The 144,179-nt window shown below is 39.6% G+C and overlaps 1 protein-coding gene across 1 annotated transcript; it reads right to left on the minus strand.

The window, feature by feature from the left end:
- Positions 1 to 42,769: 42,769 nt before the first annotated feature.
- On the minus strand, positions 42,770 to 102,609 carry LOC149319086 (uncharacterized). The gene is made up of 5 exons (XM_089507960.1): positions 102,532 to 102,609; positions 90,851 to 90,945; positions 88,363 to 88,441; positions 87,833 to 87,922; positions 42,770 to 42,829 (listed from the first exon to the last, which is right to left on the minus strand). The coding sequence occupies exons 2-5, from the start codon at positions 90,941 to 90,943 to the stop codon at positions 42,780 to 42,782; spliced, it is 312 nt and encodes a 103-aa protein (XP_089364086.1). The 5' UTR covers positions 90,944 to 90,945; positions 102,532 to 102,609; the 3' UTR covers positions 42,770 to 42,779.
- Between the last annotated feature and the right edge of the window lie 41,570 nt (positions 102,610 to 144,179).

Genomic DNA, 144,179 nt, shown 5'->3' on the forward strand with positions numbered 1-144,179 from the left:
CACCTCAATAGGAATATTGTGATTACTGTGAAAACATAGGTTTTGAAAAAAGCATGTGTTTTGAAAAATGAAGTCATGAGAGTTTAACCTTATATCTTTTTTTTCCCCTGACAGAGTTACATTCTTGGTAGATCAGGCAAATGCTGTGAACATAGAGGATGTATTGATTTCAGTAAGACTTTCAGTGTGGTACCTTGTAATATTCTTGCAGACAAAGTGGCAAAATGTGGGATACACAATGGTACTTGTTCAGTGGATTTTAAACTGATTGTTGGGCCAATCCCCAAAAGTGCTCATTAGTGATTTTTTTTTCTCATCGAAGAGAAAAGTAACACTTGGAATGCCTTAATGTTCTGTTCTGGGCCCACTGTGGTTGAACAAAATGGATGGTGAGTGCATGTGTATCAAATTTGTGGATTACATCAAATTAGGAGGGTTTGGGAATATTCCAGAGGAGACAGTAAGGTTTCTAAAATATTGAACTAATAGAAGATCTGGTCCAAAACAAACAAAGTGAATTTTAATAGTTATAAATTTAAGATACTACATCCACAAAAAGGATAGGTAACAACTGGCTTGGCAGCAGTACATGTAAAAAGGATACAGAAGACTTATTCAAACACAAGCTAAACATGTGATGTGGCATCTCAAGAGATAATGCAGTTTTAAGCTGCATCAGAAAGCATATATTTTCCAGACTGAGGGAAGTAATAGTACTACTCTATTTAGTTTTAATCAGACTTTGACTTGGAATATTGTGTACTACACATACAGTTGAAGAACTTTAAGAGGTTCAAAATTCTGCAAAACCAAATGGCTAAGGGAGCTAGGTATATTTAGCCCGGATAAGAGAATACTGAGAGGTGACGTGATAGCCATGTTTAAATATCTGAAGGAATACCATGCAGAAAATGAGCTGGTTTTCTGTTCTTCTAGAAACTAGTATGTGAACCAATGATTTCAAGTTACAGAAGATTTCACCTAAACAATAATTTCCAGACAGTAAGAGTTATTGTGTAGTGGCTGTCTTGGAATATGGGGGACTTTCCTTCTTTGGCGGACTTTAAGCAAAGTTTGAATGTATTTTATATATATAAGGGGTGGTCTATTGTTATATCTTCTGTCTTTATGGTTCTATGCTTCTTTCTTATTCTTCTGCTCTGTGCATCAGTATTTCCACTGAATATGAACCTATGAAATAGGTGAACCACTAAGGGCCACATTTCAATCCTAGGAAGGCCTGATTTAGCTTTCAGATTTCCCACCCCTGATTTAGACAGAAACATGGGCCTGAAACACATGGGCAAAATCATGCAGATTCAGGCCACCTTGAGGGCATGGCATTGAGATGTCAGACATATTGAGTGCAGCCTGAAGGTGTGCTGAGGCCAAGCTAATGAAAAAGGATTTGGTCAAGAAGAAGCGGATAGAGTTTGTGCTTTCCAGTTACTCGATTCAAAACCATAGAGGTGGCCTAGATTGGGACCCAGCACATGCAGTTGCTGTGGTCCTAGCAAAAATGGTGGTGGTGTGACCTCACACCACTCCTTTGGGCCCATCTGTTTCAGGCCCAGGAGCCTTGTCATATTACAGAATAAAGGCAAGATGCAGTGAGATAGATGCTCCTTTCTGCTTACCTCCCTGCATGACATCATAGCACTTTCATTCTCCCTCCAGGGAGAGGTACTCATAAAAGTGTGCCTTTTGCCAAACAGATTTTTCCAGCATGACAAAAAGTATGCTTTTTCTTGCTCAGGAATTAAAGAGAAGTGCTTTGAGGACATGTGGAAAAGTAAACAAAAATCTGTTGTATCTTGACTTACTTTTGTAACACAATAAGGCTCTAAAAATGCCTTTCCATGCCTGCTTTCTGGTTTGATGTGACAGTGTGTACTCTCTCTCCCTCAGTTCTCCTGCCAAAGCATTTCCAACAGGATATTTCCATCCCAAAGATGACTTCCTCCTCCTCCTCCTTTTTCATTCTGTCCCTTCAGGTTATTTCTAACTTAGGGAGACCCTAAGGCAAAATGATTGTTACTACATAGGCCAGCCCTCTATCAACATTAAAACGGGATGTGTACACATGTAGACACAGGATGCCCCAATGCTAGGAGGTAGTCTGCCCAAATATGGGGGCCCAGTGGACTCAGCTTGGCAGCACTAGGATAGACCCTTTGAGATTGGAATCTGCATAATTCCTTCATGTAGGAGTGTGAAGATAAGAAGACACAAAGTATGTGCCAGGAAAGTTGGAAATCAAAGGGCACTGCCACCTGGAGATGTCACATCCTTTGTTTAAGATGCTTGCATTTATTGTCCTGCCATTTCCACATCTTCAGCCATTCTTCCCCTGTGAAAAATCCTCTCAAATTTCCAGAGAAACTGTTCCAAAGACCCTGTTTATCTTATTTAAATGGTTGTTTAGGCCATTTTAATTGAATCTCTGCTGAAACCAGGCAGAAATACTGTTGGATTTAATCTAAACTCCTCAGTATCACTAGCAAACTCACTTCTAGGTACTGCTCTGGGCATGATCCACTCTATAACCTTCCCCTGGTTGGAGAGTCATCTCCGGAACTGGTAATGTATTGCCCTACCCTCTGAAATGCTATCAAGCCCCCACCTTTTGCACTGTTAGCTCTTGTATGCCTGTGTGAGTGAATGTATCTGAGTAAAAGTTGATTTTCCCTTGTTGTTATAAATAAAACTAAGGTCCAAAACACACTGTAGAAATAATCCAGTTTGAGACCACTTTAACTGCCCTGGCTAAGTGCTAGGGAATCCTGGGAATTGTAATTTATGGTGACACCAGAGCTCTCTGACAGAGAAGGCTAAATGTCTCACAAAACTACAGTTCCCATAATTCCTTTGCACTGAACCAGAACAGTTAAAGTGGTCTCAAAATGGATTATTTGCCATTGCTTTCCCCAGAGCTGAGAACATGTGACTTGTCTAAAGTCACCCAGAGCGTTTCATGGCCAACCAGGGAATCATGGTCTACAGAGTCATAAGAGATTATCATACACAGAAGAGATAGGGATAGGATAACTCCTTTGTACTTATCCCACCATTAACCCATCCATGATCATGATAGTTTGAAAGGCTTTCAAATCATAGCGCCGATCCCACCATTAGCCCATCATTAAAGTGGCATTGCAATAACATGAACTTCGATTATTGCAAAATGCCAGCCAATGTAACTATAATGACAGGTTAATCACCTTGCTTAAATATTAGAAGGGGTGTAATACTGTGGATGGAGCAAGCTTGTTTTCTGCTGCTCCAGAGAATAGGACTGCGAGCAATGAATGCAAGCTATAGCAAAAGGAATTCCACCTCAACATTAGGAGGAACTTCCTGAAAGTAAGAGCTGTTTGACAGTCGAACACGCTCCCTTGAAGTGTGGTGGGGTCCCTTTCTTTGGAAAGTTTTAAACAGAGGCTGAATGGGCATCTGTCAGGGATGTTTGATTGTGAGTTCCTGCATGGCATGGGGTTGAACTGGATGACCCTTGTAGTCTCCTCCAACTCTATAATTCTATGATTCTATGAGGAGGTCTGAGGGTGACACAGAACATACAGAGAGTGTGGTTATGTATGCTGGCTGGGCTCTGTGTGCAGAGGTTGGGTTTTGAAACGATAGTTGTACTTTTAAACTAGCCTTAGGCGATGAGCTATCTGGCCAGGTAACAATGACTGAAAGAATTGTCCCAGGAATTGACAGTGGTATTATGATCTGCTTGGTGGCTTTAATTTTAGTGTCAAAGCTTAACAAAACAGTGATTGAATCAAATATCCCTGAGATGGATGGATGGAAAAATTCTGCTGGGGACATAAGAAGGGGGAGAGAGAAGATTGGCTTACTACTTTAGGTGTGAAGAGACCTTTTGTCTCAAGTTACAAAAGGAAATGCAAATTACTTTGGGGAAGGAAGGAGTCCTTTAATTACTATTTTTTAAAATCCTGGATGTACACATGTCTCCAGGGAAACAATCTTTTTTGTTGAGAACTTGACCTAGCATTCCTGAAAAGTCATTGATCTCTCCGAAACATGCTATCTTTAGATATCAGATATAAAAATATGAGGACCCCAGAATACAGTGTGAGTTATGCTCAACAATACCTTCTGGTTGTTTTAAGCAAACAAGCTTAAACAAGTTTTTGCCAGAAATCTAGAGAGGAAGAGCAAATCTTAAATTGGAGGAGAACTGTCCTTCTTAGAGCCATGATTTTCCCATTATTTGCAATATTCCTAAACAGTGTGTGGAGTTCTGGGGGCCACAAAAATGGCTATGGAGGTTACATGTGAATTACAAACTGCATGATTTCCACTCCACTGTATAAGATTTCATGGCCTCTTAACTAATCACAAATTTTTACATCCAGTGGAGGTAAAAATTTGAGTATAGGAAAAAATACTTTTTCTTAACTTAGGGTTTTTTGTTTTTTCAGTGGGAACAAATGCTTACTTTCCCTTTCCTTCTTTGGTATTTTAGATGGCTACTTTAAAGTTCCTTAATTGTGTTATATTTATCTGCTACTGACAGATTCTAACAGGCTAATTATCCAAAGGCTCCAGGTTTCTTTGTTTGCTATTTGCGTCAATCACTTGATGTCCTTAGCATAAGATTGTCACGAGGAAACAAAAAACTATAGTAGGTTTGGGGATAATGTATTCAAAGCAAATGCTTACTCTTTGGGAGTTTGGCCTAATATTCTTCAGCTATTTCAAATCTAATTAATCATCACGTTTTTGAAGCAGCAGAGTCAATTACTCCAAGATGTTTAGAAAGTTCTTTGGGAAAGTTTATGAAGAATTTGAAGCTCATGTGAAGTATTATATGTCTTTCACAGATCCTTGTTTAATCTTCTTTACATGTATTTTATACATTTTAACTTTCTGGGAAGAGACAAGCAAAAAAAAAAAAAGGCAAAACAACAAGATGAATGATAAGCCCTAAACATTTTACAATCTTTTAAAATTTCTGTTGGTGTTTTCAATGCACAAATGTTTCATACTGTTCCAAGTTGCAAATAGCAGCTCACTAAATTCTCAGTTGCATGATTGGAGTAAGCAGGTTTCTGACAACCATCTGCTTCTTCATTATTACTTTCTGCTAATCAGACCACTGGAAATTAAAATACTGAGACAAGCAGAAGAGTTAAGGTGATCACTGTAGAACCATTAAGAATGTAGCACTATTTTCTCAAATACCTTTGTATTATTAAAGAGAATTGTTGCTGAGTTAGTTCCAAGGAATGAGCAATGCAGAACGGGAAGCTGTCTAACCCATTATATACATCTGCAAGTCTCTGTTGCCATTGGAGTTACTATATTTTCTGATATTGCAGGAGGAATTATAAGAATATTGCAGGGAAAGAGTTGTAATTAGTTTGGAGTACATTCCTATAATATTTAACAGATGCTAACATGTTTCCTTATTCTTCATCTGGGGTCTTAAACTGGTTCTTGGTGGTCTTACAGTATCAGGAAAGCAATGTACAGAAATTTCATAAGGTAGAAAATTTGAACAGGTGGCCTTTGCAGATGTAATGCTAATTTTTTTAAAGCAATGGTTACAATGTTGGAAGTGGCTGCATACATCTTTCTCCTTTGTGGCACAAATTCCTCTATGTCTCCTCTTTTAGGCTTTAGCCATGCACTCATTGTTACATATACTAATGATTTCTGAATGGCTATTAACTTTCATCTTCTTGAGTGAGTTCTCATTTTAAGTGCAATCTGATATTAGCTTGCAAGCATCAATGTAAATTGAAATATGCATTAATGTAGGTTAACATTAATATAGAATAGAGAAGGGAAAATTCATGAATGAGGAGGAAGCCCACGAGTAAGCCCACGGTTCTTAATGCCTTAACTTAATCAGCAGTGGTAATGGAGTATTTTAATTAAAGCAGGCAGTTAATTTTTTCAAGGAAAACAGACTGGACTGCTATTTCCCATTTTTTTGTGCTTCTGTTAGTTCTAACAGTTAAACTGATATGACTATGGTGCAGTCCGGACTGATGCTTTGCGCTGGCTTGGCCACATACTAGGGTTGTGCGGGGGAGGAGTGTCCGCACGTCCCGCAACCCTAGTATGTGGCGGTGGCATAATAAATGGTGGCGCCCTGTATACATGGGCACCGTCATTGTTATGTAAGCACCGTGTGGCATCCGCACATTGCCGATCGGTGCTTACATAACAAGTGCACCCATGGTGCACTCATTACGTCATCCTTGCGGCTTTAAAAGAACACGTTTTTCACAGGGTTTTTTTCCATCAGTGGGAAATTGCATGGTTTGGCGGCTAGGACTTCCCTCCAGAGGAAAAAAGGCCACCGCCACTCCAGACATTCTCTAAGGTATGTACTGGGCCTAACTTTCTTTTCCTGACTTGGCTTTTCAGTTTTTAAAAGGTGTGTGTCATAAAAATATTTTGCAAATGACCATTTCTTCACCTTTCCCATGCAAAGCTTCACATTCTAAATTTCTGTATTGTGGCAATTTCAAGGCATAAAACACCAATGAGAAAAAAGTTGCCCAAATAAATTTCAAACTAAGGGCCGAAACAGACCAGCAGTAAGTGTCGGCTTGGAGGCAGCATTGGGGTGTTGTATTTAAATGACACACACTCTGACACCACCTCCAAGCTGGCATCACACCGCCCACCCAGACATTGGGCAGCATTGCGGTGCTCCAGTGACACAGTGTTCAGACACTACACACTGCAGGAGTGCAGAAGAGCAGGCGCCAGGGTGGACAAAGGAGCTTTTTTTCCTCCCCTAAAAGGAGCAAAACAAACAAACAGCTTCATTTATATGCCGCTTCATACTGAACTAATAGTGTCTAAGTGGTTTACAACTGTAAGCTAATTGCTCCCAACAATCCTGGTACTCCCTTTAGTGACCTCGGAAAGATGTAAGTCTGAGTCAAGCTTGAGCCCTTTTGCTGGTATTGAACTCGCAACCTTATGGTTTTGAGTGAGTGGCTGCAGTACAGGCTTTTAACCACTGCGCCACTAGGGCTCTTTTTGCTGCTGCTTTTTAGGGCTGGAAAAATACCAGATTGGCACTGCTTCCCATCAAGCCGCCCCTTTAGGGACATCTGTACTGGCCCTAACTGACATTTGAGATTTTTAAATGAACATAAAGCTAAAGCCAATATCCTGCTGACACTTTTTTAAAAAAATATATGAGACATCTTCTCCTCTCTCTCCTTTTCCCTCTGAAGCTTTCTGTGCTATCTTAGGGGCTGTACAGATTAGAAGAAAGGGGCAGCCAGAGACCACCCCTTTCTCCTACGGATTGTTGCTGTGGCAAGTGCACAGCTGCAACAATGATCCACTCCAAAACGAAACTGTGAAATGCAGGTCCTTTTGGCAACGCTGCCAAGGCGCCATTAGTACCCTGGCACACGTCGATGACGTGAGCGTAGAGCCATGATATGAGAATGTGGCACTGCGCTTACGGCATCATGGCAGCCCTCGTGTGGATGGGAGGCCACCATGATGACTGCGTCCATATGGAGTAGGGTTCGGAAGTGTGCAGTTGCTGTGCACTCCCGAACCCTAGAATCACCACCAGGACACCTCTTCCTTTCCATATGTACTGGGCCTCAGAACTCAGTGTGTTGGATTGCCTAGCTCTTTAGGACGGTTTTACAGAGTGCAAGGGGACTGCAGTGGGGAGGGATGTTCCCGACTTTCCCATTCTTCCCGATTCTGCTAATGTTGTTTTTCTTTTCATTTCTTTTTCAAAATATCTTTATTAATATTTTCATTAAAAAAAACAACAGATTTATCACTCCCTTTTGACAGGTATTAGTGTCTAGATTTTCACATTTGTTATTTGATTCCTTTTGACAGTTATTACACCAACTCTCATCTTTAATTTCTATGACTTAAATCTAGATAACTAACAATAATAACTTTTATCTCTTTATCATTATTTATATATATTCTCGGTGCATATTTTCTTTGATCCCATTCACTTTCTGTATACAGTGGTACCCCGGGATACGAATGCGCCGCCTTACGAAATTTCCGGGTTACGAAAAAAATCCATTGAAAATCATTTTTCCGGGTTACGAAGGTTATTTCGGGTTACGAAAAAAAATTTGGTGCTTTTCGGCGCGATTTCACACGGAATCGCGGCTTTCGCTATTAGCGCCTAAGGGCATTTCGGCTAGCGAAAGTTTCCGGGTTACGAAAGCGGCGGCGGAACGAATTAATTTCGTAACCCGGGGTACCACTGTATTTCTTCTGTAATTCATTTTTGATTTCCTTTTAATTGGTAATCTACTTTAAATTTTAAAAAAGAATAAAACAACTGCTAAACATAATATTTTCAATTCTAATGCTACCAATTTATTAATTAAATTCATCCTTAAATATCTCCTTTTTAATCTCCTATATTTATTTCCAGTAGTCTACTATTGGGGGCCATCCCTTTCCAAATTTTGACATATCTTTATTTTTTTGATTTCGTAGGATAATTTATCCATCTCTCTCATATCATGTATTTTTTGTAACCAATTTTCTATATCCGGCATCTCTTCTTTTTTCCAATTTTTAGCAATAATCAATCTAGAAGCTGTTGTTAAGTGTAGTAAGACTCTCCATTCTTTTTCCTCTTCTTGACAGCTCATCATAAAAGTCATATTTAAAAGATAAATTTTAGGCCACAGATGAAATTGAATCATGTACATATTTTGTGTTTTATTATGGACTCTTCTCCAAAATTCTTGTATTTTCTCACAAAATCACCACATATAGTACATTGTCCCTTTGGGTGTCTTGCATCTTCAACAATTTTCTTCTTTCAGTGTGTACATTTTCTTTAATTTAACCAGTGTGTGGTACCATCTGTTGAAGATTTCCAGAAAGTTTTCTTTAAGGTCTTGCAAGTCTGTGAATTTGTGTGCTCTTTTCCAAGTTTTCTCCCAACTTTCTAGATTGATTGAATGTCCCAAATTTCTAGATTGATTGAGTGTCTGATTTCTGATCATGCAATCCATAATTATTTCTTTTTCAGTTTCTCTTTTTTAGCAGGATTTTATACAGATTTGCTATTTTCTTCCTTTCTGATTTCCATATTATTTCATCTATTTCATTTTTCTGTTCTTCAATTCCTTCTTTTTTCATATCTTCTAGAAACTTGTTTTGATTTGCATATAATTTAACCAGTGTAGATTTATCTCTTCCTTCTTGAGTTTTTTCCTGTCTTTCAATATTAGAAATCTCTGTTGATTCTTTTTAATTAGATCTTTATATGTTAACCACTTTTGATTGTCTTTCCAACCTTCTTGTGTTGATACCCACAATGGTATCTTGTTATAGAATTCTGCCTTTATTTGCAACCATGTTTTCAAAAATGCATTTCTAATAGAATGATTATTAAAAGCTTTATTCACCACAGACTTTTGATACCATAGATAACCATGCCAACCGTATCTTAGATCAGCTCCTTCCAAATTCAAGATGTTCCTATTCTCTAGTTTCATCCATTCTTGAATCTAAACAATACAGCAGGCATGCCCAACCACCTTGTTCTTTTGTGTTCTTTAATGATTTCCATCTTATTCTAGCCCTGTTCCCTTACCATAAAAACTTTTTTATTTCTTTATTCCAATTAGTTATATTTTTTTCATTGTTTTTTATGGGAACATTGATGAAAAAAAAAGATAATTTGGGGGAGTATCATCATTTTAATAACTGAGATTCTTCTCAGTAATCAAAGTTCCATTTTATTCCATTTCAGTAAATCTTTTTTTACTTTCTTTCCATACTTTTTTTTATTATTTTCAAAAAGATTGATGTTATTCAATGTTGTTTTTCATCTTCTTGTTGTTGTTGTTGTTGTTGTGTGCCTTCAAGTCATTTCTGACTTACGGTGACCATAAGGTGAACCCATGATGGGATTTTCTGGACATGTTTCATCACAGGGGGTTTGTCATTGCCATCCTCTGAGGCTGAGAGAGTGTGACATGCCCAGGGTCAACCAGGGGGGTTACATGGCTTAGACAGGATTCAAACCCTGGTCTCCAGAGTCATAGTCCAGTGCTCAAAGCACTACACCACGGTGGATCTGCCAGCATGATTCTGTCAGTGGAATCGTGTAACTGGATATTGCCCATAGTATATCATCTTCTTCTTTGATTAGTTGTTGTCACTTTGGATGATGATATTTTATATATATTTTTTAAAGCAGATTCTTTTTTCCTGGAAAGGTAGTGAAACTACATGGTATTTCAATAGATAGATAGATAGATAGATAGATAGATAGATAGATAGATAGATGATAGATAGTTTTAATGAGGACAAGTATATATTGACCTGGTTTATTCACAGTACTAAACCATGATTATACAAATACACACTGGTTTATCATTAGACCATTATCTACTTGTTCTACCAAATGAAGTTGAAATTTGCTTGTTTCTCATCGAGCTGTCTCGAATGTAGAAAAGATTGCATACTGCCTGTGACAGTCTTATTCAAATGTTCTAGTTGGAAAGCGTGCTTACTCTGTGCCCATCCTTGTTATTTGTCTATACAGATGACTGCTATCCATTGGTTAGCATAAAGGATTGACATCCCAGTATGAGGTAAAGGGTCTTTTGAGACTCGTCATCCATATATATTTATTTATTTATTTATTTATTTATTTATTTGGGATTACTACTGTCAGCATCCCTGAACCAGCATGGACTATGGAGATTCTGGTAGTTGTAATTTACAAATCATTCCTCCAATCTCTGTATACCTACTGTATATGCGCCAATCCTTAAACATTGTGCTTGATACTGCCTCTCAAAAATGCCACCCCCCTTAATTTAAGATCACTACATGGGATATCATGTCCATCTTAAAAGAGGCAAGCTATAACATTTAGCCAGTTCTTCAAAATAATTCATATGCTTTTTAATGAACATCTATCAATGAATAAAAGCAGAAATGCAAGACACCCACACACTCTCTTATAGGAAGCATCAGCAAAATGGCAGCATCAGCAGAACGGCTTGAATCTAGCAGTTTGTTTTTGTCTTTCTTTCTTTTTTTAATTTCATCAAAGTTTTAAATGCCAAGTCAGCAAATGTCGAGTATCACAGAAGTTATGCCAAAAACTGCTACAGCATGAAAAATTAATGGACTGTTTGTAAAACTGGCCAGTAAAATGAAGAGGAAAAAACCACATACACTCACCTTACCATATGCCAAAAGAGATAGTGCACAAGTTACTCCCTATGGCACAGTAGCATACCAGTTTGGAAGATCCACAGCAGATTTGAAAGTGAACAGAAAAAGCATTTCCAGTCCATAATTAACTGAAGTCAAAAGACCATAAGTGCTGATTCGCACAACTTCAAAATATATTTTCATGTTGGTTATTATATCCTCAAAATGTGGGCATGGTTGCTACCTCCTGAGAAACTCTAATGCCTCCTCCAAGACCCATGTAACAAACTCATGCAGGAGGCAAAAGTAGCTAAATATGCATATTTTTGAGTCTGCTTGTAACATGCTGTGCATCATGCTGTTATATACTGCAAGTTAGCAAGAAGAGTTATCACACTGGTGAAAGGAAGAGGGGGGAAATCAGAGAAAAGTATGGCACTTCTCTCAGCAAAAAGAAAATAATTTTAATGATCAATATGCATACATTGTGTATAAAACAGATGGAGAGAGGGAATTACAAAGATCCATAACACTCTTGGATATTTCAAGGACTGTCTCTTCCATAAGTCCACCCCTCCTATGGATTGTAACTATTAGAAGAGCTCTTGAAATGAGACAGGCAGTGAACCTCCATTACGGCATCTCCCCTATAGAACTTTTTCTGTGGGAATCCCCTTACAAGGAAACAACAGATTCAAGGTTTCAGAAGGCAGAGCTGAGAAATGCATTTTGAGAAAGATACTTTAATCAGTGTTCTAATTTACCTTGCTGTTTTTGGTTTTGATCAACATTTTATTGTTATTTGGATTGTAAAGTGGTATAAATGTCATTGGCATGTAAAGTACTATTGATGTAAACTCTTTTGGAAAGCAACAGAGGCTGCATCTGCACTGAAGAAATAATCCAGTTTGACACTATTTTAACTGCCTTGTCAATTATAGGAATTGTAGTTTTCTGAGATGTGTTGCCTTCTCTATCCAAGAGCTCAGGTGCTCCAAATACTACAAGTCCCTGGATTCCATACCACTGTGCCATAGCAGTTGAAGTGGTATTAGACTGGATTATTTCTACAGTGCAAATGCAGCCTGTGTTGAATAATGTGAAATAACTACATAAAAGGATGAAGGGTTTGTGAAGGAGAAAATCCCTAATTCAAATTTTACTTAATCCATTAATTTGCTACACTGTCCCATCACTGTAGTTAATATTAAATATGATTAGTAGAAACAGACTGACCTTAGAAACCATGGTTTGAAGCTGGTGTATTTTAAACTAACCATTGTTAATATCAGGCAAGTTTATCAGTACAGACACCACAATGCACCACAGTTAGCTAACACTGGAAACAAATATTGCCAAATGTGTTTTCTCAGCTGTTATGAACAATAAGGGATGAAGAGCCATGGAATTGTGAGCTCATTAACATCACATTAAAGCAAGTTGGGAAACATACAGTTGGACTATAGATACATCTGGCCCTCAACCTGATTTCAAAAACATTCTGCAAGCAATCTATTCAAATCTTTGGAAAAAGCTAGTTGTCTCTTCTTTGGCACACCAGGAAGCCAAAGGCAGAAAAGGGGCAAGGAGAGAAAGGGGGCTGGCAGAGAGAAGAAAAAGAGAGGAGAAAGAGTACCCTACATAGTTTTTTGTGGGTTTTTCGAGCTATGTGGCCATGTTCTAGAAGAGTTTCTTCCTGACGTTTTGCCATCATCTGTGGCTGGCATCTTCAGAGAATGCTTGCCTGGAAAAATTTGGGTGTATATATACTGTGTGAGCCTGGGAATGCAGGAGTGATTTGCATGTGTATTGTTCTGTGCTGATGGCAGGGCTCAGGCTGGGAGGCTAATGCAAAATAGGATTAGTGTCTGCCAATTAATGATCATTATCTGCTGGGAAAGCCCCTGACTGAGTGGTTTCCCATTTGCATTTGCTGAGTCCTTATTTTGCTATTCCTCAGGACTGTGTTTTCCCCCCACACACACACACAAAAAAAAGGTACTTCATATGTTTACAATTTCATACAGATCTATGCATGTGTGGATATGTTTGCGAGCATGCGGCCATACACATTGAGTTCCAACAAATGATACAGATTTAGCTAGATAACTAATGCAGTCAGGTCAGCACTGATTCTCTATTCCCTGTTTGGTGGTCATTCATATATATATATATACACACACACACACACACACACAAACACACACACACTTTATTTTTTTAAGATTTTGTTTAAAAACATTTTAAAGAAAAAAGTAGAAGAATGATATGTCTGTGTTGGTGACACAGTTTTCTCTGAGTAACCCGTGTGTATTGTTTCAATTCAAATTGCTTCTGACTTGTGGTAGCCCTGTCAAAGGGTTTCCTTTCTTCAGAGGGGGTTTGCCATTGCCAGACTCTGAGACTGAAAACACGTGACTTGCCCAAGGCCATCTCTTGAGTTTTCATGGCCAAGCAGGAATCTGAACCCTGGTTTCCCAGTGCCCTAATCCAGTGCTCAAACCACTACACTATACAACCCTAAAATTCACCACGCCAGTCTGTTTGCATGAGGAATATGATACTTTATGTATCACACATGAAAACTCTGACACTCTGTCAGATGTGGCCCAAGAGCTTCTGAAGAAACATTCCTCACTGAAGGTCTATGGTTTTAAATGTCAAATCTTGTCACAGAGTACTTTTGGCAAGATTTATTGGCGGGGGGAGTTGTCTTTGCCTTCCTTTGAGACTGAGAAGTCACACTCTCTCTGCCTCAAAGGAAAGCAAAGGGAAACCCCTATGAACAAATCTTGTGAAGAAAAATCCATGATAGAATCACCTTAGCATCACCATAAGTAGAAAATGACTTGAAGGCACACAACAACAACATTCCTAGGAACACAATGGGTTGTTATGGTATGCAATGAATTAGTACTAGGTGTTGGGGCATTAAGTAGCACTGAGCTTCTTGTCATGCTAGACATCTTCTCATATAGAAATATCAATGCCAGTAGATCATGTAGTTGAAACACTGTTTTCTGGGACATGTAGTCTAACATGACAGTAAAGATGAAATAAGCGAACCTCTGGCCTGAGAATGAGTTATTGAGTGATGATTCACCAGTTTGTGTACTTGGCCAATTCCCCCCCCCCACAGTTATCCTCTCCAAACAGGGATAGTAGAAATGATTCTGGGGCATTTGGTACCAGCAGACTCATTGAATGGGTGAGAACAGAAGACATCAGAGTGTGCTTTACATATATAATGCAGAAAGTGCTTGAAAGGCTGTAATGAGATGATCTTGTGTATTAGCTTCTGTGACTTACAAAATAAACTGCATTTGTAAAAATAAAAAACTTCTTTGGCTATGGTATGCTGCCATATATCTCATTCCCCTGCGGAATTTTCTCCTTGAGTATTTTCCCCCCCTTTAATTTAGTGAGAAGGACAACATCATAAAGGGGAAATATAAACATACCCTAATTAAGATGTGTGAAACATCCTTGGCTATTTAGCAGTCTGTGTTCTCATGGCACTCTTCATCTGACTAGTTCATAAGTGGTATTAAGCAAAATTACAACAGAAATATTGAATTTAGCCTAGATATTATATTACAAGTTATGCTCTGAATTCCCTACAAGAAGGAAAAGGAAGGTGGTGGAGGAGACTTATGGGATGACTTGTAAGGATTATCATAATTCAGCAGTACAATTTATCCCTCTATTGTCCTCATTCTGGCTAAATTTCCATTGGGCCAAGAAAATCCTCACTTCTGCCAGCCATCAGCTTTTTCTCGATTTCTCCCATCAGTTCAAAGTAAAGTGCGAGTTTTGTCTCAGAGATGTCTAAGGAGTCTATTAAACCTCAAATAAACCCGACTCACTTTGCCCGGGTTAGATTCGATTATGGGATGCAGTCAGGTATTATCATATGCAAAATGCCACCAATGCCACCTCCCAGCTGCATCCCACCTAAAACCCAGCTACAAGCTGCACTCAGATGGCTGATTTGCAAAGTCGGGAGCTTGCCAACTTTGCAAATAAGCCATCTGAGTGCAGCCTGTAGCTGAATTTTTGGTGGGATGGAGTCGGATGGTGGCATTGGTATCATTTTGCATGTGATAATACCCAACTGCATCCCTTAATCGAATCTAACCCGGGAGAAGTGAGTTGGGTTTATTTGGGGTGCAATAAACTCCTAAGAGGTTTTTAAAAAAGATAAATAAGAATTTTACAGGGCTGCTGTTCTGATAGCAAATGATGTTAAGACTATTACTTTCACTGTTGTTTACTTGAATTAATGGCATGTAGTTGATAGGTAACTTGAAGGCACATACACATATACGATATGAGGCTGCTTTTCTTTTTAAGTTCCATTTTAACGTACATCCATAAACAATGGGAAAAGAATAAAGTTATGAAACAATCCATTATGCAGCAAGACAGTGCTTGGAAACGTATGGTCCTCCAGTGGTGCTTTGCACTGCATTTTCTATCATCCTTAGGCAGCTTTGCCAGTGGTGAGGTGTGGTGAGATCATTCAGCAAAGTTCAAGTCCACAATAACCTATTTCTTGATCCTCTCCACAACAGTTAAGTCATGAGCTATGGCTGTTAGCTTCAAGTCAGAAAAGGATTTGAATTTGCACATTTTTTGCTCTGCCTTTCAGCTATAAACAATATCTATAGATTTCAATGCTAATTTATTCTTTTGATCTTCAAAACAATGCTTTGTAGACTACCTCTAGAGGGAAATTGGTCATATATGAAATTCCCTGAAGAATAGTTCTTCATTTGATTTGCATTCTTTCATTTGTTAATTACTTAACGTTTTTGTCCTGTAACATTGTTTTGATCTATATTAGACATTACAGATGTATGATATCTGGATTTTAATTAACTGATATTCTTTATATTTCTTCTCAAACAGTCTTCCATCATTTACTGGCAGTAATGATGCATTTTGGATTAATGTATTGTCACATATTACATCTCTCTCATACTTTTTGTAGTACTCAGAGTATAACACCAACTTATCAGTAAGTACAGTTTATTTTGTGCCAAGTGAATTCATGAAATAGATTTCTACAACTTGTGATCCAAACTGTGTTCATTCCATCAGTCATGTAATGTTGCCTATGAAGTTCTTGATTCTGCTCCTTCCCATACCATTCATGTAGTTGTAGAGAGGCAACATACAGCATGGATAAGAGCTTTTATAATGTTGGCACTTTTTCTGCTCCTGTCAACCCCATAACCATTTTAATTTCCTTCCAGTTAGGAACTAGGAAGCAGGGTTCTGTCAGATGACCTTAAACTAGAAGAAGCAAATATATAGATGGACGTGTGTATAAGACGTGACTCAGTGAGTGATCATGACTGTCTCATTATCAGGAGGAGGAGTTAACCAACACCATGATATCTGTCTGCATTTATTTCAACGTGTGTGTGTGTGTGTGTCAAAGGGGGAATCCCTTTAGTATTTAGCAAGCTAACAAGTTGCATATATTATGACTTAACAACTTCAGCTGGCCTGGAATCCAATTTTCCTTTTCCAGAATCCACTGTGAGCGGAACAAAAAATTTTTTCATGAATTCACTTGGTACAAAATTCAAAACGGCCTGAAGTCAACTTCTGAATTTAACTTCTAGAGTTTTGGGTGAGAAGGGCTTGGGGAGTCAAAATGATATGTTATGAAAGTGTCACTCCCTCTTTTTCCCCACATGTGTGCATGTGTGGATGGATGGATGGATGGATGGATGGATGGATGGATGGATGGATGGATGGATAGATAGATAGATAGACAGACAGATTGTAGAGGTATGAAAACCTTGAGGAGGATGCCAGTGGTGAAAATATCCTCCAAATATATGATAAGGAGTGAAAAAAGAAGAAATACAGAAACTGGAGAGCAGGAGAGATTGACTGTAAAATACATGGTTGGCTGGTTGGAAACCTAAACAGGAGCATGCTGTGCTGCAATAATTTGCTGCAAATTCCAGTTGTATTAGTTTCCATTAAAAAAATAGTGGATTTTCAGTCATTTTTTGAAAGATCTCAAGTGTGCCTTAAGAATACAAGAAGTATGTGTGTGCGGGTATCAATCCACAAGGCAAAGTCTTTCTTGCATAATGGCATCAGTTGATTTGGAACCACACTACCTTTCTGTTTTGATATGTTCTTCCATATGTTATCCAAAAACTGTATGTTTAGCACCATGTAAGAGAAGCAGATATTTTGTAATCTTTTCAGTAGCAATCAGGTGTAAATCTCCTACTAGCCAATATTTCAGAAAGCTTTGAATAGTGGTGCTCAAGGTATAATCAGTGCGATTCACATTATTTTCAGTCTCTGTTTTTTGTCATCTATAATAATACTTCTCCACAAGCAAATTCAAAATGTTTGGTTTGATCTTCCCCTCCAAGCATTGTGAACAGAATATCTCTACTATGTTTTTGAAGCCAGACAAAAGCACGGTTCAAAGCTTTGTGGGTTTAAGGATCTAGAAACTGTGAAGGCAGAAACAGTTATGAAGCCAAAGAAAATTGTACAGCTGATATCCTTGAGGAAAGGATCAAGACTTTCATGAAACAAATGGTTGAAATTGCCCAATTTGGTAGGGCAATCATAATGTAGGGTCATACAGCTGTCTCTTCCCACTGAGCCATTCTGACAGTGGAGAGAAGAGATAGACCTTCAAAGTGGGAAATGAATTTAATGAGCCTTGTTTAGAGAACCTGCCAACATTTAACTTTTTATTTGTGGCCTCTAGCCTTTCAGCCAATGAAGAGAAATAGGAGAAACCACAAGCCGGGCTGTCTCAAGGTTAAAGGCTTTAGTGCCTTTGTGTATTCAGTATCACGTAGACCAAGCCCTCTTTTCTACCCACTCCTCCAAACTTCTGTCAGAGTTCGTTCTCAGCTCTGCTTTGCCGCATTTGTGTTGTGAAACTTGACATAGCGTCAGAGTTCCAGAGTAACTTATCAAGCTTCTGTCAAAATAATTTTAATGGAAAATGACAAAGTTGAGCATCAGATAGTCCAAGCGCTAATTATTTTTGATGAACATTGTTTTTCACATCTTAGATCTATTTCATGTAAAAACCTAGATGTTTAAAACTGCTGTTCTTTTTTCACCACTGAGGTTTTTGTTTCCTCTAAAGAATATCATGAATATTGAGTTTGATTAAAGATACACACAAAGAAATATAGTAATGGGCGAAGAGAGGAATAGATCAAAGAAACAAATAAACCAAAAACAAAACAGAAAACAAAAATCAGGTTTACATTCCAGCCTGAAGGTTTGTAGATGCAAGAAAATAAAGTAAGGTCCTGTACAGACCAGCACTTTGGGCCAGCTGGGGAGTGGAGTTTGGGCATAGTGATTCCAGAACGCAAGCCCTGGCTCTGCCCACAGGTCACCATGATGCAGTACTCTGCTCCACATGGTGCGCGGCATCATGGCTCTCCGTATAACTGTGGTGCTGTGGCTATTGTGCCCTTTCCAGGGCACAAAAAGGAGCTGCTTTTTGTGGCTCCTTTTCACACTATGGAAAATCTGGATTGGGGCCGCGGCATGTGGTTGTTGTGGCTCCAATCTGGCTGGAAAAGGGGCAGCTGGCAGCCACCCCTTTGGGGCTGTTTATACAACACCTTAGATAACAGGGGCTTAGATATCCATTCAGCAAGATACAGTTTTAACAGATCAATACAACTTTCTCAGCTGGCATCCATTCCCAGCACATGGAAAGTGTATTGCAAGATACTCTTCCTTTTTGCCAATTTATTGGTGGTGGTGGTGTTTATTTCCAGGGTGTGTTAACATAAGGAAGAGGATTTTTAAAATTTACTTTATCCACCTGTATTGTTTTGTACTGTCCATTTGATCTCTTCAGGATTTTACTGTTTTCAGTTTGCAGCATGAGTAAAGTCAACCTAAATTGTACATGACAATACAGTTCTGCTGACTGACTCCAAAGTTATTTTACAGTCACTTGTTCAAATGCGATGAACCAATAAGCAAATATGTTATGGAGAACTGTATTGCTTTCCTGTTGCCATACATATATGGAAACCATCTAAATTTTAGCTTGAAATGTATTTTCCATTGAATGCAATGAATCATTTTAATTATGTTGCATCAGTCATGATTTAATCAGACTGTTTCATATGTCTGTTGCTTGGTTAAACAGCAGGCTTTTGAATTTAAAAAAAGTTCTTGTGAGAAAGATTTAATTTAAGAGAGGAATATTCACATAGCATCAATGCCCTTCTGATAACACCACTCTCACATTTAATTAATTTATAATACCTGTATAGCACATTTGATTTTTTTTAAAGCATTGTGGGTTAAAAGAGCTGGGTTAATTGCAGATGGTAGGTAAGAGAAAACAAAATATAACAATTTTCATATTAAGTAACAGTAAGATTAATTCATTTTAGGAGTATATCTGTGAGCCATAGGACATAAGGTGGCTGAACAAGCACTCCAAAGATAAGAGGTTTTCTCTTATTTCCACTCTGCAATCCTCTGTGGAAACATAACAGTTCATATTTGCTATGGTAGAAAAACATTTTATCTCTATCCTCCCATCACATTGACAAAATATCAAGAAGAACTGGGGGAAAAAAGGAGAGAATAAGTAGAAAATAATAGGGAGAAAATTGGGTCAATGATTATGAATGCTCTTAAATTGTGGGAAAAGTCTAGGAAACATTTACACTACACTTCTGAAGTGTGTGTGTCTGTCTGTGTGTGTGTGTGTGTGTGTGTGTGTGTGTTAAAGAGTGGGATCAATGGCCAGGTACATTTGCCCTCTTTGAGTGAACCATATGTATTTCATCTACTTTAAAAAGAAGTAAGAGAGTATGAAATAGTTCAACATATTATTGCTAAAACATATTTTTCTATTATCTTAAAATATCACACACACACACTGCAGTTTATCAGCAAATTTAACAGGACATGTCTCCAGGCCCCAGGACAGCATTCTAGAGGTCATAGGATAAATTATAGGATAAATTACAATTCCCATTCCAAACAGACAGAAAGAGCTCCATGTCTCTCATCTTTGAGTATGACAGAGCACTCTGTCCCTAATAAGGGAGAAATATATTCATTGTTCATTTTCTGGACAATGAACGAAAGAAAGAAAGAAAGAAGGGAAAGAAAAGAAAACCTGACATTTGGAATAGAGGAAAAAAATAACACAAGGAAAAAATGCACAATTTTCACCCAATATTTGCACATCACCAAGGGTTTGTTTTTGTTTTGTTTTTCTAAATTATTCTGAGCCAAAGGCTATTTGTGTGAAAGTTGTAGGTTTTATGCTAAAAGCACTTTTATTGTGAAAATCCCCATTTTTAGGCATACGTGGACTTTTTATATGAGATTGTGTGTGTGTGTTGTGTAGATATACAAAATATTTTGCACATAAAAAAAATCCATGTGGCATTTTCCTGTTTGTGTATGTTGAAGATTGCTCTTTTTGTGCTGTAAAGTCCTGCATAAAAAAGTTCATGTGGAAATCTGCATAAAGTGTTTTTAGCATGAAAAGCTATTATTCTTATATGAAAGAAAACTCCAGGATATTTTCCAAAAATATTCCAAGATATGTTCAAGTTCATCTTTCTTATAGTTATAGAGCAGTACAGATAAAAAGGATATATAGACTAAGAGAAGGTAATGGTAAAAACAAAGTTAAAACATAGGTTGCAAACAGTATTTAAAATATCCTTTTAAAATCCAGTGTGGCAGGGCAAGATTAATAAAGTGTAGTGCGAACAGCATTGCTGGATGGATTTTAACCACAGCTGCACAGAATCTGGCAACATTATATGTTATATCCAGATTGGTGTCTGAAAGCAGTAAAGAAGTGTAAAATTGACTGGTGTGTCCTTGATGTTTATATAATAGCGGTGGGATAAGTCTGAGGTGGATGTCCCTGTAGTATGAGTACTGCAGTAGTATGTGCTCTGTTTTCTCTATTCAGACAAAGTCACAGAGGCATAGTCTGTCTGAGAAGGGGATCTTCTTATATTGGCATTCAAGAACAACTGAAAGGAGGGCATGGCATCGTGCCAAAGTAAAGACTCTCCAGTGTTTAGGTACTTTGAGGTTTGCTAAATATGCCATAGGTGATTCCAAATATCTGTTGGAGTCACTAATAATAAAAGTTTGGGCACTAGATAGGTCTAACTGTCGCTTTGTATCTAGCACCCATTTTTGATGGCCTTTTCATATCCCATGCTGAGCAAAAGATTTGGAGAGAAGCCCAGTGAAGAAATTTTAGTCATCCCATCTTTTTCCACGTAGACTGGTATTCATCAGTCAAGCTAAATGGAGCAAGGCCGGTGGGAAAGAAGGATAGTCTGAACCAAAGGCTGAGTAAAGTAACTCACACTTCTACCTCCATTTTCATAATGCCTGACACCAGTTTCAGAACTGCATTAGAGGCACACTTTGGAGCTTGAATTGCTGATCTTAGAAATTTGGATTGTACAAGTTCTAATGATGCAGAGTTGGGATGGGGGATCCACAAAGCAGTTGTGCAACCAATTGGGCTTTGAAGAGTGTAAGTGCTGCTGGAATATAATGGCCTACTCTTGCTATTAAAAAATCGAGGGTAGCTGTTGACCTCCTGTGCACGTTACTGACAGCATAGTCCCCGTGCGCTTTCCTACTACCAGTAGCGTGAAAGATTACCCCCAGATATTTGAAGCAGAAGACTTGTTCCATCTTGTGACCATCTATAATGCAGTTTCAGTTCTTTGGTCTTTTAGCAAATTCCATGACTTTAGTTTTTTGGTAATTAAGTTCTAGCTGATCTTCTTGGAATACTGTATTAGTGTTCATACTGCTCTTTTTAGTCCAATAGCTGTTCTTGAAAATACTGCTGCACCATCTGCATAAAGCAGAACAGAGATATGCTTTTCCTCTAGTTTCAGAGGATGGAAATTTGTGTTGTCAAGATGACCCACCACATCACTGATGTAAAAGTTGAACAGGAGTGGAGCTAGAATGCATCCTTGCTTGATGCTCTTCTGAGAGCAATGGCATCGGTGTGATGACCCTGGGAGCTGCAGCTTACTTTGAGTGAAATCCCTTCATGCAGCATACAAACAAGGTAGAGTAGATGCCAGTCAATCAAGGAAGCCATAGTTTGGTTTAAGATCATCAAGTTTCTACTGCTAATTGTTTTGAGGAGATTAATTGGTCTATAGTTGCCAGGATCATTCTTCATTACTTTTTAAAATATGGGGGCAATGATAGCAAGCCCCAGTCCTTAAGTGCTTATTTCATGTGCACATGTTCGCATACCATTTGTTTTCCCAGCAAGCACATTTGCTGAATTCACAAAGCACATATATGATTCTTATACTGCACCTTTAAATCATATTTATCTGAAGCAACTTATCTGAAATTCAGATGGATTAGTCCTCTGCTAGGTTCTTTTATGCCTATAAAAGTTATACTAACGTATAAAAAACAGAAACAAACAAGCAACAGTTATCCTTGTTTTCCTACTCTGTTTTGATTGTGGTGGAGGATGACCAATCTGGATGTGTGAATCTCAGTTTGAATTTGGGATCAGAATAAAATCTGAGTTGGCCCAGATTGATCAAATCAGATTTGAGGGGAGGGCTATGCATGTAGGAAACTTCCGTTTCATAATTACAACTTGATGATAATTGACATGACTGTATTGGACTACTAGCTGCAAAGAGTTGATCCTAAATTTAGGCAATTTAGGTATGTTAGGAAATCATATTTTTAATGCCTAAACATCCACAATTAGGCTTATTTTTAGTAGTGGCTGAAGTAACATGAAACATTTTAAAACTGTAAAATTGTATGCCAGGGGGATACACATGTACTTGCAAATCGATGAATAACCATTATACAGAGATGTCAACATTTTTGTAGCCTGGATAATTTTTGCAAAAACATGATGTATATAAAGATATATAGTTACACTTATATGTATTCAAGGGCATATTAAAGGAATATGTATTCAAATCTCAGTTGAAACATATTTTATTATTGTTAATAGGCAATTCTACATGCAGATTTAGTATAGCTACATATTTTAAAGTGTCTTCTTGAGCTCCACCAGTTCATATGTGTAAATCAGTATGCAAAAATAACCAATGTTATTCACAGTTCCTTCCCAGGATAATATAAGTGCCATGCTTAGAGTGAACCCAATTACCACTAGTAGTTTATCACAGTTTCCATATGACACACTAGCACCTGGGTACCATTTAGTATTTTGGAAAGAGACCTAAAACTACACTCTATATTATTCGACCTCATATAAATGTGTAAAGAAGTGCATCTTGGTGTTTCAAAAGAAAATTGCAATGCCAAGTTTAAAACAACCATACGTCCCCAGTACTAAAACACTGAAACTACACTTTCTGCTGTGAGATTTGTGGCAAGAGCCTAACCATGTTTATTCAGACGTATACCTCCCATTGATTTAGAGCCTGGTTACATATTCCATTTCTCCAGCAGAAAGCAGAAGAACTCTTCTTGTACTGAACACACAAGTAATCCCTTGCCAATGGAAGGAATTATCTTGACTCTTCTGGCTGGCAGGGCTGACCTCATGATTAGGCAGAATGGAGCAGCTGCCTCAGGCAACTGATTTTCATTATTATGGAAGTGCAAGGAATGGTTTATTTTTATATTTTGCCACTTATTGTATACTTACTTCCAGACAGAGCAGGTGCACCTTTGGGATTTTCTGTTGCTGTTGCTGCTGTGTGCCATAAGGTAAGTGGGACAATGGATTCTATGAGCAGAGAGATGGGATGGCCATGGGAAGCACTCTGAACCCCATGACAGCAAAATTTACATGGAACAGTTTGAAAAGCAAGCCCTGGAAACACCACCAAAAAAGCCCACAACATGGTTTCGACATGTGGGTGGCACTTTCAGCATCTGGAGGCATGGAGAAGAAGATCTGACCATGACTGTCATGTCACCTCTTAACCTTCTCATCTCCAGAATAAACATACCCAGCAATCTAAACTGCATCTCATAAAACATGGTTTACAGACCTTCCACCCTTTTGGCCAGGTTATATAATTATTTATTTCCTGATATATTTATTTATGTATTTATTTTATACCCTTTCTTTTTTTCCCAAAAAAGCATTGAAAAGGGTTGACAACCATAAAGCACAGATTAAATGCAAAACATTAAATATAATGAACAGTCATTGGATGCAACCATGACTTTGGCTCTCAACTGAATAACACACTGTGTTATATGTTATATATTCTGCACATGATAAATTCAGAGCATTTTGATACACCTTGGCTTAATTTCCTTGTTGTGTTTTGTTTCTGATTTGTTGTATGGTGCTTTGACATCATCATGGTCACTACATGATTCCTCAGTTAGCCAAGGTCACCTAATATCAGTAGCTCAGTTGTGTATCTCTCTGTGTGGCAAGTAATAGCATAGAGCTATCATGAAATCAAGAGAGGCCATATATCTCATCAACAATGTCTCTACTTGCTGTAAATCAGAATCAACCAAAGAACAATGCATACAGAAACTTAATGTCACACAGCCAAACAGCGACCTTGTTCTTGTTCCATCTATGCACACAGTGGCCCTACCATTTCCTTCTTTCTTTTGCTGTCGACATACTCCCCAAAGCCCTTTGTATTGTTCTTAACCACTCTAACAAGCCTGAGTTCATTCTGCACTTAATATGGGGAGGGGCCTCATTCACTCATAGTTTTGGATGTTTCTGTTGTTGTTGGCTAGTAGGTTGGCCGAAAAGAGGAAAAATAATACAGTCTCTACCTTTCAATTCACCAATCAATTTTGGACAAAAATAGAGGGCCAGGGCCAGAAAGATGGCAGAAGAAAAGGATAAACAGAAGCCTGCATTTGATTCTTAAAGCCCCATTTAGATTTTATTTGCCTTGGGATGGACCCATGTTTAAACCACCCTTCCAAAAGGAAAAGAAATGACCCTGAAATACCAGTCCTGCAAACTGGGGGAGACTTCTGTTTGAGGAGGATGAGGAGGTTGGAGGGAAGAAGAACAAAATGGCCCCATCTCCATACAACTCCAACAAAGGGGCACTGAGCTCAAAACGAAGCACAGACTAACCTGGCCTACGTGCAAAGTATCTCCTAAGACACATATATAGGAAACAGGGATTAGAGAAAAAAAGAATAATTTTGATTAATGGGATTGAGGGATTAGCAGCCAAGGCTGTCGTAGACTGTGGAACACAAGTGCAGTAGAGAGATGTGGAGTAATTATAGATGCAGGTTATGTCTCCAGTATGGTCAATCCTAAGGGACAGAACAGAAAATGGTACTTATTGCAGAATGGGAAAAAAAGTGCCATTGTTTTCCCGGAGAACTCTCAAGGACAGCAACATAAGATGCTTTTCTGGGAGTTCAAGTTTCAGGGTGCATGCACATACTGACTATTCAGATTCAAGCGTGAATGTTGCATATGTAGTGGGCATCACTCCTTTTGTAACTGTCCCGGGAGAAAGTGTCAACCCAGAGCATCCAGGGACCAGCAGAAGGGTAAGAGAATATCAGGTAACGCTCCTCCCCAAACAGTTGGATTAATATTATGCTTTTTAAAATCCCCTTCATATATTTCATCTTTTAAAAAATTGTTAATAGTGTCCAGTATCAACATTAAATCAACATTGTATCACTAAATCTCTGGCAGGAGATTATCTATAGTAAAAATGTTATATAGGTTGAACTTTTCCCTAGCTTTAGGGTAAAACTGTCATGTTGACATGGCTTTGAAGACTAGAGGCATTCTTAGTGATGAAGATCATCTTTCATGTCTGCTCTAAAATGGTTCCTCATAAACACCCCCACTCCCACCTCACAGACACCAGGATATTGATGACCAGAAGACAAATACATAGACTATTGATGGGATGTTTATTTATAACTCTAAACCTAGCAAAGTAATTGAAGGACACTTGAAATGAGGAGAGCTGCATTCAGAAATGCACACTTGAGAATTACATCATTTGCACTGCTTACTTGTAGTGCCTGTCTCATGCTGTATCAACCTAACACACCAAATCAAAGCCATGCTGTTTCTCTGAAGTGCATGTAGTGCTGAAAACATCACAGCAGTTTTTCAGTGTCCAGACCCATACACTAAGCACTGAGCTTCTCCTTCTGCATCTCCTTTTTATTATTTGAGACCCTGAATTTCAATCAGATTTTCAACTACCTGCTAAGCCGGGAAACATATCTAATTTCATGTTGAGCAACCTGACTGCCTATTCTGTAAAAAACATTTCCCCTCTGTTATTTGCCACCGACCTAGCAAAGGTTAGCCATAAATCTCTTTCTCAGCAAGGGTGCTGATAGCTGAAGAGCCTGGCTGATAAGCAGTGCTCTTCTTCTGAGCTTATAACCAAAAAGCCTGAATTGTCATTTCTTTCTCAACAGTATTTATGTCGGATTGTGGGGACTCAACAAGTAATTGTATACATGTTCCAGAATTTCAGTGCTGCATTTGAAATATTTGTCTTCTCAAGCTATGTACAACCATGTGCTCTCAGCTTTAGCAACTATTTGCATTACCTGTTCATTATCCACTTAACATGCAAGATACTAGACTTGATACAGTTTAGGCTACATGTGAAAAGTACTTAGAGATTCACACAGCAGCCATAATGTTATAAGATTTCTTATCTGAACCCAAACAGAATTCCTACGTGTATATCATCCATACTCCACTGATGTGTGTGTTGGAGGAAAATCATGAATTGTGCAAAAATATGGAACATTAGTTAAGGATTTCTTTAAAACATTTTTTTAAAGAAAGATGAGATATATGGAACTTCTCCCAATTAGCCACTTTATATGCGCACAGTACATTTTGATTAAAATCTACTACTCAATATAGCAAGCTAGTGAGTTAGATTGTGATAAAACAAAAATTTCTCTTGTTTATCCTTGGCATTTAAACATTTCTTTAACTCAACATAGGAAGGATTCAGAATATAATTTTTCTCTTTTGCTCTGTTATTTTTGCAAGCATTGAGTAGTAGCTGAATATGTATATATTAGGAGTCTGATCAGCAATGGATTCAAATTTCCCACTGTACATTTAGAGGAAACTTGTGGAGAGGGGAGAGAGTTTAGCCCAATACTGCTAAAATGTAATTTTCCCACAGATTGGTATTTGTGGCAGAATCCAAGGTACAACTAACTGGAACTTGGTATCACTGTTCATAGAAAAAATTCTAAAAAGAGTAAGATGGGGAGTCAACATCTTATCAATCATAAACAAACATGAATGTTGATTGTGCTGCAAACAGTTATTTCTTTTTTAAAAAATGGATATGTATGCTGGTTTTTATAGATTGGACTCTTTTTATAGTTATTTTAAGACATCATGCAATGGTCAAAATAATCTGCAGCTAGAAATGTATCTGTGTAGTTAAAACTGTAGAATCTTTTTATTAGGGAAACAGAGTCAATTAGATGCTTCTGTATGAGTCAAAGAAAATAAAATACCATCCAGTTCTTTATTTGTTGATAGTGTTGCTAGGTCAACAGTATTTAATTCCCTGAAATTTCAAGACCAAAACCCGAAAGCTAGAAACAGGTCCATGTGATGTCTCCAGGTACAGGCCCTTCCATTATCATAGAGGGTTTTCAGTTTAGAATTTATTTGGGGTCAGCTGATCATGAAAATGAGCCTGTGAGAGATGTGATGGCCTCCCATTCTTGTCAAGTGAGGTGGCAACCCTAACCCAGGAACATACAGAGAGAGAGAGAGAGAGACTTTTTAAATGGTTCAGAAATATATATGTATGCTCAGTAGCAAAAGCATCATTTTGCTGTTTCCCATAGCGTTTGTATTCCACATGTTGTTTCCTATAACACAGAACACCTAGGGGCTTCCCCCCAAGCGCTATGTTGCTGTGGCAGCTCATGAAAGGCTCCCGCTGAGAGTTCTTCTTCCAGGCCTGTGCTACTGTTGCCAGGGTTTATACAGCAAAATGGCATATGAGTTGCACTCCATTCCTTGCTATGTTCCAAATGGCACAATAAGCCTAAGTACATTCATCTACAATCTCTCTTCCCAACCCCACAGTCTGCACAGATACAGCATATATAAAAACACCTTCATATGGAACCAGCTGAGAGTGGCAGCTGGAAATGATGTAGTTAGAAACTTTAATGTGACCCCATATACCAAAATCAGAATTTCTCCTCCTCTAAGTACCTTTTGTTCTGAGATTTGTCTCCTGACTTTGAGGCCTAGAGAAACACAGCAATTCCCTGTTGTGTGTCAGAAAAAAGTGGTAAACTGTGAAGGCTAAGTCTGCTGTTACCACATCTGGAATTATCTTCATGACAGTTTGTAGCCCATCCTTGTGTGCAGTGTTGTTATATAGGGATCCCACATCCATGGTGGCTAAGATATTGTTCCCTGGAAGGTTGTAGATTGACTGTAATTTCTGCTAGAAGTGTGTAGTGGGAATGCTGATGGCATATGGTCTAAGGATATTGTCCATATACCTAGAGGGAACAACTTTGAATCAGCCTCCTCCATGTCTTCCGAGTCTGAGTCCTCTGACTGTGCCTCTGAGTCAGGCCCAGGGCAATCCATGACAGCTTCAGATGATGGGCCATCCAGGGTTGCTCTGTTTATGTATTTTGTGTAATAAATAGAAGGTACCTAGCCAATAGTCTTGTGGTTTATCAGTTTGGATTTGGTACTGCATCCCCATGGGAAATTTCCAGAGTAGTCTGTGAAATTGTTAAACATAATTTTATAAAATGTAGTGTGGGAGAGCTGCCTTCTATATGTAGTCATATTTGTCCATGATGACCAAAACTCCTTCTTTGTCAACCTCTATGGTCCAAAACAGATGGAACAAATAGAGTGGTGAGAGACTGCACCAGTGCCATTTGTAGGGATTTTCTTTCTGTACATGCTGAGAAATCCTTTCTACATGCTGAGAGACATAGATTGAACACCCATGCAAACATGAGGCGCCATTTGTCTAACAGATTAGAGGGAAGAATTTCCTAGCTATTTAGACATAAAGTTAGATCTGGCTCTTCCTCTGAGGAAGAAAAGAAGTTTACTATTACTAGGTACACAGATCCAAAGGTCGAGGCACAGATGGTTAACCAGCCATGCTATGATTAATTAACCATCCTGCATTTGCTACTTGTTTGTCTCTGTCTTTAAAAAGGAATGGGCTTGCCTAGTTCGTTGTCAATTGATTTGACCACACTGTCAGTTGTATTGGCAACATGGTCAATTAAATCGGCCAGTTGATCAGGAGTCAAACTATTCATACCAGACGGCTGGTCTTGTCTGATTTCTCTACAGCCACTCATGACAGGATTGCTGCAACCACACATGCCTTAGTCTACTTCCTAGGACCTTAGTCTACTTCCTCAGATGCATGGAAAGCTTTAGTTTTAAGGCATAATGTAGATGTAATACAGCAATTGTGACAGGATGATATGAAGGGGTTTCAGTTTTTGGAAATCAAAGTAGAATCAAGCAGAAAATCTCTTAGCATGGGATGTATGTCATGGGATGCACAGAAACAACATTAGAAATTTACACAAGACTCTTATAGTCTACATTATCTATGCAAAATTAGTATGACTTTTACTTTTGGCTAAGGTTGACAAAGGTTAAGTAGGAATCCCTTACTGATTTTTTCTTCAGATAGCATTCTTTGTCAAACCATGTAGGACCCTCAGAGGTAGTACAGAGAATGTTATCTGGCCTAGACTTAACTGCATGGGTTAAATCATCCTGAAAAAGATGGATTAAATCCTCATAAACCCTTTATAATATATGCAGCTTGATTCTCAGATAAAATCATAGTTCTTAGGCAATTTACTGGATTGGAATTTAATCTGAGCACCAATGAACTATTTAAAGTATCCGGCCATTTAGTCCTTGTTTTGTGAAGACTCTTCATAGAAGTATTAGTTGGAGGGACACAAGATAATCATATTTTAGGGGATGGAACACATAAAGTTAGAATTAAGGGCTGATGATCACTGCATGTTCTAGTAGCTATGTGGAAATGATGTATTAACTGAAAAGCATTCCTAGACACCAAGTGGCTTGTTTTGAGAGCAAAGTCTGACAGATAGCTCCAGCAATTTGACAGGTTGGTTGGTCAATTTCTTAATTCATTTTGTGTCTTTTGGGAAACAGGCTTTGTCTTATATCAAAAGGAATGTTTACTATGTGTTTTGTCCTAACAACAGTGTAATACTTTTTAAATTAAAATGTAGTCTTTTGTACTATGTTATCCTACGGCTAGTGTTACAGACAGCTTCTATATTTAGAAGCTAGGAGAAGGAATTAAAGATGGCTTTGCCTTGCAATTTCATGATTTTGTCATAAATTCTACAATAAGATATGAATTTCCCCCTTTTTTTCAACACTTGCTGCATCTGCATGGCCCCAAACGTTCAGTTGTCATGTTAAAAAAATGACAAAGAAGAACTGTACAGAATTTTTCTCCTTTGTACAGGTTGACTGGATTGTACAACCTGCCATTATTTTGGATAATAAATGTTGAATCAGAAGTATTTGAAATGGCAGCCATCCACTGGTTGTGTATGTTAGTCCTATGGGATTCCACCAAACTCAGGCCATTTATTTCTTTTGTCTGTTTTAAAATTTGGTTCTTACATATATCCAATAAGCTCAGTGTGGCATACATACATCTCCTCCTCCTGTTCCTTCACTACCACCACCGTGTCATTTCAACCTGCTATGTAGCCCAGGCTGAGAAACAATGACTAGACCAAGGAGGCAATTTGTTTAGACCCTGCCAAAGCTGTTTTTTGGACATCTTTTTAAAAGAAATCCCTAAAATAGATTTTCATTCCTCGCTTTTTCAAGATTGCGTTCAACTTCAATTTATTTGCCACCTTTTCCCTATAGTGATGGAATATCTGACACAATAAAATGTCTACTTTTTGAAACATGGCAGTCTTCATAAGAGAAACTATTCCAAGAAAAATATGAACTATGCCCAGGGCTACTGTTGGATGTGAGAATATGGAGTCACAAAAGGGACTGGTATAGCTTGGAAGAAGCCATGCTTGTTAATGCTTTAGTTGGCTTGGGCTAAAAATCTGGAGTTTTGATAGTGGCTACAAAGTTTGGACCTTATAACCTTTCGCCTAAATACAGCGTAAAGCTTTTTGCTGAGCTCAAGCTGGCAAGAAAATGACTGAACACATAGAGTGTGACTCTGACAACAAACAGGATAAACTTGTCTTGGTGGTTTTGATACAGGGAGAAAGACCAACAGATGGGAAAGAAAGTTAGTCTTAGTAACAAAACAGACAAATAAAAACAGACTAGGATTGAGTTTGGCAATGGCAAACTGCCCCTCTCTAGCATAGATTTTACTCTGAGCAAGAGGAATGCTTCTATATATGTAATAAACCTTTGCCATTGCCTGGATCCCTGTCTTGCTTGTTGATGCTATTTTCTGATGTTGGATATTTTATTGTTTTTAGCTGCTTTCAATTGAATTTTTTATGTAAGCACTGTGTGCTGTTATTTAGTCTGTAACCCCGCTTCGATCCACCGGGAGAGGCGGGGAAACATAAATAAATGTTGTTGTTGTTGTTGTTGTTGTTGTTATTATTATTATTATTATTATTATTATTATTATAAACTGTGATAACTGCTACTACAAAATTTTCTAAGTTTAATTGCATTTAAATAACAGCAATGTCATATCTACTTCCCTACGACTGGCTGAGGATAAAATCCGAGGATTCGGTTGCCCCCAGAGTCTGGTGTTTTCGCCCTATGGGGAGGCTGAAGAGGTAGTCTAGGTAAAGACACCTGGCTTCAACTGAACCCACATCAGGATTTTACCCTCAGTTGATGTGTCAAAAGTTTGAAGTTATAAGTTGGGGTTTAAATAGGTTTAAGGTCTAATAAAGGCCCATTTTTACATCCAGTTTATGTGTGTGGTGTCTTTATTTCATGGTGGGGGGCTCAAAATAATATCAACAATTGATCTGGCTATTTTAGCAATATCCCAATAGAACCTAGGATTAGAAGCCCATCCTTTGTGCCTCCATTAGTCTAGCACAGTAGCTTCCCACAACAGCCAGGCAAAATAGGATGACAGCAGAAGAAACGACCAAGAAAAACTATACATGGTAAAAGGAAAAATGGACAGAGGATCTTGAGAAGGGCAAAAGGGGAAGAGCAGTATCAAGTACATTTCTATACTGCTTATCAGTGAACTAGCACGGTATACAATGTGTAAATCAATTGCCCCCAACAACCTGGGTACTCATTTCACTGGTCTATGAAAAGATGGAGAACTGAGTGGACCTTAGAGTCCACTGGGACTCGAACACATAGAGTTCGAGTTGCTGCTGTACTGGCATTTAACCACTGCACCACTAGGACTACTTGGTAAACATTAGGGTTTTTTGAAGGAGAAGGAAGAAGCCTGCAACCTCTCCATACCATTCAGTAGCTAGGAATTATGGGAAAGAATTCCTAGCATTCCAAATATCTATTCCCTAGCTGTGTGTTGCTGCTTTTTATTTCCTGGGATCACTCCAGTCTTCAGCCTCTCCTGTAGGGGCCTAGTTTCAGTCTAATCCCAGACAAACTGAAAAGTATTCTTTCGTTTATAGATCTGGACAGCAAATATTCCTACAGCTTTGCTTGTTTTCAGTGCAGTTGGAATGTTTGTGCTGAGCAGTTGTAAGAGCAGCTGTCCATGCTGTTAAATGTAAACCAGCAGCGAGACTGCTGACAAGTTTTTCTCTCTCTCTCTGATTCTCTCTCCTGCCTTCTCTCCCTCCTTCCCACCCCCAGTGATATCCAGTAGTCATGCTGCCTGGAGGATTCTGGAGCCTATAGTCCCCCAAATAAACTTTTTTCAGTTTTTAGTGATATCTAGTTATGTACAAGCTATCTCTTCTCTCTCGCTCTCTTTTTCTTATTCCCTTTGTTTCTTCAGTATAGCAATGGTATGTTTGAAACGTAATTATGTGATGAACAGGGCTACCTCTGTTATAGCAGAGTGATAAAATGAGCTGCTGCAGGTAGCTGGTTTTTGGTGCTATCAAGTAGCTGCAAATTAATAAGCATTTAATGTATGATTACTTATTACTTAGTATTACTAATTTTTTAAAAATTATTATTATTATTATTATTATTATTATTAATATTTTCTCCGGTCACAGAGGAGAAGAGAATATTGTGGAATTTTCCACTTGGGTCGTCCAAAACAACATCCATCACTCTTGGTTATATTTACATTGAATTGTTGAAAGAGAGGTGCAGTGTATTTTCTCCTCCTCCTCAAGCAGAAAAATGTTTTTAGTCAGGTCTTATGATGCACATATGAATGTCAATATCTTTTATTTGGTAGCCTTTCTAGATCTTTCACTTATCAGGATGTTTAACAAAGCAAGGCAAAAAAGAGACAAAGTGGTGTTTTTATGTGAGTGTGTTTAAACTAATATATATCTTATTTTATTTTATGTCTTAATATCCACCACAACTCATGCACTATTATATTAGATGTGCTTTCCAGAAGTATGGGGCCAAGAAAAATAAGTTAAACAAACCCAAATGACATTCAAATTTCTCATACTTTAGAAATGAAAAAAAAAAATCTTAGCAGCATAAGCTGCTTTAGCCTTTAAAAGCAGGAAGCTTAAAACTTGAAATCAGTTTGAATTCTCTGAGCCAGTCTTTGTCTCATAGAGAAAAAAAATGAACAGAGGCACAAACTAGATAACAGCCTTTTATAGGGTACAGAAATTAAAGTAACAGAATTACCTTTCAAAGAGATCCCTGGGGCTTTAATGTAAAAATAGCTATTATTTTATTAGACAAGACTCTAATCCACAAGCTGCTCAGTAGTACTCTAGACTTCCAAAAGATAATCAATGCTTTCACTGCATGACAAGATAGGATGGGAAAACAATGCATTTGAAAGCTGCTGGGGAGCCATCTTGTGGTGTGGTGAGTTTATTGAATCCTTCAGAAAGGTTAGAGGAGAAAAGAACATTGGTGCTCAAAATATACAACAAGGGAAAAGTAACACAGATATAGTGCAGTGACCTCTTGAAGAATTAAAAACAGATCACAGCTCCATTCAATAAGTAGCTTCCAAGAGAATGAGATTTAAAAAGAGAGTAGTAATAGTGATAGAATAGCACTCATCTTGCCTTCTGGGCAACCCTGACAGCAATTCTACCTATTGGCCAAATTAACAGACCAGCAGTGGGATTCTATCTAATTTATGCTTTCCATAAGAACTTTCTTTTTATCAGTAACATATCAAGATAAAAGAAAAAGTATCTACACCTACCATATTTTCCTCTTCCTGGTCATCTTCTGAAATGTCCCAGAACACTGTCTCACTACTTTTCCTACGTCAGGCATAAGAATCTGTTTGGGATGATCTTCTATCAGTCTTATTTTGCTGTGTTTCTTAACATCTAAGTGGCACATTTGCTCTGCCTCAGTTCAAATGTTGGGTTGTGAGACTTTCCCTGCACTGTAACTTGCATAGTGCATATTGTATATGTATATGACTGTACTTTAAAACAATGTTTATATCACCATTCATAGTATCAGAAATAAATACTCATCAGTTGTCATAGCCAATAATAATCCAACACTCATTCATTATGAAGGTGGAAAAAGAATGTAATTCTTTACTAATTTCATTGTGAAAGGATTCACTAAATAATTTTGGCAAATTTGAAAGCTGAGGGTTTTTGTCTGTTTGTTTGCAGACTATTTGGAATTCAGGCATATTCTGTGCAAAATTTCTTCATAAATGTTGTATGTGTGCAGAAAACAGCATATTCTGTGCAAGAAACAGTACATTCTGAATAGAAAATGCAATTTTCTGCATGCACGTGGACACACAGAGACAAATGTGTGTAACTTGTACACAATTATCCAAAATTGTGGAAGGTCTTTTCAATCCAGGATTCTTATCATCAGGGTTAAGTCATACTGAAGAAATAAATTTTTAACCATTTTTGAACTTTTTTTTCAGTATTTGTTTCAACCTTATTGCTGCGTAGAGCAAGATGCAAGATACCCCTGGAATAAAGAGACCAGACACAAGATGTATGGGATAAAAACAGGGCCATTTATTGACCTATTTATTAAGTTCTTAATGGAAATAAACTTGTATCATAATCAAAACACATGTGGGAGACAGGGAAAGCTGTATACCAGTGTCTTACCATAGACTACCCCTGCAGCTTATCGAGGATGATAACACCTGGACCCTCAATGATAGTCCATAAATTGGGTTGTCATTGGACAGCCCGCATAAAGAAGCCCAGCAAGAAGTCCCCCTTCCCAATCTGTGAAGATTAAAGAGGGTATACCTTCAAGCCAAATCCAGAGTCAACTCCTTTCATCCCCCTGCCCCCAGGTCACAAGGCCCGTAGAGGTGCTTCCAGAATTTTTCCTAACACCCAGTAGAGTGTCCTAGTTGCTCACCAAGATCAAATCCAAAGATTTATGCAAAATATAAATATTAAATATGTCCAATTAAAATCAACAATTTCAAGCCAAATCATGTATTATTGTGACACCACCTCAGCCAATCTCCCTTATGCCACTGGAAACAGTGTGGGGTAGGCGAAAAAACCCCATGGAAAAGGGGGGAAATTCCTACCCGGCCCCTTGGCGACCAAGTGAGACTTCACACTATACCAGCAGCGAGTGGGTGGGTCGACGGTTAATCCAGGAATGAGACACCTAGGGGATGACAGGCAAAGCATGTCCTTAACCACACACCCCAGAGCCTCATGCCATGGCAACCAGCCATGGTGTGATTTAACTGCCCTGGTCTCCACCAGTAGGAGGGCAGCAAAAAGCCCATGCCAGCTCCACAGCCTCCAGCTTGGAGGGGTGGTGGGATGGCCGTTATGATGATATTGTAAAATAAAATCAGAGGACTGAGTACTAACGCATTAAGTGTACTGTCTTAAAGCTGCAGCCCCCTAAAAATATCAATAAAGATGATCTATGTTCAGTATTACAGGCTGCTGACATCAGCAGTCACCAACCAATTATCTCTTTGTCCTTTCCTCATTTGCATATTTGCATATTTGTAAATTCTGATATTTAAAGCACATGGTGTAGTTTTTCAAGCCAATTCTATACTCAAGTTTGCATGCCATATAATTATAACATCATGAACATTCTGGAAATATTAATGTATTGTAAAGAAACAATTGTTGAGGGGTGAATAGGTCTAGTTTTCATTTTATTTCTGCCCCCCCCCCCAATGTAGGCTGTGCAACATGCTAAATAAGAACTCACAGACATAAATATGAAATGTCAAAAATCAGACCTTTTTTAAAATATAAATGTTCTTTATTGTTTAAAAACAACACAAAATACACAAATTACATAATCAACATAATTACATACTCAAACAACCATAAAACATTCAAAATTAAAAAGACTTCCTAAATATCGAATCTCCATGATACCCCTCATGAAAATCATCTTCCATCTAACAAAGCAACCTGTTTAGCTTTGTATTACTACATTAATTCAACCCCTATTATGTAAATCTCAACCATGTTTCCTATCTTTATTATTCATTTTTCCAAGATCATCATCATAATTCCTTTAATATGTACCTTTTAATCATTATGCCCTGAATGTCATAAAATTTTTAATCTATTCAATAAGTAACAATTTATCCTGAACTGTCTTCATAATCGACTACAGATATCAGACCTTTTTAAAAGAAAGGATTTCCATGCTGATATAGAAATCTTCCTGCATAGTCATTATTTTAGTCAATCATAAGAAGAAACAGTTGTTGATGGATTGCCCTTGAAGAACATGATCTTCTAAACCTGTGTACATCTAGGTAGTTCTTAAGTCTTCTATAACTGAGAGCAGAGCAGCTGCATCCCTGTTGGTATGGCAACGATGGGTAGCATCTCTCTGAAAAGGGGCCAGTTATTCATACCATTCTTCAGTGATGTACTATTGCTGCAGAAAAATAGACAAGGACCTTGTGGTATTTGCAAAGTACTTTGCCTATACCCTATAAGACATTAAAACTTTAATAAAATGGATTATTTAATATGTCACTTTGCTTTCACTTTTAGCTTAAGTATTTCTAATTGTCAAACCACTGAGCATCTAACTAATATTCATTTTTCATTCAACTATCTGTATCTATCTATCTATTATTTATTATTTTATTTATTGGATTTATATCCCTCCTTTCTCCCAAAATGGGATTCAGTTCCCCCTTCCTTTACTCTAAAACCACAGATGGGCAGGAAGGTGTGGCCAGAAGCTGTCCCAGCCCAATCAGCCACAGCCATAGCAAACATATACCACAGCCCCAAGGGTGCCTTCTGCCATGGTCCCAAATGTACCACAGAAAGAAACAGAAAAATCCACTCCTTTTGAGCCAGTTTTAGGCTGCCTTAAGTGGTCCCAGGGTGGCTTCAGGGCAGCTTCTGGGTGCTCAAGGGGGCATGTGTCATCTAAACGCCACACCCCCAGAGTAGCCAGAAGCCCCCCCCCCCACCACCACAATCTTCCCATCTTTTCCAGGCCTTGGCTTCTAAGGAGCGTTCGGGCTTAATTTGAATTAATTTGCCTTTTTAGCTATCTAGAAAACTTTCTTCACTATCCAACTTTCACAAGCACACACAGAAATTGAAAATACAATGGCATGGAGTATCTTGACTCTTGTATTCAGTAAAGGAACTATGAAGGAGTGCCTTTATAGCTACCCTTCCAGGTCTTAGTCTTTTGATTTCTTGACTGCAGTCTCCTTTCTGAATAATGAGTGAACCAAATTATGAAAAATCTTGAACTATTTCAATGTCTTCATCATCTGTTATGAAGTTACTTAGTTAAATCATCTGTGATACTTCTTAATATTCAACTGTAAACTTACTTTCACACTTTTTTCTTTGATGTTTCTCAATAATTCTTCTAAGTCTTTGCTATTTTCTGCTAGTAATATGGTGCCATTTGCATATCTTAAATTGCTTGCGTTCCTTTGTTCAATTTCCACGCCTCCTTTCTCTGAGTCTAATTCTTTTTTATATATGACATGTTAAGTGTACAAAGAGATAGGGTGATAAATTGCAGCCTTGCCTAACCACGTACCCAATTGGAAACTACTCTGTTTGTCTGTATTTTTTCCTAACAGTAGTCTCTTGTTCTGAGTACAGGTTATGCTTTGGGACAATCAAATGTGGCACACACATTGACACTCTTGTACTTGTGAAAGTTCTTGTGATTTGGAACTGTATATTATCATGATTTAGGAATCTCCTATTGAATATGTTCTGATAAATACAATGGGAATAATGGAGAGAATGTAGGTTGGGCATCAAGCTAATTGCATTTGCTGTCCTACTGCCTCTTTAATGACCACAATTGTGGTGTCATTTGAATCTATGGTCAACTACAGTCAGATGACTGTACTTGCTACTTTCTGATCCCAATTTCTGAATTGTGAAAAACTAATTTCATATTTCAAATACAGTGCATGTGGCTCTTAGCTTGCAAGTGGCATTGTTGTGAGAGGCAGGGTCTGAGTATGTGTGCGCACATTCGTGCATGCACACAGAGGGTACTCATAGAGAGGGTAGAATGGTCTAGAACTGCAACACCATTCTCATGTAAAATGAGCACATAATAGTGTCATTCTTAACAATATTTATTAAAACATATTTGATCTGTCTATGTACCTTTTATCCAGATCTCTGGAGAATGTTAGAATGAAGAGCTATTTCATAGCACATTAAGGAATATTTTGAACACTTCTTGCTGAGCCAGGCCTATCTCTGGATCAGAGTACACTTTCTGTGTTCTAAGCCTTAAATATCTGTAACTGTGGTTTATTGTATTAATTAGTAGGGGTGGGAAATAAGGCTTCTACAATATAATTTTAAAACTTCCCAAGGCTTATTGAATGATGAAACAGACTTTGCCACAGAGATGTGTGCATTTGTGAGATTTATACTGCCTTTTATAGGAATAAAATACTTACAGACCCATTCATAATTTTCAACATGTGCATGAGTAAACATATGTACAATAAAAAGAAAATTACATGCAAACAACCTTTAGTCATTGAGAGAGGCTTATACTAAACATCTGTATTTGGGGAAATCCTTACAAAAAGATATACATTAGGGAAAGAAGTGTGTGAAAAATATGCACGAATTGCCATGTGGAAAGAAAAAAACCCAAAGTCTTGCATCCTGATGCAAACAAAAAACAGAATAAAGAAACCTAGAGGGGTTGAGAGGAAAAATGAAATGGAGATTGTTCACATTCCCATTTCAGATTAGGTTAAATAAACTGGGTTGATCACACTATTTCTGTTACAAAGACACACCCTGAACCTGTCTCCCCCAAGTAGCTACTTCATCTTGTGTCATATCTAAATCCTAGACAAATAGGATCCTGGTGGCAACCATGAAGCAGATAATCTCTGTTTTATTCAACTCATGGTAAACAGTAACCAGAATCTGACTATGAAGGGAGATGAGAGATAACTTCCAAAGATCAACTTTATTGTTAGGCAGGACATTTATTATTGTTTACCATATATGAAATTATGAATCTCAACAGTGGTGTGAAAAGCAAAGAAATAACAGCATGCCAGCAAAGGCTCTTCTCAAATAAAATAAGATGAAAGCAAATGAAGCTGCACTAATTATCATGTGTAAGAAAATACTGTAAAGGATGAAATATTCAAAGTAGCAGAAAGCAGTACATAAAAAGAAAACAGACACAATCAATAGACACAAAATGACACAAAAGAAAGAATCCAAATGAAACAGTGCACACAGACAAGTGGAAATAACAGTGATATTTTAAATGTGCACCATTAATTACAAGTCATCATTTCACAGCTTGTGCCCATAAAGCCAAACTTACCTCAGGGGTTTTACTGGCTGGAGATGCTGAATATTTCAGCTGCTCTAAAGTCTTATTGTTTAGGGAGAGGTTCTGGGTGCAAGCCAAGCAGGTATTGGTACATAGATATGGCAACATGGAATGTGTAGAAATGAAACTGTGGTGCATTCCTGACGGGCCCTATTGGGTGCCGTTGTTATGCGCGAGGGGCGGTGCTTCCTGACGCACCTTGCCCCTCGCATGTAACAAGGGCGTCAAAATGGCGGCACCCTATACAGTTGGGCGCCACCATTTTGACTTGATGGATGCCTAGCATCCGCATGTCTCGGCGCCCTTGTGACGCCACAAGGGCACCATTGGCGCCTTGTGGTGTCACAACGGCGCCACAAGAAGAATCTGCTTTTTGCAGGTTCTTCTTGCTGCGCCGGGAAACCGCACAGTTTGTCTGCTGCAGTTCCCTGGTACAGCAAACACCGGCGCCGGCAGACCGCCCTTTTGGGTGATCTGTAAAGTGCCTGTGTTACAGTGGCAGAAGCTGGATCTTAAGGAGGGATAGGAAAGAATGTGCAAAACTCCTGTCTCAATAATCATAAACCTAAGCTGGGAACCACCAAACAAGCATCAGAACCCTGGTGGGCTTCCAGAGAACATTAAGCTAGGTAACACCATAAATCTGCTCTAATTTTCTTAGTAAGAATCTTAAAGGAGCCATTTGAGGTGCTATACCCTGTCCCCAAAAGAATTTCAGCAACTCTGATAGCTCCTTTAAATAAATATTTGGAAATATTTGAAAATTAACTGAAAAACATGTTTTTTTTGAGTGTTGAGAAACTCTGATAGAATTATCTTGTACTAACAAGACTCTTCACAGTTCATGATTTCTTGTGTGCAAAATTTGCACATGGTTGTTGTACACACACACACAAAGCATTTTCTGTACAGGAAATTTATTTTATTTTATTTTATTCTTTTTCACAGGAACCAGATCATTCTACATGGAAAATAATTTTTCTCCACAGAACCCATTTCCTATGTAGAAACAATCACATGCAAATGTTATGCAGAATGAGTCCAGAATTATGAATGAAAACTATATGGTTTTTGAAGACTTTTCTGATGCTGGAAAAAATTACTAAAACCACTCCTTGTTTTCTTTAAGAAGAAAATGAGCAAGTATTGCATGCCTGCTCAGTTTATAAAACACAGTATGATAAAGATACCAAGCCACAGTAGTTGTGAGCAGAAGTGACTTGTTTGTTCTTATCATCAGTGAGATCCACCCCAGACAGTTCTGCCAAACAGAATCTTTTCTACAGCTTGTGCATTTATATTTTTTGACTATCACTCTCAAAATCAAATGGCTGGGTGAGTGTGGGAACTCCAGTCCAAAAGGTAGGCTCTGGGTTTTCAGTATAAAATTGTTCATATGATCAGAGCAATGTTGGATTCTATTAACTACTAGAAACGAGGTCGTTCTTTTTCCTCAAAAATAATCATATTGGTTCTCCAGAAGAAACAGGAAAGGGAAAACACATCATTGAGAGTAATGGGACAAAAGCCAGGCTTCCTTCTTTATCAACTTGAATGGCAACAACAACAATAAGAAATCCTCTTCTAGTTTGAACGGCACATTTCTTGTGGTATTCTGCCAAAAGCATTTATTCCCCAGAGTAATTAATAGCTAGATTTAGTTAGCAAGGCCTACATTCTTCCCCTAGGGCTTGGTTTCTGATTAATTTCCCTTATTGGCTATGCTATGCTGATTATTCTATAGTCCCATGGGTGAAGAGTGTCCCTACTTTAAATCTACAGCATAGATGATTCTGTTTTGTAAAATGTCACTTACAGAAAGTACAAAAGAGAAGGAGAAAAAAAAGCAAAAAGTGTTCAGCAGGTAAAGTATAATGTGAAGCAAATGAATATTTACAATTCATCTACATTGAAGTATATGAACTGGGGCCACCTTGGATGTTCTATGTGTATGTAAATGTGCTCTGAGATCCATATCATTACGTCAGCACATTCAGTTTCAGAATTGGCAGCATCAGTCACAGAGAAAGTGAAAGCAAAAAGAAGGGTGAACAGCATGTAATCTAGAGATGATGCTGGCATGATAGGAGATATTTAATATCTCCCCCCCTCCCAACATCCTGCCCTGATAGTTTGGTCCTTTCTTTGGTTATTGCAGTCCTGTGCAGCATTGTCTCCACTTTCTTTGCATTGTTTTAAAATGTTTACATTGCTTATTTAAACTAGGGATATGAATTGTTGCTGTTCATATAGTATTCTTGGTTTTCTTGATTTAGCTCAAATATTTATGAGCTTTGAAATCTGGCACCTATTTGACTGAGGTGTGAGAATTTGTAAATACTTTATTTGCAAAAGAAGTAATGAGGAGGGCATTTGGATGAGAAAATGGATGTTGAGAATTTTTTCTCTTTTTTGTATGTTTTGTGTTTTGCTTTTCGAGTTTTTTTTTTTGCTTATGTAATAAAAGTAACAATGTCTCAACCATTTATTTTAATTGTGTGAGTCTCAATCAAGGAAATTTGAATCACTTCACTTGGCTGCAGGAGGAGAGAGTAACAGCGAGGAATTCAATTCTAAAGATAAACATAGCCCACCATTCCTTGTTAGACAATGTGGAAAGGAAAGACAGTTGAATGTTTTATGGAACTCTCCAGTCACCTCCAAAAGATCCATTGTCACTCCATTGGGCTGCAGGAAAGAAAGGGGAGAGAAAATTCCACTGTAAAGATAAACATTGGCCATCCTGTCTTGTTAGACAATGTTAATGGAGTTTTTTGTTTTACATTGCTAATTGCAGGAAGAGTTAGGGAGGATAAGCCAACTGAATGCTTTATAACCTTCATTCTTTGAGAAGTTGTCAGGAATTGTACACTTATAGCTGAACTGAAATATTTCGTACTCCACAGAGGAGCAAGAATAACAACATTTCTTTCCTCTCTTGAGACAAGGGAAGAATAAAGAGATAAATTTACATCACTAATTTACACGATTTTTCAGATTTATTACTGGCCACTCTGCTAGAGACTCTCCCAGATTGGAAAGGGAAGCTAAGGACCACAAACCTTTGGAAATACAATACTTTACTGTTTTAAATTTGCTTTTCCCACTGTGACAATCAGTGACAAATTTTAAAAGACAAATAAAAGTTGTTCTAGAGAACATTCAGGGATAACTAGGCACAAGGTCTCCAAACAGCTCAAGACTGAGAAATTGATTGCACATGAGGAAACTGTGAGCATTCCAAACTTAAACTCAATGTTTGGAATTTCTACTGCTAACAGTTTTGCATCTTTGCTATAGAAAATAAACCTCTATCTGAGCCCTTGGAAATCTCTGGCAATTATTTGGCTGTTTTTCAGGAAGAAGCATCCTTACAGTCAAATGGTCTTGTTCTTGAGAAATTACTTATTTATTGAGAAGAAGCAACACAGTGAATGACAATCATGCCCCCCAGACTATGTGACAAAATAATGCCTTTTAACACTTATTTGATTATTTCACACAGAACAAACAGTTTTAACAATGAGTTTGGCTCAGTCTAATAATACAGGCTTCAAAAAGGAGGGAAATTGGTGAGCAAAATCAGCATAAATGACTCTGAGTGTAGTTTGCTAGTAACTCTAAAGGAGCTGGAAAAAGGAAACTGCAATAGCATCTTACAAGTAATCCAAACCATGCTGCAAATTTTTATAACAGAATAAGCCATGACAGATGGCTGCCTTATGGAGGGATTGTATTTTCTCTCAGCCAGCTTTTACATGTACATCCTCATGGTATTGATATGCTTGCTGTATAGTGGCTCCCAAGTGTATTTTCGCATAAGAGAATTTTGGTAACATCTGAACAGTTTACAATCCCTCTTACACTGTGTGCAAATTTTGAATAATACCAATCTGGGAGTTTTGAGACTTAGCTATTACAGCTTTAATTTGTATTGGGTTACCTGCAAGGCCATGCTGTCATCTAGTCCACCCAAGACTTCTAGCATTTAACAGAAACACAATTTGCTGACCTAAGTGAATCAGTTAAGAACATGTTTCAATGACTTGGCTGAACCACTACTGAATGTAGTATCCATTGATGAAATCTTCATGCTGAGAAGGATCTAGATGTGGGAGGGTTCTATTGATGCACTAGGTGCAATAAATGAGAATGACTTGATAACTAACACAACCCTTGGGGCCAAAGAGAGTTAGCAATACCCCCCTCCCCCCCGCCCAGTGTGAATTCCAAATAAAAGGAATCCATGGATACTTGTGATGACACAGACTTGACTACACCAGTCTGACAATTACACTATTTAGGAATGTTATGGGTTTAGGAAATAAGTTCCCTGATGCAGATTGTGGCCTTTCTACATTTATCTCAGTCACAAGTCAACATTCAAACACTGGCTGGTTCTTTCCATATATATATATATATATATATATATATATATATATATATATATATATATAGGCCCTCTTCATGAAGAACATACATTTTCATTCTTTCATTGTATAAATATCTATTTTCCACTTAGCTGATCAAAAAATGAAGATCCCAATGGCATTTAGAATAGTTTATCTGAAACACTTATCCTTCTGGAGTGTCAGTATCCCTACACAGGGCTCCAGCTGCAGGAAAACTTTAATGATAAATTAGGGCTGGATTGAAACAAATGGAGGATACTCTCAAATCACACCTGTTGCTAGGGTTTCCTAGATATAAGAATAAAAAAGCCAGGTCTGTGGTTTCTAGAAATCTTCTCCTTGCACCTTTTGTAATGCCTTATGGAACTCATCATGACATGAATGTGTTGGATACCCATAAGATCATATGGCAGTTTCTGCCAGTCTCTTCCCTGGTGTTCAGAGGTTTAAATGCTTGAAACAACAGGCTTAAAAGTGATTGTTTCCTTTGTTACTGCCTTTCAATTTTGAAACGTTTCATTCCCCATGCCCTTCTTAAAATCTAAACAGAATTCATGTGGGTGAACAGAGAACATGATGGTCAATCAATCCTTCACACATTTGAGAGTACTAGTTTTAAATCCATTTATCATGACATTTAGACTCTAATTTAGATATTTTACATGATTATCCAACCATTATTCAAAAATCTTAGACCCAAACTGGTTTGTAACAAACAATTTAATCCCAATAGAGTAGTAACCAATAGATGGTTTGATCATGAATGTAAAGGTGCCCAAAATGCATTAATAGATCACTCTTGACAGGCACTTAGCAACAATAATTCTACTTCATCTGACAGTTTAACTTCTATGAGAGTATTTTATAAGGCACTTTTAAAACAGAAAAACACACATATGCTAGGACACAATAGAAGCAATTAGTTCTAGCTGTTGTGGGAAAGAATGAGAAGCAGTTTTGGGATATAATTTCTACTGGTAAGGTCAGACCTATAATCATTGAGCAGATTTCATCATGTCAATTGTATATTAATTTTAGCAGACTTTATGGAGCTAAACCTTCAGGTAACCATCCATCTATAATTTCTGAAAATACTTGTTTGCCTTATTGGTCTCCCATGTCAGTGTCTGAGATTTAAAAATGCTGATTGAAGATTTCCCTCTGGGCAAAGCCCCAGGAGAAGATATGATGCTTCTGTAAATACTCAAATACGTTCCTGAGTGGTGAAGCCCCAATATTTGCCAAAGTGTTTACTGAGATTAACAATACAGGTATAATTCCAAATGGACTGGAAACAGTGTAGTTGCTCCTATTCACAAGAAGGATGACAAGCAAGATTCCAATGATTAGTCTTCTCGACCTTGGAAATTATTACATTGTATTTAAAGTGGTGTGTGTTTGCCATGGCTCCAATGTGTCTTTGGCAAGGGCAGCTTCAAGCTTCCCCTTCCTGGCTGTTTGTTCTGGCAATTAGTCTGTAGAAATTATGCAGTTTGGCACTGATTTAACTGCTGTGGCTCAATGCTATGTAGTCTTGAGATTTGTAGTTTGCTGTGTCAAACTATATGCTATCTCACACAGAAGGCTAACCACTTCAAAAAGCTATAAATCCTGCCATTCTATAACATTGAGCTATGACAATTAAAGTGATATGAAGCTGCATTATTTCTGCAATGCAGATGTTCCTTAGAGTCAATGGAGATCATAGCATTGAATTTAAAATGAATTATCCCCGACAAGATAGTCACATTTAATTTTAAAAGCAGGTGTTATTGCATGCAGCTGTTGCTGGGCAAGTGCAACCCATATGCAACCTGGATTCCAGCCGTACTTATCCAGTGGCTTTTGAAAAGCAGGAGACTGCCATTTTTGAAAAGCCTCTGGATCTAAAACTAGATTATTTCTGCAGTGTGGTTTGGACCTAAGCTATACAGTACATCCCAATTGAATAAGCTGGAGGATTGGGAATCTGCTCACCAGTTGAAAAGGCTGGTTTTTGGAAAGCAGAATATATCATTTAACTCACTATTTTTTAACTCAACTATCTTTTTAACTTGACAAGGAATTGTCTGTCCTACCAAATATTTATTTTTTGTTAACTTAGTAGCAGCTTTTGACTCAAGTGGTAGACACCTGTTGTGGCATAAACTGGATAACTCTAATAAAGATAGTTGCCAATTGTTTTTAACAAGGAATTCTATTTCAATAGGACTGCTAGAATAAGACTTGGCATTTCTATCTCATTAACTTATCCTACCTCAAGTAATAAAGAAACAAACAAGGATGTCTGTTGGCTCCATCACTTTTTAATTCATACCTGAATGCCATAATTCTAGCACTGTCTGGCCCAGAACTTTTCACCTTCAGTTGAGTCGAAAACAGTTTTTGTTCTTTTATGCACTGATGATATGGTTTCAATTTCACTTACTTCTATAGGTCTGAGAATACTGCTGTCTAAACTCAGTGTATTTTGTTCTAAAGAAATGCTGAACATTAACTATACTAACTAGATTACCGTACTACACTCTTATAGTCTTGTGACCATTGGTAGACCATCAAAAATGAGAATCACCATCCCCTTTGTTTTGCCACATTAACGCACTACACTGTTATAGTGCTGCTATTCCACATTAACTGTTCTGACTGCCTCCTGTTGCATTCTGGGATTTGCAGTTGAGGAAAGGCCATTTATAATTCTCAGCCAGAGAGCTCTTAGGCCTCACTGAACTACAAGCCTCAGAATCCAACAGGAGGCAGCCAGAGCAGTAAAAGTGGAATAGCAGCACTATAACTATAAGAACTATAAGAGTGTAGTGCGATAATGTGGCAAAACAAAGGGAATAATGTTTGGGAAAAGACATTCCCATTGCTGATGGTTTACCTATGATCACAAGACTGAACAATGCCAGGAATTGAATTACCTTGGCATTCATTTTACAGAAAACCTCTCCTTGAAGCCCCATACAGAAGCTACTAGAGTAGTGGCTTCAAGATCTATTGTCACTATCCTTAGATTTTACAGCACTGCATGGAGTTGCCTGGTTGTTCCAGCCCTGATAATATTTCAGAGTAAAGTCATTGCCTAGATCTATTATGGCACCCCTGTTTGGGGATGGGATGGCTCTCAGATGGCTCAGCTGGAGGCCCTTCAGAATACATTTCTCAATAAGCTGTTAATATTTGCACCTGGCACTTCTGCAGCTCTGGTTCTCACATTCATTTTTTTAATTACTGGAGAATTTTAAATGATTCCTCAGTCAGGGTTTTCCCCAAGTCATGTTCTGAACAGTTATCAAACTGCAAAGTTTGGAGTGCAAGATATCACAAGGTGCTTCAATCATATCCTTTTCTGCTTGACAATTTTTATATCTTGAATTCAAAAGAAAAATTTCATTGAATATATTTTTGTATTAAAGTGCCCAATTGGACAGACAAGCTATTAATAACTCCAATTTTTCAAAATGCTATAAACTCTATAGATTTGATCATCAAAGGGCTGCTTACTTGGCAAAGCTTACATTCCCAAAACTTAGGCAAGCTTTTGCAGCCCTTCACTTTCAAACCATGCCTACAGCTATGATCAATGACAAATATCCCCATATACCTTTGGCCCTCCATTTGTGTATTTGTGAGGCTCCAGTGACCAAATAATAATAAAAAAATATAATAATAATAAATCTTTATTTTTATATCTCTTTTCCTAGGAGATCAAAGCGGTTGAGTATGTGCCTCATCATTTGGTTTTTCCTTCATTATGTTCTAAACCAAGAACCATGTTTGTGGGATCTATGCTGTCTTACCTACATTCTAATATCATCCCAGAAAAGATTTTATGTCTCCTGGCTGATACTGACTCTATGGTAACTCTCTAGTTTGCTCAGTTTGCTCTGGCAGCAATGAAAATTCAGGCAGGATTTATCTGATACTGCAGTTTGTTTGCCTTGGGAGTACTCTTATCTAATCATAACACTGCTATTTTTATGTTCAGTGTGTTTTAATTGTATTGACTTTTTTTAAAAAAAAATGTTCAAGATCCAAATGCTATTTATTGTCTGTTACACTTTTATCTTGTTGCACAATTATATTGTACTTATTTTGTATGCAAATAGCTTGAGCATAAGTAAACTACTACTATATGCACTCCATAGGTCATGGCTGCTTTGTGGCCCTGGTTTTGTTTGCCTTCTCCCATCTATGAGCCCAGTCTAGACTAAAGCCCTTCCTGGGGCTATCCTGGATTATTTTTAATTGCATTTAGTCCTCTTGGAGCAGACATGTTTGTTTCATTCTACATCATTACCAAGATGTTTGGCCATATTTAATTAATCCCCCTTCCTATCTGCATGTATTTATGTCAATGTTCATGCATGCAAAATCTCACACCTAGTCAGACAATTGCTCTCTGATTTGTTATCATCTGTTGGCATGCCCCTCCTTGATAGTTTGGCTTCTGAGGATGAAGCATATCTACTCAGAGGTCCCCCATTGGGGTCCAGACTCTGCTGATGAAGCTGAGCCCTTCTCCAGCTCAGTCTGACAACCACTTCAGTGATCCACAGAAGGGGGAGGTAGATGAGATAGCACCTCAAGAAAAAAGAAGGCATTGGCATCTAGAGCAGACCCAGCCATTTCCCACAGGTGAAGCGAGAGGCTTTGTGGATGCAGCAGGGAAATGCCCTCCTCAAAGAAAGGTGAGGCTGAATCAGTGTGGTTTATAAGGCAAGGGCTTTCCCCCTTTCAATGGCTGGAAACAATTGAATTGCTTTCTGAAGCCCATATTTACAGGGAGAGCTGACCCTACAGTTTATGACCCTGGACTGTTCCTTAACCTTCTTTTCTGTGAATGGTGCATAGGATTTCTGGATCCTGACCTTTTGATTGGTTGGCATTCGATTCTGCTTGCTCCTTTGGCTTCTGATCTCCTGGCACTCTGCCTGCTGGTGCAGGATGAGGACTAGACATCTTTGGACCACTGATCCACATATCTGGACCATTAATTTGTGTGTGCCCCATACCTCTTGCCATTTTCCTGCTGCTGTACCCATCACCATTGGCATTCCAAACGCATGCAATCCCGCCTGCAGACACATAAATAAAGCAGAACTTGCCCCCATAACCCTTTGCTGCAGAATGTATGATTCTTCACAGACACTTGCAACGTGGAAACACTGTTACAAAGGAACTATTCTCACCACATATGCAGAAAATGGTGTTCTTTCTCATAGATTTTACTTTAGCGAAGTATTTCTTCATAGTTTATTTGTACTCATTTGTAATACTTTCCCTAGCTTTGGTAGTTCAGCCTCAGGTGCTGTGGGATGTTCCACTTGTGTCCAAACATGCAGGATGCTCTTGATTTCATTTTTCTTACAGGTTGATCCATTCCTCCTGCAGCAACAGTTTTCTTGTCCCCAAAGCAAAGTTTATTTAGATGCAGCAGCTTCATGGGCTATAAAGCACAGCTCATTGTTATGAAGTAGCTTCCTGGGGTGTCACCTGGTCCTAACATCCTTATTCTTTCCTGCTGTAAGGACAATATATGGGACACTGGCAGGCATACACATGAGCATGCTTAAAAGCTCAACCACAAAATATGGTGATGATGATGATGATGATGATGATGATGATGATGATGATGATTTTGGCAGTGTAGTGTCCTATTATTTAATCCTCATTGTTCTCCTTGTAGAGGCTGAGGCACTAACTGGATCATGAAAACTTAGAAGTACCAGAAGGGGTGGTGAATCATTGGGGAGAGGCAGAGAGTAAGCGAAACAGTGAGAAAGAGAGGGGGCACAGTGGATGGGTGAACTATAATGTGTGTGAGAGAGAGGGAGGAAGAGAGAGAGAGGAAGAAAGAGAGAGTGTGTATGTTTGGCTGTGTGAATGAGATGTGTGAAAGGCAGAGATCAAGACCATCACCATACCTTCTGTACTAAGATTCTCAAGAAAGAGAGAGAGAGAGAGAGTGAAACAACATGTGATATTTATGTTCAGAACAGGAGGAGGAGGAGGAGCAGTAGCAGTTTTTGTCTACTGCAAACATGCAGCACCAGGGAGCTACCTCTAAGGAACTATGTTAATCAGCACCAACCACAAAGTTGGTTCATTCATGTCCTACAAATGGCGACATAGATGTCCTGTGGTATTAGTGAGAAGGTACAAGAGTCCCTTGTGTTATTATTACTATTTTAACTGGTTCTTTCTTCTTTGGTATACTGACAATGCAAGTTAAAAGGAGTACATGAGGAAGGTAACATTAGCCTATTTCTCTTCAGACTGTAAGATAAGCTCTGATGTTTCAAAGAATTCCTGATGCTTCTCTGTAGAAAAGCTGGGGAGGGAGGGGGAGGATTAAGCCTTTGGTAATACCAGTTTTTAATGTGAAGGAGGAAAAAAAACTGGAAAGGACTGAGAATAAGGGATTAAGGAGACAGATCACTGCAAAAAATCTCACTTCCTATATTTCCCTTGAGAAGTCAGTTCCAACATCACAAATGAACATGACAAAGGGATATAGTGGTGTGTGTGTGTGTGTGTGTGTGTGTGTATGCGCATGCACTCACACACTTTAAAAATGGAATTCAATATTACTTTACAAAGGTACTTTGTTCAAAACCTTTGTTCATTATAACTGTTTTCTTTCCATTTGTGTGCCATGATCAACAAAATAAAAGATGAGAATTTGACTTAATGTAACATGATCACCAAAACTGACACCAGGTGTGTGTGTGTGCGTGCGTGCGTGCGCGCGCGCACATATGTCCACCCATATGTGTGTGCTGGCTGGCTGGAGGTTTGTGTCCAATGTCTACAGGCAGATTGTGGTGTAATGGATCTGCTTCAGTTATTAATCTGAATTTTCAAATGAGACACTTAAGATGATGAACATAATTTGGCGGTAGGTGTTAGCACCTTGGATAGCTGTTTTCAGCATTGGAATAAAATGTGGAGTTGTATGCCACCAGTCATTACTGCCTATGACACTCTAACATGCAAACATCCCCACCATCATGAAGGGAATGTTTAGAAGTATTTTATCGAGGGATTAAATTCTTCACACATTTTTTTCCCCTCAAAGGAAGCAATAAGTTATTTTAGGAACTCTCCCGACCCCTATAAGAAAGCCTTTGAAAACTGCAGTTTGCAAAAACTATTTGCAGTTCAGGTTTTTTGTTTGTTTGGTTGGTTTTTGTTTGTTTGCTTTTGTTTTTGGAAGGGATCTGTGAAAATAGCACAGGATATTGTGAGGATTGTGAGGATTCTTATTTGTCCACAATTCTCCTCATCGTGGTTTCCTTGACACTTGAGAAACATTTTTTTCTACTATGTTTGAATGGGGCTTTTTTGCATTCTTTCCATCCCTACATTCATCATGTCCCTGATGTTTTAAACAGATCAAACATGTAATAAGAAGAGAGGGCAGTGAAATTTGGTATGAGAAAGAAAGTGGGCTTGGAGCAGCTAACAATTAAAGAGTACACTTAACATAGAAATCAAATCATAAAAAGATATAATTTTACAAATGTCATTGTGTACCAAGATTGTCCAAATCCACTGCAGTATTCTTTATGCAGTGTAAGAGTGTTCTCAGAAGGGGCTTTGGTAGAATGAAAGTATTTTCTTTCTTGTTCCTTCAGGCGTTGCTTGCCTACTACTTAACCAATTAAAGACAGTAGAGTCCAGGTGGTAATCAACTCAGTATGAAATTGCTTTCATGCTATAATTTTGATAAGTGTTACATGGTAATTACCACAGTAACAGTAGCATTAACAGCAAAGATAACTGACAGTGCTGACTGACCCCAGGCCTAGATAACTCTGTGTATTACCTTGCACAGAAGGAAGAGCAGCATATCCCAATTTATACATCTAAGTATATGTAGAATCTAATCCCAGCAGAACGTGGCAGTTAGTTGTTTGTCTGTATTGATTTTTTTTTACTAAAAGCATGGCCATTGGGGGCTTTGGTGAGTTGTCACCCAAAAATGTAAATCTTTGACACTTTGAATCCTATTCATGATTGTCAGAAGCACTGGTTTTAAAGGATTTAATCCTGGAGTGTACACAACTTGACATCACTAAACAACAGTTTTCAGTGATGCATTTCTATTTCTGTTCCAAACTTTTCATCTTTGATAAATAGTGGATAAAATTTTCCATATGAAAACAGTGTCCACACATCACTTGCAGGTGATATGTAGACACAAGGAGGTTCCAAAGTCCAATAGTTCTGGGGCTGCTGTTCTTTTTGCTATGAAGAACAGATTCCCATACACACAAAAGGCCTACTTACCATGTGAATTTGTGCGGATTTTTAGGTGTACCTTTGCATCAAATTTAACACATGAAAATCCAGGATTTTTTTGTTTCACTCTTCCTACTTTATTAACATTATTATTTATTTTGTAAATAAGCATAATGACTGTCATAATTCCAAACATGTAAAAATGTGATGGTAAGCATGGAAGGTGGTGAAAATAATCCTGAAAGCTTGATTACATAAAAATTACTAACTTTGGTCCAACTCCAACAAAACAGGAGTATGTCATTCATTGGCTCCTTGGAGCTAATACAATCAACCTTCTCCTCTTAATTTTTGTGGGGGCTGAATGAAATCCATCCAAACTAAAAAAAGATTCAATTTGTTCTATCGTGGTAAGTTAAAACTCAATAGGAGTCAATTGGTTTAAGCTACCAGGGTTATGAAGGTTAGAGGATAGAGGATAGAGAGGAAAGAGGGCATTATGTGAAGGGTTCATTCCCATTTTTGCAGTTGCATCTACAGGCCACAGTGATAGAATGTTATTCTTTGGTTACATTCTTGGGGAGAAAGTGATTAAAAAAAACAAGAATGGAAATAGATGGCTTTACAAGTAAAGATAATATCTCCTGCCTGCCCGCATTTCAAAAAGAACAATAACAACAACAACTAAAGCAGAAATGATCCCAGTCACCTCTTAAATGGTTAGGGTCGTCTATAGTTAGCAGCTGTTTTTGTTCACAGTATAGCATAATTCCAAATGTGTGTCAAAATAATGATGGCATCCATTGGCCATACTGTTTGCAGCTGCTCTTGTCTAAATGCAGCTGGGAATAGAGTTTATTTTTAATTTTCTAAAATGAATGAATGAATGAATGAATGAATGAATGAATGAATGAAGCCCACACAGCTTTTCTGGAAGAGACCTTGACTGTAAAATTACAACCCCCACACAGTCACATTCCCTGCCTCCCTGTTCATCCAGTCCAAAATCACTGACAAACCTGAAAGTTGTGGAACACCATTGGTTAAGGCACACATTTCTAATCCACACTTTATCTAAATTCTTTATGAAGGACTGAACTGCTAAGTAATATGTCCCTCCTCCTTTTAAGCTTATCATAGAATCAGAGAGACATAGGCCTGTTACAGACAGCCAAAATAAAGCTGCTTTGAGTCACAGTGGAGGTTTGGTGTTTCAATGATGCATGCATCCTAAGAGTCCAGAAATCGCACCAAAGCCACGCTCCAACCCTAAGGACTGGAGTGTGGCTTTGGTGTGGCTTCTGGACTCTTAGGACACATGCATCATTGAAACACCATACCTCCACTGTGACTCGAAGCAGCTTTATTTTGGCTGTCTGTAACAGGCCATAGAATCATGGAGTTGGGGGAGCCTCATGGACCATTATCCCTGTGTAATGCAGGATCTCCATCTAAGCATCTCCTGCAGGTAGCTGTCCAGCTTCTTTTTGAAGACAACTAGAGGAGACTCCACCATTTTTCTTGGCAATCGATTCTATTGCAATTGATTCTGTTGCCAAACCACTGTCACTGTCAAGGAGTGAGAAAGAAAAATTGATGTGAAGCATATATAGCTTGGAAATGGGGGAAAAGGAAAATTCAATTTGGATTCTTTATTTAAAAATAGTGTTGCAGTTGTCACAATGTTCAGGTTGTCAAGAGAAGGAGGGCTCTTTAAGAAAGACAAAGTTTGCTGGTCTAATATTTACATACTAATGAAAAAAAAAATCTAAAAGTAAATTTTGCAGTGCCCCCAGAAATATTACTGTTGAGTACAGTGCTCCTGCGTCATACGTGGGAAGCCGCACTGGAAAAAAGCCTCACACACCCTGGAAGAAGTAATGGTGCATGTGACTGTTGTGCATGTACTGTGGTGCACAGCAGCGCACGGTGCGCATGAGCCCCATTACTTACAATGGGGCTCGAGCTTCCGTTTTTTCTTTTACACGGGGGGAGGGGTCCGGAACGGATCCCCCATGTAAAGAAAGGGCACACTGTATTATGGATAAAGAACCGGATAGTAAATGTGGATTACTTCTCCTATAGATGACAGCAGCTACAAGAATATTGTCTGCTCAGATCTGGAAAGAGACAGAATCACTGATGATGGGTGAACGGACTAACAAGGTTGCAGACTTAGCCCACATTGTCGAGTTAACATGGGATTTCAAGGACATAGAAGATTTGAAAAATATTCAAAAATACTTTGAAAGTTTTGAAACCACTTATGGACTTTTCGAGTAACAATGCAAAAATTTGTGGTTATGAGTATTAACAACACTAGGAGGGTTGTATACTTGGATCTGTAAGGAGAAAATATTTTTTTCTGCATTAGATTGTTTTTCAATTATTATAGTTTTGATCAAAGAGTCAGAGCTTTAGCATTGTTTATTAGCTATAGTGTCATTCGGTGTTAGGTTCGTTTTAGTTTTAATTACATGTACATGTGTATCACTATATATGTATTGTATATGTATCTATTTTTTATTTTTATTTCTTTTTTAGGTTTATTTTTCTAACCTTTGATATTTTTTTAAAATAGTACATTTTTTGTGTATTGTTTTTGTTAAAAATTCAATAAAAGCTATTAGAAAAAAATAAATCAATTTTTGCATATGGATGTAGTCACATTAAAACAACTGAAGCTGCATAATCAGAACAAGGTCACGCATTTGTCCTGTGTCTTGGTTATGTTACCTTGTAACCAATAATAGAAATGTTTGATGGTAAGCAGCTTAATGTTACTCATCTCTTGATCTGTCTACAAACTATTCAATTCCTTATTTATAGCTCTGTGGGATTGTGTTATCATAGGATGTTTTCACTCACCCTGTGTATCTATGGAGTCTCCTTGCCAGTCATTGGGTACAGTGCTCCTTGAGGAAGTTTTTTTCCCCCTTTCCTTTTCTAAGTTTTTCTTTTGCCTCCATTTCTTGGTGGCTCAAGTTGCAGCCTCTAATGTGAATTAGCAAGAGGCCTGCAGCTAACAAAGGGGCAAGGGTTTAAGGTTTCCTTTAAATGGATCTCCAAGGAGGAATATATCCACTTCTTCCTTGTCCAATCAGCTGGTCCTGAGAGAGAAATCTCAGTTAGCTGATACTAGTGTGTCATTCCAACTTTTAATTCTCCCTCAAAGCCAGTTCTGTTGTGTATTTAAAGGTCAAATCGTGTCTGCCCTTTGGAAGGCTTTCAGGGAATAGAGCAGCATCACCTTACCACTTTGTCAAAATCTATGCTTTGGAACAGGGAGTCCTTCCAAATCAAGCAGAAATTGGTTTGGGCCTCCCCCAAGTGTGTGTGTGTGTGTGTGTGTGTGTGTGTGTGTGTGTATATATATATATATATATATATATATAACAATTTGACTGTCATCGCTGACTCTCATCAGAAACTAGCAAGCTGACCAAAGGAAAAGATGGGGAAAAGCACTATTTACATTGTGAGTTGCGATTCTAAAAACAGAAACATAAGGCAAGTGAAAATTGTAAAGGAAAATGTACAAAAATTAAAATTGCATTGATTAGTAGGTGACATCCAATTTTAACTGATTAAATCAACCAAACAACCAGCTTACCCCCCCTTTTAAAAATCCAAGTCTTTCTCTCCATAATTTTTCTTTGACATTTCAAAATTCATTTATACTAGTGGCTTTTCAAAACAGTATTGTCTAATATATGGCTTAAACATATTATTTTGTAATCTGTATACTGTGTTTTCAATGACATAAGGCACCTCAAATGCACTTTGAGCAGAAAAAAATAAACAAAAAAACAGATTGTATATTACAATAGTATAATCTGGTGCTTATATACCAACAAGTAAGTCTCACTGAAGCCAATATGACTTACATCTGAGATTCCATTCATCATCCCCACTACTATCACCACCATCAGAAAGAACATGAGAATTCCTCTGCTGGATAAGACTAGGAGGCAAAAAAGATGGGTGGAAGGGGCAGCTTGAAGCTGCCCCTTTTGAAGACAGATTGGGATCGCAGCAAACACACGCCATGGTCCCAAACTGCGTTGAAGCTACCCAACAAAGGAGTGTCAAAGATCTGCTCATTTTTGGGCTGCAAAATGCTGCCTTTTCCTATCCCACTCTGGCCCCATGGTGGCTTCAGAACCCTCCGATGGCTTGCAAGATGGCTTCAAGACATCTTGGGTTTGGTAGTGTCTAAATGCCATGCCCCCAAGCTGCTGGGAAGCCGGCTTTTAGAACCGGTCTGTTTTGGCTCTAATTCAGTTTTCTTTTTCAAAGAGCAGCTATGCATATATACATAGAAACAGGGCATAAAATGTGGGTAGTTCCATTTACTCTGTTGCTGTAGACTTTAGGACCTTGTCTAAACAACATAATTATAAATATTTAAGGCCACTTTAAAGTACATAACTCCACCAACTGAAAAGTGGTAATTGCAGTTTAGTGAGGCACTGTTAGAGAAGTCTAGTCACTTGAACTACAACACTGGGCCTCTCTAACAGATATTTTTTTTTAAATTAAAATTATAAAATAAATAAATAAATAAAAAAGATGGCAAACCCACCACAAAATATTACAGTTATAAAAATGGACAGTCAATAGTGCTACATATGTATAATCCTATATAAACTGAATGGTCTGAGAAACATCAAACCATAATGACAAGTGGCAGGATGGTGGGTAGACAGTTGTATTATGTGTGATACTAAATTAATGAAAGGAAGCCATTTTTCATATAAAAAGATTCTTGGTTTTGTTGTACTAAGATACATTTCATTTTATCTGATAGCTTCTCCATTAGCCATTGATCATAACAGGTAATTCTACGTTTCTCACTAAAACGCAATTTCCAGGATTCCTTCATCAACTCAAGATATTCATAAAAAATGTTATGGTTTATGGGCACCTAAACCATAACATCTGCTTACAACAAAGAAGACATTTTTTTATATATTTTGAGAACCCTGATTCTGAATGGACTTGGAAATGTTCTGTTTTAAAGCTTGTATCAATTAGCATACGCTTGTCAGCTACATTTTACTTGTCCTCCAATTTGGCTGTTATTTCACAAAATGAAAAGTACAGCTGTGAAGCAAAAGAAACCCATGCAAAATAAAAGAAAGAAGAGGATGCATATTTATCCATCTTAGTTTCTTCTTCTCACACGTGTTCCCCAAATTCCTTTTGACTTCATGAGAGAAAATCTATTTGTGCCTTTAAGTTTTCCATAATTGCTCAAAAAAGTGAACAGAAAAAAATATTTCATGGTAAATTGTTTTCCCTCCCCTCTCCAATCTGATCCCTTCAACTTAGGTTGCAGCTTCTCTGCAGTTGCATTTTACAAAACAAACAAACAAACAAATTAGCATGCACAATTGAGTGGCACTTAACTCTCATACTCTAGCATCATGGTGTGAGTGTTGCACACCAATGCCATAATCTTGCTTAAGTCAGCAAATACTGCACAGTCCTTGTTTGGAGGTCACATTCTGCTATTTCAGTTCAAAGAATGGCTGAAAAAATGTGTTCACGTTTATAGCGCAAGTAGAAAGCAGGCTCATACATAGATACATGCCACTGGGAAGACTGGCTGGGTGAATAAGCTATTACAAATATAACATATGGGGGTGGGGGACACTTTGAATTTACTTAACCTCAAATCATTAATGTCTGTGTCTTTATCTGCCAGTCATTAAAGTCCACAGTCATGGAATGCACATGTGTAATGAGTTTAAAACAGACTGCAGTATATGTAGGACATAACTCAGACTCATATAGGACATTGCTTGGATCTGCTACATGAATATATGACACTTCTGCTCTTGAAGTGGGTTATCATCTATTTCTCTACTTTCCCTACCTCACCTCCAAATAGTGGATATGTTGCTTCAAATCAGATACAGGTATGAAGAATGTAGCAGGGGAGAATTGGCATCAATGCATTTCCAAAAATATTCTTTAAAAACATAAACACAGACTGAATACAATTGCTACCCACCCCCATGACAGAGTTGGAGTGGGGACAGGCTGTTTCCAGCCCTCCCTGGAGAGGAGACAGGCTGATTAAAACAAAGTCACTACAGTTATGCCATGATGCATTTCAGTGAGCACCTTGGACACCGTTTGGGTGGAAGGGCTGTTTCTGGAACCAGCTCTTTAGGCCTTGCAACCTGGCAGGTGGTAGAAAAAATTGCCCTTAGGTCTGGCTTGGAAGATAAACCCCCTCTTTGATCTTTGCAGATTGGGAGAGGGACCTTTAGTTTAGACTTCTTGATGTGGGATGGTCAATGAATAACCCAGATTTTGGGTTATTGTTGAGACCTCAGGTCTCATCGTCCAACTAAACTGCAGAGGTGGTCTGACAGAAAGACACTGGCTGCAGCTTCTCCTACACTTGATTATTCTTTGAAATGGTTGCATTTCCATTTAAATATGTATAAATATGTCAATAAATGGCACTGCTTTATTCCCAATCTTGTGTCTATCTCATTATTTCTGGGGTTGGGCTGCAAGGCGCTTATGGCTACATAGCAGAGCTGAGGCATCTTGTCATATAGGACAAAAAAAAAATTATTGGAAAATTTCTCATCTAGAATAAGATGTTTTACTTTGCTAAAGTATGTCATGCTGTTTTGTGTCTCTCCAGTGAAGAGAAAAAATATTTGCAATCAGAAGGAAACAGTTTTGAAATACATCTTTTGTTTGTCATTCTTATTCCTCATGCTCTCCTGAATAATGTAGTGGGGGATAGGACATGCAATCAGGAGAGAGCTCTAAATACAAAGGCAGTAGATATCAAAGAACATATTAAGAGAGATAATAGGTATAGTTTAAAGGAAGGGAAGTGTGAGGAACAAAAGTTATTGAAAGAAAAACACTGTAAAGATCAGAAAGAAAAGCTGAAAAAGAGGTAAACAAGAGAATTCATATGACTGGTTATCAATAAGAAAATAATTAAAAATTCACAAGAAGAGTATTGCAATGTTGCATCAATTGTCAGAAAATGGCCCATGTTTGGCTAAAAGCCACCTTGGTGGTGTGTGATATATAAACACCATGGAGCTGGTGTGCCCAGAAACTGGCCCACATCTGAACACCGGCACAAATTCTGCAAGTCTTGTGGGCATGTGGTGTCTTGAGTCATGACCCTCAAGCCAGCTGAAAGCTGGCTTTTCATGCTGCTCTGTTTCACCCCTTAGTGTGCTAAACAAAGCCAGCTGTGTACTGGGGACGAGCTGAAAGAGGAGTGGAGGATTCAGGATAGATAAGCAAGATGGGAATACAGTTCTGGTCAAGCTAACTAAGGCGCGTTACAGACTGCCCAAAATGGGTGGTCTGCCGGCGCCGTCATTTGCTGCGCCGAGGAGCCCCAGCGGCCAAACCATGTGACTCCTCGGCACAGCAAAAAAGAAGCTGCAAAAAGCAGCTTCTTTTTGCGACCTGGAAGTGGCGCCGCAAGTGGCCAATGACGTCAAGATGGCGGCGCCCATGTAGAACGGGCACCGACATTTTGTATACGCTCCGCGTGTACTAGGGTTAGGAGCGTTTGGACAGGATGCCCCTTTATTACCCTAGTACGCGCAGAGCGCGTACTTTCCCCCCATGTGGAACAGGCCAAAGTCTAGCATTATGTCCTCTGTAGGCATTTGTGCTTTGCTTACACTCAATGTAGTGACACTTCTATGATCTGGATGTCTCATTACACTAGAGGCTAACCTAGTCTCTCCTATGAGGGCTAGCATGATGTGGTGGTTTGAATGTTGGACTAAGACTCTGGAGCCCACAAATCAAATCCTGCTCAGCCCTGGAAGCCCTGTGAGTGACCATGGGCAAGTCACACTCTCCCAAATTCAGAGAAAGTCAAAGGGAACAGCACTCTGAATAATTCTTGCTAAGAAAACCCCATGATCATGTCAATTTGTTGTTGTTTTTGTTGTTGTTAGCTCCCTCCAAGTCAACTTCAAATTATGGTGAACCTATGAATGAGAAACCTCCAAGACACACTGTCACCCTACTCAGATTTTGCTGATTTACAGCAATGATTTCCTTGATTGACTCTATCCATGTGGAAAACGGTCTTTCTCTTTTAGTACTGCCTTCTACCTTAGGAATCATTCTTGTCTTTTCTAGTAAATCATGCCATTTCTAATCTGTGGGCTATTGTTTTGTTTTCCATATTTTTGACAGATTTTAGTTAGAACTACAGTATATTCTGTTTCTGTAGCTTGAAGCAGCACTATTGGTATGACATCTGTTCATATCACTTTCTCCAAAGTGCTCTGAGTGGAACTTCCACTTCACTTTCTTAAACTGGAGGATCATCTTCATATAGTTATTCTTCAAATGAATCTGTTACCCTTTCAGGTCTTTTATATTGTTCTTGTTTCCATCAACTTTTTAGTTTGTTTTGGTCATGTAATGTGTTTTCCTGCTAGTTGTAGAGCTTCTCCACTCTTGATTTAAAATTTCCATTGATTTCATGAAACATGTGGAATAGGTTTCTTGTTCTTCCTTTATTTGGTGTTATCTTCTGATTCACTGCATTGATTATTATATTAGTTCTCCTTAACTCTGTGCACAAGTCATTGCACAGTTGCATTCAGGGTTCTTGGTCTATTTCTGTCACCTTTTCTTTTTTGACTTCTGTCCTTGACTCCTTGAAAAGTTTCATCTGTCAGCCGCTGAAGCTTATTTTTCTTTTTGGCTACATATCGTGTCTTTCTGCATTCTTCCCTAACAATGTCTCTGGCTTCAGTCCAGAGTTCATCTGATTCCTGGTCAATTAGGTTTAATAATGCAAATCTATTTTTCACATTGTCTATAAATTTTTGGGGGTCACCTCAGGGTCACCAAAAGTTGGAAATGATGTGAAGGCACACAACATGTCTCCTCTGAGTTTACTAGAGAAAACCCTAGGTTATATGTAATAACATTAAATAATGAGGCTAAGTCTCTCTTATTCCTGTGCGTCTTTTAAAGTTATCATGAAACCTTCCATTTGATAGCAAAGAAATAATAGGAACAAAGGTATCCCCCTCCCATTTACTGAACTTTAAATAGTGAGTTGCTATTTCTTGGTACATGTGCAAAGTTTTGCTGCAGGTTGAGGTAATGCATCTAGTCTTAGACATAGTTCCTAAATCTATGCAATTTAGCTGTCATTCACTTTCTTTTTTCATTTTTCTGTGTTTGTGTGTCTCTGTGTGTGACTGGATGCTTCTAACCAGTGCTCACTTTCCTTGATTTTGTGTTTTGTATGTCTCTGCCTTGGCTGCAGAATAGCAGTGGTGAGTTTGAAGTGACCTATTCTTTAAATCAAATGTCCCCTTTTTAAAGACATCCCTGTACATGAGCAGTTGGAAATGAAATAAATTAAGAGAAAGCAGTGATTATACAAAACTGAACACATACCAGTTCTAGAACACACAGACAAAAGGCAGAAAAGAGCACTGGAAACAGATAAACTATAGATTTATGAAAAGGAAAAAAAGCCAGTTTGCTGTAAAGGGATGAACTTTGAATAAGGAGACCTAGGGGTGAAATGGATGGTCAAAATAAGTTGGTTTTTGGCTGGCTTTGAGGCATTTAGATGACACACTCATTGAAGCTGGCTGGAAACTGCTGTCAAGCTGTCCTAGAAGAAGAAAAGCCAGACTAAACAGGAGCTGGATTTTCCTGCTTCTTCTGGGTAAGTGTGCACCTTTGTGTGCACATATAAATGCACTGATGCCAGGGCGGCTCTAAAGGGGCACTCTTTCCAAAACCTAATCCTAACTGTGTATGTAAAATGCCCCGTTGCAGGAGCACATTTAAAAGGGATGGAGCTACTGTATCCAAGTGGTGAGGTAGGCAATGCCTAAAAGAGAAACCATGACACCTCTCATGGAAATGAGTACAACATACACACAACAGACAGTCAAAGAGGGGGCATGGGGTGAAGGGGGACATGATTGTATCTTGCCCGCATCTGCACGAGCACACCTCATGCAGTTGGTGGGGTTTCAGAAAAGGCAGCTTCAAGCTGCTTTTCCTCCTGTCTCTGTCCCCCCCCCCCCCCCGCCCAGTCTGCATCAGCATGGCAGAAATAATCTGGTTTGACACAATTTTAACTGTCATGGCTTAATGCTATGGAATTCTGGGAATGGTAGTTTGTTGTGGCACCAAAGATTTGCTCTTGGCCACATTTTCACCTAACCATCCTTAGAAGGGTGTTGTAGGGACAAAAGAGTGGTAGGAAGACCATGTACATCACTTTGAAGGCAAGGCATAATTTAAGTGTACAGGTTCAGGATCCCTTATCCAGAATTCCAAAATTTGAAATATTCCAGTCTAATATTGTCCACTCGGATGGCTGAGATAATGACACCTTTCCTTTCTGTTGGTTCTGTGTACACAAACTTTGGTTCTCGTACAAAATTATTTAAAATACTGTGTATAAAATTGCCTTCTGTCTAGGCGTGTAAGGTGTATATGAAACATAAATAAATAGCATATTTAGACTTGGGTACCATCTCCAAGATATCACATTATGCATATGCAAATATTCCAAAATCCAATAAAAATAAAAATAAAAAATCTAAAATCCAAAATATTTCTGGTCCCAAACATTTTGGATAAGTAATACAGTACATTTTGTACTGACTAAATAAATGAATAAATAAGGGATGATTTGACCATATTTTGGAACTGACACTGTGAGCAACATGCGTAAAGGATTTTTTTGTGAGAAAACATGCATGTACTTGTATCCCAATTCACTACAGTGTGATGCATATTTTTACAAGGGGCTCTTTCACACTACACAATTATAGTGCTTTTATCTCACTACAATTCCCAAGGCAACAATATTTAGAATCCTGGAATTTGTAGATTAGGGAGAATATTCCAAATTATTGATTAGCAAGATCTAGTACCCCACCAAACTACAAAACCCCAGGCTCCTTAGGCTGTTGCTATGACAGTTAGAGTGGAATCATAGTGCTGTAAGTGCATAGTGTGAAAGGGCCCTAGGCCGTTCTTGGTCTGTGAAGTCAATATAGAAAATGGCTGTAGGAAATAAGCAAACATGCTTACAATAAAATGTTTATTTATAAATGAAGTTTGTCCTATATGGCTGTCTTGTACGAATACCAGATTTTCTGCATAATACTTAGCTTTTAATGGGCATTTAGGGAAATGCTGAACATTCAATGCATTTTTATAGCTATTACTATATACTCAAAGAGACTACAAAGTAACAATAGAATTATGTACTGACTCTATTCCAATCAAGTGCATTAGCCCACATCTTAGGAATACAAAGCCTAAGCCAAAGTAATCATTGACTTTGCCTGAATGCTGAAATAAAACATTGACTAAAGTCAACACACTTGTTGATTTCTTTTCCCTACAGATGGAGGGAAATGCAGAAAAGGTTAATAGTTCCTGACACATGCTTAACCTTTTCACCATGAATGCTGTAAAAGTATATTATATGTTGTTGCATGTAAAAGTTATATGTTACTGCCCTCTAGATTTCTGGTTTGGATCAAGTACAGTAAAAATAACAATGCTCATGATTTCTATTGCTGTCTAAGAACCTATGTGACAATTATTATTGCTGTTATTAGTTAAATTAATTTATTAGCATTCCTGTGGCCAAATACATATACACTGGTACGTCGGGATACGAAATACCCAGGTTACGAAATTTTCGGGATACGAAAAACGTGGATTGGAAATAACTGTTTCGGGTTACGAATTATTTTTCGGGTTACGAAATTCGTTTTGGCGCGAAATTCAAATGATGCAAAGTGCAACGTACAGATTTTCCAGGGATTTCCAGGGCTAACGGAAACCTAAGGGGGCTGGGTTAGGGGTTAGCTTTGGCGCGAATTTTGAATTTCGTTAGCAGCAGTGATTGGCTTGAGAAATCAAGCTGATCAACTGTATTGGCTAACGAAATTGGGGGGGTGGCCTGGCTTGAGGTACAAAAGCCGGCTTCCATTGATCTGCTCCTTTGTCTGGCCCTGTGGACTGTGTGAGGAAGAGTTGATATTTTGAGCTCTGACTCTTGGGTTCACTTGCGGTTCGGACTTTGCCTGGCTTTGGACTTTTGCTGCCTTTGCCAGGTGTATCTTCGGATCAAGACCGGCCATCAGGAATTTCTCTACAGGTAGGTTGATGGATTTTTACCTTCTTCTTGTGGGGTGGGGTGGGGTGAGACAGTGTGACCATGCTTTTGCTGTGGGGTGCTGGGTTTTTTTTTTTTTTTTGTGTTTTCAAAGTGTGGATTGTGGGTTTTGCTACCGGCATGTTCAGATTTGTGGATTATGGGCTTGAGGTGCTGGGTTGCTTTTTTTGGGTTTTTTTTGCTGTTTGGGTGGCATGCTCTGATTTGTGGATTATGGGCTTCACATGCTGGCTTGCCTTTTTTTTGGCTTTTTTCCTTTTAGGGTGGCATGTTCAGATGTGTGGATTATGGGCTTCACATGCTGGCTTGCCTTTTTTTTGGCTTTTTTCCTTTTAGGGTGGCATGTTCAGATGTGTGGATTATGGGCTTCACATGCTGGCTTGCCTTTTTTTTGGCTTTTTTCCTTTTAGGGTGGCATGTTCAGATGTGTGGATTATGGGCTTCACATGCTGGCTTGCCTTTTTTTTGGCTTTTTTCCTTTTAGGGTGGCATGCTCTGATTTGTGGATTATGGGCTTCACATGCTGGCTTGCCTTTTTTTTGGCTTTTTTCCTTTTAGGGTGGCATGTTCAGATGTGTGGATTATGGGCTTCACATGCTGGCTTGCCTTTTTTTTGGCTTTTTTCCTTTTAGGGTGGCATGTTCAGATGTGTGGATTATGGGCTTCACATGCTGGCTTGCCTTTTTTTTGGCTTTTTTCCTTTTAGGGTGGCATGCTCTGATTTGTGGATTATGGGCTTCACATGCTGGCTTGCCTTTTTTTTGGCTTTTTTCCTTTTACGGTGGCATGTTCAGATGTGTGGATTATGGGCTTCACATGCTGGTTTGCCTTTTTTTTGGCTTTTTTCCTTTTAGGGTGGCATGTTCAGATGTGTGGATTATGGGCTTCACATGCTGGCTTGCCTTTTTTTTGGCTTTTTTCCTTTTAGGGTGGCATGTTCAGATGTGTGGATTATGGGCTTCACATGCTGGCTTGCCTTTTTTTTGGCTTTTTTCCTTTTAGGGTGGCATGCTCTGATTTGTGGATTATGGGCTTCACATGCTGGCTTGCCTTTTTTTTGGCTTATTTCCTTTTAGGGTGGCATGTTCAGATGTGTGGATTATGGGCTTCACATGCTGGCTTGCCTTTTTTTTGGCTTTTTTCCTTTTAGGGTGGCATGTTCAGATGTGTGGATTATGGGCTTCACATGCTGGCTTGCCTTTTTTTTGGCTTTTTTCCTTTTAGGGTGGCATGTTCAGATGTGTGGATTATGGGCTTCACATGCTGGCTTGCCTTTTTTTTGGCTTTTTTCCTTTTAGGGTGGCATGCTCTGATTTGTGGATTATGGGCTTCACATGCTGGCTTGCCTTTTTTTTGGCTTTTTTCCTTTTAGGGTGGCATGCTCTGATTTGTGGATTATGGGCTTCACATGCTGGCTTGCCTTTTTTTTGGCTTTTTTCCTTTTAGGGTGGCATGTTCAGATGTGTGGATTATGGGCTTCACATGCTGGCTTGCCTTTTTTTTGGCTTTTTTCCTTTTAGGGTGGCATGTTCAGATGTGTGGATTATGGGCTTCACATGCTGGCTTGCCTTTTTTTTGGCTTTTTTCCTTTTAGGGTGGCATGTTCAGATGTGTGGATTATGGGCTTCACATGCTGGCTTGCCTTTTTTTTGGCTTTTTTCCTTTTAGGGTGGCATGCTCTGATTTGTGGATTATGGGCTTCACATGCTGGCTTGCCTTTTTTTTGGCTTTTTTCCTTTTAGGGTGGCATGTTCAGATGTGTGGATTATGGGCTTCACATGCTGGCTTGCCTTTTTTTTGGCTTTTTTCCTTTTAGGGTGGCATGTTCAGATGTGTGGATTATGGGCTTCACATGCTGGCTTGCCTTTTTTTTGGCTTTTTTCCTTTTAGGGTGGCATGCTCTGATTTGTGGATTATGGGCTTCACATGCTGGCTTGCCTTTTTTTTGGCTTTTTTCCTTTTACGGTGGCATGTTCAGATGTGTGGATTATGGGCTTCACATGCTGGCTTGCCTTTTTTTTGGCTTTTTTCCTTTTAGGGTGGCATGTTCAGATGTGTGGATTATGGGCTTCACATGCTGGCTTGCCTTTTTTTTGGCTTTTTTCCTTTTAGGGTGGCATGTTCAGATGTGTGGATTATGGGCTTCACATGCTGGCTTGCCTTTTTTTTGGCTTTTTTCCTTTTAGGGTGGCATGCTCTGATTTGTGGATTATGGGCTTCACATGCTGGCTTGCCTTTTTTTTGGCTTTTTTCCTTTTAGGGTGGCATGTTCAGATGTGTGGATTATGGGCTTCACATGCTGGCTTGCCTTTTTTTTGGCTTTTTTCCTTTTAGGGTGGCATGTTCAGATGTGTGGATTATGGGCTTCACATGCTGGCTTGCCTTTTTTTTGGCTTTTTTCCTTTTAGGGTGGCATGTTCAGATGTGTGGATTATGGGCTTCACATGCTGGCTTGCCTTTTTTTTGGCTTTTTTCCTTTTAGGGTGGCATGCTCTGATTTGTGGATTATGGGCTTCACATGCTGGCTTGCCTTTTTTTTGGCTTTTTTCCTTTTAGGGTGGCATGCTCTGATTTGTGGATTATGGGCTTCACATGCTGGCTTGCCTTTTTTTTGGCTTTTTTCCTTTTAGGGTGGCATGCTCTGATTTGTGGATTATGGGCTTCACATGCTGGCTTGCCTTTTTTTTGGCTTTTTTCCTTTTAGGGTGGCATGTTCAGATGTGTGGATTATGGGCTTCACATGCTGGCTTGCCTTTTTTTTGGCTTTTTTCCTTTTAGGGTGGCATGTTCAGATGTGTGGATTATGGGCTTCACATGCTGGCTTGCCTTTTTTTTGGCTTTTTTCCTTTTAGGGTGGCATGCTCTGATTTGTGGATTATGGGCTTCACATGCTGGCTTGCCTTTTTTTTGGCTTTTTTCCTTTTAGGGTGGCATGTTCAGATGTGTGGATTATGGGCTTCACATGCTGGCTTGCCTTTTTTTTGGCTTTTTTCCTTTTAGGGTGGCATGTTCAGATGTGTGGATTATGGGCTTCACATGCTGGCTTGCCTTTTTTTTGGCTTTTTTCCTTTTAGGGTGGCATGCTCTGATTTGTGGATTATGGGCTTCACATGCTGGCTTGCCTTTTTTTTGGCTTTTTTCCTTTTACGGTGGCATGTTCAGATGTGTGGATTATGGGCTTCACATGCTGGCTTGCCTTTTTTTTGGCTTTTTTCCTTTTAGGGTGGCATGTTCAGATGTGTGGATTATGGGCTTCACATGCTGGCTTGCCTTTTTTTTGGCTTTTTTCCTTTTAGGGTGGCATGTTCAGATGTGTGGATTATGGGCTTCACATGCTGGCTTGCCTTTTTTTTGGCTTTTTTCCTTTTAGGGTGGCATGCTCTGATTTGTGGATTATGGGCTTCACATGCTGGCTTGCCTTTTTTTTGGCTTTTTTCCTTTTAGGGTGGCATGTTCAGATGTGTGGATTATGGGCTTCACATGCTGGCTTGCCTTTTTTTTGGCTTTTTTCCTTTTAGGGTGGCATGTTCAGATGTGTGGATTATGGGCTTCACATGCTGGCTTGCCTTTTTTTTGGCTTTTTTCCTTTTAGGGTGGCATGTTCAGATGTGTGGATTATGGGCTTCACATGCTGGCTTGCCTTTTTTTTGGCTTTTTTCCTTTTAGGGTGGCATGCTCTGATTTGTGGATTATGGGCTTCACATGCTGGCTTGCCTTTTTTTTGGCTTTTTTCCTTTTAGGGTGGCATGCTCTGATTTGTGGATTATGGGCTTCACATGCTGGCTTGCCTTTTTTTTGGCTTTTTTCCTTTTAGGGTGGCATGTTCAGATGTGTGGATTATGGGCTTCACATGCTGGCTTGCCTTTTTTTTGGCTTTTTTCCTTTTAGGGTGGCATGTTCAGATGTGTGGATTATGGGCTTCACATGCTGGCTTGCCTTTTTTTTGGCTTTTTTCCTTTTAGGGTGGCATGTTCAGATGTGTGGATTATGGGCTTCACATGCTGGCTTGCCTTTTTTTTGGCTTTTTTCCTTTTAGGGTGGCATGCTCTGATTTGTGGATTATGGGCTTCACATGCTGGCTTGCCTTTTTTTTGGCTTTTTTCCTTTTAGGGTGGCATGTTCAGATGTGTGGATTATGGGCTTCACATGCTGGCTTGCCTTTTTTTTGGCTTTTTTCCTTTTAGGGTGGCATGTTCAGATGTGTGGATTATGGGCTTCACATGCTGGCTTGCCTTTTTTTTGGCTTTTTTCCTTTTAGGGTGGCATGTTCAGATGTGTGGATTATGGGCTTCACATGCTGGCTTGCCTTTTTTTTGGCTTTTTTCCTTTTAGGGTGGCATGTTCAGATGTGTGGATTATGGGCTTCACATGCTGGCTTGCCTTTTTTTTGGCTTTTTTCCTTTTAGGGTGGCATGCTCTGATTTGTGGATTATGGGCTTCACATGCTGGCTTGCCTTTTTTTTGGCTTTTTTCCTTTTAGGGTGGCATGTTCAGATGTGTGGATTATGGGCTTCACATGCTGGCTTGCCTTTTTTTGGCTTTTTTCCTTTTAGGGTGGCATGCTCTGATTTGTGGATTATGGGCTTCACATGCTGGCTTGCCTTTTTTTTGGCTTTTTTCCTTTTAGGGTGGCATGCTCTGATTTGTGGATTATGGGCTTCACATGCTGGCTTGCCTTTTTTTTGGCTTTTTTCCTTTTAGGGTGGCATGTTCAGATGTGTGGATTATGGGCTTCACATGCTGGCTTGCCTTTTTTTTGGCTTTTTTCCTTTTAGGGTGGCATGTTCAGATGTGTGGATTATGGGCTTCACATGCTGGCTTGCCTTTTTTTTGGCTTTTTTCCTTTTAGGGTGGCATGCTCTGATTTGTGGATTATGGGCTTCACATGCTGGCTTGCCTTTTTTTTGGCTTTTTTCCTTTTACGGTGGCATGTTCAGATGTGTGGATTATGGGCTTCACATGCTGGCTTGCCTTTTTTTTGGCTTTTTTCCTTTTAGGGTGGCATGTTCAGATGTGTGAATTATGGGCTTCACATGCTGGCTTGCCTTTTTTTTGGCTTTTTTCCTTTTAGGGTGGCATGTTCAGATGTGTGGATTATGGGCTTCACATGCTGGCTTGCCTTTTTTTTGGCTTTTTTCCTTTTAGGGTGGCATGCTCTGATTTGTGGATTATGGGCTTCACATGCTGGCTTGCCTTTTTTTTGGCTTTTTTCCTTTTAGGGTGGCATGTTCAGATGTGTGGATTATGGGCTTCACATGCTGGCTTGCCTTTTTTTTGGCTTTTTTCCTTTTAGGGTGGCATGTTCAGATGTGTGGATTATGGGCTTCACATGCTGGCTTGCCTTTTTTTTGGCTTTTTTCCTTTTAGGGTGGCATGTTCAGATGTGTGGATTATGGGCTTCACATGCTGGCTTGCCTTTTTTTTGGCTTTTTTCCTTTTAGGGTGGCATGCTCTGATTTGTGGATTATGGGCTTCACATGCTGGCTTGCCTTTTTTTTGGCTTTTTTCCTTTTAGGGTGGCATGCTCTGATTTGTGGATTATGGGCTTCACATGCTGGCTTGCCTTTTTTTTGGCTTTTTTCCTTTTAGGGTGGCATGTTCAGATGTGTGGATTATGGGCTTCACATGCTGGCTTGCCTTTTTTTTGGCTTTTTTCCTTTTAGGGTGGCATGTTCAGATGTGTGGATTATGGGCTTCACATGCTGGCTTGCCTTTTTTTTGGCTTTTTTCCTTTTAGGGTGGCATGTTCAGATGTGTGGATTATGGGCTTCACATGCTGGCTTGCCTTTTTTTTGGCTTTTTTCCTTTTAGGGTGGCATGCTCTGATTTGTGGATTATGGGCTTCACATGCTGGCTTGCCTTTTTTTTGGCTTTTTTCCTTTTAGGGTGGCATGCTCTGATTTGTGGATTATGGGCTTCACATGCTGGCTTGCCTTTTTTTTGGCTTTTTTCCTTTTAGGGTGGCATGTTCAGATGTGTGGATTATGGGCTTCACATGCTGGCTTGCCTTTTTTTTGGCTTTTTTCCTTTTAGGGTGGCATGTTCAGATGTGTGGATTATGGGCTTCACATGCTGGCTTGCCTTTTTTTTGGCTTTTTTCCTTTTAGGGTGGCATGTTCAGATGTGTGGATTATGGGCTTCACATGCTGGCTTGCCTTTTTTTTGGCTTTTTTCCTTTTAGGGTGGCATGCTCTGATTTGTGGATTATGGGCTTCACATGCTGGCTTGCCTTTTTTTTGGCTTTTTTCCTTTTAGGGTGGCATGTTCAGATGTGTGGATTATGGGCTTCACATGCTGGCTTGCCTTTTTTTTGGCTTTTTTCCTTTTAGGGTGGCATGCTCTGATTTGTGGATTATGGGCTTCACATGCTGGCTTGCCTTTTTTTTGGCTTTTTTCCTTTTAGGGTGGCATGCTCTGATGTGTGGATTATGGGCTTCACATGCTGGCTTGCCTTTTTTTTGGCTTTTTTCCTTTTAGGGTGGCATGCTCTGATGTGTGGATTATGGGCTTCACATGCTGGCTTGCCTTTTTTTTGGCTTTTTTCCTTTTAGGGTGGCATGCTCTGATGTGTGGATTATGGGCTTCACATGCTGGCTTGCCTTTTTCTGTTTTCAAAGTGTGGAGTGTGGGTTTTGAAACTTTGGCCATGGTCCCATGTGGGCCAGAGAGTCCCACCATAGGGTGGCATTTTCAGATTTTGGGTTTCTGGCCTATGGGCTTGTGTTCTTGTGTGCTTTGGCCATGGCTGTGATGATTTGAGAGTGTGGGGTGGGACTTTTGCAAGTTTGGGCCAGAGAGTGTGACCATGGGGGTGGGGGTGGTTTCCAATTGTGGCTTTTGCTCAGTGCCTGTGCCTTTTGTCCTTTTTAGGCTTGAGCTATGGCTCCCAAGCCAAGCGGTGAGAAGAAGAAGAGGGCTCCCTTGTCCTTGGAGGACAAGAAGGACATCATCGCCAAGCACGAGAGGGGCGTGCGCTTGGTGGACATTGCCAAGGAGTATGGACGAAACCCTTCGACAATTGGCACTGTCCTCAAGCAGAAGGAGGCCATCAGAGCTGTTGTGGCTCCAGCGAAAGGCGTGACGACGATCGCCAAGCAGAGGACACCGAAGCACGAGGAGATGGAGCGCCTGCTTCTCCTCTGGATCAAGGAAAAGGAGCGAGTCGGGGACACTGTGACCACCTCGGTCATCTGCGAGAAGGCCATCACCATTTTCGAAGACCTGGCCAGCAGGGAGGCAGGCGAAGGAACTTCTTCGCAGGAGGAGCCAGCCACCCCGGACTTCAAAGCATCACGTGGCTGGTTCGAGAAGTTCAAGAAGAGGACCGGGATCCACTCTGTCGTCCGTCACGGCGAGGCGTCCAGCGCAGACCACCAGGCCGCCGAAGCATTCGTCGTCGCGTTCAAGGCCATGGTGGAGGAGGAAGGCTACGTCCCACAGCAAGTCTTCAACTGCGACGAGACGGGCCTCTTCTGGAAGAAGATGCCTCGCCGCACCTACATCACCCAGGAGGAGAGGAGACAGCCAGGCCACAAGCCTATGAAGGACCGCTTCACACTTGCGTTGTGTGCCAATGCCAGCGGGGACTGTAAGGTCAAGCCCCTGTTGGTGTACCACTCCGAAAATCCAAGGGCTTTCAAGGCACACAACATCCAGAAGGACAGGTTGCCAGTGATGTGGCGCTCCAATGGCCGCGCATGGGTCACACGCCTCCTTTTCGTCGAGTGGATCAACAGTGTCTTCGCCCCGACAGTGAAGCGGTACCTGGAGGAAGAAGATTTGCCCTTGAAGTGCCTCCTCCTCTTGGACAATGCTCCTGCGCACCCGCATGGCCTGGAGAAGGACATCCTCGCGGAGTTCTCCTTCATCAAGGTCCAGTTTCTGCCACCCAACACGACCTCCCTCTTGCAACCCATGGACCAGCAGGTGATCGCCAACTTCAAGAAGATCTACACCAAGCACATGTTCAAGCGTTGCTTCGATGTGACAGAGAGCACACAGCTGACCCTTCGAGAGTTCTGGAAGCAGCATTTTGATATCGTGGTGTGCTTGAAGATGGTGGACTTGGCCTGGCAGGAGATCACCAGGCGCAACCTGATTGCTGCGTGGAGGAAGCTGTGGCCTGATGCTTCTTCCTTGGAAGGGTCACAGTCCGAGGGTGCTGAGCCAGGTGAAGAGGAAGAGCTGCACGAGATCGTCTCCATCGCAAGGTCCCTGGGACTCGACGTGGACAACGAGGACGTGGAGGAACTCATCGAGGAGCACAACGAGGACCTGACAACAGAGGACCTGAAGGCCTTGGCGGCGATGCAACACTCGGCCGTGGATGAAGACGTGCTCCATTTCGACAGGGGCCAGGAGGAGGAGGCTGCGGGGGCATCTTTGCCAACGGCAGAAATTAAAGACATTTTGCGGCAATTCCACAATGTGTCTTCATATGTGGAGAAGCACCACCCTGAGAAGGTGCTCACCAGCCATGCCATTGCCCATTTTGATAATGTCTGCCTTAGCCATTTTAAGAACCTGCTTAAGGGCCGGCAAAAGCAGACATCCTTGGACCAGTTCTTCACTAGAGAGGGAGAACCGTCATCCAAGAAGGCAAAAGGTGACCCTTAAAAAAAAGGTGACCCTTAAAAAAAACACCAAATTCTTTTTTAAAAAATGGTTAACTTTGTTAAATTGGTGGCATTGGCTAAATTGGCTGAATTGGTTAAATTGCTTGAATTGGCTAAATTGGCTGAATTGGTTAAATTGCTTGAATTGGCTAAATTGGCAGAATTGGTTAAATTGCTTGAATTGGCTAAATTGGCTGAATTGGTTAAATTGCTTGAATTGGCTGAAGTGGTTAAATTGCTTGAATTGGTTTAAATTTGGCTTTTTGGGCTGCCCCTCTCCTCCTCCTCCTCCTCCTGCCTCACTCCGAGATGCCAGGACCAGATGCCAAGACCAGCAAAGATAAGAAAAACACTTTTGTACTGTATGGTCATGGGTGTGATGATTTGAGAGTGTGGGATGTGAGGTTTGCATGTTTGGCCTTGATTTGATGTGGGCCAGAGAGTGTGACCATGGGGTGGCATGTTCAGATTTGGGGTTTCTGGCCTTTGAGTTTGGGTTCTGGGGTGGTTTGGTCATGGCTGTGATGTTTTCAAAGTGTGGGCATTGATTTTTGCAAGTTTGGCCTTGATTTGATGTGGGCCAGAGAGTGTGACCTTGGGGTGGCATGTTCAGATTTGGGGTTTCTGGCCTTTGAGTTTGGGTTCTGGGGTGGTATGGTCATGGGTGTGATGATTTGAGAGTGTGGGATGTGAGGTTTGCATGTTTGGCCTTGATTTGATGTGGGCCAGAGAGTGTGACTTTGGGGTTGCATGTTCAGATTTGGGGTTTCTGGCCTTTGAGTTTGGGTTCTGGGGTGGTATGGTCATGGGTGTGATGATTTGAGAGTGTGGGATGTGAGGTTTGCATGTTTGGCCTTGATTTGATGTGGGCCAGAGAGTGTGACTTTGGGGTGGCATGTTCAGATTTGGGGTTTCTGGCCTTTGGGTTTTGGTTCTGGGGTGGTATGGTCATGGCTGTGATGATTTGAGAGTGTGGGATGTGAGGTTTGCATGTTTGGCCTTGATTTGATGTGGGCCAGAGAGTGTGACTTTGGGGTGGCATGTTCAGATTTGGGGTTGCTTTGGTCATGGCTATGATGATTTGAGAGCTCCTCCTCCTCCTTCTCCTGCCTCACTCTGATGCCAAGACCAGCAAAGATAAGAAAAACACTTTTTTTCTTTATCCTTTAGAATGGGCCTGACCATGGGGTGGCATGTTCAGATTTGGGGTTTCTGGCCTTTGAGTTTGGGTTCTGGGGTGGTTTGGTCATGGCTGTGATGTTTTCAAAGTGTGGGCATCGATTTTTGCAAGTTTGGCCTTGATTTGATGTGGGCCAGAGAGTGTGACCTTGGGGTGGCATGTTCAGATTTGGGGTTTCTGGCCTTTGAGTTTGGGTTCTGGGGTGGTATGGTCATGGGTGTGATGATTTGAGAGTGTGGGATGTGAGGTTTGCATGTTTGGCCTTGATTTGATGTGGGCCAGAGAGTGTGACTTTGGGGTGGCATTTTCAGATTTGGGGTTTCTGGCCTTTGGGTTTGGGTTCTGGGGTGGTTTGGTCATGGCTGTGATGTTTTCAAAGTGTGGGCATCGATTTTTGCAAGTTTGGCCTTGATTTGATGTGGGCCAGAGAGTGTGACCTTGGGGTGGCATGTTCAGATTTGGGGTTTCTGGCCTTTGGGTTTGGGTTCTGGGGTGGTATGGTCATGGGTGTGATGATTTGAGAGTGTGGGCATCGATTTTTGCATGTTTGGCCTTGATTTGATGTGGGCCAGAGAGTGTGACTTTGGGGTGGCATTTTCAGATTTGGGGTTTCTGGCCTTTGAGTTTGGGTTCTGGGGTGGTTTGGTCATGGCTGTGATGTTTTCAAAGTGTGGGCATCGATTTTAGCAAGTTTGGCCTTGATTTGATGTGGGCCAGAGAGTGTGACCTTGGGGTGGCATGTTCAGATTTGGGGTTTCTGGCCTTTGGGTTTGGGTTCTGGGGTGGTATGGTCATGGGTGTGATGATTTCAAAGTGTGGGCATCGATTTTTGCATGTTTGGCCTTGATTTGATGTGGGCCAGAGAGTGTGACCATGGGGTGGCATGTTCAGATTTGGGGTTTCTGGCCTTTGAGTTTGGGTTCTGGGGTGGTTTGGTCATGGCTGTGATGTTTTCAAAGTGTGGGCATCGATTTTTGCAAGTTTGGCCTTGATTTGATGTGGGCCAGAGAGTGTGACCTTGGGGTGGCATGTTCAGATTTGGGGTTTCTGGCCTTTGAGTTTGGGTTCTGGGGTGGTATGGTCATGGGTGTGATGATTTGAGAGTGTGGGATGTGAGGTTTGCATGTTTGGCCTTGATTTGATGTGGGCCAGAGAGTGTGACTTTGGGGTTGCATGTTCAGATTTGGGGTTTCTGGCCTTTGAGTTTGGGTTCTGGGGTGGTATGGTCATGGGTGTGATGATTTGAGAGTGTGGGATGTGAGGTTTGCATGTTTGGCCTTGATTTGATGTGGGCCAGAGAGTGTGACTTTGGGGTGGCATGTTCAGATTTGGGGTTTCTGGCCTTTGGGTTTGGGTTCTGGGGTGGTATGGTCATGGGTGTGATGATTTGAGAGTGTGGGATGTGAGGTTTGCATGTTTGGCCTTGATTTGATGTGGGCCAGAGAGTGTGACCATGGGGTTGCTTTTTTAGATTTGGGGTTGCTTTGGTCATGGCTATGATGATTTGAGAGCTCCTCCTCCTCCTTCTCCTGCCTCACTCTGATGCCAAGACCAGCAAAGATAAGAAAAACACTTTTTTTTCTTTATCCTTTAGAATGGGCCTGACCATGGGGTGGCATGTTCAGATTTGGGGTTTCTGGCCTTTGGGTTTGGGTTCTGGGGTGGTATGGTCATGGGTGTGATGATTTGAGAGTGTGGGATGTGAGGTTTGCATGTTTGGCCTTGATTTGATGTGGGCCAGAGAGTGTGACCTTGGGGTGGCATGTTCAGATTTGGGGTTTCTGGCCTTTGAGTTTGGGTTCTGGGGTGGTATGGTCATGGGTGTGATGATTTGAGAGTGTGGGATGTGAGGTTTGCATGTTTGGCCTTGATTTGATGTGGGCCAGAGAGTGTGACTTTGGGGTTGCATGTTCAGATTTGGGGTTTCTGGCCTTTGAGTTTGGGTTCTGGGGTGGTATGGTCATGGGTGTGATGATTTGAGAGTGTGGGATGTGAGGTTTGCATGTTTGGCCTTGATTTGATGTGGGCCATAGAGTGTGACCATGGGGTTGCTTTTTTAGATTTGGGGTTTCTGGCCTTTGAGTTTGGGTTCTGGGGTGGTTTGGTCATGGCTGTGATGATTTGAGAGTGTGGGATGTGAGGTTTGCATGTTTGGCCTTGATTTGATGTGGGCCAGAGAGTGTGACCATGGGGTTGCTTTGGTCATGGGTGTGATGATTTGAGAGCTCCTCCTCCTCCTCCTGCCTCACTCTGAGATGCCAGAACCATCAAAGATAAGAAAAAAACTTTTTTTCTTTATCCTTTAGAAAGTTTAGAATGGACCTGCCAGTCATTGTTAAGATCCTTAGAAAGTTTAGAATGGACCTGCCAGTCATTGTTAAGATCATTAGAAAGTTTAGAATGGACCTGCCAGTCATTGTTAAGCTCTTTAGTGCCTCAGGCAACTTGTATTGTAGGGTACTTAGCTGAATAGGCCTCTATTGTGCGTTTGTTTTGACTTGCAGGTTCAGCCTGAGGTCATAGAACGCATTAGTTATTTTCAATGGAAAACGTGTTTCGGGTTACGAAATTTTCGGCTTACGAAAGGAATAGCGGAACGAATTAATTTCGTAACCCGAGGTAGCAGTGTATACTAAAAGTTGCTCACAAAAATGTAATTATGAATACTATCAGATAAAACAGAGGGCTATAGGTAAAATGTGCCCATGCCATATGTGGACCAACCATACACGGACTTGAGGTCACATGGACAGCGAGCCCTAATATGGTCAATGGGGCGAGCGCCATGCCATGTGCTGCAGGGGCACACCATGTTCAAATGAATGGGGCTTGATAATACACTCAATTTGCCTTATGTGGAGGGAGGGTTCAGAACGGATCCCCCACATAAGGCGAGGGTGGACTGTAATTGCAATTTATAAAAAAGAAGAAGAAAAGGAAGGAAGGAAAAGAAAGAGCCATAGAACTATATATCTGAGACCATTGGTTTGTAAAGCATGAGTCTACCAGGGTGCTGAATTATGGCACTCTACAGGCCAACCCTAAGGGTCAGCAGGATGCCACCTCTTTCATGGCTGGCTCCTTTTGTGCCCTGAAAAGGGCACCACAGCCATGGCAGCATGGCTGCATGGCACCCCATTCGGTGCTGTGTTATCTTGACACACCGCCAGAGGTGTGCCATGATGCCACACACCATCTGGAGGGGCACACGGCATCATGGCACCCTGGGAAAGGAGTCAGGGTGTGCATTGTCAGGACACTGCACCCCAACTCTGTCCACAGGCTGGCCTTTTGGGCTGGTCTGTATAGGGCCCAAGTCCCTTTCTTAAGGAGTTCTCTTAAAAAAAAAAAAAAAAAAAAGGATTACAAAACTGCAGCTAGCGAAGGTGACTGGTTTGAACTATATTGGAAATTTAGCTATCTCTCTGAGTATGAATATATGGGTAGCCACTAACCAGCTTCCAGCTTAACAAGTTATGGGCTCCATTTATCCAACTACAATCATGTGCAATGAGGGACAATGTCATAGTTTTGTTGTTGTTGTTGTTGTTGTTGTTGTTACCCACCCTTGAGTCCATCTCAACCCATGGCGACCCTGTAGATGAGACATCTCCAAGACTCCCTATGCTGCACTGCTCTTCTCACGTCCTGCAAATTCATATCAGTGACCTTCTTAATAAAGTCCATCCATCTACCATGTGACCTTCCTCTCTTTCTGCTTCCCTCTACCTTTCCTAGCACTATTATTTTTTCCCCAATAATTAACCTTTTATTATTATTAACCTTTATTTATGAAGCGCTGCAAATTTACATAATGTGGCCAAAACATGACAGCCTCAGTCTTGTCATCCTGGCTTCTAGAGAGATTTCTGGTTTGATGTGCTCTAGGACCTATTTTTTTTTTACTTCTTGGCTGTCCATGGTAACCTCAGCAATCTTCTCCAGCACCACATCTCGAATGAATTAATTTCCCTCCTATCTGCTTTCTTAACTGTTTAGCTATCACATCCATACATGGTAATAGGGAATACAATGGCTTATATGATTTACATTTTAGGATATTTTCTCATTTTCTCATAGCTACCCTCTCCATTCTTAGTCTTCTTATGGTTTCTTGACTGTAGTCCCCACTCTGATCAATATTTGACCCAGGTATGAAAATTCTTTTACTATTTCTATTTCCACAATGTCTAGGTTGGATCTTTGTAAATTTTCTGTGGTCATTATTTTTGTTTTCTTTATGTTCAACAATAAGTCTGCCTTTACACTTTCCTCCTTGATCTTCCTTAATAGTTGTTTCAAGTCTGTGATGTTTTCGGCTAGTAGTATGGTGTCGTCTGCGTATCTTAGACTGTTGATATTTCTTCCTCCTATTTTCACTCATCCTTCTTCTGTGTCAAATCCTGCTTTTCTTATAATATGTTCTGCATACAAGTTGAACAGACAAGGTGAGAGGATGCAGCCTTGTCTGGCCCCTTTGCCAATTGAGAATCATTCTGTTTCTCCGTGTTCTGTTCTGACAGTGGCCTCCTGTCCTGAGTAAAGATTCTTCATTAGGATTATCAGATGTGTTGGCACTCCCATGACTTTAAGGGCGTTCCATAGTCTTTCATAATCTACGTAGTCAAAGGCCTTGCTATAGTCTATAAAGCATGTGCTGATCTTCCTTTGGAATTCTTTGGTGCACTCCATTAGCCATCATATGTTTGCAATGTGGTCCCTAATGCCTCTTCCTTTCTTGAATCTTGCTTGCACCTCTGGGAGTTCTCTCTCCATGTATAGTTGGAGTCTATGTTGCAGAATTTTGAGTATGATTTTGCTTCCATGAGAGAATAGAGCTATGGTCCTATAGTTGCTGCAGTCTTTTGTATCTCCTATTTTGTGGATGGGGATGTGGCTTAATGTCATAGCTTAGTGACCATATTATCTAAGAGCATGACCTGACAGAAAGGGAGATGCACAAGGACTAAGTAGAGTGCCATGTGTTAATGGAAATCAATAGAGCAATCAGTGCCTGCATTATAGATGAAAAACCTCAAATGGTCTGTACTCACTAGCAGATTAAATCAAACAGAACCACGCCTGAAGGCATTCCTGCAGACCGGCCTTAAAGACCGGGTTGGGGGCAGAGCCGAGGCGTAGTGTCCATATGACGCATGCCCCGGCTCTGCCCCTATAATAATAATAATAAAAATTTTATTTATATACCGCCCTTCTATGAACCAGGGCAGTGTACAACATAAAATCATATACAATGCATACAATAAAAACAGCAAATACATTAAAAGCATATACATTAAAAACATTCTAGCTAGCATGTCACTGCTGACATAGAGGGGGGGAAGAGACTGATTAAAGCCTGTGTCAGGGAATGCTTGTGTGAACAAGAGAGTCTTCAGCTCCTTCTTGAACTGGACCAGGGAGGTGGCCGAGCGGAGCTCAATGGGCAGAGAGTTCCAGAGGGTCGGGGCCGAGATGGTAAAAGTCCTCCTTGATGTGGAGGCTAATCTGGCCCCTGGAACCCTCAATAGCTGTTGCCCAGATGTTCTGAGAGTATGGGGCGGATTGTATGGGGAGAGGCGGTCCTCAAGGTATCCTGGGCCCAAGCCATTTAGGGCTTTATAGGTGATAACCAACACCTTGTATTGTGCCCGGAAGCGAATAGGCAGCCAGTGCAGATCTTTGAGCACTGGTGTTATATGACTGGCTCTGGATATACCAGTAACCAGTCTGGCTGCCACATTCTGCACTAGTTGTAGCTTCCGGGTGTGGTACAAGGGTTGCCCCATGTAGAGCGCATTGCAGAAATCCAAACGAGAGGTTACCAGAGCATGTACTACTGTTTCAAGGTCCCTCCGGCCCAGGTAGGGACGCAGCTGGCGAATCAGCCGAAGCTGATAACAGGCGCTCCTGACTGTCGCATCCACCTGAGATGTAAGGTGGAGCGACGAATCAAGGAGCACCCCCAGACTGCACACGGAGTCCTTCACAGGAAGCGTGATCCCATTCAGGACAGGTGGAACCACCACCATTCCCGGGCCGGGGGAACCTATCACGAGTACCTCCGTTTTCTCTGGATTCAGACTGAGTCGGTTTTCCCTCATCCAGCCCATTACTGACTCCAGACAGGCCACGAGAGGAGAGACACCATCCCCAGTCACTGCATCAGTCGGAGACATAGAGAAGACTATTTGGGTGTCATCAGCGTACTGATAACCCTGCGCCCCATGTCTCTGGATGATCTCTCCCAGCAGTTTCATGTAAATGTTGAAAAGCATGGGAGACAGAATGGCTCCTTGAGGGACCCCAGATGTAAGGGCCCTCTTATCGGAGCACACGTCTCCCAGCTGCACCATCTGGAACCTCCCTGAGAGGTAGGATCGGAACCACTGGAGCGCAGTGCCACCGATCCCCACCTCTACCAGGCGCTCCAGAAGGATACCATGGTCTATGGTATCGAAAGCCGCTGAGATGTCCAAGAGCACCAACAGGGACACGCTTCCCCTGTCGATGCCCAGATGGAGATCATAGACCAAGGCGACCATGGCCGTCTCAACCCCGTAGCCCGCCCGAAAGCCAGTTTGAAATGGGTCCAGATAATCAGTTTCATCCAAGATCGATTGAAGCTGGATTGCAACCGCCCTCTCGATCACCTTCCCCAGAAATGGCAATAGCGAAACTGGCCGATAATTATTATGCATCAGGGGGTCGAGGGAGGGCTTTTTAAGCAGCGGTTTTACAATGGCCAATTTTAAACTGGATGGAAATTGCCCGTCCCTCAAAGATGTATTTATGATCCGGTGTAACAGTGAAGTTACCACCGGTCCCCCCTGAGCCGCTAGCCATGAGGGACAGGGATCGAGAGAACAGGTTGTCTTCCGAACACTTCCAAGGATCTTGTCCACATCATCGGTACTAACCGACTCAAACTGATCCAGTTTAATGGAGTCCACGGAGGCTCTGGATGCCTCTACTCTAGATTCTGCCCTAATGCCGGCGTTAAGACCCTCGCTTATCCGAGAGGTTTTATCTGCGAAGAAGTTGTTAAATTGGTCACAGCAGGCCTTTGAAGGTTCAAGGATCTGGTTCAGGGCAGGAGGGAGCTGAGTTAGCTCCCTGACTACCCTGAACAACTCTGCTGGACGTGACTCCGCGGACGTGACGCGAGCACCATAGAACGAGTTCTTAGCTGCTCGTATCACCTCTCCATAGTCCTCCAAAAGGCGGTCTAGGAGAGCCTTGTCGGCTAAGCGTAGGTGTTTCCGCCAGCGGTGCTCTAGCCGTCGCAGGACCCGCTTCCTTGCCCGGAGGTCTTCCATATACCAGGGCTTTCGTTTGGAAGCAGGCCTGAGAGGGCGCTTGGGAGCGATCCTGTGTATAGCCCTAGAGAGACCGGTATCCCAGATACCAGTCAGGGCATCAACAGAGTCGCCGTCATTTCCAACCATGTGCCCCTCTAAGGCTTCCTGGAACCTTTTGGGTTCCATCAACCTTCGAGGGTGGACCATTCTAATAGGTCCACCACCCCCGGGGGAGATCTGGGTAGAAGCCTTGATTTTTGCCTCCACCAGGAAGTGATCCATCCATGACAGGGCGGAAATGTTAGTTATTACCACCCACGGATTTTCCACATCCGTACAAAAGACCAAATCAAGTGTATTACCCGCAAAATGCGTCGGACCCGAGACCAATTGGGACAGGCCCATGGCCGCCATGGTATCCATGAATTCCCGAGCTGCACCGGATGGAATATAGTTGGCCGCGAAGGGGATGTTGAAGTCGCCCAGGACAAGTAGCCTGGGTGTTTCCAGCATCAGCTCCGCGACCAGCTGTGTCAGCTCGTTAAGGGAGTCTGTTAGCGCACGGGGTGGCCGATACACCAACAAAATCCCTAGACTGTCCCTGGCCTTCAGGGTCAAGTAAATACACTCGATAAAGGAAGTTTGACAGATGTGGTTCCTGGTGAGAGACAAGGTGTTCTTATGTACCAAGGCAACACCCCCCCCGCCCACCTAACCTGGACTGGTCCTTCACTGAAAACCCAGCAGGGAGGGCCTGCGCCCACACAGCATCCCCCTCAGGCCCAAGCCAGGTTTCAGTAATGCAAGCCAGGTCACAATTGCTATCAGCTAGCAAATCGTGGATGATGTGGGACTTGTTATTAATAGACCTGGCATTGCACAGGAGCAGAGACAGGGTTTGTGGCACAGTTGGAATGACCCTCAGGTCCTCTTGGTTAGGAGGGTGACAGTAAGGAGAGATAGATATTAGGGTGGTGTGATGCAGCATGCCACACCATAAGGCATGTAGCCTCACAGAATTCCTCTGACACTGTGTCCACACAATGCAGCACCTAAGGAGCACCATAAAGCTGAGGTGCTGCAGCTATCATGCGCTTTCTAGGGAACAAGAAGGAGCTGTTTTTTTGCAGCTCATTTTCATGTCTGGAAAGGCCAGATTGGGGACACAGCATGTGGTTGCCATGACCCTGATCTGGCTGTAAAAGTGGTGGCCGGAGGCCATCCCTTCAGGGATGTCTGCACAACCCCTTTGTCAGCTTTTCAGAAAGCCATTAAGGAGCTTTCTTATCAATCCTATACAGAGAATTGTACAACTAAAAGTGGAGATTCAGCAACTAAAAAGGTCCTTATCCTTACAAGCATCCTTTTTGTACTTCAGGAGGAACAATTGTGTGCAGATTAAGGCTTTTCTGGATAAGTGTAAAAACAAAGGAAATAAGTGGAAGGGGGAATCTTGTAATACCTTTAATAATAACCAGTTTCTTTGCAGTGCTTTGACCTACAGCCTTTCCACAATTTATTATGTTATAACCTGGAAATGAAATAGATTTAATTGACCATGTTATCACTATACATCCACAGGATACTCAATTTTGTGATGGTACAAAATATTTTTTGATTGTATCACAAAAAGCAAGCAAAAGCTAAATCATGATTGATGGTTGTGTGAGTATGAGTTAAGTATGAACTTCTGGTATAAATGGAGTTGCATCACCCTGTGGGTAGCACTAGAGCAAAGTGTGATACATAAAGGGCAATTGTTCTGATGGCCAGAATCCCTTAAAACCTAGTCAGTCTAGCATGCACAAACTAATACAGAGATCTCTTAGCCTTTTAGGCTACTGATTGTCTCCAATGTGTGAAAGCAATATTCATTTTGCTTTCCAGAAAGTTGTTTTTCTTGACGACAGGGGCTTTATATAATATACACAGTTCTGCTGGAAACTCTTATAAATATATGTATCAAAAAAGGATTATGTGGTAGAAAATATGACATAGCCTTTTATAGCAGAAATAGTGATAAAATCTGTATTCTCTCTTTCACCAAACAAACAGACACAGAAATAATATAGAAGAATATATCATTCTTTGTGTGAGATAAAACCACCATAAATCCATTCAAACAGAATGGCAGGGCAAAAGTAGGTTGCAATGGTACAAATTTGGTTACCCCAGTTCTTTCGTTTTAAGGGACAGAGATAGAATGTGTAGAAAACATCAGCCATCCAGCTGCAGTAATATGTATTTCCACATTTAGAAATCTGAACAAACGCTGAACATTCATAACAAAGGATTACAAGAAGATTGGATATTCTTAGTTTCAGGAAAACCATGAGATATTTTGTGAACTGACATAGACATAGGTTCCATATGGAGATCATATTTCCAATCCTCCAAGTTTTGGTTTAAAAGACTTGGGACAAGCAATGACCTCAGGTATACTTTTTCCTCTCTCCTCTTTTCTCTTCCCTTCTCTCTTCTGTTTTATTATAATACTTGTTGGTATTCTATAATGTCCAAATCTGTGTTTGAAGCAACTCCTACAAACTAGGATAGCAAAGCATAGTTTAATTTCTTGTACTGATTTGGAAAACCAGCTTTTAATCCAACTGTTAGTCCCAACTATAGCAGACTCATTGAATCAAAAGGAGCATGGCAAATCAACCCTTATGTAACTTCAATTTATACAGTGGGTTTACTTTAGATAGGATGAGACAAAGAATTAGGCCTTGGAAGTCACATGCACACTGCAGAAGACTAATGAACCATGCATTGAATGACTCATCCAATATCTTTGTAGAATTAAACTGATCATCTGCAAAAATAATGTTGTTGTTTTTTCTGTCTCACAGCATGTAATAAAACATTATTTGAAATAATTAGAGCAAAGAATAAGGTTGTTTACAGCAGTGATAGAAAAGAAATAAAAACCCATCTTGCAGTTGTTTATTCACATGTAAATCCAAATGGAATGGAACAGAATAGAAATGGGCCTAGCTTACCTCCCAGGTAATCAGCAACATGTCTAAACCATACCTGTAGCAAAGATATAACTCTCACCACTAGTCAGCTTGCCATGCAGTTATCTGCAGGACTATAGGGCTCTACAGACCACCCCAATAGAGCGGCATCCCACTTCCCCTTTCAGCGCTGTACTGGGGCTACAGCAACCTCATACCATGGCCCCAATCCAGTGCTTTGCCAGCTCTAAACGAAACAACAAAATGCCACTCCTTTTAGAGCCAGCAAAAAGCTGTACTTGCCACCACCATGGCAGCTTTTCAATGATTCTTTGGCACAGCACATCTATATGCTGTGCCAAAGAAACAGTGTGATGCCACCCACTGTCCAGTTGGGCATGCAGTGTGATGCCGGCATCAAGGAGGAGAAGAGATGACCAGTGTGCGGTCACCATCCCCCCACTCCAGCCTGATGCCATCATTTTGTGCCAGTCTGTACAGCTCCTATGTTGCATCTCAGGTTTTCTCCTTTCTCTAGGAATCTGAACAACCCAGCATCTGAGGCTTGCTTAGGGAATTTCAGGCCCAGCCCACTTAGCCTAAGGTCAAAAAAGCAGAAGAGACATTTTTGCAAGAAATGACTTGCATCTATGTATAAAACAAACAGTGACCCATTCACATTAAAGCCAACAGCCACCGCATCTACAAAAGGCCCTTGATTCATTTCCTAACTCTTCTACTTTATCAGCAACACAGAGTAAGAATTCATCATTCTACTATTCAATTTATGAGAAATACCTCATTGGGGTCAGTGAGTAATTTCCTCTAAAAACAAACCACACCTTCCTTCCTCAGACTTATACCCCACCTCTCTCCCAAAAATAGTACTTGGTGTGCTGGTAATATTAAATGTGGTATGAATATCAAAATTAAAACAAAGACAATGTAAACTTAAAGAATTTAGTTAAAACAAAGAGAAGATTAAACCATTATTAAAAATGCATCATTAAAAAAGAAAACCCTGTATTCACCTAGTTAATGGGACCTTCCACATCAACCTTTTTTATTTGGGTAATTTTGCTTAAGACAATTTCAGGGCAGGAGAGAGTTAAAATATTTTCACTTCCTGTAACCCCAGTAATTGTTGATGCTATTTGTATTTTTTAAAAAAAGAACTTCAAAAAATACAGAACATTACATTCAAAGCCACATTTAACATTCCGTCCAGTTTCGATCTCAAAGTAAGGAACAGTGGAGTGGATAGACCAGGCAGTTGCAAATGTTCGTGTTTGTGAGTAATAATTAAAGCAATTTTTCAAGTTGCTTGCAAAAACAGCCTAATTCTCTAAACAATGTATTGAGCAATTAACACAATAAAGAAAACAGCAGAGCTTTTTGTGTACGTCTGAAAATAATAGGGCAAGCTTGACAGTAGTTCACATGAAATATACAGCTGAGCTAAAGTTCTGCATATAAAGAAATAAAACTATAAAAACCATAAACATGACCTCATTAAGTCCTATAGTTACAGTTTGCTTGGTAACAGCATAACAGAATGAATAGTACTTTATGCTTCTGATGCATTGGTTATTCTTGTTATTATTAATGATTTCACACTCATCAGTTCCAGAACAAGAAGTCCTAAAAACCTTCTATGCTAATGTTAAATGTCTTTTCTTGGAAATATCTTTGACATACATATATATAATATGCTTTCCAAAAAGGTGTGTGGGGTGGGAGTGTTATAGTAGTGAATTAACAAGTTCAGCCAACTGCTTCAGCCATAGGATACTTTTTTTCTCCCAAGGCTGAGAGTATGTAACTCACTCAGGTTTATCCAGTGAGTCTCCATGGCTGATAGGGGAACTGAACTCTAATCTCCAGAATCATAGTCCAATGCTCAAACCACTAAACTACACCTTCTGTATCTGATATTTATTGGCAGTCTCCCACCCAAGTACTAACTAAGGTTAATCTTGATTAACTTCCAAGAACAGGTGAGGTCTAGTGTCTTTAGGGTATTTAGGCTACAAAAATATCACAGAACTGGTAAGCTTTCAAATTTCCTGTAACCTTACTTTAGATTGCATGGTACGAAGTACAGAGGAGAGTGGAAGAAACAAAGGCGGGTTACAGACAGCCATTTGGGACGTCCTTAGGACGTCCCAGTTTAAAAAAGGGGTGTCTCTTCTAGACGCCCCTACTCCTGTTACGGACTCTGTCTGTAACAAATGGCGGCGGCCGTTCCACACGGCCGCCGCCATTTTGATGTCATGGACGCCTAGCGTCCAGACGTGTCACGGCGGAAGTGACGCCACGAAAGCACGCCTTGTGCTTTGTGGTGCCACTTCTGGGGCCCAGGAATGAGCGCAATTTCCGCTCTCCTTCCTCGGAGTGTCCGGGAGCCCCGCTGTTTAGAAGCTGCAGCTCCTGGATGCTGCAAGCGGTGGCGGAAGCAGACCGCCGCAATCCGGTGATCTGTAACATGCCAAAGATTGCAGAAATCTGACTATATGCAGTGTTCTGAAAGTGCGTCTAACTTCTAAGGTGGAGATTGTAGAGCTTCAGTCTTTGCATAACTCTCTTCCATGTAGACAATACAAGGCAAAACAAAATTAATACTAGCTATAATATGGGATTAGACCATTGCCTTGGATGAAGCACACTTATTCCTGAGCTGATTTATAACAGTGCCTCAGGGTAATATAGGTATTACAAAGATTCAGTGATGCATTATTTAAAAAAAGAAGAAGCAGGAATTGAAACCAAATTGTTAATTTTACCTTGTGGGTGGAATTCTGTATTCACTATGGGCGTATCATCCTCTTCTGGGGGCATATAAATCCCCAGTTGTTTTAATTCCAGTTGGCTAACTGGGATTCCCAACAAACAGAAAAAAGCATAGCATGAGATTCTATGCATATTTGAATAGGAATAATCCAGAAATCAGGAAAAGCACAAAACAGAATGCTTTCTAGGGCAGAAATGTATTCAGAAGCTGTCAGGACAAAACCATCTCTCTCTGACAGTTCTTAATGTTACCATCTTCAGGTTTACATCTCATTTTGGGGTTATCTGGAAATGAATTCTCTGGGTAACTCATCAATCTGAAGATAGCCTACCAGCATACCCAAGTTTTCATGACATTTTTTCTTACTCCACATCACAGCAAACACAATGCTTGTCAGTGGAAATACTAGTATGCCTTAAGCTGCAAGTGCATTGAGTGATAAGTCTCCAAGTGATAAGATAATCTGTGACAAGCATGTATAAGTGAATACAGCTTTACTCTTAGGCTATACATTTTGCTCACCATAGTAATTGCATGGAAACTTCTCTTTGCTATAGTGTATCAGAATAATCATCATATGATGCAGCCAATGATGTGACACCTGAGTAGGAAAATACATAGAGAACATATCGGCAACACAGAAGTCAATAAAACAAAAGTAGGCACTACATTAGCAAACTCTTGAGGAAATCCAATATTGAACAAAATCTTTCTTCTATGAAAGCAAATTGCTTGCATCTTAACTTTCCTATCATGAATGGAACATGTCATATTCACCGAGTAAGTTTTCCTGCTTTCACTTTCCATTTACAACTCTACCCACTTCTGCAAAATAAATAAATAAATTGTGAGTTGAGAAAAAGGTAGAAATATTCTGTAATATTATGCAAGAGGAGGTTCTGCAGAATTAATGGGAATTGAGAAAATCAAGAAACAATTGAGAATCAAAGCCAGAACACACACTCTAGTTTTTATAATACATATTAGATAAGGTCTAGACTAATATAACATTAAAATGGGGAAATAAAAGGTGCAAATATTTTGATACACCTGACTTTATGTGGATGTGTGAGGGGATGGCTGTGTGTGGATGTAAATAATCATGTGTCAGTACTGATTAACTGACATGGAAACTAGAGTTTGGTATCATCAGCAAAAAGACCAATTTTAGTGAACATTTATAATTTTATTACAGAGCTACATATATTGAAGAGACAAAGAATAGGGTCTGCTCCAAGGACTACATAACTAAGCAAAAAAAGAGGAAAATGTACTTGGGAGGAAGTGAATTCAAACACAATAATATAACTCTGTTCATGAGAAAACAGCAGTTTGGACAAGTCATAGGGGAGCAAACCAGGAAACCCCATATAGCTGACTTTGGCTTGATTGACCCTGTATGCACATAGGCCCGGTACACACCGCCAAAATGTGACATCCTGGCAGTGAGAGTAGGCCTTGTGACTGCAAACCAATTGCACAGTCCCGAGCCCTATTACGTGCGGGCGGTGGAGTAATGACGGCATCCTGTCCACACAGGTGCCACCATCTTTACGTAACAGGCATATAGCATCCGCATGTCGCCGAGCATCCATTACATCATGAATGCATCACTGGTGCACTGGTGACGTAACCAGGGCACCAGGAAAAGAACCCAGAAAAAACGGATTCTTTTAACTCCGGATTGATGTCGCATGGTCTAGCACACATGGATTGGTTTTTCTACACCATGGGTAGAACAATGTTCAGTCTTCTATTCTTCCTAAACTGTGACACCTACCATCTAACATCATTGGCTATGCTAGTTAGTGGAGATGAAGGTTTTAATCTGACAACATCCCTAACACACACACACACACACACACACACACATTGTATGTAATAGTCCCCTCTAGTGGACAAAGTTTTTTTGTTGTTATAAACAAGGGCAGGATTTTTTTAACAAGTGGAGCGGAAAACAATCCTTTTTTTAAAATGATTCTGGGTGGAATTCACTTTGGGACATATTTACATGTAAACCACACTAGGAATGTTTGGCTAAAAATGTCACCATTGTGTAATGAAGGTATTCTGATGATATTAACAGAAGTGGAGTTGTGCAGACAGCATGTTCATCTATCACTTGTCTTAGCAAGGTGCACATTGTGCCTTATTATGCATCTTGTATTGTGTATTGTGAAATGGCACCCAATAACTGCCATGTGTTGTACAATTTTACCATTCTGCTTGGGGTTTGCATAGATTTACTGTGGCAACAACAAAAAGGGAAGAATGACAGACCTGTTCCACAAGATCCGAAAAATCAAAGGAAAGTTCAAAGCCTTTGACTGCATAGATCATAGAAGGCTATGGAACTTCCTTAAAGACATGGGAATGCCAACACATCTGATAGTCCTTATGAGAAATCTGTACTCCTATCATAACAGAACATGGAGAAACAAAATCGTTCCCAATTGGCAAAGGAGTCAGACAAGGCTACATTCTATCACCCTATCTCTTCAATTTATATGCAGAACATATTGTAAAGAAAGCAGGCTTGGACATGGAAGAAGGAGGAGTGAAAATAGGAGGAAGAAATATCAATAATATGAGACATGCTGATGACACCACCATAATACTAGCAGAAAACCTCACAGACCTGGAACAACTATTAAGTAAGATCAAAGAAAAAAGTGCAAAGGCAGGTTTACTGTTAGACATAAAGAAAACAAAAATAATGATCAAAGAGAACTTAACACACATTCAAACTAGACCATGAGGAAATATAAATAGTAAAAGAATTCTCATATCTGTGATCAAACATTGATCAGAATGGTGACTGCAGCCAGGAAATCAGAAGAAGATTAAGAATGGAGAATGGCTATGAAAGAACTAGAAAAGATCCAAAAATGCAAAGACATATAACTCAGTGCAAAAGTCAGAATCATACAAGCCATTGTATTCCCTATTACCATGTATGGATGTGAGACCTAAACAGTTAAGAAAGAAGATAGGAGGAATATCAACGTACTTGAGATGTGGCTCTGGAGAAGAGTGCTGAGGATTCCATGGCCAGCCAGAAAGACAAACAAATGGGTACTAGTACAGACCAAGCCAGAAACATCCCTAGAAGCCAAGATGACAAAACATAGACCGTCATACTTTGGACACATCATGAGAAGGCATGAATCATTTGTAAAAAAACAAGAATGTTGGGAAAGGCAGAAGGAAGTAGAAAAACAGGAAGGCCACATGCTAAATGGATGGACTTTATTAAAGAGGCTATGAATATGACTCTATAAATATGAGTTTGCAGGAGTTTGCAGGGGGGCTGGAGATGTCTCATCAGCAGAGTTCCCAGGGATCAAAATCAATAGGAAGGCAGTTAACAACAATACACTGTGGCATATGTACACATGTGGGTCTTTATGCCACATCAGTGTTGGCTGAGCCCTCTGTCTTTCCCCTTTGTGACACCTTCCATGCTGTTCTTGAGGGACCTCTGGGTCAGATTATTTTATGGGTGAAGGAAATATAAGAAGAGATAAACAATGAAAAGTTGTTGTCTTCCTCCAGCAAAATAATCTGTTGTATCAAAAACTCATCCTTAACATAAAGGCAGTTTACATTAAATTGTGTATTTTAGGGGCTATACAGACCACCCCTTTGGGGTGGTCTGCAGCCTCCCCTTTTTGCCCTGGATCAGGGCCATGGCAACTGCATGGCATGGTCCCGATCCGACATTCAGAGGACCCAAAAAGGAGCAGAAAATGCAACTCCTTCCTGTGCTCTAAAGGGCGCCATATCCACCAGAGTGCTGTCATCATGGTATGCGTGTGTAAGCAGGCGTGTGCCAAAATGGTTCCATAGGGGCAGGGTCACAGCATCAAGCATGCAGACACTCCACAGGCCAGTCTGTAGAGGCTCATAGTGAATGTGTGTGAATGCAGGCATGCATCTGTGCATGATATTATGAATATGTACCTTTGTTATATTCATATTATATGTGCTAACAACACACTGCCCTCTGTCCTTGAAGACTACAACCAGCATGCCAAATAGCAACATCGCAGTAGCTTCATAACTGGTCTGAACAGTCTTTGCAAACTAAAAAAGATTTTGACAATAACATGATTGTCCTGGCATTCAGCAAAATCTGTTGCTAGGAAAACTCATCAAATGTGACCATAAAAAGCAAGAACAAACACCTTTTTCTTTTTCTTTATTCTTGTCTTTTTAGTATAGTCATCTTAAACAGCATTGTTTTTAACCATATGTCCCTCCACACACATACTTAGGCCTTCAAAAATTGTGAATTGACATATCTTTTCAATTAATAAGCAAAGAGATGCTCCAAATTATATGGGACAGTGTGTACAAATAATGTTTGTTGTCTCCTTAAGTATACTAACTTTTCTGTACAATGCCATTTACAAAAAGGAAGGATAGCTATCTTTAAAATACATGATGCAGTTATGCTATTTTCTGGGAACACTTCAGTACATTTGTTTGATACCGATTTGTAAGGAGACAGACAAATGTTAAGCTGCATTTCCAAATAGGTTATATTATACTGAAAAAGATATATGTATCAATTTTTTTCTTGGATCTTTTCATTCCAATAGTATGTAAATATATTTAGGCAGTCTTATGTATGTATGTACAACCCAGTATGGTATAATGGTTTGAGTACTGGACTATGACACTAGCGAAGAGAGTTTGAATCCCCACTTGGCCATGAAAACCCACCGGGTGACACTGGATAAGTCATGCTCTCTCAGCCCCAAAGGATAGCAATGGTAAACTCCTCTGAACAAATTTGCCTTGAAAACCCTGTGGTTGGGGACCAGCATATATAGGAAACAACTTGAAGACAAACAACACAAAACATGTATGTATGTATATATACATTAAACTATTATCCTTTCTCTTTTCATTTTCATTTTCATTGCTTATATTCTGAAAAGAGAGAGACAGATGACGATGATGATGATGAGGAGGAGGAGGAGGATGCATCCATTCTCTTTTTTAATGTCTAATGAAATAAACTCCTGTGACAGCTCCATTTCTTCTGAAAGGGTGTAAAATCATGTTTATTGTTATTGTTGTTTTTAAACAAACCCTGAGTGTGTTTCTGTGTCTGTTTTGTCACTCAATATGTGTTATAGGAGGGTAACAGAGAGGGGTGGGGAATTGGAGATAATGGATTTTGAAACGTTCCCGACATCTGTCATCAACATATAACAGAGAAGGTGCTCAAATTTTGCATCTTTTTATTCATTACCAGTATCAGTAAAATGTTCTGCAGCAATACATCAAGAAAAAGGAAAAAGAAGAAAATAAAATAAAAGAAACCAGCTTAAGTGGAAACCCCAAGTTGGATCAGGTTCATTTGGGTCATGTGCAAAATGTCTGGCTGAGACTGCAGGGCAAACCAAGCCTATCATACACTTAAATTAGGGGTGGGCAAAGAACATCCATTGTCCTCTTGGATCCTGTCCCAAGAGAATGGCAGGATATAAATAAAATAAAGTAACTGCTCTTTTTGAATAACTTCTTCTCACGCCATCACTGTCCCCTGCACTGACTTTTTTCCCTGAAACCCCAGAAGACACATGTAATGTTTAAACAGATAACAGGTTTCCCCTGCACTATTTAACATCCCAGAGATACTATTTCTTCAAGTTATTCTCTTCCACACACTCAGTTTGGAGGCTCACACTCCAGTGACTCAGAGAACACTGTGGGGCAGAAATAAAATTGGCTCCTGCACCTGTTGAAAATGCCCTTACCTGCTTTAAATCCATCTTCAAAACAAGACACAGATGGTGACTCTACCATCAATTTTCACAGCAGTCTCCACAGCTCCTCCAGGTGATATGAGAGGTGTTGAGGTAAAGGAACTAAAGGGTTCAGCATATGGATAGCTGCTGAAATACCTGAAAGCTGCCATCACCTGGAGGAGCTGGAGAAGAGACTGCTGTAAAAAAATGAAAGTGGGATTGGTGCCCCATGTTAACAGAGCCATCAGTCATACCAACTCTAAGCCCCGGGAACCTGCAAGGGGACAAGGGAAACAGTTTTCCTTCATGGAGGAGTCCTAAGGCACATACTCATCTTCCTTTCTGATTTTAAAAAATAACTAGGCCTTGTAGAACCCAGAACATAAAGACAAAATATGTACCTATAATGCTATAATTTTTTTAAGAACCAAGTCTGCTCCCATCTCTCTGTGTTTTCAATTAGTGAATGAAATAATAGCAATGATTGACATAGTGCTTCCAAAAGAAGGCAGGAGTAGTCCAGAGAATGGACTTCTTAGTTCTTTTTCAAGCCATTGTTTTATGCTGTTCCATAGAAACTTTTTTTAAAAATCCTGTATTTCAGTATATCCAAAGCTGGGTAGGAATATGTCTGCCTTAGAATATAAAGTAGCAAGAAAACACTAGTTGATGATATGCCTAATTCAGATGTTATTTCATTAAAGTAACTGAAAAAAATATTCCACCCAGCCTTTTTTTTTTTTTTTTTAAAGTTTATTGATTAAAAAGCTCAAATACACACATATACTTTCCCATACAATATATTACATGGAATACAATCCCATTCATACTTCTTTCTTCTTTCTTCTTTCTTCTTTTCGTTCTTCTTCTATCTTTCTTCCATTTCTCTTTCATCCTCCATGACTTCCTACCTACCATCCCAAATCTAAGTAGAATATTGACTATCCAATACAACTATCTAATCTTTGTACTATAATCTAAAGAATCATAATATATAATATATATCCGATTATCATCCTGTTAGATCCTCTTGTTAGAGGCCAGCATCCATCTAGCACCTATTCCATAGATTTACCACTGCTACTTTCCCCCACAACCCTTCAAAATATGTTATAACCCTTTTCCATTCTGTTAGTGCACTTTCATCGTACTCATTTCTAATCATCTTTGTTAAGATATCCATTGACATACCATCATATAGCCTCAGTAACCAATCTTCCCTTGTTGGAATTTGCTTTTCTTTCCATTTCTGTGCCAAACAAATTCTTGCTAACGATATCATGTAAAATAAGACTTTCTCGTCCTCCTTCTTTATGTCCTTATTCATCAGACCCAAAAGGTATAATTCAGGATTCAAGGTAAAATTCGTACATAAAATAGAGTTAACTGTGTTATTAATCATTCTCCAAAAATCTTTTACTAATCTACAGCCCCACCAGCAGTGGAAAAAAGTGCCTTTTTCTTTTTGGCATTTCCAACATAAATCTTTTTTTGTCTTATATATTTTGGCTATTTTATATGGGGAAAGGTACCAAAAATAAAACATTTTGTAAAAATTTTCTCTTATGTTTTGGGCGACCGTCAGTCTGTTTACATCTTTCCATAACTTTTCCCATTGTGACATTTGTATAGGGTGACCCAAGCATTTAGCCCATTTAATCATTTGATCTTTGACTTCTTCGTCTTTCAGTTCTATTTCTAAGAGTGCCGCATAGAATTTCTTAATCAATTTTTCATTCTCTTTTAGTAAGATCCTGGAGAGATCTGAAAATTTGTCTTCTTGATCCGTTTCAAAACCATACATTTTACCGTCCATTTTAAATCTCTCTACTAACTGTCTATACAAAAACCAATTGATATCCCATCCTTCTTTATTTAGTTGCTCTCTAGGTTTTAACTTGATAACCTCCTCCTCCTTCATCCACACATCTTCATATTTAAACCATTTTGTATCCCCTCTCATTTCTTTCCTATAAAATGCTTCTAAGGGAGAGATCCAACCACAAATCTTAGGGATGATGTATCTTTTATATTTATCCCAAACCCTGATCAGAGGTTTTCTCACGCAGTGATTTAAAAAAGATTTATTTTGTTTTGCTTTTCCATATGCCAAGTACGCATGCCACCCCCAGTTATTTCCTTCACTTTCCAATTCTAAAAGCTTTCTATTTTCCAATGTTGCCCAGTCTTTTAACCACATCAGACAGCTTGCCTCGAAGTACAGCTTAAGGTTCGGCAGATTTAAGCCTCCTCTCTCTTTGGTATCCTGCAAACTTTTTAATTTTATTCTCGGTTTCCTTCCTCTCCAAATGAAATTAGTTATATCTTTATTCCAGGTGGTAAATATTTTATCTGTGGTTATTATAGGAATTGTCTGGAATAAGAATAAAATCCTTGGTAATATATTCATTTTTATTGTAGAAATCCTTCCTGTGATTGAGAGACTTAATTTGTTCCAACCTATCAGATCTTCCTTAATTTTACTCCAAACTTTCTTATAGTTGTTTTCAAACAGATCTGTCGTCTTTTTTGTGATTTGAATACCCAAATATTTTACTTTTTTGGCAATGCTAATCCCTGAGATACTTTGTAGTAATAGTTCTTCCTCTTTCTTCAAGTTTTTTGTTAAGAAATTAGATTTACTTTTATTGATGTTACAACCTGATATATTACCAAACAGTTCTATTTCTTCCAGAATGCTATTAATGCTGTCTATTGGATCATCTGCAATTATCGCCACATCGTCCGCAAAAGCTCTTATTTTGAAGTTGGATTTTCTAATTTTGACTCCCTGAATTTTTTCATTCCTTTTTATTCTTTTAATAAATAATTCTATAATGAGTAAAAACAACAGTGGGGACAGAGGGCATCCCTGGCGTGTGCCTCTATTTATTGAAATAAAATCTGAATTGACACCATTAATTTTAATTTGGGCTTTCTTGGAATTATAGATCTTCTCCATCCAGGTTAAAAAATTTTTTCCGATATTAATTTCTTGCATCAATTTTAGTAATGTTTTCCAGTTAACTGAATCAAAGGCTTTTTCAAAGTCTATAAACAACAATCCTAATTTTTTATCGTTATGTATTTTGTAAAATTCCAATGTGTCCAAAATGATTCTAATGTTGTCTCTTATATGTCTATTTGGCATAAAGCCTCTTTGATCTTCTCCAATTAGGTCTGATAAACATTTTTTCAATCTTTTAGCCAAAATTGATGCAAAAATTTTATAATCATTATTTAATAATGATATCGGTCTATAATTTGCTATGTCCAAAGGGTCTTTTCCTTCTTTATGAATCACAACTATTTCTGCTTGTTTCCAGGAGCTAGGGATATCAGCCTTGAGTTGGATAATTTGCATCACCCCCACATCAAAGATGTTGGGTAGTTTAAGATGCTGGTCTTCCTGGAACAGGAAGACATTTTATTTATTGATTTGATTTGTAGCCCACCTTTCTCCCACAGTGGGACCCAAGGCAGCTATATATTAAATCACACATAGGCAGTTTTGTGTAATGAGAGGAGGCTAGGGAATATGGTCAGAACCCTGCCTCCCCCAGCTCCTCATTGTGGTTCAAGCAGTCGACCCACCCTCTCATTACCGGTACAGTATGAAGTTTCTTTGTTGCTTCTGGGCTGGGTAGGAATTTTTCCCTTTTCCATGGGATTTTTTTTACCTACCCCATTCTGTTCCCAGACGAACTTAAAAAGTTGGTTAGGGTGGTGTCTAAATAGATTGTCATTTGGCAAGAGTGGGGGGAGAGTTTGGTGAGCACCTAGGTCACCATTTTGGTGGAAGGGAGGTCTATGAAACTACCTCTTTTGGTCTTAGGACCAGGGAGGTGCAGAAAGAGATAGCCCTTGAGGCTGGCCTGAAGGATGAACCCTCTCTTTAATCCTTAGGGATGAGGAGAGGGACTTTCTGGTTGGTCTTCCTGATGTGGGCCAGCCAAAGAGTACCCAGTTTTTGGGTTCCCATTGAGGCTCAGCCCCAGGGGAAGTTGCTGAGGTGGTCTGGAGAAAAGACCTCCTGCTGAAGCTGCTCCCACATTAGTTGCAGTTCTCTGAAGAAATCAATAAATTAATAAATGACCCTGTCTCATTGTGTTTTGTTTTTTCTGGGGTTGGTCAGCAAATAAATTAATAAATGTATTTTTTGCTGCTAGGGGAAAGTTGATATGTGTTAGTTAGATTAACTATATTAGTGTATATTTTAATTTATTATGTTGATAATGTGAAATTTGTTTTTTGTATTTTTCTCTCGATATGCTTATATATATTTTCCTTGCTTTTTAGACATTAGGTTTATGTTTTGTATTCTGGCTTATGTTTATTGTATGATTATTTTTTCTTTCTAATGTTCTTGTTGTAATCCACTTTGATTCTGTGGGGAAAAGTCAGAATAGAAATAAATCTATTCTAAACATAAAGCTTTTATTACTTTTTTTATTAAGTAATTCTACAACATTACTTATTTGTATTAATTATTTCTCTAGATTTCAATCATTTGTTATATGCATTTTCTCCTCCTGCTGAAAAACAGCAGGAACAACAACAAAAGCAAATCTAATTATTTTTTAATATATATCCTAGGGCTCATTCACACTATGATATAATCTGGTGTGGAACCAGGATTATTTCATAGATGTTCAAACACCTCCTGACCGCACTCAGTGCAGTTTGCAGAGGGGAAACCAAACAACCACTTAAGATGGTGTATTTTGCCCCAGGTAACCTACCACATCTTTTTCGCAGTGCCTACTCACTCACTACTGGATCGATCTGGATTGCCTCTTTCGCCTCCTGCTCCTCTTCTTCTCCCCTGCGACCACCATGTCCCCCTACATCCACTTTCATCATCCGTCCACCTTGTTCTCTCCCCATCTCCTGCCATGATCAAATCTCTCTTGGTATTTTATCCCTATTGCCACCACCACCACCACCACCACCACCACCACCACCCCCCCCCCCCCGAGTATGAATGGCAATAGGAGTAAAATGTCACGGAGAGCTTTGATTGTGGCAAACATAATGTGACCTCAATTCAGAATAGCATCACCAAGGAGACCTGGATCTCCCCAGTAAATAAAGATAAGTGGAAATTACCAGTTATATATCCCAGCAAATCTAATTATTTTTGCAAAAGCAGTATTTTTCTGCCCCAACCAATGTATCTTATTGGTACCAGAAAAATAAAATCATGGCATTTTTAGTAAATCATGAGGTTGCAAAGCAGAAGCAGCATACATTGGTTTTTAATGGATTGGTTCTATTCTGGGGAAATAAACATTTCTTCTAGAAAACATTTGGGAATACATTCAGAATTCACTGGATAATAATAAATATTTTATAATGGAAGACATACATGTTTTATACTACTCTGTATTTTCTGACTGGTTTTATGGTGTCTCTACTGGATTATTTCTTTATTCTCCAATATGCTAGAATTCTCAAAGGCCAGAACTCACAATGAGCACTTTTTTCATGGTAACACTTGACGTTTAAGATTGATCAGGAACATTGTGCCATCTATGCACAAATTCAGTAGTGCAAAGGGAATGCCAAAATATTTCTAAGTTGCTGTGCTATATCTTTGGAATTAGAGTAAAATCTATTCTAGTGGCTTTCCGAGGTTCAAGCCCATATTATTTCCAGAAGTGATTTGTGATATTTCTATTGCAATAGGTCAAGGAAGAAGAAAGGATAGTATAATCAGCTTGCATTTGTCCTCTCTGAGAGATTTTGTGTCACTTACAAAGCCAAGTCACAAGAATACCATATCTTAAATCAAGCTGGGGCTAAGAATTTCCTAGACTGCCATCTGTAGATGAAGATGAAACTGAGCCAAAAGTCACTGCATGATTCCTGAGACTGACTTACTTTCAAAATGGAAGCACTTGACTTTGCTAATAAATATCAGCACTGATTTGTTCATTTTTGTGATGAAATTACACAGACATTATACAGTCATGATATTGTTAACAGTATTTCAACTATTTATCATCTTGAATTAAAATCCAAAACGTCTGTGCCTTTTTTCTTTCTAACACGACTCTGGAAGTGTTGCTGGATGAAATAGATGCAAGAATTTTATCTGGTCCCTTCCCAGTTTAAGGTGGAAGGGAGGGAAAGCTAGAAAGATGGGGTCTGTAAGCAACTTTTGGACAATTGGCTGCTATTTGGCCCCTATCTGGCCCAGCTGTGACTAATTTAAAGAGTCACAGATGCGGCAGTAATCAGTCAGCAGGAATAAAAGTAGCATGGGCAGTCAGCTGCATTAATATCCTGCAGCACAGGCCTTGGCCTTCCTTTAAACTGGTGTTGCAAAGGAGACAAGTTATGGAGATTAATCGCCACTATAAATCTCACCAGGTAAAGTTAGGGGTTGGTGCTGTATGGAATTCAGTAATTTGGGGAATTAAGTAATTTCTACATGCATACACTTCAAGCTCCTCTTTTGCTTTATAACATTTTGCTTCTTTTTGGTTTGTTTGCAATATTATCTGTCTGCAATACAACTTCTTCTTTCACATCTGGAGGCCAACAAAATTTAAAGCTATGCTAGGATTCAGACAGTATCTGTGGATCTCATGCTGCAAACTGAGACTGAAAATTGGGTGGAAAATAGATTTCTAGCATAGTCAACATTTTGACTATGTTAGAAATCTATTTTCCACCCAATTTTCAGAGTCAATTTGCAGCATGAGATCCACAGATTCTAATTTTGTAATCTCATCTGTTATAACACCCTTTATTCTCCACTGCTCTGCTTATGTCCTGAAAATCCAGGACCTGATCTCTTCAATTGATTCTGCCCATCTGGCATGAGGTCTTCCTCTCTTTCTACTATCCTCTACCTTTCCTAGATTATTGTCTTTTCTAATAAATTATGTCTTCTCATGATGTGACAAAAGTACAACCGCTTCAGTTTGATTATCCTGGCTTCCAGGGAGAACTCTGGTTTGAGCTGTTCAAGAACCCATTTGTTTATCTTTTTGGGTGTCCATTGTATCCTCAGCACACTTCTCCAGTGCCACATTTCAAATGAGTAGATTTTCTTCTTATTGGTTTGAGTGTTTAAAAGAGATTTAGTGTTGGGAGGGTACAATTCACAGAACATTGGCAGCTCACACTGAATGAAACTTTAGTTCCTAAAACTGGCATCTCACACTGAATGGTTGCAGCTCATGCTGATGGATCAGGGCCAATGTTTGCCAATTTTAAGATTGGCAAACAAAAATGGTCAGAAATCTATCCAGCTGAGCCTATAAAAATTATGCTCCTTAAAGTAAGAAATAAACAGTACTTACCACACATGAAAAGGTAACTTACTCAACAATCATGTTATTTCATAAAATAATTTCAATTTCTGCTTATTATTATTCCTCTAAATACCTCAGTTGTATTGATCCATGTAATAACCAGTTTCCATGCTTGACCCAGTGTTTTGCACACTGAAAAAACACACAAGGAAGTGGGTATTCTAGCCTTGTCCCTTTCGTCATCATTTCTATCATGTACTGATCTTAAACAAGTATCCTCTTCTATCTGTTGAAGCTCTTTGTATAAGATAGAATCCTAGACAATCAGTTTTTTTATTCACATGCAGAACATCTCCCAATAGTGGAGGATCTGCATTTCAGGCTGTGCCCCCTATTTGCGTAGGAAAGCGATTGAACTGAGCAAGGAGGAGAAAAGTACTTCCTCATGCAACTAAACATTCCTTATCTACTGCAAGAATTCCCTAAATTTCTTGTAGTAAATTAGCATCCAACATAGTGAGATTTTTGTGTAGCAGACATGAAGAAGGCTGAACTGCAACTGCACTTCTATCATGTACTGAAAGGAATCAACTGCCAAACTAATTCTAAATTCAAATAGGTTAAATCAGAATATAATATTTGTGGGCTAAGTGTGAGACAATAGTATTTTGACAATCCAATTCAATACATTTGCTTCATGGAGAATACAGAGGTGTGTCAAACCTATGTAACCCTTTAGCAAGTGATCATTAGCAAATATCAGCTTACATATTAAGAGCTAAATCTAAAGTTAGACCCAACTAAAGTAGGTGCATTGAAATCAATGGATCCTATACAAGTGATGATCAAAACATTTGTATTTCAATAGGCCAATTTATTTCAATAGGTCTTCTCTAGATAGTAAGTAGCCATGAATAAGCATTGGTGATAGTGTAGTGCTTAAATGGCTACAGAAATGTGTTGTAGCAATCTGCAAACCGTTTACCTGTTAGATGCAGATCACATCATTGCCTAAACTGTAGACCATTTTTGTTGGTCTCTGGAGAGCATGGTCTATACAGGCACAATCTGCCATAACAACATGAGTGGAAATTTTAAACATACTGTAGTAGAATGAGATAAAACATGGAAATGACAGCGATTGTACTTGTCAAGTAACATTTTTAAAATGTAAAAACATTTAATAGCAATACATTCTGAAGGAGAGGGAGAATAGACAAACAAAACAAATAAGCCAATCTATGACAGTCATTCTCAGAAACATTGAAACAGGTAACACTTAAATGAAGCAAAAGTGTTTTTACAAGTATGCTGGGTGATTCAGAGTAGTCACTCCCTGTCTTTATATTTCTCTATTCATAACATGATAGATGGCTTAATTACTTTCAGCATTGATGTCAGAAGATCTGGGTACCCATAACTGCACCACTTGGTACATTTAAAAACTGAATTAGGCAGAAATTGTGCACTTTATGAAATACAAATTGCAACAACTCTGTCATTTTATTATTGCTATTATATAAAAATAATCTTCATTAGAGAAAAATGTATCGAACCCACCAATAAATGCATATGAAATATGAAAAGCTTCTCTTGTTATTTTCAAGGATTTGATGTTGACAAATTTATGTCAAAATGCTATATAAACATGTAAAAGCTCTTACCTGTAAAGAATCCACACTCCGAATCCCAGATGTATAACAATAAGAATAGCCTCCTGCTGTGGCATTGAAGCTTTCCTTGGAAGTATGCCGCAGAAAGGAAAACAAAATATCTGTATTCATCTGACACTGAGAAACAAAAGGGGGATGTGCAGGGGGGGGGGGGGGGGCAAGACCTATTTGCATTATTTTGGAATAAAAGAAATAAGCATGTAAGTCTCCTGAAACGTCCCTAACATGTATACCCCCACTAAACCAAGTGTGTCCTCCACTTGGAAATGAATGACAGGATGGAGTAAATTTCACCACTTCAGATATATATATATATATATATATATATATATATATATATATGAATAATTTTTATTAAGTTTCAGCATTAAAAACAAATAAAGAAAACTATTCACATCCATTGCTTATAGCATTTACCAGATCACTGCATACAAACCTTATCATCCAGTACTTCCTAACCATCTGTCAACTTCTGGTTATTTAAACATAAAACCGTCCTTGCTTAATATATGTCAGATTTAACTCAAAGTTATTATTGTGCACATATTTAACATCCTCTAATAACCTAATCAGCCATAATCCTTGGCTGTATTGCAAGAGAGAGTTCCGCCTTAAAAGTAAACTATGGTCCCTGGGGCTTTCATATCTATTTGTCACTTAATTTAACCTTCCATAACATCAAACTAATATCAACAAAAAAAGTAGGAAAAGGGTATATCATCTACAATATTCCTTCTCCCACTATTACATTTCTCCCCCATTCTTTTTGGAGAGAATTAATAACAGCAATAAATAAATAATAATAAATAATAATAAAACTTTTATTTATATCCCACTTTTCTGTTACAAGACAATCAAAGCCACTCACAACATATTAAAATCCACATTTACAAAATTATGTCCCAAATTCCCCCCCTTAAAACAGTATTAAACATGTACAATTAAAATATCTATTAAAAACACAATTAAAAAACACAATAAAAATATAATAAGGACAGAGCGGTGGGCTAATCCATGATGTGGGGGGAAGTCATTCTGTGGCCGGGCACTTTATTCAGGAAAGGCCTGCCGGAAGAGATCCGTCTTGACAGCTTTTTAAAAGCTGTCTAAGCTGTCAGTTTGACAGATCTCGTCCGTCTAATTACTTCTAATTACTTATATTTTCTTATCAAACTATTTAGCAGCCATTTTCTCTACGTTTATTTCTTTCCTTGGCCTTTAGAATGATTCATCTTTTCATAATATCTTGATTATATTCTACCATTTGTCTTTTTAACTGGGCTTCTTACTAATCTCCAATTATTTCCTACTGATATTGACTTTTCATCTGCATTTGAGAGTGTTCATGCTCTCTTTTCCCTTCTTTTTTCAGTTTGATTTGAAGCTGTAATTGTTCTTATCTCACTGGTTGCACTTTCAAAGTCCATAGATTGTGTTGCATATACAGAGATGTAATGCTTTGATACCTTCTTTCTGGCATTTATAGTTTTGTAGGGTATTCAGAATTCTCTGCCAGAGTGTGCTACTAGTTCATAGAACTACAAATTCCTGAATTCTGTAAGCTGTAGGCTTGTCACTTAAAATGGGATCAAGTTGATATAATTACAGGATGTGAAAGGGCCTCTGTTCTTCACTTTCTGTTTTTCCTCAAGATTAGGTTCTTGGCTCTCCTTTCCTTATATCATTATCTCCATCCTCTTAGCAATTTTATATGTTCTATCAATATTAAATGTCTCAATGAAGATTTTGTTATCAGCTCTTAAGTGCTGGTAAGTCACCTCTAAAATGTTGAGGAAGCGCATGTGTGAAAGCCTGGTGCGCTTCCTCATCATCAGGGAATTGTCCGCTCCTGCTAGTGTCACTGAATTATCCCAGGAGAGGGAATTTTCTCTGAATGGAAACTTTGGCCCGTTACACACGGGCTTAAAAGTACGCGCGGAGCACATACAAGGGTTAAGACGGGGCGGTGCCCTAACCCTAGTGCGCACTGCGTGCACACAAAATGGCGGCGGCCGTTCCACACGGCCGCTGTCATCGATATGTTGCGGCCACGCTGCCTCCAAACAAGGCGGCATGGTTGTGACGTATTGGGGTCGCAGCAGGGCGCCTAGGGCGCCGTTTCCGCGACCCCAGAAGGAGCTCCGTTTCGGAGCTCCTTCCTGGTTTGGTCCGCTGGGCACAGCCTTTAGACGGCTGCGCCCAGCGGACCAAAAGAGAAAGGGGCCGCCGCGGGGTGTCCTTGGGGCTTGAAGCCCCAAGGACACCCCTTTCCAGGCTGTGGGGAAGGGGCCTTTTGCCGCTTCCCCGCAGCCCGTAAAGTGGCAGATCGGGGCTTCAGCGGCTGCCGCTCTGGCCGCTGAGGCCCCGATCCGGCAGGGAAAGGTGCGCCTACAGGCCACCCCAAAGGGCGGTCTGTAATGCGCCTTTGTGTTCAGAGAAAATTCCCTCTCTTGGAAGGATTCAGTGAGAGGGAGCTGATGATTCCCTGTTGATGAGGAAGCACAGATTCAACACACATAGTTGTTTTTGCTCCTCTTCTGTTCCTCCTGCTTCATTGTCTGTCCTGGTAACCCTCTTCTTCTGCTAGACATGTAAGAGTGTCCTTCTGTTTTTCCTTGTCCATCTCACATTCTTTCATTGCTAAGATCTGTTAATTTCAGGTTCTTAATTTTTTTTCCAGACCTATTATTCACTTTCTGTTGTCAGTTTTTAGCTTTTTCTTTGTTTTATCTTTCTTGGATTGCTATAATTCTTTAAATGTTGGCTTGCTCTTAGGTAATATGGCAGAGTGACGATCGCAAAGCACAGTAGCAGGTGGCAAGTGGCACCGATCATGGTGATCCAGAGGAAGGGAAATCACTCCATCTGGTAAATGGGACTCGGATGGGCCCTCAGGGTCTTCACAGTAAAGATTAGTGACAGTATTTGGGATCTGGGGTGGCTATATTGCCCTCTGGAAACCCTGCAATACTCCGGAGAAGACACGGGCAAGCTGCTGCCATGACCATGGCCTAGAAAGCATAATTCCTCCAAACCACTTTTAAAGAAAAGAGGACTCAACAAGAAGGAAATTAAGGTATTGAAAAGTCACTAATGGGTTGAAAGATCCTCTGCATCAATACTTTATCAGATGTGTTTTGGAAGATAAACATAAAGTGACTGAGACTTATAATTCTTAAGACTGGGAGGTGCAAAGTACTTTGAAGGAAAAGAGAACACGATTTACAAAATACACACAACTCAACCCAACAGTGTAAGGAAAACTTAAACAAGCTTAAATAAATTAAGGCAACATGAACGGTGAGAGGGGAAGTGTGTTGGCATGGAAGGAAAATTGATGTAATAGAAATAACCCGAGGACTTGAGCTGTGTGGGGGGCAAGAAAGAGAAACAGACGCATTTAGAGGATAGTAGACAAGGAAGAGAAGTAGATGAACCCGAGGGACACAATGCCTAGATGTACTCCAACGCTCAGACTCATGAACTGACTTGGAGATTGCTGGCCAAGTATAATAGTAGATCTCCCACTTTCAATCCTGTTCTCCTCCTTTTTGACCAACAGTGGCTGGTGCAATTCTGCGGGAGAAGGATGACCATTGTTCTTGCATGTGTTGATGAAGAATGGGTGTTTACCGAAGACGGTCCTTGGCTTCATGAAATTGATCGCAATTGATTGCATCCTGAATGCCTTGTAGACCGAAGTTGTTCTAGAAGAATTCAATGCCATACTGAGCCTCCTTTGGTCCATCTCTCTCTATCTGGGTTGAGACAGAATCTTCCTCACCTTTCCTGACCTTCTCCATCCCTCATTTGCCCTGGCCTTTCCCCCTTCTTTTATTTCCCATCTCTGCATCTCATTCCCACCTGGGAGAAAAGCAGGATTATCAATGCAATAAATAAAGGCAAAGGATATAATGTTTAGAGGAATTGCTAGACCCGTTACCAAAAGTCTTTAACAATATCTTAGTAGATGGAATCCCCTATTCATGGAAGGAGGCAAATATAATTCTAATTCCTAAAGAAGACAAAGATCTAAGTCTCCCTCAAAATTATAGACCAATCTCATTCTTAAACACAGACTATAAGCTATTCACCAACATCATGGCAGAAAGGTTAAAGAAAATATTGATAGAATGGATAAAAGAGGATCAAACTGGATTTCTACCAAAAAGACAAGCTAAACAAAATATAAGAATAATATTAAATCTAATTGAACTCTATATAAAAAGTCCAGGTAAAGAAGCTGCCATGATGTTTTTGTATACTGAACAGGCATTTGACAATCTAAATTGGGAATTTATGTGTAAGTTAATACAAAAATTAGATCTGGGGGAAAATATTCTGATCTGGATGAAAGAAATATACAAAGAACAAATAGCAAAGATTATAATAAATGGAAATAAGACAGAAGAATGCAAGGTTAACAAAGGAACAAGACAAGGGTGCGCTTTGTCTCCTCTGCTTTTCATAATGTGCTTAGAGATACTATGTAATAAGATAAGACAAGAAAAACAAATCCAAGGAACAAAAATAAAAGGGAAAGAAATATGAATCAGAGCTTTCACAGATGATATGGTGGTGATTATTGAAAACCCACTAGAGAAAGCACCCAAGGTTTTAGAAATAATAAGTGAATTCAGAAAATGTGCAGGTCTAAAAATAAACAAGAATAAATTGGCAATAATAACATGCAATATGGTAAAAGCAAAACAAGAAATTCTACAGGGAAAAATAGGAATTCCAATACAGAAGAAAGTAAAATATTTAGGCATAAACATTACAAGGAAAAACAGTGAGCTTTTTGATAATAATTATAAGATAATATGGCAAGAAATAAAAAGAAATCTGGTAAATTGGTCAAAACTAAAACTATCCTTGCTGGAGAAAATTTCAATCATAAAGATGTGTATATTACCAAAGATACTATTTTTATTTCAGAATTTACTAATTATTCATAACAATACAGTATTTAATAAATGGAAAAAAGATCTTATGACATTTATCTGGGCAGGAAGGAAAGTAAGAATAAAGTGGAGCTCTTTAATAGATACATATAAGAGTAAAAGGAGGATTGGGTATGCCAGACTCAAAACTTTATTATCATGCAAGGTGCATGGAATGGATATTTGGATGGACTTATTTAGGAGATGATATGTTACTGAATTTAGAGAGATTTAATTTAAGGTTTGGCTGGCACACACATTTATGGTTAGGAAAAGCAGATTTTAACAAAGAATTTGATGATCACGTAATTAGAAGGGCATTACTGAAAGTTTGGAATATATATAAAACAAAACTCTATACTGAAATCCCAGATTGGACATCACCACAAGAAGCATTAATGAAAAGAGGTAAACTAAAAGATGAGGATTGGCTAAGATATAAAGATATCTTAAAAGAAGTTAATAAAAACATGCGAATAACTAAGGAAAGAAGGTCATGATATTCATTGGTTTCTACATTTTCAAGTAGTGGAAAGATACAAATTTGATATAAAGCAGTCTGACATTACAAAAAACATAACTGAATTGGATGTGATTATATTAGAAAGAAAAAGGAAAACAATATCCAAAACTTATAAATTATGGCTAAAACTTGAACTTGAACAAGAATACATAAAACCATACATGATAAAATGGGTGCAAATTATAGGTCACAATACAAATTTACAAAAGTGGGAAAAAGCATGGGGGGGGCAGAGTTGAAATTTACAATATTTTCAGATTTAAAAGAAAACTTATATAAAATGATTCATAGGTGGTATCTAACACATAGGCTGGCAAAAACTTATAAGAACAAAAAGGGGTTTTGTTGGAAATGTGAAATGCAGACAGGGACATTTTATCATATGTGGTAGGCATGCCCAAAGATATATAAATTTTGGAAAGAGGTAAATAAATGTATACAAGAAATATTGCAAATAAACTTCCCATTAACACCAGAATTATGCTTATTAAATATGCTAGAAAGTAAAAAAAAATAGGGCAAAGCTGAAACCATTATTGTATTTAGTCACATCAGCCAGAATAACATTAGCACAATACTGGAGAAAGAAAGAGGTGCCAAGTATAGACGATTGGTTGGAAAAAGCTATGGATATTGCAGAATTGGATAAAATAACACTCATGATGAAAGAAGAAAAATGTTGGATGAAAATGACACTTGGGAACCCTTAAAAGAATTTTGTAGGAAAAAATAGTTGGGATAGGGGAAAACTATAATTCGTTTGATAGTTCTAAAATCTCCTCTTCTTTTTAAATAGAATTAAAAGGGTAATAGATACATAATTATCACGACACATAAGATACAAGGGAAATGGTTATTTTGTAACAAATTGCATGAAGAATAGAAATTGCACAATCTTAATAGACACTCATAAGCTATTTGTAAAGGGTGAGATAAAGACAGGTGATTTAAGAAATGAGGAATATTTGAGATTAGCTATGAAACAAATAGTAACTATATATAAACTATGTGGGGGGAGAGGGGAGAAGATTATGCTAACAATGACCATAAAAAAAGAAATGTGTTGTTTTTTTAATGTAAATAGTGTTAATAAAGATTATTTAATAAAAAATAAATGTTGGCTTGCTGTTATCTCATACAACAGTTTTAATTGCTTTCAATTTTTCTGCTTTTCATCTCCTTCTTTTTTATTGGTTACTTTATCCCTTACAGATTCATTTCACGATTTTGACTGGAATCCCAATGGAGTAATCCCATAGACCCCATGAATGGGTTACTTATAAGTAAATGTCTATTCATTTTCATGATTTGTTCAGAACTTTGAAAGCTATCCCTTGGATGGCTCCTTTATATCGTCTCTGTTTTCATGTTATTTTCCTCCATGATGTCTTTGTTTTGTTTTTGTTTTGTGTGAGTGTTTTGCTGATGAGATCTGAAACATTTAGTCCTTATCAGAAGTTAAAGTGCATTTGTTTCAATTTGCATATATATGAGAGGAAATTGGTTTCCTATTTTCCTCCATTTTCTGTGTTACCTTTTTGGTGCTAAGCTTTTGAGAAGATCAAATTTCTTCATTAAAAAAGAAAAACATACTATTTAGACAACTTCTCACAGAGGTTCTTGTGGTTCAAAGGTTCCACAACAGCTGAAATATGGAGCTTATTTTGGAAGAAAGGTAGCTTTGACTTAGAAAGGGGAGAGATTCTTGATCACATTACACGTCTAGCATGCCTTTTCCTGCTTCTAGTAGACAGGATATAAACAGCTAGAGTGAAACATTCAATTGGGGGTGGTAGCTAAGGATAAAGCAGAATGTCTCTCTCTTGCCGTAAGGGCACAAAACAGTCTTCTATGAGAAGCACATCAAATATTCATCTAGATGTCCTGATATGAGTGGACTGCTCTAGACAGGCATGAAAACTAAAGGGAAAATAACTTAGGACACATCCAGGCTGGTTAAAAAGACAAGAACATCCCAGATTTCATTTATTACTTTCCAATTTTATTTTGGGGATTCACACACATTTTGCTTATCCCAGAATATTTTCTGTCAGCTCTTGGTATGACCAGAGGCTTTCATACCAGATTTCCAGGTCAGTTTATTTAAAGTTTCTTAACCAAATGTTTACCAGGACTGACCCTGCTTAACTTCAAAGATCAGAATGGATCTGTTGCCATTAGGGTATTTAGGCCCTTACACATATAATGCACTTTTCCATTTTTCCTAATACCACCCATCGTATCAAGCATTAGTCTTTTCTAATGAGATTTTCTAATGTTTGTTGATGTGGGGAAACAACAAGGAGGTTATTGTGGGAGTTTACTACAGAGCCCCAAGTCAGAATGAGGAACTGGATGATGTCTTTCTAGAACAGATGACCACACACTCAGAAAAGAAAGATGTCATAGTGATGGGTGACTTCAACTATCCTGATATTTGCTGCAAGTCATACTCAGCCAAAACCTCAAGGTCTAGCAAATTCTTCACTTACCTGGAAGACAATTTCATTGTCCAAAAGGTGGAAGACGCAACAAGGGGATTAGCTATTTTAGATCTGATCCTAACCAACAGGGACGACTTGGTTGATGTGGTGCAAGTGGTGGGATCATTAGGTGGAAGTGACCATTTTCTCCTGGAGTTTGTTATACAATGGAAAGGAGAAGCCAAGAATAGTCAGACACACATTCTAGACTTTAGGAGAGCTGATTCCAGTAAACTTAGAGAAATACTGGGGGTGATCCCATGGTCAGAAATACTAAAAGAGAAGGGAGTCCATGATGGATGGGAGTTTCTCAAAAGGGAGATACTGAAGGCACAATTTAAAACAGTTCCAATGAGAAATAAAAATGGGAGGTGTCTCAAGAAACCAGGATGGATGATAAGGAACTTTCAACTGAGCTAAATTTTAAATGGAACATGTATAAGAAATGGAAAAATTGGGAAATCAACAAAGAGGAATTCAAACAAATAGCGAGCACATATAGGGGTGAAGTCAGAAAAGCTAAAGCACAGAATGAACTCAGGCTTGCTAGAGAGGTTAAGAACAATAAAAAGGGTTTTTTAATATATATGTCTGCAGCAAAAGGAAGAAGGAGGAAATGGTAGGGCCACTGCATGGAGAAGATGGCAAAATGCTAACAGAGGACAGAGAAAAGGCAGAATTACTCAACACCTTTTTTGCTTCAGTCTTCTCAGAAAAGTCAAAGGGTGCTCAACCTGAGGATAATGGAGCAGAGGACAGAATAGGGGAAATTCTGCACAGAATAAGCAAAGAGCTATTACAGGAATACCTGGTTCTTTGAAATGAATATAAATCTCCAGGACCTGAGGAACTACACCCAAGAGTCTTAAAAAAGCTGGCTAATGTAATATCAGAGCCATTGGCAATGATCTTTGAAAATGATCTTTCTTGCCAACAAGCTAGTGAAATGTGGGCTAGACAAAGTAACTGTTACATGGAATTGTAATTGGCTGACTGGCCAAACCCAAAGGGTGCTCAACAATGGCTCCTTTCCATCCTGGAGAGAAGTGACCAGTGGGGTCCCACAGGGCTCTGTCCTGGGCCCAGTGTTATTCAACATCTTTATCAATGACCTGGATGACAGAATTGGGAGCATATTTATAAAATTTGCAAATGATACCAAGTAAGGAGGAGGAGTAGCTAACACCCCAGAGGACAGGATGAAAATTCAAAATGACCTGAATAGACTAGAAAGCTGGGCAACAGCTAACAAAATGAAATTCAACAGGGAGAAATGTAAGGTACTGCACTTAGGGAGGAAAAATGAAATGCACACATATAGGATGGGGGAACCTGGCTGAATGAAACTACTTGTGAAAGGGATCTATGAATCCAAGTAGACCAGAAGTTGAACATGAGCCATCAGTGCGATGCGGCAGCTAAAAAGACCAATGCAATTTTAGGCTGTATCAATAAATGTATAGAGTCTAGATCAAGGGAAGTAATAGTGCCACTTTATTCTGCTCTGGTCAGGCCCCACCTGCAATATTGTGTCCAGTTCTGGGCATGACAATTCAAAAAGGACATTGAGAAACGAGATGTCCAAAGGAAGGTGACTAAAATTGTGAAGGGTCTGGAAGCCATGGCCTATGAGGAAAGACTCAGGGAGCTGGGGATATTTAATATGGAGAAGAGAAGGTTAAGAGGTGATATAATAGCCCTGTTTAAATATTTGAAGGGATGTTATATTGAGGAGGGAGCAAGTTTGTTTTCTGCTGCTCCAGAGACTAGGACCTGGAGCAATGGATGTAAGCTACAGGAAAAGAGATTCCACCTCAACATTAGGAGGAACTTCCTGACAGTAAGGGCTGTTCGACAGTGGAACACACTCCCTCGGACTGTAGTGGATTCTCCTTCCTCGGAGGTCTTTAAGCAGAGGCTGGATGGCCTATTGACTGAGAGTTCCTGTATGCCAGGGGGTTGGACTTCATGGCCCTTGCAGTCTTTTCCAACTCTATGATTTTATGATTCTAGCAATTTTTTCTCATGATATGTCCAAAGTATTTTAGTCAGTTTAGTGATTTTGACTTCTAGAGAGAGTTCTTGTTTTGTCCTAAGACCCATTCATTTGTCTTTTTAACAATACATGATATAGAACTCTCTTCCAGCACCACATTTCGAATTAGTTAATTCTCTCCCTGTATACTTTCTTCACTGTCCCTTTCCAACTATACCTAGACATAGTATGGCATAGTATGGCATGACCCTGGTATCTATATTTCATGTTTTTATTATATAGAAAAATTATGTTAGTAACTCATGTTTTTGTTTGTTTGTTTTGCAGTTTTGTTCAGCTGTAACCCTGTTTTTGCAGTTTCTTCTTTCACTTCCCTGTATAGCTATTCCAAGTCTTTGTAATTTTCTGCTAGCAGTATGGTGTCATTTTCATAGCTTAAATTGGTGATGGTACTTCTACAAAATTTCAAATTTCCTCCTTCCTAGTCTATTTCAGCCTTCCACATGATATGTTCAATATATAAATTAAAGAGATAGGGTGATAAAATATAGTGTTCTCGAACTCCCTTGACAATTGGAAACCAGTCTGTTTCCCCATATTATGTCCTCCTGACAGTGACCTCTTGAATATATGTTTTGCACCAGATCAATAAAATATTGTCCCAGATTCATTTTTTTACAGTGTTTCGTAATTTTTTTCATAGTCTAAACAACCAAAATATTTCAAGTAATCCATAATATACAGGTAATCCATAAAACACAAGTAATCCACAAAATTGCTTTTCTTCTGAAATTCTTTGTTGAGCTCCCATTATCCAACATGTATGCAATATGATCCTTACTGCCTCTTCCTTTTCTAAACTTAACTTGGTATTTCTTCCTCTGTATATGATAAATGTCTTTCTTTTAAAATGAAGACCCTCACTTTTCTTGCAAGGGAAATTATTGCAAATGTCTGGTGTTTACTGAAATTTCTGGTGATCCCTTTCTTGGGATTTGGTATGGAAATTGAATGTTTCCAGTCTGTGGTCCATTGCTTTATTATTCATATTTGTTAGCAAATTTTAATTCAAATATAAGTGGATTCTGTCTCGTGAAATGTGAACACCTCTATTCTGTCTGTTTCTGGTGATTTCTTTCTTTCAGGTGCTTTGATTTTGGAAGTGAAGCTTCCACTTCACTTGCTAAAATTATAGGTTAATCTTCAAAAAAAAATTTTTTTTCTTGAATGAACCTATCCTCCTTCATCTCTTTTATATGATTCCTCGGTGTATTGTTTCCATCATATTTTTATTTCTCTCTAATCACATCGTGTGTTCCCCTCATGGTTGCAGAGCATCCCAGTCTTGGTTTAAATTTCCCTTTGATTAGTTGGATCTTAGAGAACAGGGTACTTTATTCTACCTTTTTTGTTGCTTTCTTCTATTTATCTGCACTGATTATTATCATAGTTCTCTTTGTCCCTGCATGCGAGTTGCTGGACAATTGCATTCAGTATTCTGATTTTTGTACCATACTCAAGCATCTGTTCAAGAGTTTTACAGGCTCCTCTTGCAGGCCTCCTTTGAGGAGAGATCAGCATGTGTTTTGCATTTTTATGACACTGAAACTCAAACCCCTTCTAGAGGTTTTCCAAGTAACATTGAAGAGTTTTGGATGCACCCTGTGGTATACCCTAAGCCAAAGACCATAATAATAAATAATTTGTTTTATTTATATACCGCTATTCCAAAGATCATAGCGGTGAACAGCAAGTAAGCTAATTAGCAAGTAAGCTAATTTGCCCCCAACAGTCTGGGTACTCATTTTAGCGACCTCGGAAGGATGCAAGCCTGAGTCGAGCTTGGGCCCTTTTGCTGGTCTTGAACTCGCAACCTTGTGGTTTCGAGTGAATGGCTGCAGTACAGGCATTTAACCACTGCGCCACCAGGGCTCCATGATGTGAAATGAATGTACTTCAATTCTCTTTTGAAAGTGATCTATACAAGAGCCATGACTAATGTAGATTATATGTCTTAAGCCCATGATAGACACTCATGATGTGGAAACTGCATAACTGTGGGTATGAAATGCTATGAAGAAGTCAAGAGAGCATCTCAGTGTTGTAGCACTTCCACCATCCAATTCCCAATGTACAGTATGGCATCCAACAGGGGAACCAATGCAGCCTCTTCCAAACCCAGACTGGACCGCAGACTAAAATGATGCTAGGAAATCAGTTTCTTCCAAACTGCCAGGGCTCTGAAAAGCTAGTTGATAAACAATCTTCTGGCTTTTTCTGCATACTGGTACAGAAGAAACAAAGTACTTACTGAAAGCAAAATAAAGTACAGTCAGCCCTTGGCATCAGCAGAATCATCATTGGAGCATCTGTGAATGGCCACACCCCATTATATTCAATGGTGCTATGTGCACATGACCATGCCGAAATGGTCATGTGCACATCACTTGTCCACTGAAAATAATGGACCTTGAGGTCCTACAATTTTTGGTATCCATGGGGGGGGGGATCCAGAACAGACTTCCAGGGATATGGAGGGCCAACTGTAGTTCTTTGTCAACTTAATTGCTACTGGTGGCAGAGACTACTACTGTTTTTCATTCATGTGCCAGAATCTTCTCCATCCAGATGCTGTTTGTACTGCAGAAAAGAAAAGCTTATATATTATTATATGCTACTGTACATTATTGTACATTATATCCTTGGCAACATGTGAATTTGCCTTAAAGAGGATAAAAGGGTAAGTAGGTTGTCTCACTATAAGCTTGTTACAGTAATAACTGACAGTATGGCTATACTGTTAACAAGTAATATAAATAAGATCCATTTTGGCAACATACTTTTAAAGATAACATTCCCCCCTCTCCAAATTATTGTTTTTCACTATAGGGTACATATATACTGGGATGCATTTGTAACCTGCAATGGCTTCTTAATTTATATGCTATCTTTACTTATGCAACTTTTCTCTAAGCCAACAATTTCCTGGATGTGTGAATAATAATTTAAAAAGTACTTAATGCTTCAGTACTTCTTATCTTACCTACTGCATCACTTGATATTGTAAAGTAGATATTTTATAGTTAAATGAGAAGCTTCACTATGTTTGAGTTATTAGGCTCTTGATGCCTAGCACATGAAATGTTTTATTTCCATTTAACTAGCGTGTAAGTGAGTGTTGTACCATTTTAGTGACTCCTTCAATTTTAAAAGAAAGTGTGTGAGAGAGATGTGAGAAACTGTGAACTACCATAAAATCAATGACAAAAACAAAACAGCATGAAACAACTTGAAAAATTCTGTACACACCCATCTCTTCCATCTCTTGTGCTTAAAGAAATCTTTGTGTGTGTTTGCATTGTTTGCACAGTACTTACCTTACAAATTGGTCTGTGTGATATATCAAAGGGGGTGGGATCCAATCATATCTTTTTTCTTGTGTATAACACATGTAATTTGGGATTAATTTATGTTAAGAATATTGTTTGGTTCATTGATCTGATACATTAAACTCAGAGGATAGTATTGATTATTTCTTGGACATAATGGCTTATATTTTAGAATCTATTCTTCATAATTCCCAGTCACAGTTCAGTCAGCTGATCGGCTAACAAGGCAGTCCTTTTCAGTGCCACACCATAAAGCACATCAGCAGGCCTATGAGAATTTCATTCACTTTGGCGGGTTACAAACCGCCAAAAAATACGTATGGAATACGTATTAGGGTTAGGAAGGGGCGGTGCTTCCGCACCCCCTAACCCTAGTACGTATTCCGTACGTACAATATGGCGGCGCCCCTTCCACATGGGGGCCGCCATGTTTACGTATCGGACGCTGTGCGTCCACACCTGTCACGGCGTCTATGACATCGCGAGTCCGCCCCTGGCACCTCGCGACATCATAGAGGCGCCGCTTAAAGAAGCTCCATTTTGGTGCTTCTTTTTCGGTCCGTGCGGGAGCCACGCGGTATGGCTGCTGCGGCTCCCGCACGGAGTAAACGGCGGCGGTGGCAGACCGCCTCAAAGCGGCGGTTTATAACCCACCTTTGTATCTTTTTGTACGTACTGAACAACATTCACATATTTGGCCAGGATCAAGTGGTGTATTTTTCTGACTCCTACTATTTCTTCCAGAACCAGTAACTCCTTTCTTTTCTGCTATCCCTGTACATCCCAAAAACCTGCTACAGAGGATTTTAAAATTTCTGAGTAGCATACAATACTTGCTCCAGAAAGCTGGAAGCAGAAGGGCAGGGAGGGAGGGGAGATACACTGGGACTCTTATGTTTTGACCTTCATTAATCAGACAGAACTTCAAGTTTATTTTTGTTTCAAACTGATTGCAAAAGAGAAAGGCAACTTCTTCCATCAAGTACATGGGTTATAGAATGCTTAATTTATAAAGATCTAGTTTAAACATTCAAGTAGGGATCAACTTCTTCACTAAATTTCTTCTTGAAGGTAGTAATGAATAATTTCAATAATTTGCTTCCCACTGTGCGGTTTTTGAAAATTAGTAACAATTGTGGACTTAGGCCTGGTACAGATGAGCAGGAAGGGACAGTGAGATGCTGCCCCTTTCTGTTCCAGATCATTACCATAGCAACCACACAGGTGTGACAATGATCCGTTCTAAAAAGGAACTGCAAGATGCAGCTCCTTTCCTTGCCATTGCCAAGGCACCATTAGCACCATGGAGGGGCATGGTGACGTCTCTTGTGCACTGCCCCATTTGGACATGGCGCACAAGGCATGTCATTAGCATGTGCACTGTCTGAACACATGCGTGCCCAAAATGGTGACGGAAGAGCACGGAGTGTGGGGAATTGTCCACTCCCCCGAGCCCTAATTTTGGCCCTAGGCCACCACAAAGTGGCGATCTGTACTGGGCATTATTCTGCACAAAATGCTCATGTAGCTTTTTTGTATGGGAACCAGCATTTTCTGTGAAGGAAATAACAATGTCTGTGTGGAAAATAAAATTTCAACACAGAAATATTAATTCCTACATAAAAACTGCAATGTTCTATGCAAATCAACTATGTACAAATTTTAAACAGAACAAATCCCCAATTACAGCTTATATTATGTGCTGAAAGTAACATTTTATGTCCTGGAATTCATATTTCTGTGTTGAAATATTATTTCCCAGCTGCTCCATGTGCAGAAAATTCTGTTTTCTGAACATGACAGCCACAACTTAATTTTGTTCAGAGTAAGTCCTGAATTGCAAAGATTCTTTTCAGTTCAGAGTTCTTCACGTCAGGATTTCTAGCCACTCAAAAATATTTTGACAATTTTTTTCTAATATTTTTAAATGTTTCCACCCCTACATTCAACTTTATTCATGGTATTAAATTAGAATTGTTTAAGCTGTTTTTCAGGCAAATTGTTCATTTTTAATATGTGTGTGGTACTTTGCCTTCTCCATTCTGAGATTCAGAGTAGCTATTCAATTTGACCACTGTAGGTAAGTGAGATTTTTCCCCTCATAAAAAGTAGTAAGAACTTGGCATTTAAGACTTGAAGTCTAAGGACAGCTCCACTTGGATGTGGTTTAAGATGATGTCCAGGGTCTTCTGAGAGAAAATGTCCATGATTACAAAATAGGCCTTAACACTTTACACTTGATATCTAAGAAAGACATGAGTGAAAGTCTCCCCCCCCCCCCAAAATGCTGAACTGTATGTGCACATCTGAGACCTTCTAATTTGTTCTTCCACAGCAGTGTAAGAGCAAACTTTATGATATGCGGACTATAGTATGCCTGCTGGTGAGCCATTTTTATTATTTTTATATATAGTTCCAGCCGACACTAGCAAAAATCACCTCATCTTTCAACCCTGTTACCAGACTAGCAATATGATAGGGCATTCTTTCCTCCACAAGGAGCTGCAACTTTCCATCCCATAAAAGCTTTTACACATGATAATAACAACATAGAGCACACATACTATTCGTATCTTCTTTAATGAAAAATTGGAAGACACTTTGAGTGCCATAAATTACATGCAAGGACAAATTTAAAAGAGTTGTCCTTGACTGCTTCAAATCCACTGGACAAAAATAAGCTTTTGTGATTTATGGAAAGGGGAATAATGACTTTATTAAAAGACTTGTTGAAGCTCATTTTTCAAAATATATAGTACATGTGATTATTTCCATTTATTACTGATTTTTTATGTCTTGGTTGTGGCAGGCAATACCCATCATTTGTTTGTCTCATTAAAATTCTCTCTGCAAGAAAAAAGCATTATGTCATCACTGTAAGATTACACATTCTGTAAGGTCAAAGATGCAAAATGATCTAAAGTAAGTTGGCAGGATCTGAGGAAAAGAGGCTCTCCTCTATAAGGTGCAAGAACTATGAGAAGGAAAGCAATTCAGCTGTTCTACCAATTTTGTGTCTTTTTTCCCCTTCACTGTAGATGAATGAGAAATCATGGCCTGTTTAGTGTGTGCTGATCAGGCTTTGAACACCACATAGGTTTCATTTCAAGCTTTTGGTAAACTGCCTTCAGGTTTTGTTTGTTTGTTTGTTTTGGACAAAGCCTAAATTTCCATTTTCTTTTAAAAACAGGTTGTATTGTTAGCATACACAACTCCCCGCATACTGTATATTTTTATATTTTCATATCTGAAACCTGATGGTCTTGGACTGTCTCATCATTGGCTATGCTGGCTGGTGTATGTAGGTCTGGACAATATGTTAGGGGAGGCTGCTAGGGTTTTGTTTTAAGTTTCTTAATTTTAAAAAAAAGTGTGATGGGGTCCTTTGTTTGTTTGTTTTGTTTTGTTTTGTTTTGGTTTGGTTTGACACATACTTTTGGAATTCAGGGAGTACTCTCACAAAAGGGATGCCTCAGAATGTGTCTGCCATAATTCCAAAAGCAGTATTTATCAGGTGGCAAATTGATTAGATAAAAAGTAACTTGCCTATGAGCACAATGCAAGGCAAAGGTGGGGACTAAGCTCCAGTTACCCTAAAAAGTGCGAGACATTGGGGGTCCCCATCTACAATTCCACTATCTCCTTGAAATTTGGAGAAAGTATGGGTTAAAGGAGGCCTGCAAGAGGAGGTATCTGCAGGGATTGTTTCACCTATATAATTGCAGAGTGCTCTAATTTCAGTAAATAAAGTGTTTCATTTAGAAATGTGCAAGGGTGCATATAGACATACAAGAACTGAGGTGATCTTAAGAATCATACAAGGCTATAGGAAAGAAATGGGTTGACAGTTGGATAGTGAGAAATAAGGTATTAAAGAGAGTGATAATTACTTGTCTTGAAGCGAGGTCTGTGGAAAATGCAGAGTGACTCAGACTATTCCTGAGGGTTACCCACGAGGAACCCTGGTCTGTGAAAAATGTGGCCAAAACTCTGGTGGATTTATACCCCATTTCAAACTATCAAGGGATGTATTGCATTGACCAAGGCTTTAATGGCTTTCCCAGAGGACTGACAAAGGGGCCAGAATGACTGATGGCTTTAGCTCTGGAGTAACAATATAGTGATTAGATCTGACATAATACCTTAATAATCAAACAGGAGGGCATGTAAGAACATCATCATAAAGTGGGGTAAATGGTGTGGTCACTGATTGCTTTACAATGAAACTCCCTTTGCTTACATTGTAAGCAGAAATGCAAAGAGCCTGAAAAAAGCGGGGGAGGTAAGGTGATCAGAAATCCATTTATTGTTCATCCTAGTTTTATCCTGGTCTTTACATATGGTCTGGTCAGTGTGACACATGTCGGAGTCCAAGTCAAACATTAGTTATCAAACTACAAATCCAGCAGGAAGAGTGTAGGGTATGTCAAGATTGTAAAACAGAATGTCACTTCTATAAACACAGAGGCGGGTTACATACCGCCAGATTGCGGCGGTCTCCCGCCACCGCTGCTTGCAGCATCCGGGAGTCACGGCAGCCAAACCGCGTGGCTCCCGGACGCTCCGAGGAAGGAGCGCAGAAATTGCGCTCCTTCCTGGGCCCCGGAAAAGACGTCGCGAGGTGCTAGTCATGCACTCGTGGCGTCACTTCCGGGGCGTGACATGCCGACGCACAGCGTCCGCTACGTCAATATGGCGGCGGCCGTGTGGAATGGCCGCCGCCATTTCTCACGGACTGAGTCTGTGATAGGGTTAGGGGCGTCTGGAAGAGATGCCCCTTTCTAACCCTAGCACGGACTCAGTCCATGCTAGAGTGCCCGTCTGTAACGGGCCATAGTTTTCTGTTTGAAGAAACACACTATCTTCTACATCAGAACAGCAGAGTGACTAACCCCATCTCCTTTCACCATCTCTTTCCCAAGTGGAAAGAAGGCATTATAGTTTAGATATAAGCTTTCCACATAAGTGAGATTCCTAACTCTCTAGAGGGTCTGTCACCCTACACTAGTATAGAACTATGATACCACTTTAATTTTCTGTATTCTATGAAATCCTGAAGTTTGTTGATGGTTAATTACTGAAGCTTTCTAGATGAGAATTCAAAATGTGCCTTCCTAAACTTCAATTCCTAGGATTCCATAGTAGTCATAATGCTGTAACTGTGGGATCATAATTTTAGTGGAATCATTGTGCTATAACTGCTATGTGGAAGGGTAACAAATTTATTTTTGTTGGGGAGTCTGATTGGAAACTGAGCCTCTTAACTATATTTTATTACTTGTCCAAAGTTTTTAAACTTCTGTTTATATTCAGTGTTTTAAATAATGTCTTTATCTGTTGTTCATTGCTTTAGGGGTCCTGGCAGGTGGTGAGGTGATAAAACAAATGCTTGAAATACATATAAATAGAGTATATACATGGGAGTTTGATTAACAAGGAAAGATGTTTGTACTATTTTCCCCTTCAAATACATGGGGATTTGCTCCTAAGGAAATGTTTTTAGTATTTTATCACAATCTTGTTATGAACCTACTGAGTAAAATGCAGAGTCGCCAGACTGAAAAGTTGTATAGAAGAGGGAACTGTGTCAGGTATTCCTTGCAATGCAACTAGGTAACAAGCAACACTTGCTAAAATTACTTCTACTTCTTCTTCTTTTTTGTTAACTGATGTCAAGTCAATTTCTGCCTGTGGCAACCCTGCGAATAACAGAGCTCCAAGTCATGGCCCTGAGTCTGCAAGACTTGAGCAGGGCTATAGAGGACAGAGTGGCTTGGAGGTCTCTCATTCATAGCATTGCTATAAGTCAAAGTTGACTTGAAGGCAGCTAACAACAACAAAATGTGTGTTCAAAATTTCAGCACAATCAAGTAGGGCAGTCCAGTGCAGGTTCAATTCTCATTATTTATTTTAATTTAATTCATCTATTCTCCACTTTTTAGGATGAAACCCCCCTGATTACCACTTTCTTTAAAATAGAGTATATATTGCCAAATCTTCATGACAATTTTCAATACATAATCATTTTTTAAAAAATCAAAACAAAAGAGGAATCTATGAGATAATATCTGTTAATATGTGACATCCATAGCCCATTCTAATTTTCTCAGAATTCGATAGGTTCATTTTGCTTTTACCCAGTGCTGAGTTTCAAGCCAAAAAGCATAGTTTGTCACAACTCATCTGAAAATAAAAGGTGAAAAATGAGAGAGCTCTCTGAAGCTCTGCTTTTAAGCTTCACAAGGAAGGAGAGGAAAGGGGGAAAACAGGAAAGAGTTAACACACTGCATTAAAGATTCCTGAGTTTAAAAAAGTTTAACAAAACAGGAGAAAGTTCTCTGAGGTATTGTTCATAAGATGCCCAAGGTAACAAGGGGGTGGTCAAGATAATGAGAGTGACAAGTTGACAGTAGCAGATATGCTTCATCTGGTTGCAAACAGAATAGCAGTATTGGGTAACACAAAGCAGTGTGGTGTAGCTGTTAGAGATTTGTACTCAAAATGATTTGATAGGAACAGAAAAGCCATGAATGCTGTCTTAAGCCCAATAGAGAAAAAGTGTCATACAAATTTAACTATCTATCAAATAAATATAAATAAAATCTTAACTAAATACACTGAACTAACTCATCTAGCTATCTGAAATATTGTAAATTGGTCAGATAATTTCTGGCCACAAAACATGGTGGGTTACGCTGTTGTTGTTGTTGGATTATTATTAGTATTAGTATTATTTCCTGTCTCAGCAGTTTACACTTATAAGGTCTGCTTTAAGTCACTTTTTAAATAAAACTCTTGGTGGTCAGTGTGTAAATATAACACAAAGGCAACTCTGTATCCTTGCATTGCTTACAAAAGTTTTCCCCCGTTCCAACATTAAGGATTAAAAAAATGTTTGCCAAAAAGAACACTGAAAAGAGTGAATTGTGCAGTATTTTCCAAAGTAATGAAGCAGAGAGCCTTAATGAAGCAACATCTTCACAGTATGCAACCAGGGCCTTGTCAGTATGCCTTTCTTTTCTAGTTTTGAAAGAAAGAAACACAAATAAAAATGTCCTTGATAATGCAGTCCTTATGTAGTTACTGTTTAAAAGGATAATATAGAGTGGAGCTAAAGGCTTTCATGGCTGGCATCCATAGTTTTTTGTGGGTTTTTCAAGCTATGTGGCCATGTTCTAGAAGAGTTTATTCCTGATGTTTCACCAGCATCTGTGGCTGGTATCTTCTCTGAAGATGCCAGCCACAGATGCTGGCTAAATGCCACGAATAAACTCTTCTAGAATATAGCCACATAGCCCCAAAACCCCACAAAAATTATAATATACAGTGGTTTTCTAATTTATTTAACTGGTCAAAACCGAAAATGTAGTCTTCTGCAAACTTCACATTTCACAAATTTTGCATTTCATAGGCGGGATACAGACTGCCGCTTTGCGGCGGTCTCCCGCCGGCGCCATTTGCTCCGCGAGGGAGCCGCAGCAGCCAAACCGCTGCTCCATTTCAGAGCTTCTTTTTGCGGCGCCTTTATGACGTCGCGAGGCGCCTGGCGCGGACTCGCGACGTCATAGGCGCCACGACACGTACGGACGCTCAGCGTCCAATACGTAAACATGGCGGCCCCCATGTGGAAGGGGCACCTCCATGTTGTACGTATTCTATACGTACTAGGGTTAGGGGGGTGCGGAAGCACCGCCCCTTCCTAACCCTAGTACGTATAGAAGACGTACTATATGGCGGTCTGTATCCCGCCATAGAATCATAGAATTCAAAGAGACCACAAAGACAATTTAGTCCAACTTTCTACTAGGGAGGAATACACAATCCAGCCTCTATTTAAAATATTCCAAAGAAGGAGACTCAACCACACTCCAAAGGAGCCTATTCCACTGTCAAACGGCTCTTACCATCAAGAAATTGCTAAATGTTTAGGTGGAATCTCTTTTCTTGTAATTTGAATCTTTTGCTCTATGTCTTAGTCTATACACAGCCAAATCCATAATTAATAACTGATATTTCTCGCCAGTATTGCCGGCTTTGCAAAATTAGATTATCCTAAAATGCTGATGAGGGAGAAGCCCATTTAATGAATTAACAGCTTTAAATTTGGCTAAACCTGTTTTCCCCCACTTGGTTTACTGCATATATCCATACAGTTACAAATTCTATTTCACTTCCCTAAACTACAATTCCAAAGATACTGAATACCTGTTTTCACTTCATCATTATTTAATCCTTTGGGCTTCCTTTTTTCAGAGCAATGTGATGTTCCTACATCCCTCACCAAGCTACACAAAAGAGCACAACATCCAATATTATTTTTATGGAGAAACTCATACAGAACATGTTACCAGCAACAATTATACAGTTGCTAGGATGATCTTGTAATATAAGAAAAGGTAGCTTTATTAAATAATAATAATAATAATAATAATAATAATAATAATAATAATAATTATTATTATTATTATTATTATTATTATTATTATTATTGTAAAATGGATGGGCATATTCCTGACACTGGTGGATTATAACTCCAAGCATTCCTGTTCATGCAGACTAAGGCTGTTGGAGTCTAAAAATACATTTGGAGGATAAAATGATTCTTACCTCTGCTATCAAATGTTTTATAAACAGCCAAGAAGGAAGGACAATAGGATGTCTGGGAGAGCTGCAAATCTATACTGTGCTCCATTGATTTTGGAAGTAGCAGCACCAGGAACAGTTTCAAGTCAGCCAATAGGATCTAGAACCAAAACAGAATGCCCTACAGCAGTGATGGCGAACCTATGGCACGCGTGCCAGAGGTGGCACTCGGAGCCCTCTCTGTGGGTACACATGCTGTAGCCCTAGCACAGAGTTTGCCAGAGTTTGTTACTAGAAAGCCAGAGGGACATGGCACTTTGCAATAAATAAGTGGGGTCTGGGTTGCAGTTTGGGCACTCGGTCTGTAAAAGGTTCACCATCACTGCCCTACAGGCTGCCCACTGCACACTGTGGCCCCGATCCAGCATTTTTCTAGCCCAAAAAGAAGTGGGAAAATGTACCTCCTTTTGGAGCTGGAAAAAAGCTGCCCTTTCCGCCATGGTGGTGGCTTTTCCCTATTTCTGCCATGTGAAACATGTAAACACTGCAATGCAGAAGTGCCATTATGCTGCCCACTTTGTGGTCAGTGGTTTGATGCAACACCAGCTTGAGGGCAGTGTTGGGGCATCCAGCATGTGTATGCTATGTCCCTACACCACTCTCTTTATGCCGGTCTGCTTTGCCCCCGAATCTGAGCTGTTTTATACCTGTAGGCAAGATATCTCTTCCTAGACTCCACCACTCCCATCACCTTTCTTGTCTGCAAAAATGATAACTCACAGCACAGGAACCTCATTCAACAAAGACATATTACATACACTGCATAAATGCCAGCTGTGAAGTAGTAAGCAGTGGCAAATAGTTGGGTGGCAAAACTTTCTTCCCTTCACTTCATCAATGTCCCAGTAGTTTTCTCTCTTTTTGCAAGGGTTGATAAGCCTTTTCTATGTAGAAGAAAACTTGGAAAGGCTGAGCCTGGAATAACTTAACATTTTCTCTGGAAAGATGCCACCATCCATAAACTATATGATGGTTAGAGCCAGGACAATAAACTGGAACCAAATCAGACTCGCAGTAAAAAGCAAACCAGTTTTTCCCAATCCTATTTTAGTCAGATCTCTAAAGAAACCACAATCAAATGCAAAAGAGAGATTCTTGCTTATGCTGTCTAAGCGTGTTTCTTAAAGAGGCAGTTATTTCATGTGATAAAGTATAACTCCTAAAGGAGTCCTGCACAGAATGTTAGTGTGCTTATAAAAGTTATCTTCCAGGAAAAATATTCCAGGTTCAGCAGTGTCCCTAAACTAGTCCTACCTTATGGTTAGAGTATTCAAAAACCATTTTTGACACTATAATTGGCACTGTCAGAAGATGGCAGGACTGAGAGTTACAAATGCAGCATGTGTGAATGAATAGCCTTAATAAAAATGCTACGACAAAAAGCACAGCATCTACCATTATCTTCTGTAGAAGAGATTACATGAAAACCATTCAACTATGAGTATACACTGCATACCTGACTATACTATTGATTATGAAAGTTAGGAACTAGATACACATATCTTCAGGTGAATTCTGACAGCCCTAATGTAGTCTCTGACTATTATGTTCTACAAATAGACAAATACACAAAGATGTATTTCAGTATGTTTGCCACATATAATAAAAAGGCATCCTTTTATCCCTTTTCCAACATCTAGAAACTGGAGAGCTGTTGTTCCTACTGTATCAAAAGTAGTTCTGCACTTATCCAAGTCAGATTTGGTTTTGTTTAGACAAAATGAATATTCTTTTTAAAAAGTTAGGGTATTTGCACAGGTACTGCATTAGTTATGTCCAATTTTGGATGCTTCATTTTAAAGAAATATTAACCCATGCAAGAAATCCTAAGAAATATTAAAGAAAAACTGTCATAAGTAACTTATAGCTGTTGAAGTGCTTTTATGATGCATTTAAATAGCACGTTTCCTGTATTTCTATGTTGAACCTGCTGGTGAGATATCTTATTTTTTAGCAAGCATTAGCATTAGCAACTATATTTCTATACCACTTATCAGTGCAGTTGAACACTCCCTATCTGGTTTACAATGCTAATTGCCCCCAACAAGCTGGATACTCATTTTAGCAACCTGGGAAGGATGCCAGACTGAGTTGACCCTGAGCTGGTATTGAACTGGGCTGGTATTGAACTTACAACCTTGTGGTTTGTGAGTGAGTGGCTGAAGTACAGGCAGTTAACCACTGTACCACCAGGGCTCTTGTACCTTCAGTATCTGCATACTACTAAGAATAAATGTCAGTGTTAGGAAAGTGCAGTATGCCCAATTGAACCATTTTCTCATTTAGCTCAAAACTGTCCACAGTGCTCTACAACAGCTTTTTAGGCTCCCAAAATGGCTTATTAGGATCATTGTAGAATCCAGATAAAATGTGGCTGGTACACCAAATCATGTTTGGTTGAGAAAGATTTTCCTCAGCAGAGATATTTGCAAAAACATCTTAACAAAAGCATTTATTTTATTCTGAATACTATCTGTATTCATTTCTTCATGGTAGTGGGGGGAGGAGTTATAACATGGATTTTTTTTTTCATTTAGAGATAGCAGTGCTAAAATCTTTGAAGACACAAAAATTATGTTGGTTAAAAAGGAGGTCTGCCAGCTAAGTAGGATGAAAGTCCTGGTGTGTGTTAACATGTCTTTCCTTGGTCTGGCTGTTTGGTGCTTTGGAATATCTTTCATGCTATACTCACAATACCTCTCTGCACATGGACATTTTTATTCTCTGAAATGCATTGGAATGTCCAAGGGGTCAGAAAGTCACTCAGAATTCACTGAGTGCTAGGTGTTTTGTGTATGTGGGTAGGGGTGTTTTAATGTACATCTGGTTGCAGCTTAAACATACCCACTTTTTCAGCCATTCATAATCATTCAGCAGTCTCTCTTCCTCACTTACATCTCTATCAGGGTTCCAGAAAGGAAGTGAATGGCTAAGAATTACATTCCATGTTGGGAGAAGCCTCACTTGCTGACTCTTTTGCATATTGATCTCAGGCTTACTTTTCCAAAAGTAGTCACAATTTTCATAACAATAATAAAAAGGCAATTAAATTAAGAATGAAGATATATTTCTAGGATTCTTTACAGAGTCACTGTTTAAGACCAAGAAATTTGCAAAGACTTAGATGTAGTTGACTTACTAATATATGCATTTGCTCATTTTCCTTTGAACAACTTAAATTTGAGAGTGTTTAGTTTTTCCTTTCACTAGCAAAAAGATGTTGCCAAGTAAAATTTTAGCTGGGAGAATTATATACTTTAAGAAAAGCTATGGTGAACTCATATAAATAGCAAAATAATTAACATTTAGACATCATTAAAACTAGATACTGCTCTAAATAAAAACATAAATCTGATGGGGTTCTGTTTCTTAACTGTTAATTGTGGGCTATTATAGTTTTGCTTTTTTGCTTTTTGTGGGCTTTTGTTACATATCCCTGTGATGTTTTTTATTCCTTTTATTAATATAAGGAACATCCACCAGTTTAGATCCACTGTGTTATAAGATAAATAAATCTGCCAAATGAAGCCATAAGGATTAAGGCACAGAGAAAGCAAGGGGAAGAGAAAGGTGGCCTGAGTGTGAATGATGCCAAGGAAAAACATAGTTCTGAACATCAGTGTCTAAAAACTCAAAAAGCAATGGCTCAACATTCCCACTGGTATAATTCTACGTAAGTAACAAAATTTTTTACACATTAGTGTCCAAATTATGTCCATTATCATGATTGTAGAATCATAGAATCATAGAATCATAGAGTTGGAAGATACCACAAGGGCCATCCAGTCCAACCCCCTGCCATGCAGGAAATCCAAATCAAAGCATCCCCGACAGATGGTCATCCAGCCTCTGCTTAAAGACCTCCAAGGAAGGAGACTCCACTTCACTCCGGGGGAGTTTGTTCCACTGTCAAACAGCCCTTACTGTCTGGAAGTTCCTCCTAATGTTGAGGTGGAATCTCTTTTCCTGCAGCTTGCATCCATTGCTCCGGGTCCTAGTCTCTGGAGCAGCAGAAAACAAGCTTGCTCCTTCCTCAATATGACACCCCTTCAAATATTTAAACAGAGCTATCATATCACCTCTTAACCTTCTTTTCTCCAGGCTAAACATCCCTAGCTCCCTAAGGCGTTCCTCACAGGGTAAGGTTTCCAGACCCTTCACCATTTTAGTCGCCCTCCTTTGGACACGCTCCAGTTTCTCAATGTCCTTTTTGAATTGTGGCGCCCAGAACTGGACACAATATTCCAGGTGGGGCCTGACCAGAGCAGAATATAGTGGCACTATTACTTCCCTTGATCTAGACACTATACTTCTATTGATGCAGCCTAAACTCGCGTTGGCCTTATTAGCTGCCGCATCGCACTGTTTACTCATGTTCAACTTGTGGTCTACTTGGACTCCTAGATCCTTTTCACACGCTGTCTCCTTAAGCCAGGTGTCCCCCATCCTATATCTGTGCATTTCATTTTTTCACCCTAAGTGCAGTCCCTTACATTTCTCCCTGTTGAAGTTCATTTTGTTAGCTGTGGCCCAGCTTTCTAGTCTATTCAGGTCATTTTGAATTTTGATCCTGTCCTCTGGAGTATTAGCTATTCCTCTTAATTTGGTGTCATCTGCAAATTTGATAAGTATTCCCCCAATTTTTTCCTCCAAGTCATTGATAAAGATGTTGAACAGTACTGGGCCCAGGACAGAGCCCCGTGGAACACCACTGGTTACTTCTCTCCAGGATGAAAATGTGCCATTGTTGAGCACCCTTTGGGTTCGGCCGGTCAACCAATTACAAATCCACGTAACAGTTGCCTTGTCTAGCCCACATTTTACAAGCTTGTTTGCAAGAATATCATGGGGAACCCTGTCAAAGGCCTTACTGAAATCAAGATATACTATATCCACAACATTCCTTTCATCTACCAAACTAGTAATTTTATCAAAGAAAGAGATCAGATTTGTCTGGCTTGACTTGTTTCTCTGAAACCCATGTGTCAGAGGGTGGAAGAGGGGAAGCAGTCGGGTTGGGGTCCCGCCTTGGAGGAAGATACCCTAGAGGACCCAGAGGGCACTTTGAAGGAGGAAGGAGCACCGGCGGGAAGCGAAACAGCTGGGCCTCGGACAGGGACAGAGGGAGGGGTGGAGCCCCAGGCTAGAAAAGGGGAAGCCTCCCAGGGGGAGGGAGAGGAGGAGAAAGAGAGGGAAGCGTCGGGAACTCTGTGGCGGTCGGAAGGAACAGGGTACGAAGGAGAAATAGAGGCCAGGGTGAGTGAAGCCTTGGCAGCCGAAATAAACCGGTTGCACTTCAGGGGTTCGAGGGGAGGACCCGGAAGGAAGGCTGAGGGTCGGCCCGCTATTGAAGAGTGGTGGCCACCACACCCCACGGGAGCTGATACCGAGCCCTACCAAGCTCGTCCGGTACTACACCCCGGACCCCGCTTGTTGTGGGATATTCGGGGAAGGTGCTGGCCTTTAGAGAGGGGAGTCTCACGAGGCTCGCGGGGAAGCTTCCGCAACACCCAGGAAGAAGGAGGGCCGGAGGAGGCCTGAGCCACGTGGGCTGCCCGGAAGACTACACTGTTTGGAGGACTTTCAGTTTGGACTTTGCAAGGCCTGGTGAAGGAACCAGCTGTTTGTTTGTTGTTGGGCGAGTTATTTTTGTGTTACATTAAAAAGTTATTTGCAGCATACTTCCGTCTCCGACTTTTGAGCATGGATCCCATGGGACCACCCCCTCCTCCTCAAGAGGGAGCTCGGGGCCCGGCGACAGCATGTTGACTTTTTGTGATTATGGAATTGCTTTCTAGATGTTCACAGACTCTCTGTTTAATTATCTGCTCTAGAATCTTTCCCAGTATAGATGTCAGACTAACTGGACGATAATTGTTTGGATCCTCTTTCTTCCCCTTTTTGAAGATGGGGACAACGTTTGCCCTGCTCCAATCTGCTGGGACTTCTCCTGTTGTCCAGGAGTTTTCAAAGATTATTGCCAATGGCTCCGATATTACATTTGCCAGTTCTTTTAATACCCTTGGATGTAGTTCACCTGGTCCTGGCGACGTAAATTCATTTAGATTAACAAGGAATTCCTGTACTATCTCTTTACTTATTTTGTGCTGAAATTCCCCTATTCTGTCCTCTGCTCCTTTATCCTCAGGTTGAGTTCCCTTTGCCTTTTCTGAGAAGACTGAGGCAAAGAAAGTGTTGAGTAATTCTGCCTTTTCCCTGTCCTCTGTTAGCATTTTGCCATCTTCTCCACGCAGTGGCCCTACCGTTTCCTTCTTCTTCCTTTTGCTGCAGACATATCCATAAAAGCCCTTTTTGTTGTTCTTAACCTCTCTAGCAAGCCTGAGTTCATTCTGTGCTTTAGCTTTTCTGATCTTATCTCTACACTTGCTAGCTATATGTTTGAATTCCTCTTTGGTGATTTCCCCATTTTTCCATTTCTTATACATGTTCCGTTTAAAATTTAGCTGAGCTGAAAATTCCTTGATCATCCATCCTGGGTTCTTGCGACACCTCCCATTTTTCTTTCTCACTGGAACTGTTTTAATTTGTGCCTTCAGTATCTCCCTTTTGAGAAACTCCCATCCATCTTGAACTCCCTCCTCTTTTAGTATTCCTGACCATGGGATCACCCCCAGTATTTCTCTAAGTTTACTGAAATCCGCTCTCCTAAAGTCTAGGATGCATGTCTGACTATGCCTGGCTTCTCCTTTCCACTGTATAACAAACTCCAGGAGAACATAGTCACTTCCACCTAAGGATCCCACCACTTGCACCCCATTAACCAAATCATCCTTGTTGGTTAGGATCAGATCTAAAATAGCTGACCCCCTTGTTTCCTCTTCCACCTTTTGGACAATGAAATTGTCTTTGAGGCAAGTGAGGAATTTACTAGACCTTGAGGATTTGGCTGAGTTTGACTTCCAACAAATATCAGGGTAGTTGAAGTCACCCATCACTACTACATCTCTCCTTTCTGAGTGTGTGGTCATCTGTTCTAGAAAGGCATCATCCAATTCCTCAGTCTGACTTGGGGCTCTGTAGTAGACTCCCACCATAACATCCTTGTTGTTTCCCTCCCCTTTAATTTTTATCCAGATGCTCTCCACCCAGCTTCCAGTATTGATGTCCTGGATCTCTTCACTGATGTAAATGTCCCTGACATATAGGGCTATTCCTCCTCCTTTCTTTTTTGGCCTGTTTCTCTTAAAAAGGTTATAGCGTTCTATTTCTACATTCCAATTATGAGACTCATCCCACCAGGTTTCAGTGAGGCCAATTATATCATATTTGCTTTGTTGTACTAGGATTTCAAGTTCATCTTGCTTAATTCCCATGCTCTGTGCATTAGTGTAGAGACATTTAAGACCATTTGTTCCCTTTAGTTGCTGCCTGTGCAAGTTTTTTTGCCTCCCACTTTTGGGTCCTTGCACTGTTTGCCTTGTTCCCTCTATGACAATTAGACTATTTTCGCCAGCCTTTTTGCCTTCCAGAATACTGTCTCCCTCCCCCACATATCTCAGTTTAAAGCCCTCCTGATCAAATTCTTGAGACTATTGGCAAAAACGTTTCTGCCAACTGGCATGAGATGCAACCCATCCCTTGCCAGAAGTCCTTCCTCGTGGAACCGCAGCCCATGGTCCATGAATCCAAACCATTCTTGGTGGCACCATCTACGGAGCCAGTTGTTTACATCTGCTATTTCTTCTCCCTTCCTGGTCCATGCCCTTCGACTGGGAGAAGAGAGGAGATGACAACCTGTGCATCCATCTCTTTCAACTTCCTACCCAAAGCCTCACAATCCCTTATGATATTCTGAAGGCTATGCCTTGCAGTATCATTGGTTCCCACATGAACCAAAAGAAAAGGGTAATGGTCAGTAGGCTTGACAAGTCTTGTCAGCCTCTCTGTCACATCACGGATCTTTGCCCCAGGGAGACAGCACACCTCCCAAGACATCTTGTCAGGCCCACAAACCACTTGTTCAGTGCCTCTCAGCAAGGAGTCCCCCACGACCACCACTCGCCTCCTCCGAGGCTTAGCAGCAGCCGTTCCCTTTGGTGGAGCTCTCTGGGTCCCCTGCTCTGTCCCTGAGGTCTGTCACTGCTGCTGTTCCTCATCATCCTTGATAGTAGAGAGAGATTGAAATCGATTCTGTAACTGTAAGCTTACAGAATGTTCCCTGGTTTCCCTACTTCTGTGTGTGACACTCCTCCAACTATCTACGTCTGTTGTGTGTGAAGTAACCTCTTCCTCCCCAGCAACTTCCTCTGTGTGCTTCCTGTCCAGGACCATCTGGTCTGTTCTAATCAGGAAAACCTCTTGCTCCCTATGATGCTGAAGCGTAGCATTTCTTGATTCATTTCTTCATTTTCTCTAATGAAATTTAAGACTTTTAAAATTTATTTTTAAAAAAACCCTGTATTGTTGATGGAAATGTTAATGGCACAAAAACACAATTGTGTTTATATAGCAGTTTTCTGATTTGAAAAAGGTTGTGGCCCCAGATAGTCCCCCAAAGTGTTCAGTAGTGTAAACTGGTAACCACCCAGAATAATCTAGAAGATTTGCTACTGAGGGAAGTAAAAAACACATGGAAACATGCAGGAAAATCTGCAAATTTCAATTTAAATCTAGAATTTCCCCCAAAGGAGTGAGGTGAATAAACAAAACCAGTAACTCTGAATGTAAGTTTTCAACTTATGGAAATGTTATTTATTTATTTAAAGTGAGAAACACAAAGCCTCGCTGTTTGTGGTGATTTGCAAGTTGCTGTTTTGGTCTCTGGATACAGCCGTTGCTGGGGATCCCAACTCATTCCCAACCCTGGTTAATTTCCATGTGGCAATGAGCCTTTGGGGGCAGGCAGGGGGAGACATGCTGTGTGTGTGTGTGTGTGTGTGTGTGTGTGTGTTAGAGAGAGACTGTCTGCACCAAGGACAGAACAATTGGTACTTGAATAACACCCCCCTCTAATTATGGAAACTTGAAGTTCAAATGTTTCTTATCAAAGATAATCTTTAGAAAGAAATCAGCACAGGGAGGGCAGCTGTAAACTGTCTGTAATAGGGCAAAAAGGACAGACAGAGAAAAGCAACAATACATTTATTAGTGTTAGATAAATTAGTTAACATATATAGGAAATGAGACCATGATAAAGATATGTTGAATTCACTGAAAATCCACATGCCCTGGGCTACCATGGCTGGAGACGTGCGTTTGCTGCCCTCTTGAATGAGGCCAGTAGCCAACTAGATGTGGTGTTTCTACAGCACATCAGGGAAGGGTTGGGGGTGGAGCTGAGGCTATTTAAGCCAGCACCACCCTTCCTTATCCCTCTTGGCAATTGTTGTCCCACCTCCCGCCGTGACTTTAGTGTGGCTGTGTTGGTCACATTAAGGACCGGGTAGGAATTTCCCCCCCTTTCTAAGGGTTTTTCGCCTACCTCACACTGTTGTTCGGGGACTTGGAAAATTGGCTTAGGTGAGGACTTAAATAGGTGGTCACTGGCTGTTGATGGGGAGATAATTAATTGTCAGGTGAACACCTCTGGCACCCACTTGGGGTGAAGGTTAGGCCTCTTAAACTTTCTCTTTAGGTCTTACGACTAAGGGGAGAGGAAAAAAGACCTTCCTTAGGGCTGACCTGTGATATAACCCTCAATCAAGACCTGTGAGTTGAGTGAGGAAATCTCCAGTTGGCATTCCAGATACAAGCTGGCCAGGGAGCAACCTAGTCATGGGTTTTTCCACAGAGCTCAGGTGTTTCGCCCAAGGGAAGCTGAGGAGGCGGTCTGAGGAATAGACCACCTGTCACAGCTGTTCCTGCACCAGGTTGCTCCCTTAAATTTTTACAGGTTTTCAAGAAGACAGTTAAATAGATTAATTCAATAAAGTGGCCCACTTTACAACCCATATATGTGTTTGGTCTCTTATTTCAATTTGGATCCCAAAGTTCTGTGAATGTAGTGGTCGTAGTAAGGTGATCCTGGAGGAAGATACACCAAATGAGATTTGGCAAAGGAAGAGGAAAGCAAAATCTTATAAATGAAATGGTGTGAACTTAAATGTGTGATGTTATAGAAGATATAAAGGACAACCATATTGTGGTCTTTTCTGTACCTCATCTGAATCACACAGAATCCTTTCTAATGCTTTAGAAACAAGGCCTGAATCTGAATTGATTCTGGAGAGAGTCACAGATGAATTAAAATACAGAATGGACATTATACAATATAATCATGGTCAGGATAGGATAGGATACCAACATTTGAAAGTCTTTATTAAAAAGGAGGGGAAATGGGGTGTGTTTCTACTGCTATATAAAGAGATATTAAAGGAAATACTGGAAGGAAAACAGAACAATAGCAACAACAAAAATTCCACTATTATCAAGACAAAGTCCAAAAGCCACAACTAGTATGATAATCAAAGAAAACTTCATGGAGACACAGGAGGGCTTATCACAAGATTGTCCAGAGACAAAATAAGCTTCTTTATGGAGGTAGAAAAGAAGAAGGAGAAGGAGAAGAAAAATATGTATCTCACAGATGGAAAAAGCCTTACTGTAGAATGGATTAGACAACATTTAAAGAAAAAGAAAAACACAAACTGAATGGAGCTGTACTAGCTATATTAATAAAATTAATAGACTAACATTCCACGTAAGGGACATACCTGGATATGTCTCTTATCTAGAAGGAGAGCTCATGTTAAGAATATGGCAGCTAGGACCCTCATCATAACACTTCAGGGTAATAAATATATCATTCAAAAAGGAACAGCAGTCATAGACCGAGCAATTACAGCATCAGTAGTGCTTCAGTGCAGAAAAGTACAGGCAAGGTTCACTGAACATAAAACAATGTGTTCTTATGTTCAAGAGATGCAATTACTATATAAAAAAGCCAAAGTCTTCTAGCCAGACTTGAGCCTTAACAACACTTGATGTTGTACACAATGATCTATGTGGCCCAAGGAAGATCCCTACATTGGCAGACAATTGGTACACAGTCATTTTTCAATTACTGCTAAAGGTACATACTCAGATATTTCATGAAAAATGGCAATGGAGTGCTTAAAGAAGAGAATTACATGACTATGACAAGTATTAAATTGCAGTGCAAGCTGGGTACAGAATTTACTGATAATGTAGAAGAGTTCATGGGGGGGGGGAGTTTCTCAACAACTTACAGGTTGATACTTTAGATGTCCAAACAAAACAGGCTGAAAGAAAGAGTTTTAAGAGAAATGATCAGGTATATGCTATCATATCCTAAAGTACCAGAAAATATTTGGGATCAGGCAGTAATCTTTTTTTCTTTATTTATTTTCCTTTTCTACCATCTTTCCTTTTTCTTTTCATCACCAACTCTATCCCCATACACATATGCAGTGGACTTGTCTGTTTGGGCCCAATATGAATGCAGCATACTTTAAGCAGAAAAGAGCATCTGGAAATAACTTTTGGGGAAGGAGGCTCAATGGAGGTTCTTAGGAATGGCATCACTTGTATAGTGTTTTATTGAAATGTACTTTCATTAAAACTGTTGATTTTCCTATAAAATAGTTTATCTGCACATATGCCAATAAACAGAATGTACCAATATATAAAGCAATTAGAGCCAGTATAGTTATTTTTCTAAAAATAATTTCTCACATTTGCTATCCACATCCAATAGAACACACTGTGACTGACTTCTGAGTAGGAATTTAGAGGGTTGCATTGACACTACTTGTCAATTTGCACATTGTCATGGTTGAGGACTATCTGGAAGACTGAGGCGCGTTACAGACCACCATAAGGGACATCCTCAGGACGTCCTAGGTTTAAAAAGGGGCATCACTTCTTGACTCCTCCAAGCCTAATACGTCCTGAGGACGTACAAGATGGCAGCACCCCATCTATATGGGAGCCGCCATGATGGCGTCACGAACGCGCCGCCTCCAAACAAGGTGGTGCGGATGTGATGCCGTTGTGCCGCATGAGGATGCTTAGTGCGCCCTTTCGTCGGTGCAGGAAGGAGCTCCGAAATGGAGCTCCTTCCTGGTCTTGCGTCGCTGGCGCAGCCTTTAGATGGCTACGCCCAGTGACGCAGAGGAGAAAGGGGCCAAGTAGCTCCTTTCTCCTCCTCCCCACTGCCGCGGGGTAACCTTAGGGCTTGAAGCCCCAAGGACACCCCTTTCCAGGCCTCGGGGAAGTGGCCTTTTGCCACTTCCCAGCAGCCTGGAAAGCAGCGGATTGGGGCCTCAGCAGCTGCCGCTCTGGCCACTGAGGCCCTGATCCAGCGGGGAAAGGGGTAGGTGCAGATCGCCGCTTTTCGGCGGTCTGTAACACACCTGAGTTGTAGCAGACTGGAACAAAAGATCTAGATTTCCCCCCCATCCAAATTTTGGGGCATATTTGACCTTACCAAACAATACATCCCCTACCACAGTACTGCATTTTTTTAAAAAGTTCAATTTATTTAATGCTCTTCTCTTCCTGCTACTTTAATTACCTAATTGTTCTATTTTGTATTTATCTCAATATTGTCTAGACTTTTATATTCCTAAGGAAGGGTGGCTGTCTTGTAGACCCTAGAAGAATGGAAGTTGGGGTAGAAAATATCTAAGTTATAAATTATTTATTTTAAATTGTCATGCAACATCCTATGAAATCTCAGGGGTTTGGAGTTTAGGGAGGGGTATTTAGAATTCTCATCCAGAGAGATCTAGTGTCTCTGACCAACTACAAGCTCTAGGATTTCATGCAGTGGGCTCTTTGTGCTATAACTGTATAATGTGAAAGGGGCACTGATGTTTCATATGATTTTTTTTTTACCATTCCTCTGTTCACAGTAAAATGGAGAGGACAGTAGTGATATAGCGAAGAGTCACTGGCCGGTTAGTCTGCGGGGGAGCCGGAGCCTCCACACGGCGCAGCTCCCGTGCAGACTGAAAAAGAAGCTCCAAAATGGAGCTTCTTCTTGAGTCGCGTTTGCGACGTAGAGAGGCGCCAGGGGCGCACTCGCTACGTCACAACGCCCGCGACGCGTACGGACGCTCAGCGTCCGATACGTCAAGATGGCGGCACCCATGTAGAAGGGGCGCCGCCATCTTGTATGTATTGAATACATACTAGGGTTAGGGGGGTGCGGAAGCACCGCCCCTTCCTAACCCTAGTACGTATCCTATACTTACTAAATGGCGGTATGTATCCCGCCACAGTGAATCTTGACATGCAAAATGAATAGCTTGCAGAGATAGAATACCGAAGTAGAAATAATAGATTACAGAGCTGTTGTTATTTAGTGTATAGTTGTACACATCTATGAAGCTGAGGGGAAAAATATGCATTTGTAAAGGTGACATACATGTAGCAGGAAAAATGGAGAACATAGACATGTTTTGCAATGGAGATGGGACATTTGCATGAAAATTTGTAACAGCATGAGGATGAATGAACCATTTGAAAAGATTAAAAGGAATTCAAGAATTATTCTGAGCTGGAAAAAAACCTGTTTTTGAAATGGCAATCCAACTATGATGAAAAAGGAGCAAGTTATACATATTATAGTCACATATATATGAGAATGATAAAAAGAACACACACACACACACAATTAAATTCTATGAGAAAATGACCATTGATATAAAAAGTATTAAGTAAGAAACAAACAATACTTTATATTTAGTTACTAAAAGCCTTGTGATTGTCTAGGAAAATATATCCAGAATAAGTTGGGTTTAGAAAGAGAACCATGTGAGACCAAGAACAGACACCTTTCAAGAACCTCAGTGGAGAAGAGAACAGAACAGAATCAAAGGCAGACAAGGACAAAGACCTTTAGATCTGGCATCAAGGATTGACAGTAATTTGGTACATAGGCAGTTTTACTTGAGTACATAGGATGGAATCCAGATGGCAGAGGATCAAATAAAGAGTCTGAGGAAGGAAAAGAAAGCTTTACAGGAACAAACAACCTATTTCAGAAGTCTGACAGCAAAAGGTAGAAGGTTATGGTGGCAAGGAACTGCTAGTGATGCAGTAGAAAGAATTAACAGTGGGAGAGCCAGAAGCCTATAGGGGACTTCAACAAATGGAATGAATGGGGGTTTGAAGAGGAGAAGGACATAATAATCCCACTAAAGAGGGGCAGAAACTAATGGAGGACATTAAAAGGATAGATTGAGGCAAAGGGAGAAGGATGCATTCACTTCAGGAGGAAAGATTCTGTATAGCCTAAAAGGAGAAGGCATACATCATTCAGAATGTCACCTTAAGGATCTCTCTGGAAAGATGGTTGGGTCTAGAATGTCTACTCACAATTAAAATGTTGATTTCATGTGTAATTGCTATGAAACAGGTAGATTCCATGTTGGAAATCATTAGGAAGGGAATTGAAAATAAATCTGCCAATGTCATAATCACTCTTAATACTATGTATGCTTCTCATTTCTGCACTTCCAAAGAATATTGAAGTGGTGATGGTTCAGAAAAAGAGTAATCTGAATAGAGAAGAGCCTGAAACAACTTCCTTGTGATGAACATTCACCATGTCTTTGCTTTTTAGCTGAGAAGAAGGGTGGGGGAAGTCTGCTGCAGAGCTTACTAGTGCATCGTATATTAGGTTGGTGCAATTCTAATGGTCTACATTTATCCCACAGTTCACAGACTGCATAATTCAAAACTCAATGGGAGGCTAGTCCACTCATTTTCCCCCTTTAACAGAGCTTCTTGGGGCCTCTACAGACAAGTATAAAGAGCTGGCATGGAAGCAGAGTGGGGACATGGCGACTGCATGCCAGCCGCCCTGACCCCACCCTCACACTGCCCCCATGCTGCCTGCCTGACCAGACAGCTGGCCTGAAATATGGAAGCATGGAATAGCTAACTAGAATCATATCTTCTTGAACTATAATCCAGAAGAGAAATGTTATACCATTACTGATGAAGACATTCAAGTTGAAACGGCCACAAAACTCTGGAGGTAGCTGTCTTGCTACCAGAGATAGAAATAATACTTTTATCAATGCTACCATTGCTTCAATTACTGGTTATATACTACCACCTTGATTACCTACAGTTTTGAAATACCAACCCAGCAAAATCTTCACAAGGTGATTTATTGTGGTTCGCCGGGACACTGGCATTATTGCCATACTATTTATTGAAGTAGTATCATTAGGACATTTATCCTATAGTAACAGCCATTGAATAAACAGAATAATTTGTCTTTGCAGCACCTCATATCCTTGCAAGGTGTTTTTTATTTGGATTTTTCATTTATAATTATTGTTCTCACATAATAATTATATTATTAATGTATGTTCATTTAGAATTGTTCAGTTATACATATATATTGATTTAGAATTGTTATAGCATCCCTGGATTTATTTACAGTGATACTTAGTGATATATAGTATATCTACCAGTTGGGTCCCCCCCCCATATTTTTGACCACCCACAGATGGATACCTGCCTTGAAAAATGCTCCAGACCAGAAAAGTTGCATCAGTTATTAGTTATACTGCAATTGTATCCTAATCAAGAAGTAGCACTAGGGGAATTTCATCTTATTTACCATGTTTTCTACTCCCAAAGAGAATCACAAAATCATAGAGTTGAAAGAGACCTCAGAGGCCATCATGTCCAACCTTCTGCCATGCATCAGTTATCCTATAGTATTATAGTATAATGATCATGGAAAAACTACATGAATTCATCTTAGACAATGAAAGAATATAAATAGCCAAAGAATTCCTATACTTTGGGTCAAATATTGATCAGAATGGAGACTACAGTCAAGAAGTTAGAAGACTGGGACTGGGAAGGGCAGCTAAGAAGAAAATAGACAAGGCACTAAAGTGCAAAGACATCATAGTGAGTACCTAATGGTTAAGACACCAATTCTGATGATTGGAAGATCAGAAGGTTGGCAGTTCAAGGCCCAATTTCTGTGTGATCCTGTCACTAATCCCAGTTTATGCCAACCTAGCAATTTTAAAGTATGCTAGTGCAAGTAGATAAATAGGTACCACTTCGATGGGAAGGTAACAGTGCTTGGTGCAGTCATGCTGCCCACATGACCACCAGATTCATCATTATACAATTCATCTGATGTGGCCTGGTGCATAGTCTAACACCTGGAGCTAGAGTCAAAGTTGGAAACATGAGGCCTCAAGTTAGCCTTCTAACCAGTACCTATAGCATGAGGAAATAAATGAATGATGAAAGGTTTTTCAGCTCACTGAATTTCTGGGTGTTCCACTTCTGATGAGAATATGGAGGATCCTTTTCCCTGTGAGGTAGCAGGAAAAGATGTATCACAAGTACAATGAGCGCTAACAGACACCTTGAATTGCTCTTTTGCTTGTGAGACCCAGAGGTGGGGAAGGAGATCACCCTTGGGGTATATCCTCACATAAATCAAATGTTTTGAGGGGTGTGGTTCTATGGGAAGGCCTTCCATCAAGAGGGCTGGTAGGGTAATAGGTTCATCTGGATTGCTCACAGGCTAGGCATATCATGCAAGGGGAATTGAAGAAGTTGGAAAGAGACCCCTACTCAAGTGGAATCTCACATCAAGTTGCTCACTCACTGAAGTTCACATTTCAAAAGTTAGAAATTTAAATAGTTAATAAAAGAGGCCCCTTAAAAATATGTGGTCTCCATATTTCTCTAGTGCATGAACAAAAGGCCTATATGTAATTTAGCTTTCTGGTTTGGGAAAAAAATCAGTAAAAAATGAAGTATTTTTAACAACCATTTCAACATTGCTTGAAACAGCTGTTAAAAATATTACTTGGTAAGAGCCATTTCATTGCTTGACAACATGGAATTCAGTATTCTTGATATATTGAGTGAATTTGTCTCTTTTAAAAATATCTCACTTAATACCATGTATAAAATGCACCTCAGTCAATTGCACTTTTTAAGACACAGGGGCCATGTGACTTGCTCCACATCCAACTTGTAATGTAACACCATTTTAAAATGAGATTTGTTTTATCCTAAAGTCAGATTAGCTATCGATCCTCAGAAGATCTTTTTGTTTAATACTTTCTGCATCTTATGGCTGGGATTTGTTTGGTTGCTGATGCGAAAGTTTTTTTGTGAAAACCTTTTGCTAGGAGATGCTGGGCAGAGTGACAGAAGAGCCTGTATACAAAGAGCCCATAAATTTAAGGAGGGTACTTGCTAGTTACAGAGCTCTGAAAAGTTACATTTTTAGAATTGTTAAATCCCCCAAATCTCCCAGCCTGGAAGATTTTGGTAGAGGCCATTCAAAAAATCAGTTTATCAAGCTCTGATTCCAGTGCTATAATTTTATGATCATAAAGTAAGCCAATGTTGGTTTTAACAATAATTTAATATCAGATTGTTCATTCCCCACCCTTTCTATTTCCTGAAGTTGTTTATGTATTGAATTCTTACTGATGCCTCGTGATTGGAAACACTGATTACAGAGATCTGGTAAGGATGGAATCAGGATCCCATTAACAGATAATCAATACTGCTGTCACCTTACATTAGAGGAGAGACCATCATATCAGCACTGATTGTAAGCCATTACTTTTTCTTATCATAGCTGAAAATGTCTCCCTAGGGGTTTCAGTTGATGAGTATACAATCACATATATATGTTCAAAATACTTAGAAAATTATGAGGAAACAATCTAGACACAAGGCTTTCTCTCTCCCTCCTCCTTATTCTTTCTCTCTCTCACCCACACAGAGAAAGAGAGAAAGAGAAACACACGCAGACGGGATAGAAATAAATTTTGTCAGTCTCAATAGTCTTGAAGACAGTTGCATTTTCACTGCTTCCAAAACTTTTTAAAGAAAGTACACATCTCATCTCAAGAATTTGCATATTTGAGAGGCTTACTTTCTGAGAGAGAAAGTGCACAGAAAAGTGAACAGCTAAAATAACTATGAATTGAAATAAATTCAGAAACACTTAGGCAATAATGAAAAATTGCATAAATTAGGTAAATTGCACAAACAGGTATGTGAATTTGGAAATATTTGTTTTAAAATTGAACAAATTTTAGCATGGAAGCAAAACATAGGACTTTGATATAAATCAAGGGCAGTGAGAAAAATGATGCAAAATTTGGAGAAACTCAGCAAAATCAAATAACACCCCACACAAGTATTTAAGGGCAGTTGGAATCCTACCAATCAGCTGTTGGGGAAATGTTCCATATTCTTAGTAAAATATGTGATTGGTACAGTTCTGGTCTCCTTTAAAAGGCTATCACTCAGACCCAGCTGCTATATTCACATGTTCATTTTCCATTGATCTGATTCTTTTTCGATGATGTACCACACTTTCTGACACCTGTAAGATGAAGACAATGTAGAAGCTTCACTTATTCATTCTACAAGAACAGTAATACTGTTTTTGTAGAAAGGGATATTTTCCATCTATTTGGCATAATCCAGCGAGAGTACAATTTGGAAACCTTTGTTTCTAAACTGCAAGGCATTAAAAATTGAATTCTGGACAGAATGAAGTATGTTGAAAAATTGAATTCTGCACAGAATGCAGTAAGGAGTGGCAGGAAAGAGGCTGAGATGTTGTGCTTGGCACCTGATAATGCAGTAGAAATTTCCCCCCTCATCTTTGATTACAGGTTTAGAGCTGTTAGGTTGAATTAAACACAGTCAGCAATGACTATTGTTCATTTCCTTTCCATTTAACAGATGATTGGGAGAAATATGCTTTCTGTGTACATATATTAAAAGAGAGTGAGGGAGGGCAGTAGAGAGAAATAATGTGGCTTTGCAAAGAAAATGCGTAAATGCCCAAGCCAAAAGATAAACAGCAAAATGGCAACTCTTCAGTTATCACTCAATGTCATTTCTGCTTTGGCTGCAACCTCACACTAAAAGTCAGATAAATTATTGTCCAGCTTTAGTTCAGTGGCTGGAAAATAAATTACTCGTACATCTCTTGTGAATTAAGTTATCCCTGCACATGCATATAAATCATACAGAAAGGAAGGAAATTATTCCCAAAATGTTCACAGACCCATATTCTTCTTTCATAATAACACACATTTCATCTACTGGAATTTAAAATGTAAGATGACCTTTATAACATGCAGGATTATTAACTGCACAGAATCCAAGCTGTGATATGAGTCTGCCAGGTTCTGTATAAAATTCTAAAAGTGTATAATACATCAATTTAATGCAGAAGGAAGAACTTTCTGATATACCTGGATCATTTTGGCAAGGATCTGTTTTCTATCTTCTCTGCCTCTTTGCCTTGATCAGAAAGTCATAAATGAAACGAGGAAAAGCCAAATAAGTCTGGGTTGTTAAAGAATCTTCAACAGATTGACTACATTATTTCAGTTCCAGATTCAGTGTTCATTTAATGTGTTTGGCACTGTCAACTGAAGTTGATGGTCACAGATGTAGTCCAAAGCCCATATTTAGATAAATTCTACACTGAAATATCTTCACATTAGAAATAGTATAAATATTAAACATATATTCTAATGTGTAACAAACATTTCTGGATTTTTTATGTAACCATGGGGTCATGACATGGAAAGCCTTTGTTTGTTGAGGTTTACACAAGCTTGAATAAACATGCATGTAGTCATCATATCTGAAGGCATTCAATACTGATTTTTTTTTTACCGAAACCATTCCCAGGAAAGTCTC

This window comes from Sceloporus occidentalis, unplaced genomic scaffold (genome assembly GCF_023333645.1).
Source record: "Sceloporus occidentalis isolate IW3139 unplaced genomic scaffold, rSceOcc1.0.p SCAF_2, whole genome shotgun sequence".
NCBI classification, from domain to species: Eukaryota; Metazoa; Chordata; class Lepidosauria; order Squamata; family Phrynosomatidae; genus Sceloporus; species Sceloporus occidentalis.

What these genes read in the sequence shown, in the direction of transcription:
- LOC149319086 (XM_089507960.1), bottom strand. Translation starts at nt 90,943, where the DNA reads ATGTTTCTGGCTTGGTCTGTACTAGTACCCATTTGTTTGTCTTTCTGG. An exon ending in TCTCCAGAGCCACATCTCAA is followed by an intron (nt 88,442 to 90,850) that starts GTACGTTGATAT and finishes TTTCCTACTCAG; the next exon opens with GTGTCACATCATTGGCTGCA. An exon ending in GTTTCCATGCAATTACTATG is followed by an intron (nt 87,923 to 88,362) that starts GTGAGCAAAATG and finishes TGGGAATCCCAG; the next exon opens with TTAGCCAACTGGAATTAAAA.